This window comes from Podarcis gaigeae, assembly GCF_964106915.1.
Source record: "Podarcis gaigeae genome assembly, chromosome: 2".
NCBI lineage: Eukaryota > Metazoa > Chordata > Lepidosauria > Squamata > Lacertidae > Podarcis > Podarcis gaigeae.
The window spans coordinates 90,128,535-90,256,559 of NC_139679.1; the positions used below are offsets into that span (position 1 = coordinate 90,128,535).

Genomic DNA, 128,025 nt, shown 5'->3' on the forward strand with positions numbered 1-128,025 from the left:
CATCACAGTCAAGGTCTTCTCTTGGTCACCTCCCAGCACCCTGGCAAATTGAAAAGCTCCAAAGACTTTAGCCTTTTCTCATAGGGAAGGTGATCTGATTAATTGGTCAGTGAATTCCTCTTTCTACCCCTCTTCCAGCACTTTGGAGTCCTAGAGTGGCTCTTGCCTTGCTTCCAAGCATGATGCAGTGTGCTGGTATTAACTGTAACATCCTAAATGGCTCAGAATCCAAGGGCCTTAAACTTGGGTGGTCAGACGTCAGGCATGCAGGATCTGTTTTGGGGAAGAGCTGTAGTTCCATGGTAGAGCACATGCTCTGCATCCCAAAAGTGCCAGGTGCCACCCATGCCATCTCCAAAAAGGACCAAGAAAAACTTGTGCCTTTAACCCTGGAGAGGCACTAGCATCCATGTAGGCAACAGCTAACTGGACCAATGGTCTGGCTCAGTATAAGACAGGTCTTCATATTTCACAAACTAGAGGGTGAAATAGTAGCTGGGGGGACGGGGGAGACATTGAAATTAACGAGCATGACTGAGTTACTTCCATTTCAACCGGTTTACTCTGAGTAAAACTTAGTTGAATGACCCGAGCACATGCTCAGCCCAGGAATTTGTCCCCGAGCTAAGCTCACAATTATTTAATACAAAAACACCTGATTCTTCCATAATATTTATTTTAGCACATAGTTTGGGGTGGGGGGAGTCTTAGTTGTTGCTATAGTTAAAACCGTTGGGAGCCAGAAACATTTGCAAATCATCCTGAGGTCCACCAGTAGATCATCATGTTCCTTCTTTGCACTTCTGCCTTAAGGATCACCCCATGAATGAGCAATCAGCTTAAGATCTGCCTTAGAGGTTCCCCACTGGCCAAGGTGAGGCGGGTGGTGACTATTGACAGTGCCTTCTGTGTGGTGGCTTCCTATCTTTAAAATTCTATCCCTGGGGTGTTTTTCTAACATCAAGTCTTATATTTTTTGTGCCAGATAACCCCCTTTTATTTTCCCAGGCCTTTGTGTTTTAAATCTGCTTTTATTGGCTTCATTCTTTTCTTTAAAAGTTTGTTGCTCTTTGTTTCTTGATTGTATTATGGTTTCTATTATTATTATTATTATTATTATTATTATTATTATTATTATTATTAATAATTTTGTAAGCTACTTTGGAAGTCCTTGAAGAGGGGAATGAAAAAAAGTGTAATACAATATATATATCCCTTTTTAAGATGGGCAATCAGAATGTATGTAGTCTTCAAAATCCAGTCACATTATAGATCTGTACTGTATAAAGGTATTATAATCCCGGCAGGTTTTTTCAGTCTCTTTCCTAATAATCTCTAGTACTGAATTTGTCTTTTTTCCAAACAGCAGCCACACTCTGTTGATCTGTCACTTAACTATCCACCATAACGACAAGATCTCTTTCCTAGTTCCTAATGGTCAGTTTAGATCCTATAAGCATATATTGGCTATGGTAGCCCATGACACTCAGCCAAACAATGGCTATGCATGTACAAGGCGTGTGGAGACTGACAGCGGTACTCACAGCTGCTTAGCTTCTGCTGCCATGCCACCCAGAGCTAAGCTGCACTCTCCCCTGGAAAATAATACAAACAATAAGCCATGAACAAAGCTTGACTACAGGTCAAGCAAGACAAAACAGCTCAGGTATAGATGTTGCACTAAGCCAAAACCTTGGCAGCAGCAGGACCCAGGGAGGACTGCAGCAACCACAATCCCACACATTTGTTAGTTCATGCTATTTACATTATGAAGTTGGGGGGTGCACTGTTGTGCACCTCTTTCTACTTCTACTGAATCTCCTTTACCAGTTTGTTGCCCGTTCAGCATCAGGAACTCTGTTTGTAATTATTCACAGTCTGCATACCTTTAAAGCAAATTTGATTCACATTTTCCCCTCTCAAGCAATTCTGGGCACACAGAGTTACAGTTCCCAGAAACCTTTAACAAACTTCAGTCCCAAGAATTCTTTGAGGGAAAGAAAACACCTCGAATGTGGTTCAAAGCCATAGTGTGTACACAGTCAAATGCTAATCGCTGTGCCAGAAACTGTCCAATAGGTATTCATTTTCTGGATGTTCCAGTAGCAATGGCAACTCGTCCTGCATAAAGAAATGCATTCCCCCCCCTTACAAATTTTTATTGCAGTAGAGTGTTAACGAAACACAGTATCCCCCAATAAAATGCTTGGCACTCCTTAAAACAAATGGTTTATTTACTGAGTTAATAAATTGTATTCAAACCGTGATCGTCTAGAAGGGCTGTAAGAAGGGGTTGCTCTTTACTGCTAGATTGCACAATAAGCAATTACCATATTTTTCGGTGTATAAGACTATATTTTCCCCCTATTTTTTCAAGTTTAAAATTGGGGGGTCTCTTATACACGGATAGTACAAATGGGGGATTTCTTTATTTGGAGTCCCCCAAAATAGGGGTCGTGTTATACATGGGGGTGGAGGGTGTGTTATACATGGGAAAATACAGTAAACTACTGACAATATCCCAGCACCTTCAAAGTGCTTCAAGGTGTGTAGAATGCAAGGGAACATGAAATATCAGTTAGAAAAATATATACTTGATGTCAGGACTGCCGCTAGGTCCCAGCTCACACAGGACCAACGCCCAGTGGATGTTATATACAAAAGTCTTTATTAAAGTTTAGTTTCCATTTCCAAGCTCTGGGCGCGCAGACCCACGTCTTGACGCTAGACCGGCTAAGTCCCCTCTGACTCACTGCTCCACCCACACCAGTTTAAGATTCTAGCCCGGCTCCACCTCCTACGCTGTTCTTTCCTTCGCTGGGTCCTTCTGCCCTCTGGGGTTTCCTCCTTCCTGGACTCCTCTGACGCTGAGCCTCCTGAGTCTTGCCCCTCCCTCCGGCGGGCTTTAGGACCTGGCTCCCTTCCCGGGCTCCCCGCTGTGCCGCGCTCCTGTACATTTGAACTTGGCGCGCGCGCCCAGCCGGTGACTTTCCTTCTGACCGTTTCCCCACTTCCTGATGTGGGCGTTGCCAAACCTGACTCCTCTCCTCCCTCTGGTGGTGAGGACACTGGTCCCGACTCCTGGGACTCCCCCTCCCCACTGCGCTCTGGTGGAGAAGCTGGTCCTGATTTCCAACTGCTGCTCAGGGACTCCCCGCTGGCCCCTTCCTCCTGGGGCTTCCCCCCTGGAACCCCCCTCGCTCTGGCCACCGGCGCTCCCTTCTGTGAGTCCTCCGATTCGCTAGAGAGGCTTGTGGAATAACTCTGGCCACTGTCACTGCCTGCGCCCCCCTCGTACTCCTCCTCCTCACTCTCCATTTGCTCCCCCTCCTGTGTCTCTCCTTCTGAACCCCTGACACTTGATGACTTCTAATACTGAAGGTTGGATTAATTATTTGCAAATAAAATTCCAAATAAGGTTGCCAGTGGCTATGCATAAAAAATGCTTTGGTATGTATTTGGGGTAGGAAATTTCAGCATCCACCAAGCTCTCCTTATATTTTCAAAGGCAGGATTTGCATAAAACTGCACCATTTCCCTAGAGGGTTTTCAAGGCAATTTGCTTGTCCTCCACATAGTACCACAGGAGCTAATGAATGCCAATAAATTTGATGTAGACTATCTATGTGAACTTAATGAGAATCTGCAGTGCCAAACCCCCGTGCTGCAAAGTTTTAAGCACATCTCTTTTAACATGAAACCCAGACACAGGGATAAGCAGGAAATTATGAATCATCAACAAACATGTCTTCAAGAGATGATGATCATAAATAAGAACCTGTTCCCTATATGAACCTGACAGCAAATCCCATTGACCTTGATGGGATTTGCTTCTGAGGAGACTTTGTCCAGGATGGCACACTGCAAATGTACAATGGTCTGTGTAATAGTCTGTTTTTAAACTTATAATTTACCAGAAAACAGCCGTAGAAGAAACGGGGTGGTTTTTTTTAACGCGGGGCGGGCGAAACTTGGCGAGCAACTCCACGAGGCGGTCGGAACCAACCGCAGCAGCCTCGGCATGGAGATTGTACCTGCGCTACCCATGTATGACCACCAGGTGTCCCTGTGGCAGCAGCACCCGCTCAAGCGCCTCCAAGCTACCCACCACTCAGCTCCTAGACTTTATGAGGAGAGTGATACATGGGAATTTACTTCCGATTCGCTAAGCCGCACCACCTCCACGCCATAACTTCTGCTTCTACTTTTTATTCATGGCTCAACATGAAGCAGTCCAATCTGTGCCAAAATCTTCAATTTCTTCGTTGCTGTCTATGTGCACCCTTTTGTTGAGGCGGGAAGCATTTAAAAAAAGCTTTCATGCGAACCCGAAATTTACCCGCCCATGTTTCTCTACTACTTTCTTATCTCTGAGCTCCTGCCCCTCTGCTACAGCTTGCCGGAAGTGACGTTTCCAGGTCCTTAATATCCCTAGTTAACCTCACAAAAGCTAATATAACAATTAAAGTCTGAAATATTCAGCCAGGACGTTTTTCGATGATAAAATACACGTTAGAGTTCTGTTTAGGAGGACCGGAGGCGTGAGTGTTTCGCCTTTATGTCCTTCCGTGCCCTCGGTGTGGCTCTCCCCCGACCTGCCAGGACCCTACAGCAGTGTCCCATCAACCCTTGCGGCTTCCGCCTTCGCTCTTTCTCTCCGCGCTCGCTCCCTGCGCGGGTGCCGCCATTCTCCAGCAGGTAAGTCCGGGAGATCCGTTGTCATCCTTGCCGGGAGAGGCTCCTGGGAGAGCTTTGCCGCTTCCAGGGGCAGCTTGGAGGCCTCCTCTGTCGGGGCCGGTCGCTATTTCCAGGCGCGCTGAGGGGGGCGGGGAGTTTGGGGGCGCTCTTGGGACGAAGCTCGGTTTCCCTTTGCTGAGCTAACCTGGCATGGAGAAGGCGGGAGGCGAGGGCAAAGCAGACAAGCACAAGGGCCTGAAAGCTTAGCCCTCGCTCGCCAGAGCAGCACTATGGGTCCTCCGTGGTGGTCCATGGAGGAGAAACTGGACAGAACTCCTAATAGGGTTTGAGCTTTTCCGACGAGTAAATCTTTATCGAAGGTGGAAGGCTTGGCTTCAAATAAAGAAGCTGCTCACTGAGCTTTTTCGCCGCGGATAATTAAGCTTTCTAAATCAACCTTTGCAACACAGCGCTTAGCACAGTCAAAATGTTCACTTAGTCCGAAGTAAACCCCATCGCCTTCTCCTGAAGCTTAAGTGTGCACAAGGTCCTGATTTACCTCGGCTGGATTTTTGTGAGTGCGCGCGCACATGCAAAATACAGCTCCTTTGGCATAATCTTTAGCAGTGGTACTTATTCGGAAGTCAGTTTTATCGGGAAATTTCATAAAGGTGTAGCAGATCAAGGTGTATGTTTGTTAATAGGCACGAGTAACTTGGGTTCATTCATTTCGGGGGCCCTGCTGAGTACAATTTGGTTGGATGCAACCCATAAATATTTCATAGGTGCGAACATTTGTCTTGTGTACCATCCACCTTCAATCAGCGTGTGAAGTGGAATTTAAGTTACTGTTCCTCCCAGAACCTCCATATATTTGGTGGAAGGTGTGAGGATTCTACTTGGATACAGTGGACGCTCAGGTTGCAAACATGGTCCGTGTGGGAGGCATGTTCACAACCCGCAGCGTCTGCGCAAGCGCCGAAACCCAGAAGTAACCCATTCGGTACTTCCAGGTTTGGCGCTGTGTGCAACCCGAAAACACGCAACCGGAAGCGTTTGTAACCTGAGGTATGACTGTACAATTGTAGGCAGTTGGGGAGCTTGGTCATGGAAAGATAATAGCAAGAGGATAATTTCTGTGAAATCTTGCACCTCATTTTACTAGTAATGGGTTTATTTACAGCATATGTTACACAAAGCCCATTAATAATATGTATTTTAGGCCTAGGACAATACTGGCATTTTTAAAAGGTTTCTCTGCACTAAATAATAATAATAATAATAATAATAATAATAATAATAATAATTTTTTATTTATACCCCGCCCTCCCCAGCCAAGGCCGGGCTCAGAGCGGCTTACAAGCAATAATAAAAACAAGATGAATGATTACAAACTTAAAAACAAAATAAAACACAACAATTAAAATCATGGAACATTAAAATATTAAAATGTAGCCTCATCGCAGGAGGAGAAGGAAAAGAAGGGGGGAAAAAGAGGGGGGGAGGGAGGGAATCAAACTGGCTCCAAGCCAAAGACCAGGCGGAACAACTCTGTCTTACAGGCCCTGCGGAAAGAAATCAGATCCTGCAGGGCCCTGGTCTCATGAGGCAGAGCGTTCCACCAGGCCGGAGCCAGAGTTGAAAAGGCCCTGGCTCTGGTCGAAGCCAATCTAACTTCCTTAGGGCCCGGGACCACTAGGGTGTTATTTATGGACCTTGAGGCTCTCCGTGGGGCATACCAGGAGAGGCGGTCCCGGAGGTACGAGGGTCCTAGGCCGTGAAGGGCTTTAAAGGTCAAAAGCAGCACCTTAAATCTGACCCTGTACTCCACCGGGAGCCAGTGCAGCTTGAAAAGCACTGGGTGAATATGCTCCCATGGCAGAGACCCCGTGAGGAGCCTCGCTGCAGCATTCTGTACCCGCTGGAGTTTCTGGGACAGCTTCAAGGGCAGCCCCGCGTAGAGCGAATTACAAATAGATGTGGGAGAAAATAATTCAGAGGTTCAGCTCTTAATTTGATTATCTCCCAGGACCGCATCTGGAGAGCTTTTCATACTCTTCCAGCTTTGGACATGGTAGGGAGAAAAGATGCGCTGCTAAAGGGAGGTTTTTGTTTTGTTTTGTTTTGTTTTGTTTTGTTTTGTTTTGTAGGGTAATTATTTCCTATAGTGTGTTGATTCCTTAGGTGTGTTCTGTTTTTGTTAGACACAATGCCGGCCCTCAGACCCCTCATCAAGCCTAAGATCGTCAAGAAGAGGACCAAGAAGTTCATCCGCCATCAATCTGATCGCTATGTCAAAATTAAGGTAAGGTGCCATTTTGATGAATCACCAGATATTAAAATGCTCAAGAGTGCCAGCTTGTGTTTTGGTTTTGCAGCACTGACATGGTAATATATTAGATCTCTGAAAAGATGGTGCAGATGTTGAGGTTTTGATATTCTTTCTCCCTGGATTTCTATAGCGTAACTGGCGGAAGCCCAGAGGTATTGACAACAGAGTCCGCAGAAGGTTCAAGGGCCAAATCTTGATGCCCAACATTGGGTATGGTAGCAGTAAGAAGACAAAGCACATGTTGCCTTCAGGATTCAGAAAGTTCCTTGTCCACAACGTCAAAGAGCTGGAGGTGCTGATGATGAGCAACAAGTGAGTTGGAAAAGGGATTCAGGGATGCCATGTTGCGTTTGAAGATTTCTGGCTTGGAGTGGTAGTCACTGAATGCAAAATGATTTTGGGAGTTGTGGGATCTAGCTCTCACAAACCTGTTTTTCTTTTCCTTAATGGGATACTGCTACTATCCATCTCTTCCCCATCCGTTTCTTTCATTTTTCCTTTTGGATCTTCCACTTTTCCTGTCTAGGATTAGAATTCCATCTGTCACTGCTGGAAGGTTTACCACTAGAAAATCTCCTTGTATATTACAATATTAATATCTCTTTAATGTCATAATGCTGAGGGAAGAAAGATTGTCTTCGCACTTGGGAAGGTCATTGCATTCTTTAAAGTATTCAAAGTACAGCAGAGTATTTGTTGGTACCGTTTAGGTATCTGCCTCAAAGATAATTCTGTAGAGGTTTAGAGACTGTTGAAATTTGATGTAGGGAAATCCTGGTTCAAATTCCTGTTAGGCAGCCTGGGACAGGTTCTCTGTAAACTCTTAACACATTGTTAGTAGGCTAAAATATCACACAGAGTTCTTTCAGGAAGGTTATAATGTCCTATTGATTCTCCAGTATCTATTCAGCTTAGACAAATGGGGAACGGTACAGCTCGGGCAGGTTTTCTTACTGGACCCAATCAAAATGTGCATAACTATACTGTTGTTTTCCATTCACACCAATGGGTAGTCTTTGGTGTTGTGGCCCCTTCCCTTCAAATTACTCCCCTGCCTTTGACTATCTTTCCCCAGTCAGAGTACACGAGTGGGTATTTCTGTACCTGTGGGCCCAATCAAGGCTTGTGCTCTTGGGGAAGAGGGACAGCATCCATTTCTATTAAGGCTATTATTTTTTTTGTATAGTTCTTGTGCAAAACCTCTATTAAAAATGTTAAAATCCAGGTACATCTACTGCAGTTAGTCTCCAAGGTCTGCAATCTTGAGAACATAGTTCCTCTGACCTGGGTTGGAATTTCAGTGTGCCTTCAGCAAGCAGTGGAAATAGGCACACTCACATTGTTTGGACCATTGAAAAGACCACCCACAGAAACCACACCCATTACAAACTGGCCACCAAAAAAAGTACTTCAAAACTTGCACAGCAGTGATGACTGCAGTTGTATAATGTGTTGTTTTCACATAATGAATTTTCTGTGGCAAGACAAAATAAGATTAAATCTAAAATTGTATGCTGGGATTTTGATGACGTTGCATGGATGCTATGGAAACCTGAGCGACACCTGTCCTTGGGAGCTAAGCACCCCATGGTCTACCTTGATCTGGAAGCTCCTTACACATTATTTCCTTCAGTCTTCCAATTTTTTTAAGCCTGTGTGTTTAAGCCTGTAGCAAATGAATCCCTTATTCTTTCTGGAGTCTTCAAGTTGCATTTAGAACAGAAAAACTAGGCAGTCCTTTTGGAAGCATACTGCTTCCACATATCTAAATGCCTCCAACCCCTGTGTCAAAAGCATCCTGCCTGTGGAAAGCGACATTTGAATGCAAAGGCCATTTGTCCTGTGCATAGACTTTAACAAAGGCATGTTGTTTTTGACCTAATAGTACATTAGTATTTGAACATAATGTCCCACTTGCAGGTGGAACATTCACATTAGGACTGTTGTGCAATTTTCCTTAATATTTAATTACCCCCCTACTTTGCTCAATACATACTTGACTACCTCACAGACCTCCAGCATTTTAGATTCTCACTCAGCCTTTCCTAGAATTAAATTTAACATGGTAATGAACTGTTCATGACACAATGCCATTATCTTTTATCAGGTCCTATTGTGCAGAGATTGCTCACAATGTTTCATCCAAGAATCGGAAGGTAATTGTGGAAAGAGCAGCTCAGCTTGCTATCAAAGTCACCAATCCAAATGCCAGACTGCGCAGTGAGGAAAATGAATAAATAGTTGTTATTGTACAACTGTATTTAATAAAAAGTAAAACAAAAAAAAAAGTGTCGGAAAACTGATGTTCCTGCTGTGAGGGTATATAAAAGCAATTTTTGTAACTTCATATGAAGCTCAGTTGTTAGAAAGGTAGTAATGTTTTATAAACTACTGTCTTCTGCTAACAGGTACTGTATTTGCAAACCCACCCAATTACAATCTAATATCATGGAAGAGGTGTACGTTAGCAGTGAGAAAAAAGCAGGAGTTCTTAAGTCACTAAGCTGTATCTGCCCAAGGTAACTTCACAGCTGGCTTTAAAACATACATCTTAAAAAGAGTGTGCCAAACAGGTAGACCTCCTTTGGAACCAGCTGCAGTGCAAACTCATTTGCATATGTATAGTGTGTGAAATGGTAATTACTAAGCTGTTCCACTCTGAGCAGTTGGGGAAGGGCCATAGCTCAGTGGTGGAGCTCCTGACTAGCATGCAGAAGATGCCAGGTTCAATCCTTGGCATCTGTCGGTAGGGGCTGGGAGGGAACCCTGCCTGCTACCTGGCAGGGTAGACAATATGAACTAGATGGACCAAATGACTTGCTACAAGGCAGCATACCTGTTTATTCTTTATGTGTTGTGATCTTTCCTCCTTCCTCACTTGAAGAAAGTAGATGCTGCTTAAAATGTAGAATATAACCTCAAACCCTGTACAACCCTACATTCTGTTTTATCGAAGTAGAGAGCACAAAGCTTAGTCATTGCTGGGTGGGTAGAATATTGGGTATCTTGGAACTTCCATATCTGCATACAGTGGTACCTCTGGATTCAAACGGGAGCCCTGTTCGCATCCTGAGCAGAACGCAACCCACGGATGCGTGGGTCGCCACTTCTGCGCATGCGTGTGACGTCATTTTGAGCGGCGAACCCCGGAAGTAACCCATTCCGTTACTTCTGGGTCGCCGCGGAACGCAACCTGAAGCATATTTAACCCAAGGTATGACTAGTAACAAGCAGTATTTTTGTAGCAACTAGCTTGAACCAGAAAGTTCTCTCCTAACAAAAATCAACTTGCAAAAAAAGAAAGCTGCAACTGAATCAATACTGCTGATGCATTTATGATCTTTATTTTCATCGGATGTGTTCCATGTAGAACAAAAAAGGTGACACCCTGTTTTATAAATAGAGCACTTAAGTGATTCACAGACTGACTCAAATGGGAAAAAAATCCTATAAGTGAAGCTTAATAATCCATGGCTGCACGAAATTAACATTTTCTAGGCTGTACTGTGAGATTTAAACAGCAGTATGTTGGTATTAGCATTTTTATAACCAGATGGTGCCATTTCATTATTAAATACTTCATACCAGAGAGATCAATGGTTCTTGGGAGTGACATGCTAACTTTTTGTATTTTAAAATAAATGCTTTGGTATCAAGCTCTCATGGGGGGGGGGGGATAGTAAATACCCAGCTGCTGCATTTAAGAGGTATGTGGTAACAGACAAATATTAAGCATAAGGCATTCCATCATGGAAGACAGTTGGGTTACTTTCATAGTTTAGCACTTCAGTTCACCTACTATGAAAGTCACTCAAGTCAGTGTAAAATTAGCACACATAAAAGTCACTAACTGAGGCAATTATGAGATCTTTGTAGCCATTGACTAATGCTTGAGCATAGCATAACTTCATTTATCATCACTGTTTTACAAAATTCCATGATAGTGCCACCACATCAGTGATTTGAGATATAATTGTCAATGTACAACTTTTGGCAAAAAATCATGATTGTGTATTTGAGCTAAAGAATAAGTGACCTTAAAAGTGGTATTACCCTATTGATATCAACAGGCCTTACTGTCATTTTTATGTTTCTAAAATCATGCCTGTTTATATAGAAAGTTGCCATTTTTAAAATGATATCTGCATCTAAAATCAGCTCTAGAATATGATTGTCCACCCTCAGCATAGTGGAGTGTGAGGAGGAGGAGAAAATTGGGAGTTCTAGCTCAAGTCCATTAATTCTGCAGCAGACAATGAAGTAGAATCCTTTTGAATGCTTTCAAAAAGTGAAGACATTTCAGGATTTGCTCTGATCTGAGAGTAAAATTCTGCCATCACAGGGCTTTTATCTACATCAGGGATGGTCAATAAGGCAGCTACTGCCCTCATTGCGGAGCGTTTCAGTTCATCTTGCTTCTCAAATTCCTGTTTTACAGAGCCAGCTTTTACCTAAGAAAAATGAGACATTTTAAAAATGACCTTCAGGCAGAACAAAAATACGCTAATAAAAATCAAACTGACTAGCAATCCTGTAACTGGAGAAATTGCATTGAGATCTTACAATGTCTTATAGCAGAGATTTTCAACCTTTTTGAGTCCACAACTCCCTTGGCCAACTGCATTCTTTCTGCAGCACCACTGTGGGGCCCAGGAGCCCAATTACCATACATCACCACTTGCTTGCAGAGCTAGCAGCCTCACCCTTTTTCAAACACTCCTTGGGTGTCTTCTGGGCAGCTGCTACTGTCACACCTGGTCTCTGAATTCACCACCCCACTCCAAAGAGGTGCCTCCCAGAGGCACCATTTGCCTGCGGAGCTTATAGCCAGGGCTGCTGCAACAAACAGCTGTGCAAGCCCTTGGGAGGCAGACATGCGATAGGGCATCTGAGGGAGGGAAGGAAAGAGGGACAGAGGCCAGTGTTGCCCATGGCACCCAGATCATCATTCAAGGGACCCCAGGGTGCCACAGCACACTGGTTTAAAACAACTGGCTTACATACAGGGTTACCCTCCAGATGTTGGGCTCCCAAATCCCAGCAGGTCTAGAGGTCAGGGAATACAGGAATTGTATTCAGGAGGGCCAAAGGTTAGCTATCTCTAGCTTACAGCAATGAAAGGTAGGTATTCTGTCTAACCTGAGAATGGAGGGCAGGGGATCAAACAGACCTGGAAGCAAACTGCTCAAGGAAATGAAATACAGTACTTGAGCTTTCCTAGTGTATTACCTTTGTAGAGCAAGTTGCTCGCAGGGGTTCAACTAGTCGTTCTAATCTTTGTAGGACTGCATTAGGACAGAGTGTTGAAAGGCGAGCCAGCATAATGAAAGTCAGCATCTAAAAAAAAAAAAGGGGGAGAAAAAGGAAAAGGCTACATGAACTATTTCCCCCCTGAATATTTTCAGTGCTACAATTTCCAGTAACTTACGATCACTTTCACACAACAGGTTCAAGCAACCATCATCAGCCTCAAATGAATCACTGCACCAAAGTTCCCATTGTATTTTAAAATGATGGATTTTTCAGTTCCCATTGTATTTTAAAATGATGGATTTTTCTATGATAAACCAGGGAAGCAAATGACAAAACTCCATTGTTTGGCTGTTTCCCTAATCCTAAAAACTTCGCAAGAATGGCAGTGAGTTGCAGGCCGGCAACACTTCCTCCCTACTCTCCCTTTCCTATGTAGAAGTGATGTCCAAACACTGATCTCTTATTTCAAAACCACTAAAAAGGGTTTCAGTATTTAGGAATATATAGAAGAGCTCATGTTCAAACAATTAACACCCAAGTTTAGGCATTCACTTGTGCACAGGGAGGAAGAAAACAGCCTTGTTCTCTACATGGCGTGGGAGGTGAGCAACCTCCAAACAGCCCTTAGTGAAGTAGTAACAGATGAAATAAGCTGTGCTGCTAATGAAAAGGAGGTAGTTACCCTGATGTCATAATGATCTTTCAAGCCATCCTCCACGTGATTCAAGTACTCGTAAATGTCTAGTCGGTCAAGGCAGCTTTCCAAAAGTGTGTACATGCACTCAAAAGCAGCTTTCCTTACATCAAGGCCATCATCTACTGTGTGTTTGAATGGCCCCATTTCTACCTAAAAAAAGAAAAAGGAGAAATGCTATTATACCTGGTCATTCAACTAGTTAAACCAGATAAATCCACAAATTATAGGAAAAAGCCAAATCACAATATGAAACTGAAATGGATAATATTATCTACATGGGTCCATACCTCCCGTATCAGCTCCCTTCTAATCTTGGTTTCATTATACAGGTGGGGCAGTACTGTGCTGAGCTGGTCTCTGATCAGAGTAGGTTTGTTGTGAGCAGCAGAATTAAACATAGCCAAAGCAACACGTCGAACATTCAAGTCGGGATCCTGAAGTGTTTTTAAGAAGTCACCTGCATAGTAATAGTACAAAAAGCAGCTTTTACTTCAAAACCAGCTGGGAAACAGCAAGTGGTCACCTTGTCGCAGATGTGAAAGAAAATATTCTCACAAGATCCAGCATGTTCACCTTTGATCAGCATGGGAACGTCACTATGAAATAACAGTCTCACCCCATAAAAGACAGACTCAGTAATAATAATTATTTGTTATTTATACCGTGCCCATCTGGCTGGGTTTCCCCAGCCACTCTGGGTGGCTTCCAACCGAATTTTAAAAACAATACAGCGGCAGACATTAAAAACTTCCCTAAACAGGGCTGCCTTCAGTTGTCTTTTAAAAGTAAAATAGTTGTTTATTGCCTTGACATCTGCTGGGAGGGCATTCCACAAGGCGGGTGCCACTACCGAGAAGGCCCTCTGCCCGGTTCCCTGTAACCTCACTTCTCGCAGCGAGGGAACCACCAGAAGGCCTTCGGTGCTGGACCTCAGTGTCCGGGCTGGATGATGGGTGTGGAAACGCTCCTTCAGGTATACAGGACCCAGGCCGTTTAGGGCTTTTAAAGGTCAGCACCAACACTTTGAATTGTGCTCGGAAACGTACTGGGAGCCAATGAAGATCTTTCAGGACCAGTGTTATATGGTCTCGGCAGCCACTCCCAGTCACCAGTCTAGCTGCCGCATTCTGGATTAATTGCGATTTCCAAGTCACCTTCAAAGGTAGCCCCACATAGAGCGCATTGCAGTAGTCCAAGCGGAAGATAACTAGAGCATGCACCACTCTGGCAATACAGTCTGTGGGCAGGTAGGGTCTCAGCCTGTGTACCAGATGGCGCTGGTAAACAGCTGCCCTGGCCTGGACACAGAATTGACCTGCACCTCCATGGACAGCTGTGAATCCAAAATGACTCCCAGGCTGTGCACCTGGTCCTTCAGGGGCACAGTTACTCCATTCAGGATCAGGTAGTCCTCCACACCACCCCGCCCCCTGTCCCCCAAGAACAGTACTTCTGTCTTGTCAGGATACCCCATCAACTGAGTCACACCTACAGAAACTGTGAAAACAAGGTGTCGGCATTGTAGAAACAAGCCACCTTAAACCCTCTTTTCTATATTTCTAACCCTGATGCCCTCCAGATGTTTTGTACTACAATTTTGGACTACAACTAGCCCTAGCCAACATGCAGCTAATCCAAAAATATTGGGAGGGCACAAGGTTGAGAAGGCCTGCAGTGACTAGACTAGCTGCATCTATTATTAACACCATTCCCTTTTCCCTTCATTCTCTGAAAATTAAAACTGGAAACAGAACTCAAATGTATTAGAAATGTCAGAATATATAGCAGCAAGCAATTTCTTTTTGACAAACCTGATCATTCAGTATTGAAATTAGCAGCCGCCACATAAACTGAACAGCAGATGAGAAGTTTTGTCCAAAGCAACATCTGTGCATGGCTGGAACTTGCTTCCGCTCAGACCACAGGACTTTGCCTTTCTCTTCTTGTGGGCCCTCAAAAGTCTGATCTGCAGGAGTTAAGGGACTCTCCAGAGCAGATTTTAGGGCTGTGCAGAGAAAGCCAAGGTCCTGTTGTATGAGCAAAAGTCGTCTTGTACAACCTTTGATTCCATCCATGATTTTTAAAAATTTCTCTCTTAATTCTCCACCTATGAGGTGGCTCCAAAAAACTACTAAATTCACCCATCCTTAATCTGTGGATAGATTACTGTAGAAATAACCAAGCCATGTATAGAAACAAACAAGTTCCTGCACAGGGAGCATTTCCATGACATAACCAGCACCAAAGGACGGGGGGCACTACTATCATCAGGGTTGTTTTGAGTTGTGCTCTGGCACCATGTGTGTGCTACCCACAATGTATGCTCTTCAAGTCCCCCATTAAACCAGGGAGGAAGCAAGGAGGAACCAGGCTTAAGCTCAATCCCAGTATGCCTTTCTCTGCTCTAAAGCATAATGGCTAATATATTGAGGGGGCCTTCTAAAACATGCATTCAGCCTTGCAGTTCTACTGATTGTGGTTAAAGAACAACTCCCCTAGATTATTTATTTTTGAGTACCGGTAAATGGGAATTCCAGGCAGTTAAAGCAAACCTCTTGTATAGCCACTGTGAATTTGTTTATTGTAACAAAACAACGCTTGGTATTCTGATCGCCCAGGGAGGTTTCTGTATGAAACAAACATTTACCTATGCATCCTTTAAGAAGGGGATCAATGGGCTGTGGATGATCTGAAATGGTGAATTTGATTGCAGTTACTACTGTGCTTCGAGCATATGGTGAACCTGCAATCAAAACAGAGGAAAGAATCATCTTAAGAAGGAGCATAGAGATCAGATAACATTTTATTAAGATTGCTATTCAGATTCCGCCACTCCAAAAGACACACAGACACAGACAGACACACACAGACTCAGAGAGAGAGAAATCCAACCTAAGCTAGCAAACAGGAATATTAAGTGTGTGTGACATACCTTTTTTGGTGCTCTTTTTTGGTACTCAAGTGATGTTACCAGCTGGAGGACTAAAACTATAACTAACTTTACATTCATCTCCCTGCTTAAGCCACTTGGCAGACAGCTGCAGTTTAAGCAGGGTGGTCATCTAATGGTCTAATGAAATAAACTTTTTATGCAGACTGGCAGCAGCTGCACGCTGTCAGACGAAGGGTAGGGTAAAGTGACAAACAAATATGCTTAACAGTATGAGCAGAATTTTACTGGGAACATTTAGCATGGCAAAGTAATACTGTATTGTCTAAAATGGGATTTTAAAAAGCTTTCCAGTGCTTTATTCCCAAACATCAACACTGGTTTAAAGAAAAGAAAATCTCTGTTTAATTGCATTCTGGAAGCCCACACCTCTGTGATGACTCCTTAATTTCTCCCTCTGCCTTAGTCACAGCAATAAGAGCCTATACCCGTTTTCTGCAATGCAGAAATTTCCCTCCTAGATGAAGCCCCTTGAAATGGGGAATATAGCCATTGCTCCCCCATCATATAAAGATAGTCATCCACAGAGCTGCACTCAGATGATTCTGTCACCATAGCAAGCCCAAATGAAATTGGAGCCCTCTTCCACAGTATGCTTATTTTATATACAGTGGTACCTCGGTTTACGAACTTAATCCATTCCTAAAGTCTGTTCTTAAACCAAATACATTCTTAAACCAAGGCATGCTTTCCCTAATGAGGCTTCCCGCCACCGGTGCCTTTCCACCATTCAGCTCCCATTCAAAGACTGAGGTAAAGTTCGCAAACCAGAACACTACTTCTGGTTTTGTGAAGTTCGTAAACCAAATAGTTCGTTAACAGGACTGTTCATAAACCAAGGTACCACTGTATAGAAGTATTTCTATAATGTATCACAAAATAGCAAGGCAGCGTACACTGATAAACATACTTTAGGGGTGGGGAATTACAGATAATTTTTAAGGTGACTTGGCCTAGTGGTTAATCCAGAACTGCCCATTATATTTGACACCCCTCTGTTAGGCAAATGTTAAGACATCTGAAGAAAACCTACTTTGTTAGTATCTTACAGAATATGGTTTCATTAGGAACGTACATATGTAGAAGAGAACAAGTGTTTGCCCTTTTAAATAAAAACCTTAGGTTTTCCCCCTCTTAAATAAAAACAAATACTGTAGTTTTTTCTTCATCGAGTCATCTATATACCAGAATAGTCTCCCCCACCCTTTTTTGTTCCCATTTTGTTCTCCTAGCTGGAATATCTCTCTTGCTTTTTCTCCTCCAAAGCTACACACGCATCAATATACAGAAGAGCCAACCAACAAATTATTATAATTTGCTGCAGCATCTAGCAGCCATCCACTAATATTATAAAAATGAATGCAAATGCATAGTTTTTAGTAAGCTTCATGAGTTTTAGCTGGGTTTTTATGTCCAAGGTTGTTATGCACAGAGAGCTCTTTGATTAAGCCATCTATAAATCCCTCTAACTAAAATACACCAAACAAAATCACTTTTATCTACTGGAGAGGGAGGCCCTGCCACTAGTTCCAGCTTTAAGGCCTGCTCATGGAGACACCACCTCAGGGGCTTCTATCACCTGAGGCGGTTGCTTCACTCAAGTGGGCTGCCCTTGCTTCCACAATACTGGCTCAATGACAGAAGTCATGAAAGGCACAGGGGGCCTTAGTGCCTACAGCATCTCAATAGTGCTACAGATGGGCTTGCCCTCATTGTTACCTGATGACAGCTGTTTTTTCAACCTGGGCAGCAGCTGAGAAGGATTCACCACGGTCAGTTTCCCCAGGCACTCGGCGACTACGTTGCGGGTCCCTTCCTCGGTGCATTCGCAGTGCTTGAAGAGCAGTGCCCAGATGTCCTCCACGTAGGGTTTCAGGCTCTCTCCCGGAGAGGAGCTGATGACTTCCTTCAAGGAGTGGAGCAGCAAGTATTGCCGTTTAGGCTGGCCTCCAATCTCTTTGAGCATGAAGGGAAGGTACTCTTTCAGGCTGCCTGCACTGATGTTGCCCAGAGCGTAGGAAGCTGCCGATTTTACCTCTTCGCTGGGCGAAGCGAACGCATCCAGTATCACGGCTTTGAGCTCTTTCTGAGCGCTGAGGTTCGTGGTGCGTCCTATTTCGGCCAGTGAAAGGAAGGCCAACATTTTGACAGCAGCGCTGGACTTGGGATTCTTCACATCCTGAATGAACTGGTTGACCACCCCGGGTGCTTCTTTGGGGCACACGGAAGAAAGGGCTGCCACGCACTTTGCAACAGAGTGATAGGCCTGCTTATGTAAATTTGCAGATGCCCCGCCAGGGCTCGAAGTGTAGATAGGGCTAGTCAGCTGCTTCATCAGTTCTGCATAACTCATGTTGACTGTCTTAGTTACAACCAATGCTTGGAAGAAGTCCACAATGGCTTTCAGGGCCCCACCTTGCATCAGAGGCGAGTAAACAAGCTGAAAGAGTCCTGAGAGAACTGTACCACTGATCTTGGACAGGGACGAGGGATAAACCTTAGCTAAGGTTGTAAGGAACACGATAGCCACCTGAGAAACGTGCATATCGTTCTCACTGATTAAATCAGGGAGCTCTACTAGAACACATTCAATCATGGCCGGCTTGAGGCTGTCGCTGTAGTTCTTGATCAAGATGTCGAGAGCCGTCAAGGTACTCAGTTTCAAGGCACGCTGATTCTTTCGCAAGAAGGAAGCCAAAATAGGGAATCCTTCTGCAAGAATGGGCCTCAAGTCTATTCTGAGCGGGGAGCTAGCAATTAAAGTTAGTGCTTTGACTGTGGTCAGTCGGGTTATTTCGTTTTTCAGCCTCTCCAGGAAAATCTTCAAGGTTGACTGGAGATCACTGCTTAGGTAATCTCCAAGGTTGCAAACAATCTGCCCCATGCAAGAGATGGCCCGTTCTTTCACCTCCTGGTCAATGTCAGCAGCTTTCAACCTCTTCAGAGTAGCAGAGAAGAGGTCTCTCACATAGGGCTTGGCATCAAACGTACAAGGCACATCCAGGGGCCGGATGATTTTCACCAGCTGCTGCGTAACCAGCAGAGCTTCCGAAGTTATCTTGTAAAAGGGATCCCCTATGCAAATCACAACAGGGGGCAACAGGGCCTTAACATGCGGGTGGAACACATCCCGGGAGTGGTTGCAAAGGACGACGTGAAGGAAAGACAGCGTATCAATCTTCATGTTGGAGGAGCTGGATTTATCAGTCAGGGAGAAGACAATGCCTGTTTGGAGAAAGTATTAGTCAGCTTCGTTCAATTTTTAGAATACAAAGTTAGCTTCAGACAGAATTAAACTCATACAAAAGAGAATTGGCAGGGTGGGGATTTAGTCACAGATAAATTTGCATTCTTTAATAATTTGCACCTTCCGCACAATTTGTTTCATGTACAAAGCCCTTTGGGTGCCTTATAGTAGCTTACAGAAGTCATTCCCCTACTATATAGCTCCTCGGAGGGCAGGTAACTCTGCTCTCTCGCCACACTCCAATTCTATCTAAAGCAAAGGTGTGCTGGAACAAGCTCACCTCAGAACTGGTCACCTGCCATGTCTATGCCAGTGACAGCTCTGAGCAAACACTCTGGCTTGAAGTGATGTGTGCCTCCACTTTGTATGAGAATTTAAGATAAGAAAGGCAATCTACCCCCAACCCATGAAGTTCAAATGGATTTTTAAAGGACTAGATAGTACCAGCTCTTGGCTTCTGCAAAGCCAATAGTAAAATATCCACCGACTTGTTCTGAAGGAGCAGGTGGTTAGCTATGTATGTAAAAGAAGCCACTGTCATATGGTTTAGGTGCATCACATTTGAAAATGAAAAGTATTCTATACTGAAAACCTTTTCCCTGCTATGTCCCCTCCCTCCTGACAAGTTTTACCAGGTACTAGTGCAGGTATGTGATCTGCAAGGCAACCAGGAAGAACATTAGCCAGTTCTGTCAGGAGAGTGAAGCACCCCTGTCTTGACTTGACACTCTTCTCTTTGAGCTGCTTGTGCAAGGCCTTGACGATGTTTGGAACCTGTAAGGTTAGAAAGAAACTCATTAGTAACCCAACACGCAGCTAAAGAAGCAAGTGACCCAAGTCTAAGACTGGGCATTAATCATTTAGTATGGAATGGGAAGGGGAGCCAATTTGCAAATGGTTTCTGTTATGCAGGAAAGGTTATAGTCATGGATTGTTTCTTCATAATATTCATCTATGTGGACATGGGTGAGCTTCTCAGAGGGGGACAGAAAGCAAACACATAGGGGATCCAATTCTTTTCAGAGAAAAAGTTTTTCACATGAACTATTCTTCCAAAGGTATGTTTTTAAAACAACAACCACAAGTGTACTGTGTGTCCAAACTTTTGGACAGGAGACATTTTTAAAACTTCAGATCCACCAGAATGTTTCCCCAAGATCCACAAAGTAGGATCATTCCAATCAAGTACATTTCAAATCAGTGCATGCCCTATCTCTGCAGGCACTCAATAGCCCCAGACCCCATTGCTATCAAGCTGAGATATGGATTCAGAAAGTGAAACACAACTTTTAAATGGCAGCTAACATTTTCCTAACTTAGGATAGTAGCTGCTTTGCTACAGCTGCTACATAAATCATATTGTTTTGAAAACAATGCAGTGGGTGCTGACGAGTTATTTTCTTATTTCATTTTCACAGCACACCACATTTTCATAAGCTGACAGAAGACCTAATTACGTGAATGTTTTGGCCCACTATTAATCAAGCTGCGGATTACCTTTCAAGTGGCAGAGCATATGCCCACACCGCCTGGGGTGGGCGCATGGGGTACACCCCCGAGGGAGGTGGGGGGCAGAGCCCATGTATCACAGTTCAGGAGAGGAGAGGGGTGGCGAAACTGCCACTGACTCTCTTTCCTGCTCTCCACCCCTGGGTCACACCTGACCCAGGAGCGGAGCTGCTTCAGCCAGGAGGGTGGGCTGGAGCCTTGCCGCCAACTCCCCTGCTCTCCCCCACTCCCAGGTGAGACCTGACCCCGGACCAAAGCTGTGGCCAGGCACAGCTTCTTAGCACACAGAGCCAAGCTCCAATGAAGGTGCCTGTTGTGGAGGTGCCTGGTCACTCCCCCCTATAAAAATTGCACCTGGACTACGGCTGCCATGACCTCCCCGCCATGCTAAACCAGCGCACCTTTCCTCCAAGGCGTCTACAGAGAGGAAGGGCTCCTCCAGAAAATAGTAGGCTGCATCTTCCTGTTGCTGCTGTCTATCTACTTATGGAACCAGATCATCATATCAGAGCAGTTGTCTTAAGGGCAATAGATCTCCATTTGAACCAAGCCAGTGAGTCTAATGTAAGTTCATCATTTTGAAACCACCTCGTTAAGCCAGGGATTAGGAATCTTTGGCCTTCCAGCTCCCATCAGCCCCAGCCAGCATGGTCAATGGTCAGAAATGATGGGAGTAGAAGTTCAGCAAAATCTGGAGGGTCACAGGTTCCCCAACTCTGTGTTAGGCAGGGTCATCTCTTCAGGCCCCTGGCTCCCTCACTCACCTGGTTCTGGAGCATGGTGAGAGGTATATCCTCCTTGCTTGCCTCATCTGAAGCATGCAACCAACTCTGAATGGGCAGCGTTTGCTTCAACAAAGATATATAAGCACAGAAGATGTCAGCTTTAACATTCTCCTCCCTTTCCTTGAACCTGCTTATTAAAGCCGGTGAGAGTGTTTTGTAGAAATCCTGCAGGAGGTCATGCCTGGTGCTGACAATAGCCTCAAGGCACTTCGCCACAGACCTGCGAACTTTCCAGCTAATGTCATCATCGTCACTGTACTCATCATCACTTTCTAAGGAGGAAAAGTGGAAAACCAAGCATTAGGAAAGTGGAAAAGCAGGTATTGACTACTTTAGGGTGTAACAGGTCTACATCCCATTTCTCTTTTTCAAACAAAGAAACCCAAGACAGACAATGGGACAATAACCATCACTTCAAATCTTCCTGTAACACTGTAGTACAATAGGATTTTGATATAGTTTTCCGTCCAGTTAGAATTACAAGGAAAAGGGACAGAGGGCTGTGTTGGACATACTTCAGTACAGAAAAGAAATGAAAAAGGTCAAGTTGGTTGCATGTCCCAGCAAGAACAAGAGAAGGAGAATCATTCTCTTTCCTTCTGCTAGCTGCTGGGTAGACTGGCTTCTTAGTGGATCCTGCTATGGAGGAACAGAGTTGAGAAATAGCCAGTCTCAGTCAACACAATGGAAAGAAGCTTGCTATCTCTCCCTCTCATTCAAACAACTGCAGGGGAAAGTAGGCACTGGAGGACTTTTCTGAGAAACAGAAACCAAGTGGCCGTTGAGTATAGCTAAAGCCAGGCCTTGCTGCCTCTCCTGCTTAAAAATGAAAATAATTCAGGTCAGTTGACCTTGCAGATGCTCCAAAATTCAACTTGGACATGTTTTTGGAGAGTTAATTTACAGTTACTTCTAAAGCGATGAACACGTTGCTTTCATGTTCTGCTGACCATGGAAAGATGAGTCTCTCCATGCCAGCCTCTGGGCTGGATGGCTCAGGAAAGAGACAGAGGTTTGAAAGGACTGCTCAGGATACTGATGGTGCAGCCCAGGCTTCTCTGAATATATCACCATCAGATTCCTAAGCATGCCGTACCTTGTTCCTCATCCTCCCCATTTTCAGTTTCCATCATTTCTTCTTCATCTTCCTCCTCATTGTCATAGTTGTAGTTTGGGTCATAAGTGATATATTTGAGGCACAATGCTGTCACGCTAGGAAGGTGAGGGCCAATTTCTTTTGGACACCTTTGAAAACAGCAAGAAAATCTCAAATGAAAATGGAACAAAATACCTAATTCAATAAATAGTATTCTCCAAACAACCAATTAATAACAGTCTCTGGCACCCCCAAGACTTGAAACACCTTACATCAGTTTCAAAAACTTCACCATACTTCTTAATCAATTAATTGTGATTGATTGAAACTATGAGGTCTCAAATGCACACATGACCCTCTCAAAGTGCTGCCTATTAATTTCAACAAAAAGGCCAGATTCACATGCATAAAGGAATATGTATGCAATTGGGGTTCTGCTGAAATCAATCTGGAAACTGATATTTGCATAAAATCATTATCTGGACCAGATATGATTCCACAACTGGACCAGATATGATTCCACAACTGGACCACTCTAGGATCACAGGAGAGGTTCAGTGTGTCAAAATTTTCCTTGATTAACAGTTATACAAAGCACAAGATCTCTTTTCATAATGCCCAATTCAATCTCACTCTATTCCTGTCTTTTCAAAATGACATAAGCCCTCTTCTTCATTTTATTTAACCTTTAGAACAATGAAGAAAAGGAAGTTATAATCTTCCCTGAAAACAAACTATTGGGGATTTCAGCTGCAGAAACATGACTCAAGTTTCAATTATTTTAGAACTGTGATTCTTCACTGCAAAATTTCCAGATCCACCAGATGTGTCCCACTTGACAGGTCTCCATTCAGTGGTAAGTCCCTTTCCAGCAGGTGTGGTTATGTAACATAAGGAAGTCATTACATAAGCATGCAAAGGGGCCAGCCAACCATCTAGAAAACATCACTGGAGGGCTCCTGAGACACATTTCCATTAACCAGAATAAAATCAGATCAGACAGCACAGATTTCTGGATAGCAGCTTATTGAAAAGCAGACCCTTCACAACCCCCCCCCCCCCCCCGCAAAAAAAATACACAAAGCAACATTGCGTGCTGAACTTTGCATGTCACGGAAAACCAGACCATGATAAACATACACAAACCTTCTCACAAAAGACTCAAAGGCCTGGAAGCAATATTCCCTCAGCTCATCATCCTCAACGTTGCAGTACTGAACGATTAAGGGGATCATCTTTTCCAGATAGTCTCCTAGAAGACAGCGAAGGAGTGAACCATTAAACATAAATTTTCCCAGGCCTAGAGAGTAGTCAGAGGGCTCCTGATAGTGCTGGATGTAAAATCTAAAATATCTGTTTTTCAGACATATCATAATGCATAACTATCTCTACAACATGAAAGGGAGCCTGTATCCAGTGACAGCAGTACAGTGGCAGTTTACATGTTAGAAATCAATAGATCTGGGACCACATAAATCCAAGAAAATAGTAGCAGCCGCAGTGAGAATATCTCCTTCATCCTCAATTTAAATCACCCGCTGAAGTTTTTTTTTTTGCTTACAATTATCCATATGGAGCATTTTCCCAGCTCATTTGCTGGAGCCATCTGAATTGATCTGTTCTGTGTATATATCTTTGACACTTTCTTCACTCCTATTCTTTGCTAGTGGCCTGCTAGAATCTTAGGCCAGAAAGCTGGGCTCCCATACACCTGGGCTTATTCCAGCCCCATTGATCCTAGTCTAAAAGGTTCTTAGCTTACCCAAGCAATAAAAACTGCCTTTGGCTCCTGCTTACACCGTAACATACTCAAAGTTGCTACAGCAGGAAAAGATGTTTACGGTAGTACAACTAGATTCCCAAGATACTAATTCAGGAGTTCCCACCTCACTGGAAGAATGAAACCAAGAGCTAGGGGGGAAATATAGGCATAGAAATCCACTTGGGTAACAACACCACAAGTGGCAAAGCCTTCGCAAAACAAGACTTACCTATGCGGTGCCCAGCCTGCCTGCTGATTCCAGCAATACACTGGATGTATGTTCTGGTGGTAGACGTGGAGTTGTTTCTCTTCAGCTCTGCTAAGAGGTGCTCCATAAGCTCTGCAAAGATGTTCCCATTGCAAGTCAAAACCAAGTGGCCAAGGGCAATGATGGCCCTTTTGCGCACGGCCAACCTGGGACTTGTCAGCTGAGGAAGGAGGCAGTTCAGGATTGAGGAGTGGAAGGAATACAGAGTCCCCCCTAACCTGCAGCCATAGGCAAGAGACACAGGAGACTCATGTCAGCATAATTCCTCGCCAAATAGCGGCCACATAAACGCCACGAAGAAACAACTTGCTGGCACTTCTCTACACCTTTCTACAACAAAATGAGGAACAGAATTCACATATTTTCCTATCAACACAGTTTTTAAGAACACGTTCATTAAAACCAAGTTATGAATACTGCCTGAATTGATTTTTCTCTAATGTGTCATTCACTTGGTGCCAGGGAAATAACACACTTAGTAAAACATAATAATGCTTCTGTGCTCTTCATCTCTAGAAAGCTGCTGCAGATGCAACCTACTACACAACTGTTTGAAATGTTTTATTTATACCTGCTCAAAATATCTGACAAGATGTCAAGAGCTTCAAGCTGCACAGAGACATCTTCTTGCTTTCCAATGGCTCCAGTAAGCTGGGCTGTGATTTTTTTGCATACGTTGGCTGTCATAGTGGAACCTATTAGGATGGGGAGAAAACCAGAATTAAGGGGTGAATGAATTAAACTTTATTTGCATCAGCCATCAGCCATAGCAACAAACAAAAAATACGATATACACAGAACAAAATAAAAAGTTGATTATATAAAACACAGTTTAGGTTCCTGAATTTGCAGTCAAATAGTGGGCCTTATTCTGATTGCCCCAGCTAGAAACCTGGCAACCTTTGCAGTCATCTTCTCCTCTTGATCTACCAGGAGAAATGACTGTGGCAGTGGTTGGGCGACCCGGAATGGTCAACAAAAGAGGGGAATTAAGGGGTTTGAAAAAGAACAAGGAAATATATCTGGCAATGATTCAAATGTAGATTATCTCCCTTCGACTACGACAATTTTTAGTCAGAGTGGTGAGATTTGCATTAAGTCCCAGTGTAATTAAGTCCCAGTGTAATTTTCAACCATTTCATTTCTAGCTTTAAAAGTAAAATAAACCCTTTCCACTCAGGACACGAATGCATTTAATAGCTTCTAGCATTTGGAAAAGGAATTTTAGAAAACTTCAAATAGGAGAGTTCGGGTTTTGGTTTTGTGCATTTTACCTGTAGATGGAGGAGGCAACTCAGAAATGACCGTCTTCAGCCCAATACTGGAGATGTCCCGGAGTTGTTCCTTATCCGATAACATGTTTGTACACAGTGTATCAACAATTGTTTCCACCTGATATTCTTTCACTTTGCTCACCAAAGGGCCCAAACTACAATGCCAGGGTGAGGGGGTGGCAAGGAAGAAAGAGATAAAAGGTATCACACATGAAATGAAGTTGTTCCCAATAGACATATTCTGCAGACAAGGCTTGGAAGATGACAGCTATAAAGGAAATACTGTACTCATGGGAGCAAACACAGGAACTTGCCTTGCACCAGGGGCATCTTTCACAAGGCAACACTGGGAGATGGCGAGTCAAGCAAAAAAAAAAGTACAGCTTTCTGTTGCAAGCAAATATGCACACACATATGCTGTAGGATCATCCATAATCCCCTCAAGGGTTGTGTCTGTGGACAGGATCAGCAGGCAAAGCCACAAACCAGAAACTGAACCTACATTGTGTGAAATAGCAAGTTTTCATACAGGGTGAAAAGCAAAATACAAGACGACATAGCCTACACAAAACCTGTCGAAGCCTCCTATGGATTACTTAGCAGTTTTATGATAAAAACCCAAGTACTGCTGTAGCTGATGTAGAGGGGTCTTACCATTTGACGGCCAGGTTTTGCACCTCCCCATTTTTGTCTTCAAGTAATTTTAGAAGCATTTTCACAACTTTTTTCTCACTGTCTTCGTCCAGCTTTATGGAATCTTTCTGCAGTTCCATCATCAGGTCATTGGTAGCCATAAACCTGGGGTGGGGGACACACACACACATATCAGCAATAGGTTGTATTGATTGGCGCAAGCAGTTCCATTTTAAAAGGGTTGACAGCAGAATGGAAGATTAAAATCCATAGAGCTGGGGTGCAAGGAAGAACAAACCTTTACCAACAGTAACTAATCCATAGCTTGCCTACTAGTTAAATCAATATACAGAATCCCCTTAACTAAAGATAACCAGGCATATGGAAGCAAAGGATTTACTTAGCTTAAACCATTTTTTTTATTTTAATAAACTTCAATCTTTCCAACACAACCACACTTAATTCTGCGCATACTGCATGACTGGAAAGATGTGCATGATTTAAGTATTTACAGCAGCAAAACACCAATGGGACAATGGCATACTTCATCTGTTGCACAAAAGTGTGAAGAAGCTCTGAGAGCCTTCACTAGCTGAAATAATTATATTTATCTTCCCATCTATTCTCAAGTGCATGGTTTACAATTAGAGAATGTTAAGTATTCTCCTTCATTAACAGAATGCTACGGGTGCTAGCTTATACCAAAGTGCTATGCCAGACACAAAGCCAGCACTTTATCAATGGGTGCTGGAAGAGGCAGTGCTACGCATAAACAAAACTTGGTCCACACCTCAGTGTTTAGTATTGGCACTTCCCTAGAGATACTACTACCTATTGCAAAACATCATTTCTCTGGGATCATGTACAATGTGCAGCTCCCAATGATGCATAATCTCTAGCCCTAAACAGCCATTCTTAATGGACCATTTATCTTTACTTGAGAATCATTAGCACATAATTTGGACAGGGCAGGTGAAGCTGTTAATATTTGGCAAAATCAGATGCGAAGGACTTCGAAGCTTTCAGTGAGGGATTAGCCTTGAGAATTGGGACAGGATTTTCTACATATTTGGGGATAGGGTGAAAACTCACAGAAAGGCATTATTTGCAAACGCTCCATATATAAAAGTGAACAAGTAGCGTACAGGGAGCAGACCCAGGCACACCAAAGAGCTGACCATTTCAATGGCACCCACAAGGTGTTAGTAAAAGCCTGTGGTGTTACAGGTAAGGTGTTATCACCATTCATAGGCCAAGCCTGGCCTGTGAATTCCTCACAGCTGGTCTGTGCCACAATCTAAACTTCTCTCTATTGCCTTCTCTGCATTTTTTACTCTCTTCCATATCTATATCCAGGGCTTTTTCCCCCAGCCAGAGCTCACAGGAGCTCAGTTCCAGCACCTCATTTTCTAGAAAAGTAGAACTGTCTAAATCCACTTTGGGGAGAAGAGGTGGAATAAATGGAAATGAAAGGGTTCCTTATGAACCTAGAGTTATTTGAAATGTACTGTATATGAAAATATGCAAAGCCCCAATCAACCTCTCCTACCTAGCTCTTTCCCCCTTTGGGGAGCTCTTCCCACACATAGTTCCTGGAAAGGGCAGACAGAGCCAAAGAAGTATGCAGTATGTGGAAACATAAATACATTTGGCCTATTGCTCTAACATTAGTCCTGCAGCTGCCTCACCACCACCATCATGAAACTAGTCACCAACCACGATATTATCCACTGTGTTAGCTGCAAGCCACACAGGTAGGATCTTCAAAAATTAGGCATATAAGGCTGAAATCTTATATACTCTTACCAGGGAGTACGTTCCACTGAATTCAATAGGATTTACTTCTGAATAGACATAGATAGGATTGTGCTGTAGGTCAGCATCAATATACCTGTTTTTTGTGGTTGCTGCAAACCTTATAGGTATACCTAGGCCCACATCTCACCTGAGTATAGTGACTCCACATGTGGCATTAATGAGATCACCCAACACTTACTGCTGTGCCAATGTGATGCCCTTGGCCTGCTCCTAAAGCCTCAGAGTGGGATGTTCCATCAGAGTAGAAGTCATTACTCTTCATTCTCATCACACATGGACTAATCACAGAACCTCACAAGTTTATGCCTTAAAGCTGCCATCTAGACATACCTACTTGGAAGGAAGTTCCACTGAAATCAGTTGGGCTTTGTTCAGAATATATTCATTTAAGATCAGAATATAACAACTTTTTAAAAAAAAAAAAACTTGTTTGGAGTTGGTTATCCCATTAAGGTTTTATCTAAAATATTTAATAACTACAGTATTCCTTCTGAAGACTTTTTTTTTTAAAGGACTTCTGCTTAAAACTGGAATGTCAAAAGAGCTGAACTCTCAGTTATAAGTAACCACCAGAAATAAGGTTAAAATAGTAAGCTTTCAAAATACACAACTCAGATATATAATTGAGACACTGTGAAAAATGAATAAAACTGGTTCAGGGCCTTTAATAAATTCATAGTGCCACTGGAGGCATGCTGTCTCAGAAGTCAGCCCCAGTGGATTCAATAGGGCTTACAACCCATGTAAGTGTTTACAGGAATACTTTATTTCCAACACATATTATACACACAGTAAAATAATAAGTGTACTGTATAAACAATTATGTTTATTCACCAGGCCATCACCACACTGAAATGTAAACATATTTCAATATCATTCCCCCAAATATAATCAAATTCTGTTCATGAGTACAGTATTCAAGTATAAATCACACTGGTATTAGAAGGTGATGAGACACCATACCAGCCCAATACCGTTGGCACATCAAGCACACAATACACTGATTCCTCCTCACAATTTTGAGCATAGAACATATTTTTTTGCATCCCTCAAATACAGGTAACCCTAACGAGAATCCTAGTGCTTGGATTTAGACCAATTTAGGCCATACATTCCATGGAAATCAAAGGGATTTCATTCCTTCCTTCCCTCTGGGGAATGTTCAACTCTATTAGCCCCATACTCTGGAGGGCAGAGCTACAAATCCTCTTTTACACATTTGGTGGCTGATTTCCCACCCACTCCTCTTACTTAGTCATACTGTATAGTGATTCCTTCAAATATGCAGCCGTAACCTACAGCCTGTTTTCAGCTGCTGCTTGAATGCATCTTCTTCCAGTTACAACTGAACTTCAGTTTGGTTTCCTCCAAACACCAGAGCTTAGTTGGCTATTATTCCCCAGCTTTACGAGATCAGATTTGTTTTTCTTTAAAAATGCACTGAAGGCGACCAATCGTCTCCCAAATGGTAACAGCTGATTAGGAAGATTCCCCACCCACTCCCACCATGGCCCACTGCAGCTGTCTAGCAGCAGTGCATCTCTACCTCCGTCTAGGAAGAGGAACATAAAAGGTTATCATAACATCAGCTACCCAGTGAGAAATTTTAGGACGGCAGTATTCTCCTTCTCAACCCTGGAAGCCTGCAGTACGTTTCATATCCGTCTTATTAGCCCTGTCTATAGATACAGCACACACTACAGGCCCCATAGTATAGGGGGGAGGGGCGATATTGCACGGACTACAGCCAGTGAGCCTCCTTAGTTCACATCATCCCCTTTATAAGGATGTCCTTTTTCAGGCGTAGGTATTTTTTAAAAACCTCCCCCTCTTCCACAACCCCCTCCCTCTAAAAGGTTTGCAAGCAAACACGCGAACACACACACACGTGTGTGCAATCCAAAAAGCCAACAACATACGAAACCTCAGAACATGACTTTACAACATGCACCCACGCAGAATATTATATGCACCAAACGCTACCAAACCTCGGGTCCTACCTAAAATCTTTGTCGGTGGATGTCATCTTCTCCAAAAGGTTGGAGATGTGATAGGATATGTTAGTCATCTTGGACAGCTGGCCTTGGAAGACTATCTCTTCTGTGCAGCCTGTTTTAATATATTATATAGGTGTTCAGGAAGGAGTTGAAGTTTCTTGCTGCCCTAAAAAGGGGTTCCTTCTGCTGGAGATCTGCATGGAGAATATGGCGACAGGAGGGACACCGTGAGACGGGGGTAGTGTTTTTCCTCTCTCTCTCTTTTCCCTCCCTCTCCTACCCCCTCCCCTGGTTAGAAGTCGCTGGAAAAGCTGAGCCCCTGCACTGTTATCATAGGATATATATAGCCTATAGTCGGAGCTACGGCTGGGCCGAGGGCGCCACCTACTGGCAGATATCCGCAGCCTCTCAAGTTACAGGAAAGGGGGGAAGAGAAGGCAGCAGCTGCTGCGCGTCTTTTCACCCCATTCCAGAGGATGCTCTGCTATAGTGCTGCAGTGGGACTGCAGGTGTTTGCTAACATCCTGCATCTTCTTGCAATGAAAGAAGCACCAGCGATAAATCACCCCCTCCGTGCTGGGTGCGTGGTGGGGTCAGCTGAAATTGACATTGGGGGATGGGCTTGTCTTGAATATCAACTTCTCTCTAGAAATTAATCAACTGTTCCCCCAAATGGAAGAACAGGCACAACTACTCATTGTCTGCACAGCACTTTCTAAATTGAAGAAGAAATAATATGCAATATTGTTTTAAAAAACCCAGCTACATGCAAGCTGAGATCTCTGGAGGAATAAATATAAAATTCTTTAAGTGAAATAGTATGGAAAAGGAGAAGGGTTGCAGCTTCATGATAGGGCATCTGCTTTGGCATGCAGGAGGTCCCAAGTTCAGTCCTCAGCATCTCCAGGTAGGGCTGGGTATGTTTCCTACCTGAAACCCTGAAGAGTCGCTGCCAGGCAGTGTCAACAATACTAATCCAGATGAACTAATAGCCTGACTCGGTGTATGGCAGCTTCCTATGTTCCTATGGAAGCGGTTTATTTATAAATTACTTACAAACCAATCCCCTGCAAAATTTGGCATAGCTAAACCTACTGAAACAAACTGGCTTTTGTAGCAGAACTCTGCATAGGACCAGATTGCCAACATGGATTTCAATGGGAAAGTATTGCTGGGTCCTCTTGCCCTCCCACATAACCTTTCTTGGTAAGCCATTTTTATTTCTGTTGTACAGATGAGTAAGTGCGTGTAAGACCAATAGCCACAAACCGATTTTCTAGTGGCAACTTACACTAGCTCTGTGACTGTTTTAACTTGTATCTAGAATCTACTTACCTGGTGTCAGGTATAGTACATACCCCTGCCCAAAGAACATGCTTTCCCAGCGCTTTCAAAACTTTCTCATTGCAGGTAACAAACTGAAAATATTTAATCATTGCAAACAAATAAACCACTCTACTCTTTGAAATGAACATTAAGTAACTGCTACTTGTTTGCTGATTTGTGGGCTCAACTTTCCGCATACGATACAGCTTACAGTACACAAAACTGTTCAGTATAAGTTTAGTATTTTGTAGGAATAGATTTACATTTCTATGGGAAGCAATATATAATATGAACTTGGAAAAATTATGAAAAGACTGTTTACAGACGGTCATCTGAACACAAGTTCTCTTATTCTGAAGAGTCTTTGGTGAGGTACTTTATCAAAAGCTTTTTGAAAGTCTAAGTACACAATGTTGATAGGATCATCTCTATCTATATGCTTGTTGACACTGTCAAACAACTTTCTGAAAGTTTTGTGAGGCAGGACTTACCCTTGCAGAACCCATGCGGATTCTACTTCTGCAGCACTTGTTCTTCTATGCTTAGTAGTTACATCTTTAACGATACTGTCCACCAATTTTCTCACAACATATATTAAACTAATTGGCTGGTAATCTCAGATTCCCCTGCTTTCCAGTCTGCACGTGTGGGGCTGATAAATTTTATATATACAGTGGTACTTCGGGTTACATACGCTTCAGGTTACACACTCCACTAACCCAGAAATAGTGCTTCAGGTTAAGAACTTTGCTTCAGGATAAGAACAGAAATCAGGCTCTGGCGGCGCAGCAGCAGGAGGCCCCATTAGCTAAAGTGGTGCTTCAGGTTAAGAACAGTTTCAGGTTAAGAACGGACCTCTGGAACGAATTAAGTACTTAACCCAAGGTACCACTGTATTTTCTGGCAAAAAGATCAGCAATCTCCAGTGGATGCCATACAGACCCAGAGATTTGAGAGCTTTTCTATTGCCAAAAAGTCCTAGAATTCTTGCAGTGCTATTTGCCTCAGTTTCTCATTCTTGAATAAGTTCATTCAGGCACAGAGGTTGTATCCTCCATCTTCTACTGTGAAGACGAAAGCCATTTCAGCTTCTCTTGCATACATTCACTCCAGTATACAAATGCATAGCCCATTTTTAGCTTCTTAGCAGCAGTTATGAGGCAAGTCACAATTGCCCTTGGGAGCCAGGGAAGTGTATTTATAGGTGGGAGGCTCAAATGTTGTTTTCAGCCACTGTGCTCACTTTGAGTAAGTCACCCTTGCCCTACCTCGTAGGGAAATCGCAGGGAGTTGGGCGGAAGAGAGGAACAATGCCAGTATAATTTCCTTTGTGGGGGGAAAGGGCGGACTGAGAGCACGAGGAAACAATTATTAATTTTACAAACGTTGGAACGGGAGATGAGCGAGAACAACCTGAAGCAGCATGGGGGGGGGGCTGAGGTGGAATTTGAACTCGGGGCTCCCCAGAGACCCGCCATGAGCACAGCGCCCGCAGGTGCCAGTGGCTGAATTAACAGAGAGAACAGACTGCCAAGGGCCAGGGGCGGCGCCAAGGGAGAGCGGCCTCCGCCCGTGAGGAGCCGATGGGAAAGGAGGGCGGAACGAGCGGCAAGCGGAACCTTTGCGCGCTCAGCAGGAAGACCGTTTTTTCCCCGCCCGGGAGGCCTTCATCGTAGAACGCGCGTTTCGGCGGCGGTTTGCCACGTCTGTGAGCTGCTGAGAGCGAGAGAGCGGCTGGTGCAGCTGGAGACTCCCCTCCGCCCCGGCCGTCACCATGGTGAGGGGGCGCTCCGAGAGGGATAAAGAGGGGCCGTCGCCCACTTCCCCGCTTCCCGCGCTGAGCCCTTCGGGCCCGGCCTTCCTAGCCCCCGGCGCGGCTTGCCCAGGGGGTGGGGGTGCCCTGGGCGGGGGTGGGGAGGACGCGCTTCCCTGGTGCTGGACGTGGGGTTGCCCTTAGTAACGGGGCATCCTCGCACGCCTTTTCCCAAGGGATGCCAAGCCTGCAAAGGGTCCTCATCACCGCTACCCACCACACATGGGTTTCGGGGAAGCTTCTAATATTTGGTGAATTATTGTATTTTAATATTTTTGCTGGAAGCCGCCCAGAATAAGATTGGGGGGGCTGGCTCGGGGGAAAGAGCCGTCGCCCACTCCCGGGCTGAGCCCCATCTCCCGAGCAAGCCACATATTATCCAGCAGGGACACCCTCATGTACTTGTTACACCCCTGTTTTCCCATAGGAGGGGGGGTCAGTGAGCATGACACATACACACACACACACACACACACTGTTTTACGTTGGTGAAGGATTGGCTTTTCTTGTTTGCGTGTGTTTACTTTCGCAGTAGCTGCGCCGCTTTAAAAACATAAGGTGCCTGTTAAGAACAAAGCCTACCCAAAGTCTGGGTCAGCTCCAAAGGGTCTGGTATCTTGTCTCTAACAGGAAGCCCACAGCCAGGACATGAAGGCAGTAGTGCTTAGTGCACCCCCCCTGCTCCCACATTAACAGACGTATTTGCTGGAAGTTCCATTTAACTGCCATATTCAATAGCTGCTAAAGGATCTATTGTCCATGCTTTTGGCTGGTTCCCTTTTAAATAATCTAAGTCAGGAGACTTACCACAAGTGTGGGGCCTGATCCAGCCCTCCCCTCCAATTTTCTGCCCCCCACCCCTGGCTGCAAAAAGAAGAAAAAATAAAGTTGGTAGTGCTGGGGTGAATGGAGCCCAGTGCTATAAATATGTGGTGGATAAAGCTATTAGGGTTTACTAGTCATGGCAGTTATTTAATCTCTAGTATCGGAGACAATTTGTCTCTGAATTGGTTGCAGAGAATCTTGGTGGAAGTCCAATTGTGCTCATGTCCTCCTTGTGGGAATATTACAGCATAGGTGTCTCACGGGCCACTGTAAGAACTGAAAGCTGGATCAGCTAGGCCTTTAGACTGATCTAGCAGGGTTCATCTTATGTGTGTGTGGGTGTATATATATATATATATATATATATATATATATATATATATGTATGTATATATGTTTACAGTGCAGCAGGAAGCTTTCAGAAGTGCAAGTTTTAACTTGCTATGTCACATTCTACCTCTACTGATCTCGGTATGATGTCAATGAAGTTCCACAGGTTGTTGAGTTCAGAAAGTGATTGTACACATGGGGATGCTGCAAAGTCACCTGAGGGTTAAATCAATTCCAACTTTTTGGACACCCATTAAAACAATGCAGTCAATCCTTACATAAAAATGTGAAGCAAAAGATGATGGCATGTTTTAATCATTGAGTGAAACTCTAGGGTCAGACTCTATTATTTATTTTAAAATGTCTTGCTGTGTATTTTCCTACTAGGTGTCTGTAATTAATACAGTGGACACTTCTCATGAGGACATGATCGTAAGTATTTGCTTTTTTTAAAAAAATCTCCCCTCAAAAAAGAAAGAAATTGTAATGATTAACTTTATTTTAAAAGAATGAAGTAAATGACAGAACATTTGTCCTAAGCAACTGACTTAAAGGGACCACCTATTTCACTTGTGAGATGAGCTTGGAAGCAGTGGTGGGAATGGTAGGGGCAAAGTGAAATAGCAAGCTTGAATCCAGGGAGAGAGGCGTGAGTTGAGCATGCTGTGGCTAAGTTCCCTTTAGATTTTATGTTTAGGGAAAGTCTTGCTTAGTGACCTTTTTAATAGAACCATTATTTTGTTGTATATAGAGGAGGGTGATACAATGCATTATGGTTTTTGGAAACTGTCATAATGAGCAGAAAATGCTTTTTTTAAATAAAAAAATTATAGCAGTAGGAGCTATATGGCTGAGTGGGTAAAATGCAACGAAGGAAGGCACAACCCATCGGCATTATCTGCATTGCAATTTATTCCAGAACTGTGCTCTGTCATAATTCCCATTTGTGTCAGTGAGGACTTAGTGTTGTGTACATCTGGTGTGAAAAGCGGTTAATGGCAATCTTGCTACAAGCTTTATCCAGGGTAAATAATGGAAACTTTCTGAGTGAGTAGTAAGTAGCTTTCCAATCCCGCTCCTACTATTAATTTAGTTGACTATTTGGTGCAGGTTCTATTCTATATTATTGCAGCTTAGCCGTGTTGTATCAAAATAGCAGATAATATTGTGGCATATAGTTAACATGACCTTCCTAATAATTCTAAACTGCTTTATACTCTCCATCCTTAAATTTTAGCTATTCCCAGTAGAAGCAGAGGTGGTCAGGGCAATTTCTGCCTTCTTGAGACTCTAGCCCCGTTTTGCCAGATAGTCATCACTATCTCAGTCTGGTACGATATTGGCTGCATTTGGGTTTTCCAGGAAAATGCTGTGTGATCACACTTTTTCATCGTACTGCACTGTGATATTCAGCATTTTACACATTTGGATTTGTTGCTTTTGAGATTTTAAAACCGGTTGTATTAATTAATCAATCAATCCAGAATTTATAGATGATCATGAAAACTTCTTTATTACTTCTCAGCATGATGCTCAGATGGATTATTATGGCATGCGGTTGGCAACTTGTTCCTCAGACAGATCAGTGAAAATATTTGATGTAAGGAATGGAGGGCAAATTCTCATAGCTGACTTAAGAGGGTGAGTCAATTAAAGACAACATAATCCTATGACAAATTCCCCATTTTCAGCTTCTGCTTAGGGGTACAATTAATGGCTTTGGGGCAGAGTGGTAGAAACTTAATGTGCTTTGTTTACATGTGCAATTTTCAGTTTGCTTGATAATGTCTTCCTTCAAAGCTGTTTAACAAAACACTTCTTCGAAAGTGTATCAGTTATGATTGGCTTAAATAAGCCTCAGAATTACTTACACATATTTTGCAATTTTCAGTTACCACAGTCTGAGGGAGGGAAAACCTTTTTCTTTCAAGGGTCACATTTCTTTGGAGGTATCTATTGGGACTGCATGCCAGCACAAACTCCTTTTCTGACACCCCTTTCCTCTCCCTCGCTGTTCTACTGTGCCCAGCACACTGCTAAGAGGGAGGGACAGATCACTCCCACAGGGGGCTTTCTCCCCCTCCTTCCATCACTCTACCAATTTCAGCCTCCCTCCCCCCTATTTTTCCTCTCCTTGCCAGAACTCCTTGTCAGCTCAAATGCAAGAGGGTTCTCTCCTCTCCCTCCATTGATCTGTCTCTTTAATCTCCCCCTCAATCTGCCCCCATGAAATTAGACCAAGGACTGTACAAAATTAATCTAAGGACTACACACAACTATCAGGCTTCATGTTCCCCATTCCTAATTTTCTAGGAAGGGGAGGGAAATTTCAGCATACAATCATCAGGATAGTGGTGGGGCAGAGGAAAGAGTGAAAGAATGAACAGCACAAGAGCTGTAGTAAAAGGCATTGGGCATAATGAGTACTACCCTTGGTTGAGGAACTAGAGAGCTGAAATATTTATTTTAGAAGAATTTAGGTGAAAGGGATTTTAAAAGAGGAAGAAAATTCTGTGGAATTTGTTGTTAATTTGGGTAATTTTTCCAGCAAATCCCTTGCCCCTGTTTCCCAGACAGTGACTATTTTTGTAACTGAAATTTCCCTTTAAAAAGGTGTACTAATAGGTACATACTCTGAAATTTTAAAAATAAAAACATATGGAAAGATACTGAATTTCTGGTTACAAAATATCACTTTGATATTTTAGTGTTAATATGTATTCACAACTGGAAATATTTCCATGACACTGAATGGCTTGTAAATGCTCTTGATAATAAAGTCTTGGTGCACTAATACCCCCCCCTTCAATTCCTTCTGCTTTTTTGTAGACACGAAGGCCCTGTTTGGCAGGTTGCCTGGGCTCATCCCATGTATGGAAACATCCTGGCTTCCTGTTCCTATGACAGGAAGGTTATTATCTGGAAGGAGGAGAATGGTACCTGGGAAAAGGCACATGAATACACAGGGCACGATTCTTCAGGTACTGGTTGTTCTTCCTGCTAGCTAGCTGAGTACAGTCGTACGTTGGAAGTCAAACAGTTTAGTTCTCGAATGTTTTGGCTCCCGATCAAAACCCGGAAGTGACTGTTCCAGTTTCTGAACATTCTTTTGGAAGCTTCCTGCAGACAATTGGAAGCCGTGCTTCGGTTTTCAAATGTTTCGGAAGTCAAATGGACTTCCGGAACGGATTCCGTTTGACTTCCAAGGTACGACTGTACTTTGTTGCTTCAGTTATAATTTTCATGCATTGATTAGAGACTTCATGCAGTCATGCTGGTCCCAGATCTTTGTCTGGTCTTCCTTAATTAAGCTTCTGTTGCATGTCCGTTGTCCTTTTCTGTGTAATGCTCTGTTAAAGACCGAACTTCACAGACAGTGAAAGTAAAAGAATTTATTTAGGAAACAAAATCATACCGACTGGAATGGTAATGGCATTTTATTGCATTTTGTTATCATTCTGATTGTGAGCCAGTTTGAAAGGCTCTTAGTCCTGGAATGCAGCCTAAAAAAATCATCTGTGGTGTTTTTCTGTTATTACAATGCAACTGTCTGCTATCAACCCCATTTCCAGATGTTACATTATACTAATTTTGGTAAAGCATTACTAGTATCAATAAACTATGTACTGCCTTAAGTGCAGTCACAGAGAAATCTACCTTGGTACCATCTAAAATTCCTAAAACTTAATTGCTATTTAAAAACAAAAGCTTTAAGCATAATGTGACAGACTTTTAATCCACTTAACAAGCCTAGGCTTCTGCTCTGATTGCCTCAGTCATTGCTGACAGATCCATTCAGGTCAAGGTACACATGAATTCCCCTCAACTTTTAAGTAGCCTTTATAAATAATTCAACCATTTTTTTGTGTTTTCTGGCAGTGAATTCCGTATGTTGGGCACCACAAGACTTTGGATTGATCCTGGCTTGCGGCAGCTCTGATGGGGCCATCTCTCTGCTAAGCTGCAGTGGTGATGGAACATGGGACGTGAAAAAAATCAGCAATGCACATACAGTGAGTAATTTTAATGGGATTCTTTTATTGTGTATTTCAGATATGGATGTTTATTTTAATGTCTGTGCAACAATTTTATTCTTTGTAAACTGCATAGAAACCTGTTTTAACATTAAGTTGCATGTAAATCAATATATAATAATCACATTTTTGTTGCAGAAAGTTTTGCTACTCTGTAGTACTGAACTGAAGATAAAACGAAAAGCCACTTTGATGGAATGTCAGATGTCCAAAAACATAGCTAATATGTTTGCATATGGGAAGGCCCATACCCCAGTGGTTAGAGTGCATATGTGGAAGAAGACAGTCCAAAGTTCAGTTGCTGATGTTTCCATTTAAGAAACTCCTGGTAACAGGACTGGAAAATATGTCTGCCTTAAAATAAAATAAAAAGCAGAGAGCTGGTGCTAGTACAATAGGCAGTAGCTGTCTAGATCGTCTGGCAGTGAAAGGCAGTTTCATAAGTCCAAACAAATAATATGACATTGACTCAGGACCTTCATTTCTTGACATAATTGTACTGCTCTGTTTAACGTGAATGTATTCAGAATAGCATGATAAAGGGTATGCTTAGTATGCTACTTCAGTAAGTATCCTGTCATTATGTTAGTTGTGTTAAGAAATATTTGGATGCTTGCTTTGGCTACAAATAGAAAGAAACTGCATAAATTTGTGATCTTGCATAGATTGGCTGCAATGCTGTTAGCTGGGCCCCTGCAGTTGTACCAGGAAGCCTTATAGAACCGCCATCAAGCCAAAAACCAAACTACATTAAGCGTTTTGCATCAGGCGGCTGTGATAACCTTATCAAGATTTGGAAGTAAGTTGTCCTGTCAAATTTACCTAAAGTCTTCCAATATGACGGACCTTTCTTTGTATTTCCTCTTTTCAACCTCCCCCCACCCACACTCCTTCCAAGGTATTAAAATTGCTTAAAAGGCTTTATTTCTGACTAACCTCGCTCACTTTCATTCCAATGTGTGCATCTGTGCATGCACATCCACGTCTTAGAGCCCAAATGGCTTTATCTGGAGTTTCAAACAGCAGCTGTCTTCTGAAGAGACTTAAAAATTACCTCCATATTCACAGGCAGCTTCAAATATGGCATGGGAAGCTGCTGTTTAAAACAGAAAGTCCTACAAAGCCCTTATGTTATCATTGAAGTGGGTTGTCGGAACAAGGCTTTATGAAATTTATGTATCTTGGGTATAGGATCAGCCCGTTATTTGTAGTGTTGTAGTGTTGCTTTGACAGAATGGCTGTCCCAACTTTAGGTTTTTGCTCTTGTTTTGTGGAAGGTTAGCATTTTTTATTGTTATTACTGTTATTATTTAAATTTATATAGTCATCCGTAGATCTCAGGGCATTTCACAACATAAAATTACTATATAAAGAGCACAAAATACGTAATTAAATACAAACAAACCAAGAACCCCCCCCCCCCCAAATCCCATGATACATTTAAAAGGACACGGGATGTCAATCAGCCAAAGGCCTGCTTGAAGAAAAACGTTTTCACCTGGTGCCTAAAGGTGTATAATGAATGCGCAAACCTGGGGAGAGCATTCCACGAACAGGGAGCCCCTGTAGAAAGGGCTTGTTCTCACATTGCCACCCTCCAGACCTCTCATGGAAGGAAGCACATGAAAAAGGGCCTCAGAGGATGATCTCAGGGTCTGAGCAGGTTCATATGGAGAGAGGCAGTCCTTGAGTTACTCTGGTCCCGAGCCACTTAAGGCATTATAGGTTAAAACCAACACTTTAAATTGGGCCCAGATAACTGGCAGCCAGTATTACAACACTATAATAAGCTTCTGCATGGGAAATACGATGAGAAGATGTTTTGCTTTGCTCTTTCTAAATTTGCACCTTTCTCCCTCGAATCCTGCCAGAGAAGAAGATGGCCAGTGGAAAGAAGAACAAAAGCTTGAAGCTCACAGTGACTGGGTCAGAGATGTAGCCTGGGCCCCCTCCATAGGCTTGCCAACAAGTACTATTGCCAGCTGCTCACAGGTAGAGATTGAATGGAGTAAATTATATACAGTTACTTTTCACATAACATTTAGCTACTACAGTGGTGCCTCGCAAGACGAAAAGAATCCGTTCCGCGAGTCTCTTCGTCTTGCAGTTTTTTCGTCTTGCGAAGCAAGCCCATTAGCGGATTAGCGCTATTAGCGGCTTAGCAGATCAGCTGTTAAGCGGCTTAGCGGATCAGCTGATAGGCGGCTTAGCGGCTTGGGAAAAAGGGGGGGGAGGAAAAACCCCCGCAGGAACTCGCAAGACATTTTCGTCTTGCGAAGCAAGCCCATAGGAAATTCGTTTTGCGAAGCACCTCCAAAACAGAAAACCCTTTCGTCTAGCGGGTTTTCCGTCTTGCGAGGCATTCGTCTTGCAGGACACCACTGTATAGGCAAAGAAAGCTCCTGAGACCGCCACCTTCTGCTTAGAAGCTGTGGTTGGATCCAGAGATTCCATGAGTGAAATTCAGCTAATAGAAAGTTATTTGGAAGATAGGGTTGGGGAAGAGAGAGGGGTGGTTTTCACCAATTCTTCCCTTCCCCTGTATCTCCCCAAAATCAGAGTACAGTGGTACCTCGGGTTACAGACTCCGCTAACCCAGAAATAGTACCTCAGGTTAAGAACTTTACCTCAGGATGAAAACAGAAATCGCGTGGCAGCGGCGCGGCAGCAGCAGGAGGCCCCATTAGCTAAAGTGGTACCTCAGGTTAAGAACAGTTTCAGCTTAAGAGCAGACCTCAAAAACGAATTAAGTTCTTAACCCGAAGTACCACTGTAGTGTGGAAAGTGGTGCAGAGGATTTCAGGAAGAAGAGGAGATCAGCAAAAATCACTTCACCAATCCTTCCTCCTCCAGGAGTCTCCACTAGATCTCAGGCCCTACACCAAGTGGAAAGAGTCTGGATCTGACTGACTTTTTAAAAAAATCATATATTTTAGTTTCACTTTATTTCATCTAGCAAAAGATGTATCACTGATCTATAAAATTCATAATCTAAAAGTGCATTTGCTGATTTATCAGTACAGTGGTACCTCGGGTTACATACGCTTCAGGTTACAGACTCCACTAACCTAGAAATAGTACCTCGGATTAAGAACGTTGCTTCAGGATGAGAACAGAAATTGTGCTTCGGCGGCGCAGCAGCAGCAGGAGGCCCCATTAGCTAAAGTGGTGCTTCAGGTTAAAAACAGTTTCAGGTTAAGAACGGACCTCCGGAACAAATTAAGTACTTAACCCGAGGTACCACTGTACACTACTGACAAGGCATATACATCCAACAGGCTAGTTTGGGTAGCTCCGCAATAGGTAACTGATTCAAGCTTGCAGGAATTCATTGTGGCGCAGTCCTTTCTGGGCTGTACCACATAGTCTTCAGATTTGGGGATGCATATTTGATGTGCCATGTAAATCTATCTATCTATCTATCTATCTATCTATCTATCTATCTATCTATCTATCTATCTATCTATCGTATCTATCTCCCTGCATACGGAAAGCTGGCATGTTAACAGTGCTACTTATTTATTTAATACAGTCATACCTCGAGTTACAGATGCTTCAGGTTGCGTTTTTTCAGGTTATGGACGTGCCGAAACCCAGAAGTACCAGAATGGGTTACTTCTGGGTTTCGGCAGTTGCGCATGTGCAGAAGCGCCAAATAGCAACCCGCGTGTGCACAGACGCGGCACTGTAGGTTGCGAACGTGCCTCCCGCACGGATCACATTTGCAACCCAAGCATCCACTGTGATAGTAAAAGTAAGCCTGCCATGTTCACTTGTACACACTTAAACTTTGAAGCAATATATATTTTTTAAAAAAATATTTTTATTAAAGTTTCAACAAATTTTTATCATAACACAAAACAACACAATATCAGACAAAACACAATATGAAACATACAAAAACAGAAAAAATTATATAAGTTCAAATCTTAATTTCTTGTAGCTTACTTTCCCGACTTCCTCACACCTCCCCTTTCCGTATTCCAGTTTCTAATTTGTTTTCAGCAAATCCTTCCACTATTTTGATTAATTTTAATATTGCTTATTTTCTTTTAAATTAACCATTCCGCTACTGACCACTTATCTTCTAATCCCCCATCATTTTAACATTGATTAATTTTGCTATATTTCTTTACTTATTGCTCATAAAACATCTTTACATATTCCTTTCAACTATGTCACTAATGCCGCACTATCTTTATATCCTGCATCACTTTAACATTCAAATAGTTTGCAGTGTTTTTGCAGATAGTCTTTAAATTTCTTCCAATCTTCTTCCGTTTGTTCTTCTCCCGTATCTCGGATTCTGCCAGTCATTTCTGCCAATTCCATGTAGTCAATCAATTGCATCTGCCATTCTTCCAGGGTGGGCAAATCTTGTGTCTTCCAGTACTTTGCGATGAGTATTCTTGCTGCTGTTGTTGCATACATAAAAAGAGTTCTGTCCTTCTTTAGCACCATCTGGCCGACAATGCCCAAAAGAAAGGCCTCTGGTTTCTTAAGAAAGGTATACTTAAATACCTTTTTCAGTTCATTATAGATCATTTCCCAGAAAGCCTTAACCTTTGGGCACGTCCACCACAGGTGAAAGAATGTTCCCTCAGTTTCCTTACATTTCCAACATTTATTGTCAGGCAAATGGTATATTTTTGCAAGCTTGACTGGTGTCATGTACCACCTATAAATCATTTTCATAATATTTTCTTTCAAGGCATTACATGCCGTGAATTTCACACCAGTGGTCCATAACCGTTCCCAGTCAGCAAACATAATGTTATAACCGATGTCTTGTGCCCACTTAATCATAGCTGATTTGACCGTTTCATCCTGAGTATTCCACTTTAACAGCAAGTTGTACATTCTTGAAAGTGCCTTGGTCTTAGGTTCTAACAATTCCGTTTCTAATTTCAATTTTTCCACCTGGAAACCTATTTTTTTTATCCATATTAAAAACCTCTCTAATTTGGTGATAGTGTAGCCAATCTCGCACTTTATCTTTTAATTTCTCAAAACTCTGCAATCTCCATGTGTCTCCATTTTGTTCTAATACCTCCCAGTATTTCGGCCATTTGGCCTCCATATTGAGTCTTTTCAGAGCCTTAGCTTCCATAGGTGACAACCACCTTGGGGTCTTATTTTCCAACAAATCTTTGTATCTTGTCCAGACATTAAAAACTGCTTTCCTGACAATATGGTTCTTGAATGCTTTATGAGCTCTAACCTTGTCATACCACAAATATGCATGCCACCCGAACGCATTGTTAAACCCTTCCAAATCTAGAATGTCAGTGTTTTCAAGAAGTAGCCAGTCTTTCATCCAGCAGAATGCTGCTGATTCATAATATAGCTTCATGTCCGGCAGGGCAAACCCCCCTCTTTCCTTAGCATCAGTCAATATTTTAAATTTTATTCTGGGCTTTTTGCCCTGCCAGACAAACTTAGAAATGTCTCTCTGCCACCTCTTGAAACAGTCCATCCTGTCCACAATCTGCAAGGTTTGAAACAAAAACAACATTTTTGGCAATACATTCATCTTTATAGCAGCAATTCGACCCAACAAGGAGAGCTTCAATTTTGACCAGATTTCTAAATCTTTTTTAATCTCTGACCAGCATTTTTCATAATTATCTTTAAATAGATTCAGATTTTTGGCTGTCATGTTTATCCCTAGGTATTTCACTTTCTTCACCACATTTAAATCTGTCTCTTTCTGAAACCTTTCTATTTCCATTAACGTCATATTTTTCTCCAATACTTTAGTGTTCTGCTTATTTAGTTTAAATCCTGCCACATGACCAAATTCCTGAATCAGTTCTAAAACTCTTTTCGTACTAGATTCTGGCTCCTGTAACGTCAAAACCAGGTCATCTGTAAAGGCTTTAAGTTTATATTGTTTAGCTCCGACCTGAATTCCTTTGATCAACTGGTCCTTCCTAATCATATTCAAGAGCACTTCCAGGACCGAGATAAATAGCAATGGAGAGATAGGGCAACCCTGTCGTGTTCCTTTTTCAATTTTAATCTCTTCTGACACCACATTATTAACTATCAATTTTGCCTTTTGTTCTGAATAGATTGCTTCTAAACTATTTTCAAACCCTCGTCCCACACCCATTCCCTTAAGATTTTTCTTCATAAAACTCCAAGAAATATTATCAAAGGCCTTCTCCGCATCAATAAAAATTAACACTGCTTTTGTATTAGTGTTTGTTTGCAATAGCTCCAATATGTCAATAATGTTCCTTGTGTTATCAGACAAATGTCTACCTGGGAGAAAGCCTGCCTGATCTTTATGTATTACTTCATTTAACACTCTTTTCAATCTGTTGGCTAAAATATCTGCAAAAAAAATTATAATCCACATTTAAAAGGGATATGGGACGGTAGTTCTTAAGTTGTGCCTTTTCAGCTTCGGATTTTGGTATGAGTGTGATGAAAGCTTCTTTCCACGACTCCGGTGCCTTCTTCCCCTCCATAATCTCGTTGCACACCTCCTTCAATGGTTGAATTAAATAGTCTTTCAAAGTCTTATAATACTTGGAGGTTAACTCGTCCGGCCCTGGAGACTTGCCCAATTGCATGTTCTGGATGGCACCTTCAGTCTCCTGTTCTGTTATCTTATAGTTCAATATTGTCTTGTTTTCTTGAGATAGTTTTTGTAATCCATTAGTTCTTAAAAATTGGTCTATATCGGTCTCTTTCTGCGGCCCCTGTGTATAAAGTTGTTTGAAGTATCTCTGGAAGCACTTTCTAATCTCCACCGGATTCTGGATATTTCTCCCTTCAATCTCGAGGTTAGTAACCGTGTTCAGCTTCTGTCTTTTTTTCAACTGCCATGCCAGCAGTTTTCCACAAAAGTTTGAAGCAATATAATCCATGTAAAACCTATCCAGGGATGGGGAACTTTGCCCTCCAGATGTTGTTTGACACCAACTCCCACCAACCCCTGCCAGTAGGGCCAACGGTCAGGAATGATGGGAATTGTACCCTCTATATATTATTATACCACAAGTTTCTCACCTCTGACCTGTGTCAATATGCTAATGTCTGTAAACTTGCTTGTTGGAAATGTATACAGTATTTTTAGGGGCCAACAATTACGGGCTTCTAAATGGTGCAGCCACATGCCCTTGGGATGCTGCCTAAGTGGTTCTGAAAATAAGATGCCCTTGATAAGGAGGCCTTGCTGTATTTAGTGCTGAATGTGAGCTTGCCCTTGTCCTTACAACTTTGCTTGTTGTTTTTCTAGGATGGCAGAGTTTTTATCTGGATGTGTGATGATCCCTCTGGAAATTCATGGTCACCAAAATTGCTACACAAGTTCAATGACGTAGTCTGGCATGTTAGCTGGTCCATTACTGCAAATATTCTTGCAGTGTCTGGAGGAGATAATAAAGTGAGTGTAAAGCATTTTATTCTTATACTTTCAGTCACATGGCCATATGCAGGCATCAGTCTAACTAGTTTTTATGCTCATGAGATCCAATTTTTTCAGTTCTGATCCTTATTTGTAGTCAGAGAATAAACCAGCTTCCCAATTTGGATATATAGGGAAACTAAATTAACAAAAGGCTGCAAGTCTTGCACCTCAATGTGAGAAACAGAGGAAGAGAGTGCACAAACCCAAGGTTTCCTCTTGATTTACTAAGATAAGGCTTATTATACCAAGATCATCATGTCTAAACCAGGCCTATATCTTCCTAGGTTCTAGCAGGGGGGGGGGGGGAGGAATCTACTTTTTCTAGAAGTTTAATAACTTTTTTAAAAGTTAAAAACAGACATCAGTTAACCATATTTTCACTAAGTTGTATTGACTTTAGCAATGTTGGAAGAAGTTAAATTTAAACATTAGCTTGCCTTGTGTGAATTTAATTGAATCTGTTTGGAGTGGGAATACTGTGCTGCCTCAAATATGGAATGACTGGCAACTATTGGCAAGGGGAAATTCTCAGAATAAACTCATGTTGCCAAGTGCAGTGGATTCTAAAACCTGGGCAAGAACTAAACACTCTTCTTCTGATCTTTTACAGGTAACTTTATGGAAAGAATCTGTAGATGGACAGTGGGCATGCATCAGCGATGTTAATAAGGGCCAGGGAGCAGTATCTGCTATTACAGAAGGGCAACAGAATGAACAGTGACAAATGGGTTAACATCAATCCCAAATTATCAATGCAAGGAAATAGACATGATTTTTACTACTTTTCTTATTAAACCAAATTTATTTGATCTGGCACAAGCAAAGCTATCGTTTCAGGAAAGCTATACATACCATAGCATTTTGCCTTAATTGACACTTGGTAAAATTCAAGGCAAACTGTACATCAAAAGGTATTGCTCAGTTGCAGTGAGATTTTTTTCTTTTAAGCATCACTTCATTTTCTTCATTAATTTGCTGGGAAACTCTTGATAAGCCTTCCATTAACTCCTCTCCATTAGGAGGAGAGGAAAAGTTTCTATGGATCAATATCTCTCTTTCAGAATGACTTGTTATATTTTCTACAGTCTTCTTATCATTTAAAGCCTGGTAATGTTTTCTCTTTCAACAAAAAGAAAGAAACTCTGCATCAGATACCTAATACAGAATTTGAACTTAAGCAAGAGAGATGGAGACTGCCTTTTAAACATGGAGAAGGATTACCAGAAATTCAAAGTTGCTTTTGTTCTACAGTTTGCCCTTCTATTAGTTGCAAGTACTTGTGAAATTGACCTCCAAAATATTATCAAGCTAATAAACTCTAAGCCACTTTGTGAACCTCTTTTTGTTTAAAAGAAAAAATAAAGTCTGATCAAAACAATCTCAACTGTTTGGAAAGAAGGCTACTTTTTACAGAGGTTATTTTATATATTTTCTCCCCCTGTAAATATGTATCATCAAGTTATTGGTCCAAAGCTTGCTTTTCATTTTGTCCAAAGGTTACTTCATAAACAAGTAGAGTGAAAACAGCAAGAGCTAAAGAAGAGCAAAATCTGCTTGTGTGACAGGGAAGGAAATGGGGCAGCAGTAAAATCTGACCAAGTCAAAAGTATTAAGAGCCAGATATGAGGACAACAATCATTTCTTAAGTCTATTGTCTTTCAAGCAGGCTAGTTCTTTTCAGTCTCCTATTCTGCTTCGGTCAGATATCATGTGCAGTAATGTGTCTGGAGTTTTAGAAGGGTATCAACAATCTGGAATGTGTACAGAGAAGGAAGCCAAATGAAGGTGAGGAGTCTGGAGAGCAACTCCTCCAACTCCTTCAACTTTTCACCATAGAAGAGATTATTCAGATGTGATATGATGACAATCTATCATAAAGATGTTGGAGCCATTTTTTTCTGATGCTCCAGAGGGTAGGACCTGAAGCAACAAATTTAAACACGGGGTGAGTTTCTGCCTGTCAGTTGTAGGGGCGAATTTCCTGTGTCAGCACAGGGTTGAACTACCGTACTTTCCTGTGTATAAGACTATGTTTTCCCCCCTTTAAAAATCATTCTAAAAAGTGGGGGTCATCTTATACATGAGTAGTGCATAGGGTGGACGTTTGCTTGGTTGCTGCCGCGGCTGTCAGCAACTATTGTGTGTGTTATTGGTTGGTGCATCAATGGGTGGTGTTGATTGGCCAACGCTCCAGCAGTTGGGTGGGTGATTGACAGCTTCTACTGGTGATGGGACAGACAGGAGGTGGATTTTGAGATGTGTGCGGGTGAGCGATTTTTAGCAATCCCCCCCCAAAAAAGCTCAACAACTGTGTGCCATCTCCCCCCATTTTCTTAAATTTGAGTCTCCCAAAATAGGGGGCGTCTTATACATGGGGGTGTCTTATAGATGGAAAAGTACGGTAGTATGAAGGCTCTACCTGGTGCAAAAAGCTATGGATAGATTGCTGATGGGGACAGGCAATATCACCAGCACATAACTGAGGCACTTAAAAGCTTGCACTGGCTGCATACCAGGCCAGGTTCAGGGCTCTTGTGTTAATTTACAAGGCCTTTGACAACTTGGGTGCAGGATACCTCAAGGACTGTCTGATTCATTATAGCCCTGTCTGATCACTGAGGACTTCAGGGGAGTCGCTGTTAGTGGTCCCCCATGGCAAGGATGCATGGCTTATATCAGGGGTCAGCAAATTTTTCGGTAGGGGGCCAGTCCACTGTCCCTCAGACCTTGTGGGGGGCCGGACTATATTTTGAAGAAGGGAAAAAAAGAACGAATTCCTATGCCCCACAAATAACCCAGAGATGCATTTTAAATAAAAACACACATTTTATTCATTTTACTCATGTAAAAACACGCTGATTCCTGGACCGTCCATGGGCTGGATTAGAAGGCAATTGGGCCGGATCTGGCCGCCGGGCCTTAGTCTGCCTACCCATGGCTTATATCAGGCTTCCTCAACCTCGGCCCTCCAGATGTTTTGAGACTACAAACCACCCTGGCAGACTGGCCTGTCTAAATTCAGATGACCTTCATTGGCTGGTGGAAGATCACCAAAGAGCTGGCTCAGTGGGGGCCTCCGAAAAGGGAATGCCAAAGCCGCTGCTAAATTTGCTGTAAGCATTATTTGTACGTATCTCAGATTTGAGTAGTTTTCTCCCTTTATAGATGTTAGCTTAAACACTTAACAACTGTAACATTCTGTTTCACTGGGGGAATAAATATAAGGCCAGTATTTCCGAGAACACTTATAGCTCAAGCTATTATGTCAGTGCCGTAGTAAAGAGAGATGCTTTCAGCTGATAAATGTTGTCCTCTTGCCCCTGAAACCCAGCCCAAAGCGAATGCTTTGTTTTCATAGCAAAACCTTCACAAAAGGTCAGGTTTACTTGTTACCTTTCTGTCTACAGTTTCCATCACTAGCTCAGAATCTCATCACCCAAGCCATATGGCTCTGGTTTTTTTTAAAGGTGTGAAAAATGGAATGCTGGCAAAAGTACAAACTTCCCTCCCTAAAGAGGGAGGCATATTTGCCAGTGTTGTGGTTGTACCCTCAGGTTAAATTTTAAAAACCCACCTATGGTGCTGTGGAACATATTAGGCACTTTGCTAGGTAATATACTGGGTACATTAAGGGTCTTTACTAGAGCATTCTGCTGCATGAAAAATGATTTATTGCCTTCTGTTGATAGCATGATTTGCAATCCTACTTATCCTTCAGTTCAAAAGAATTCACTGCCAACAATTAAGCATAGGATCACAGCCAAACTATAAGAAGTAACTGGGAAAAGCCAAAAACTGCTTTTTGAGTAGTTTGGATCAATTTAACCATATTGAAACTATCACACAAACAGGAAAACAAAAGAGGAATATGTAGAATTTTAAGTTTCCCACAGAACCAAAAAACATGTTCTCTAGCTAAAAAAAATATATATTTTTGTCATATAGCTAAATAGATATTCCTCCCTTCAAAGCAGTTCACAAAAGCACTGCAACTAAAAAATGGCAACAAAATAAAACCAACATCATTTGCAAGGAGGGGGGAAATCTTAAAACTAAAAGCTAGGTGATCTTTTTGAAAGTCGTAACAGCATGTCAAAGGCTTAAAAGCGTAAGGCCCAAATGAACTTCTCTAGGGTGAGAATTGGTTGTGGCAACAGAAAAGTCACGGCTTCTCCAAAATAACCCTGGGAACTGTAGTTTGTTAAGGCCTTTGTTAACAAACTACAGTTCCCACGATTCTTTGAGGCAAGTTGTGCCTTAAAGTGGTATAAAGTGTACTGTACTTTAGATGCATGGTGTGGATGTGACGCCAGTCTCATGGCGCATGCAGCTGTAGCTCTGAATGAGATTAGATGCAGAGCAAGGCCCTAATGGACAGGCAGGATTCTATGGGAAGAGGTGGTGCTTTCAAATATCCTGGCCTCATACCATTTAAGATTTGGGAGGTAAGAACCAGCAGGTAGAGAGGGTACACTACACTCCTACACACCATGATGATTCTGATTGCTGCTAGATCAACAGTCCCTTCCCATACCACCCACCACTCTAGTGAAGTAGCCTCCAACTTTTTCAGACTTGAGATCCACCTTCAACCCAAACTTTGCATTTGGGAACCCAATTCTTAATCAGACCATATATTTGTATAGTTTTAGTGCAGCTGACAGATGGTGCAGATGGTGACAGCAGTCACGAAATTAAAAGACGCCTGCTCCTTGGGAGAAAGGCAATGGTAAACCTAGACAGCATCTTAAAAAGCAGAGACATCACCTTGCCAACAAAGGTCCGTATAGTTAAGGCCATGGTTTTCCCAGTAGTGATGTATGGAAGTGAGAGCTGGACCATAAAGAAGGCTGATCGCTGAAGAATTTATGCTTTTGGGTTATGGTGCTGGAGGAGACTCTTGAGAGTCCCATGGACTGAAGAAGATCAAACCTATCCATTCTTAAGGAAATCAGCCCTGAGTGCTCACTGGAAGGACAGATCCTGAAGCTGAGGCTCCAATACTTGGGCCACCTCATGAGAAGAGAAGACTCCCTGGAAAAGACCCTGATGTTGGGAAAGATTGAGGGCACAAGGAGAAGGGGACAACAGAGGACGAGATGGTTGGACAGTGTTCTCAAAGCTACAAACATGAGTTTGACCAAACTGCGGGAGGCAGTGGAAGACAGAAGTGCCTGGCATGCTCTGGTCCATGGGGTCACGAAGAGTCGGACACGACTAAACAACTAAACAACAACAACAAGTGCAGCTGACTGTTGTGAACAACCTTGGATCACATTGTGAAGTGGGTCCTTGTCCACCTGTTGAAGAGCAATGCACAAAAGGAGCAGCAGGAGGGGAGGCAGGGAGAAATGAGAAGGAACCAGACTAAGGCTTGCTCTGGCTCAACAGATAATGATCTCAGAGGATCTCTAGCATATTTCCCCAAAACTGGATTTTCAGAAGCCATCAACCAGTGCTGCAAGTTCAGGAAGAAGGGCATTGCGAACAAAGAGTGAGGAATTAATTTGCATCATGTTTGTGTGTGGAACTTTCCATTTATGAGGATATCTGTGGGGTAACAAGTCTCATATAACTAACCTGCTAAAATCTAATTAATGCATTTAAAGGTTAATACCAGAGTAAGATGTCATGCCAGGCTTAGCTATATCACTTCCCTTACCTTGGGAGGAAATAGGTAATCAAGCCTATTGTTTCTCCCCAGTCTACCTGAGAAGCTCAGCATGTGAAGAGGTTTGAGCAGGTTGCTGCAGCTCAACTGCATGGCTCTTACCAGCCATTCTGGTGTTCCTATATCAATCATTTAGGAACTTTTACCACTTTGCAACCAAGCAAGTTTTATTGCCTGTGCAATTTTTCTGAATCTGATCTTTGGATAGTTTGTAAGTAAACCATTTTTTGCCAAATGTGTGGTCTTTTACATATGCTGGGGTAAGAGTGAGACTTCTTTTTAAGGGGACATTTTGGAACTCAGAGGGGCATATTTTAAAGGTCTAACTGCCTATATTTCCACGTTTTGTTTTGTGGCTTTAAAATCTGCACTGGAGTTCTCTCACCAAAGAATAGTACTTGTCTCAAACTTGGATCTTGCCATCCAGGAATTCATTCTCTCTCTCTCTCTCTCTCTCTCTCTCTCTCTCTCACACACACACACACACACACACACACACACACACACACACTGCTTTTTTCCTTTAAAATTGTTTAGGGGTACAGTGGTACCTCGGGTTACAGATGCTTCAGGTTACAGACTCCGCTAACCCAGAAATAGTACCTCGGGTTAAGAACTTTGCTTCAGGATGAGAACAGAAATCGTGTGGCGGCAGCAGGAAGCCCCATTAGCTAAAGTGGTGCTTCCGGTTAAGAACAGTTTCAGGTTAAGAACGGACCTCTGGAACGAATTAAGTTCTTAACCTGAGGTACCACGGTACTCTCATTTTGACTCAAGAAAATCACTATAGTGATTTTATAGTTCAAATTGAGATTCACAAAATGTTTAGGGGTCTGCATCCCCCCAGGAAAAAAACACTGTGTGTTTGTGTACGTGTGTGCGTGCGTGCGTGTGCATGTGTATTTGTGCTAGCTGTATCTTATTATTTTACCCTTGCAATATAAAAATTCTTAGACAAATCAAACAGATTTTTCCCAAAAAAGCACATTAGTTTCTTTAAGCTAATGCATCATACGTATCTCCTTACGTTTACTGTTTAACTTAATTGAAATGTGTTTCCAAGGAATGCCTAATACTACTTGGACTGAAAGGTATTACGTATGTACGCAAAGCAAACATCACTGATGACTATTTAAAGGCTTTCAACACTGCTCTCCATGAATTCATACGAGCAGGAAGTATTGGGTAAGACATTTTTCTACCTCTTGCTTAGCATTGTTTTACATTCTTAAAAACATTATATACCGCGTTCATTAATGTATGGGGATCCTAGCTCTACGTGCCAAATGTTATTAAATGATGGCCTAATTAAAACTTTAGCAGTTCATGTGATTCGCCTATTGAGTTTAAAACAAATAGTTTATTTTAGAATGCACCAGTTTTCTTTGTGTTGCAGGTCGATACAGCTTGAATCACAGGCATCTTTTAAAGACAACCATGTTTAGCAGAAACATGGTGGTAGGAATGCTTCTTATCTGCTCTCTCTGGACGGAGACCACCACAGCCGGTTCCAGTTTTTTAAGTCCCGAACAACCAAAAACTCAGGTAAATGCTGAACACATCGCTACGGCCCCACACTGATACTTTATCAAAAGGTGTTTCATCCTGGACAGTTAATCATTTGCCTATTGGGTTTGCATGTGATTTGTTTTTAGCAGCGAAAAGTCTCCCCAAAACCAACAACAAAGTTCCATCGCCGAGATGCAGAAACATTTTTGGATGTTCATGGAAGTGAGACTGAGAGAGACAGCAATGAAAAAGAAATAAAGGTAAATACTCCATACCCTCCAATAAAAATAGGGACGTCCTATTCATAATGGTAATTTTACTATTTATCCTCCACACATCTTACTAGGTTGCCCCAGCCACTCTGAGCAGCTTCCAACATATATAAAAACATAATAAAACATTAAACATAAAAAACCTTCCCTGTACAGGATTGCCATCAGACAGCTTGGGGGTCAGATAATTCCATACCCTCCAACATTTCTCCCATGAAAATAGGGACATCCTAAGGAAAGGTGGGGTCAAATCAGATACTGGGATGGTCCCTGGAAAATGGGACATGGAGGGTCTGCTACTCCCCACCCCTGCTGCCCCAAATCAACTTGTACCACGCAAATTAAGAGTAAAATATTTCCCCTCCTCCCAAAACATTTTACTGATGTACATCGTATCTTAACAAAAGGGGGGAAACCCCCATAATTTAAGACATAGCATTTTCATGTACAAATAGCCAGTGCCCAAAATCATACTCCAGCCAGAGATCAGTGCATATACAGATAACCCCATGCACAGGGATATGATTACAGTATGGGTAATCCAAAGGGCCCGAACCTTGAATCTTCTATGTTGGGTCTTGGATCTCTTGCCTCTTTCTACTCACTTTTAAAACTTGTATTTTTCATTTGCTTACAAGGCACCTAGGGGTTGTAACTGAAGTCTTTTTAGTATTTAGTATCTAGCCACTGAACAGGATTCTTATTTGCAACAAGAATGAGATAATGAAGGACAGGACCCAGAAACTACTCTCTGTGTATGAAAACGGGACATTCTTTACCACCTAATTTGGTCTTTAGGTTTTTCAATAACCTTGAGAGAAGAAGGCACAAACAGAAGAATTGGATAAGCTTTGCTGATAACTAGCTGCTTTGCATTCTTGCTGCGTCTGAAACAAAATAATGTCCTTGTGGCATGGACAAACTATTTCTGTGGCTCTCTGTATATACTGACGAAATAGAGCAGGGTCTGGTCTGTCTATACAGTCTTGTCATACAATGTCCAGGATAGTGTCAAATGCCTGTTCCCAGAACATTGTGACAGTATCGCAGGGCCACCACAGGTAAAATAGGGATTTCCAGTCTCTCTTGCACCAGAAACACAACAAAGTCATGCAGGAGTAAGGCGCTATGTCTGCAGAAATGACTTGTGCACTGCAGATGAGGTTGTTTCAGACTGGTTTCTGAAATGGAAGCTCCTATGTGGCAACTTCCCACACAGTTCTTAACCCTTCCATATTGACCACAAAGCTCCAAATGTAACAAATTACAAAGAATGGAAACTAGGCCCTTTCTTCTGGAAGTAGGTCCAGTCCTCCCATTAGGCAAAGTGAGGCAACTGCCACAGGCAGCAGGTGCTGGCAGGGCACAACAGCACTCCCATGGCTGTTCTTCATAACCCCTGAACCCTTTCTGTTGAAAGACAGAGGTTCAGTAGAGGATGTTATCCCTTCATTAGTGTTGAAATAAGATTCAGTTGTCAGTCCAGTCATCTTTTCATCTTGTCCCCTGCCTCAGGCAGCAAAATGTTTTGGGCCAGTCCTTCGTGGAAATCATTTGTACACACAGATTCTGAAAAATGGTTAATGACCAAGCTACCTGGTGAGCACTTTGTAATTTGGATATGAATGCTCTTGCCTGGTTTTTCGGAGGCCAACTAGTTCTTTGGCTATTTTAGGTTTTAATAGCGGATATAGAAAACAAGTATTTAGTTCTATAAATATTGCCTACAAAGTGTAATAGTCTGGGATGGTTTTATATTGTGTTTTTATGTTGTGAACTGCCCTGAGTTGTGTGGGTATATGGTAATAACAAATAGCAGTAATAAAGTCTAACCTTAACGTCCTGCAACTTTCCTTAGTTCACTGTTCCCTTTGAAATTGGCATGAAAATATCAGAAGATCAGTACAAAGACTATGGCCCAATTCTGGAGAAGCTTCTGGAAGACATACTTGTTGAAGGCAATAAAGGTAACATTTCCTCATTCAAGGAACCAGGGTTTTTACCCAAATTCAATCCACAAGGTATTTGGAGATCAACTATAATAATAATAATAATAATAATAATAATAATAATAATAATAATAATATACCCCGTATAACACATTTCCAATATCCTCCCCTAACTATATCAGTCCATGCAGTGATAAAACAATGACATCAGCTGCAAAGGCAACTCAATGCATTCCTGCTTTTGTATAAGCTGTAGGTTCCTTTCAATCTACTTGATAAATACCTCAGCTGTTTCTAGCCAAAGTCATCAGAAATTAAGGCTGCACACAAATGCACATCTACATGGGAACAAACAGAACTTGCGTGAGTAAATTATGCTTAGGATCTGGTTGTACACCAACAATCCTAAATAGTTACTAGAGAATATTCCTCTTAAACAAGTGCTTCCAAGTAAATATGCTTAGATAGGAGGACTGTACACACAAATATTTTAGGATTATGCATTCAGATTAACGAGAAGGGCACCATGTTTTTTATTTGTAAATCTTGTGCATTTTCAAACCCATGTCATGATTTAATCATATTTTGAATGTATGGGACTTGTAATCTTTGTGGCAAAATGAACTCCAGCTGTTATCCATCACAATGGAAAACAAACCTATTTTTATGTTCCAGATTGGAAGTGGTGGTGGTGTAGGGGACCCAATCTAAACAAAGCATAAGGCTCAGGAAATCCTGTTGGCATCCCTGTAGGGTATCACTCCTGCTAAAAGACAAAGTGTTCTATCAATGAAGTCACCCATTAATGCAATAACTTCTCCTGATGCAACAAGACTTCCTATGTGCTTGTCTCTATCTGTCCCAGTGGGTTGGGGAAACCCCCATAACTAAGAACAGATTTCATTGATCCCATGGAGTTAACACTTTATGTACTTTATATATAGCTTCTCATGTCTACCTTCATTCATATATTATTTGCTCTTTTAACAGGTAGAGCCTTGAAAATCATTTTACATTAACAGCTTTTTATATTAACTACTGCCCTGTTGACCTTTCAGAAAACCAAGAAACACAGTGAAAAAACAGCTGAAAATCAAGATGCTGGAGTTAACATAACAACTTTACATTAAAACGAGTTTCATGCTTTGAATTAGACTGCTTCAAATCTTACTTTATGCTATCTGATATACCTAATAAATGCCTTTATTACAGAATGTTAAAAGCCTATCTGGCAACTTATTGGAAGATTCTGTGTTGGCAAAGCTACAGAGCTTTGTAAAGAAATAAAATAAAATATGCCAATAAGAGGGTTAGTGGAAAGATTGTAATCAGGGGAAAGAGCTAGGAGACTAGAATGAATTTAGCTGGATACTACTGGTTACCTCATGCATTTGTTGCAGGAGAAAAGAATATCTGAGCTTGTGCTTATTTATCAGTTTCTAAAACAGTGTAGAATTAAATTTAAGGAACTATATAACAGCGAAGCAGGTAACACATTCTTTCATCAAAGGAAGAACTGTGTTGACACTAGGGAATACAGTTGCTACCACAAAAAAGGATGAGGCTTCCTTTTTATTAGCTATGATCTGGATCGCAGGCATAACTCTGCAAAGAATGACATTTTTTTGCTATGTTGCATGCATTTAAAAAAACATGGAAAGCAACCCAAGGGACTCCTAAATTCTATTTCAAGGCAATTGAGCCTCATTAGCATATCATGCTAAACTATACTATGTCCCATGCAAACATGCTAGCTCCTAAAAAGATTGCAGCCTGGGCTTTTTAGGTCAGTACTGCACGGCAGTGATTGAGGAGGAGAGACCTTAACTATATTTCTGGGTTAGAACACCACACTGCTAGCATTCTGCACTGCCCTAAAAAGCCTGGGGAGGAGCAAAGTGGGTCAAGTTCCTCTTCGCCAGGACATAAGAGCATGCTGGGTCAGGCCAGTGGCCCATGTAGTCCAGCATCCTGTTCTCACAGTAGCCAACCAGATGCCTGTGGAAAACCCACAAGCGGAGCCTTCTCACAAGAATACTCTCTTCTCCTGAGGTCTCCAACAACTGATTTTCAGAAGCTTAGTGCCTCCAACTGGAGAGCCAAATCATTCATGTGTTTATAGTAAGTCAAATTGGGAGTTGAGAGTTTCAAGATGTCAAACAGCTGGTGATGGTGTTTTAAAGATAGAAAAGTGAGAGCTGTCTTATGACTGGAAAGGGAGACCATGGTTTTATTGTTATTCCTGCATATAAACACACATACATACACCTCACACACGTGTGCAGAAGGAAAAAGTTACTTAGAATGCTATTTTCACAAGCATTAGGAAACACTTTTAATAAAACAAATAGAAGTATATACAGAAGGACCTTTCCATATAACATGAAGACACTGCTGAACTGAAGGCAAAGGAAGGGCAGAGAACAACAATGTTTGCTTTCCATGTTATTGGTTGCAATACTTTAATTTCTTGCCCAAGAGTCATGTATACAACATGTATGAATATTTATATAAAAATATGTTTATTTACAAGTAATCTTTTTAAAGTCCAAATAATACATAATAGAACAATATAGAAACATGGAATCATTTTTCTTTATTAAAAAAGAACCCACTGCAGAGGTTAAAACTGCCTAATTAAAACAAAAACAAATCGTGGTTTCCCACAAAATAATATTGGGAGCCTATTTCACTCCCTTGCTTTGTTTAATTACTTTGTGTGTGCTTCGGTTTCTGGAGAACACAGTGTATCTAGAGTAGCCTTCCTCACCCTAAGGCTCTCCCGATGCTGTTGGGACTCCAGCTCCCATCAGTCCCAGCCAGCATGGGAGTGGTGGTCCAACAACATGCAGATGACACCAGATTAGAAGTTAGATCTAGAGAGTATTTCACAGCCCTTTCAGTATTTCTGAGTTTTATGCAAATTCAGTTCAGTTTAAGGTTCTTGCCATATAGTTTATAGACATCCTTAGAGATGATCCTTTGTGCCAATGCATATGGGGGGATTACTATCATATACTGGTAATGTATGTCATTACTTCTTTGAGTATATTCATGCTATACCAAATAGAAGGTTTTTAACTAAGAATATATAGTATTGCAGTTACATGGACTGCTACTTTAAGAGAAATAATCAGACAAGGCAAAGACAATTTAGGAGCACTTTCTTTTTTAAGGCTAAGCCTTGCCTTACCAGGGATAGCCATCAGGGTCCACTGCCCATCATTCCTGGTCACTGGCCATGGTGGGGCTGGAGTTAATGAAAGTTGGAGTCCAACGTTTGGAGAGCATCATATTGACTACCCTGTACTAAGGCATACCTGGCTTTCTCCTTTCTATTGGAGACTGGCCTTCTAAAAATGCTCAGTTATAATCCCCTTCAGATACATTAAAAAAAAGCAAATAAAAATTTAAAAAATCAATATGCTGACAATTTTTTGTCTGCCCAAGATAATTTAAAATTAAAAAAGAAAGCCACTCTTATGAATAAAATCAACACTAAGGCACCTTAAAAGGAAGGGAACAAATAGCAGAGGGGAAGGGAAGCAGCAGGAAAAGGTGTGAACTTTAAAGGACTGTGGTTCAATTAAGCACTTATTAATATTTTCCTTGTTTCTAGAAGTCACAATATCCAAGCTGGTCAACATTAATGTGCAAGTTCCAAATTTATATTTACATAAAAAGTATTTCCTCACCAACTCTTTTCCACACTCCCTTGTGCTTCCCTACAAGTCATATATTCTTTTTGTGTTTTGTCTTAGAATGCCTAACATGGCAGGCAATGACACTTCTTTGAGCCGAGCAATCTCTTTAACGGTGTGCAGAGCTACTCCTGGATGTGAATACTGGCATACAGTTTTGGGAACCTGGAAAAAGCAGAAGCAGAGTTTTAGGAGATAAGGTTATTGCCTGCACTTGTGCCTTCAAGATTTCACATTTAACAAACTCCCATCCATCTTCGACTCCCTTATCTTTGAGTATTTCTGACTATGGGATCTCACCCAACAGAATCATAGAATGGTAAAGTTGAGACCACAAGGATCATCCAGTTCAACTCCCTGCTGTGCAGGAATATTTTGCCCAACATGAGGCTCAAATTCATGATCCTGAAATTAAGAGTCTCATGCTCTACCACCTGAGCTATCCCTCAGTAGCTCCTTTAGCCTTTTGAAATCAGCCTTCTTAAAGTCCAGATGGCACGTCAGACCTCCTGCAGCTGCTTCTTTCTTGTAGTTTCCTGCCCACCTCAGTTTCCTGCGCATCTATGAAGCTACTATCCCCAGTACCAGGTGTTTCCCTGTCATCTGTAATAGTTATCTCCCTCCCCCTCAGGATTTACTTTAAGCTCTTCTGATCAGGTTTATGAGATTCTTACCAAACACATTCTTGCCAACCATTGTGAGGTGCAGCCTATCTCTTGTTTCCTTGAGGAAGTGGAGACCATGGTCCAAGACCCCAAACCTTTCCTGATGACCCCACCTGTGTGGGCAGTGATTGACTTTTGATATTTTCCCTTCTCTTCCTGGGCCATGACTTTCAACAGGAAGGAGTGATAAAACCCCCCACTGCATTGCACTATATGAAGGGCCTGCTTCACCCTAAACCATTAACATTTTCTTTCATACTACACCCTAAAACAAGAAAGGACATTATTTTAATGAAGTTATCAATCAGCACACAATAAAGGGACAAAGGATTGCAAACAACCCCAAATAAAACAAAATACCTTACCTGCCTAGGAAGGAAATATGGCGCATCTGTTTCTACAACTATTCTACTTAAAGGGATTTTCTGAACTGACTCTCTAGCCTCTGTAGCAGATGGATATGTCAGCAATGCTGTGAATCCAACAGTAAGATTTGGAAAGTAGTCCAACAATGGTTCTATGGCACTGTATCTGCCAGTAAAGCAATGCCTAAGATAGAGAGAAAACAATGGTCATTCTGCAACATACGATGGCCAACCAGCAACAGGAAAACAGTAATGCTGGCCATGCTAAAGACCACACAGCAAGCTGGACACAGAATGGTGGCTGCTATGTTGTTAATTTCTTCTTGGAATAAAAGCCACACTTCAGCTAAAATTGGTTGCGGAAGCTGCAGATTATAATTTTAATACTATATTCAAGGAATTACAGAATCTAATTTCAATGAAATAGAGACCTTCGAAGCATTCAAGTTATGTCTTAATTTTCACTTATGATTTTAGAATGCTGGTCTGAAAAATTAAATGGTAACTTTTTTAAATAGAAAGGGAGATTTTATTTATGTATACACCGCCTTTTTCCCTGACAGGAAATCATGGCAGCTTACAGATAAAATAAGAACAGCTAAAAATGCTGGGGTGGGTGGGAACAATAATTAAAAACCATTAAACACACAACATATATCTTTTTGAGATGTCTATTAAAAACATACAATCACAACAGAAACTGCATGGTACCAGCCCCCAAATTAAAAGCAGCCAGTTCCCCAAAGCATGTTCAAACAAGAAAGTATTCACTTGCCAGTAGAAAGACAATGAGGGAGCCAGCCTAACTTCTTTAGGGTGGAAGTTCCAAAGTCTGGGAGCAGCCACCGAGAAGGCCTCTCCTGCATCCCCACTAAGCATGCCTGAGGGCGGCAGGACCAGGAGAAGGGCCTCCCCCAAGGATCTCAGAACCCAGGCGGGCTTCTGCGAGGGAATACGTACATTCTTTCAGATAGCTTGTACCTAAGCCCTATAGGTCTTTGTAAGTCATAACCAGGGAATCACAGCCACACAGAATTTTAGGGCCTCTGGCCTTCAGCTTCTTTTTAAAGTCAAGAATGGGTAGACTTAAAATTATTTAATACAATTACCTGTGTATCTTGTAGTCTTTGGGTACACATTTTTTCATGATTTCCAACAAGTCATCATCAGCATCTCTGCAGTGAATTACCAATGGTTTCCTTAAGGAAACAGCAAGATTCAGTTGCCTTTCAAATACCTGAAGCAAGCAAGAAAGGAGTATATCTTCAAATGCTATTAGAACTGCCCCGAGAACAAAAATGTAAGATGTGCGGAAAACAATCTAGTACCTCACTCCACCACTACCATTTACAATCTTACTACTTTTATCAACACAGTCCATTTTGTTAGGGAGTGGGGGGGGGGACGACATAAGAGAGAGAAAACTGTCCAGGAGCACATTTTCATTTATTTCATTTTAAAAGGCATTAAAGGAGTAGAGTAGACTGGCTGAGCTTCAGTGTCAGTATTGTACATGATGCTGATGCAATTAGGAAACATCACATACAAAACTGAAAGTAATATGAATAATTTAACATTGGATAAACAGATCAAATTATAGATACTGACATGTTCAATAGATTTCCACTCATGCAACAGCTGTTGTAGGAAATGAAGGCAATTTTTACCAGTTCCTCTTCCTTCCTGCAGCTCCCTAGGAACTGAACAGCTGCTCAAGAAAACTTAGGGACTCTTCAAAAGAGCCCTAGGAGGTTGCAATGGGGGAAACCAGTAACTCTGGATCCAAGCCATCCAATGTATAGTTCTGTGTCTATAGCAAGTTTTTTGAACACATTTTGCTGAGAATTGTTCTTTTGCAGCCAACTAATATTACACACGATGATGCATTTTTCTTTCATTCTTCCTGCTCTGACCACTTACCTGAGCTTTTGACCAAACATTTCTGCTAGTAGGTTGTTTGCTACCATGCACCACTGCAATACTACTTTTGGATGTAGAAATCACATGCTGCTGAAATGCCAAAATATGGGATATGTCTCTTTTGCTAATGTATTCAAACCAAAGCCTATTACGAGTGATTAGATAACAGAAATGCTTAGAAATATTTGAGCTACGTATCACCCCTGTGTTCTAGGTCAACACTGCACATTAATACATTTAACCAGCACTACAAAAATGATTTAGCAACCAATCCTGTTATTCTGTGGATTGTAACATACTCCGAGCAATGGACTGGAAAGGTTTTTTTTTCCAAAAGAAAGCTACTATCATCTCAACTTAGTGGGTTTTTTCAACAACTGCTTCACAACTTTACAGACCAATGACATCTTACAAAGTGAATGACTTGTTTATTCACAAATCTTAAGAGACACTGAGCACAAAAAGTAACAGCACTCTCCTTTACCTTATGTTGCGTTGGGACCTCAGTGCTACATTTGTAAGAGTAATCCAGCCCCATTTCTCCAAAGGCAATAGCTTTGGGGTGCCTCATTGCCTGTAAGATACTTCTTTCATGAAGGTCTGTGTAATAACGTGCAAAGTGAGGATGACAGCCAAATGCCCCCCAAACCATGTCTTCCTTTAATAAATCTTCCCATAAGTAGCTGTTCAATGTACGAGGATCACAAAAGTCAGCTATGCATCCCTGAAATTCTTCAGGAAAGCTGCTACTGTAAGTCTTTCGAAACTTAGAAAAAGTGCCCCTGAAAGCTGTCTTTGTATATAACATATCCAAATGGCAGTGGGTATCAATAAACCCTTCTTTTAAATATTTAGGCAGGTCATCAGGCAAATCCTGGTTTACACATTGATTGACAAAAGACTCTGACTTGCGAGATGTGGAGAAAATAGGAACACTTGATGCTACTTCTTTACTCCGTCGTCTGTTTTTCTCTTCATCAACCAGTTGAGAACCAAGCGACCGGGGCCTAACACGCATACAAGGTTCCTTATCCCTTGGTGTAGTTGATGGGCTATCATATGAGGTATCTAATGAAACATCACAAAGATGGGTGGCATATGAGGTATCTTCAGAAGAACATGAAAAAGAAGAACAATCCGCTGGCTTGCTGCAGCTTGTCCAATACTTTGTATAGTCACTCATTCTGCGATTGTACAAATGAGGAGGATACATCACCAACTCTGTTGCCAACTGTGAAGTCTCCACTGTTTTTGGCGTACTGTGGTTTGGGATAGAATCCTCCTGGGAGAAAGTACTAGGTGGTTCTGTATCCTCCATGTCAGACCAATCACTTTCAGCCGAGGACTCTCTTTCTTTCCCCATTAACTGCAAGTCATGAAATAAAATGAGAAAATCAATTCGGCTTGGTTATCTTGCATCTGATTAGTTTAAATTATATCCAAGGGAAGATGACCAGGTCACAGGGGAAGACGACAAAAATACAAGAGGTATGCAGATTTTGTTTTTATAAGAAAAATAGACATGGCTCTCCAGCTAATCTGTTAGGCCTGCCATGCCTATACTGGTTTATAACAAAAGTAAAGGAAGATATGAGGGATTTTTAAATATAATTTAAGGCAACAATATGTGAAAAATGCTTAAGAATTGTAACATGCCATTCAGACAAATGGTAGAAAATGCACATTGAAATAAAAGCATGTTAGTCTTGCAGTTTGTTATTCACAGAGAGCAAACACCACTTTATTTCGGATATTTGGTAGTCGACCACAAAAGGTAAGTAAAATTTGAGGATCACTGAAGACTTCTGTATTGATCAGCAATGCTATATGGGACACAATTTATCATTATGAGTGTCATCCAGAAAAGGCCACATGACATCATAAAAAGGATGAAATCCGTTTTGTACATTGCTACATGGCAACTTCTAAGTTAATGGAATTCAGAAAACTATCTCTTAATCCTGAATCATACAAACAACAAAGGTTGTATTTGTAACTACTATTTTGTCTTACATCCTGCACCTCTGAAAACCGCTACTAAACATTTCTACAACCATTTGGAAGGATTCTGTGTTTAAATAGCACCTTTTAGTAATTTAAATTTAAGTTTAGTTTAAGTTTCCTTAAACTACATTCTTTTCCTACTAGCTCAAGGGTGAATCCTTGAAGCTATCTTAAGGATTTCTCAAACTTTTGGGAATGTGTTTACTTTTAAGTGCTGGCTCTTCATTTGTGTGAAATCAATTACATTTCAGGAACATTTAGCTACGGTTTCATTTTGAAAACCTTATTCCACAACAAAATACCTCACCTTCTCATTTACTTCTGAACTGTGGTCATCCACAAACACAGGTTTTGGAGAAGATTCCACAATAACTGTCCTCTGGAAATTCACAAACTCCTTTGCAGCAGTAACACAATGTGCATCAGATGAACTGGGGCAAACATATTTTTCTTTTGGCACAGTTTTCTGCTTTGTGAAGGTAGTGTTGTATTTTGTCGTAGTTTTCTCACTGCTGCAACCTTGCTTGAACAGTTCTTCACCTTCATACCTGGACACTTCAGACACACTTCTCAGCTGGTTTCCTGGTCTCCCATACTCCTTTTTAGATGGACTGGCACAGGCATTTTCATCATCAGTTTGACTCTGCTGTTTGGTGGACTCTTGCTTATATTTTTGTTCTCCTTCAACCAGTAAAAGGTGAGATGTGCTTTTAAATTTACCATCTGATCTGCAATGCTCTCTGCAATCCTTTTTTTTACTCCGTCCAACAGAAATGTTGGTGTCGTTTGGCTCCTTTTCCAGTTCTGGTTCATCTTCAGATCTTGATAATGCAGACCTTGATAATGTATACCTTGAGCTGCCCGCTGGTCTAGAAGCCTCTTTTCCACTATGCCTAGAAATACTGTTTTCTTCTTTTGCAGCAACTTTCTGAAAGGTGGACTCCTGCTTAACTTCTGGTTCATCTTCAAATCTTGTTAATGGATGAATGTGCCTGGAGCTGCCACCTGGTTTGGAAGCCACTTTCCCACTATGCCTAGAGGTTTTCTTTTCTTCTTTTGCAGCAGCTTTCTGGAAGACAGAGTCCTGTTCAACTTCTGGTTCATCTTCAGATCTTGATAATGCACGAATATGCCTCAAGCTACTCTTTGATCTGGAAGCCTCTTTTCCACAATGCCTTGAGATATTATCTTCATCTTCTGCAGCAGCTTTCTGAAAGGTGGACTCCTGTTTAAAGTCTTTTTCTCTTTCTGAACTTGAAACTACAGATACACGTCTTGAGCTGCCATCTGACCCATGAGACTCTTTTCTATCCTGCCTTATAGAAATATTAATGTGCTCTTTTTCTATGGTTTTCAGACAGTTTGACTCTTTTCCAGGTTGCTGCTCTCCAAGTTTTGATGCTGTTGAGGGACGTCTCAGGTGGCCAGCTGATTCAGATGCCACTTTTTTAGGAACGCTTTCTTCCAGGGTTCCATTTGGAGGTGCCACCTCCCTTCTAGGTCGCAGTGGTCCCCCAAGTATAGCAAGCAGAGCTTTGCGGTATATTAGTCGAGATCCTTGGTCCTGGTCTTTCATCCTCCTCCTGCCACATTCAGCACCTGCTTCCTTTGAAGCACCTTTTCTTTCTGTGCTTGGTGTGAGGCTTGGCCCTGTCTCACTGCAGCCATCTTGTTTAATCTAAACAGTAAATAACAATGTAAACTTCATACAACATACCTAGTATCCATTTCATAGAAATATCTTCACATTGTAGGTTAAAAAGGCCAGCCTAAAAGAATCATACAATAGTTTGCAAAAAAGGGGGGATTTTGGTTAGGGCAAATTAGTCCTAAGCAATTGGACATAAATTAACAAATTTCTGAAAACCTGACTATCCTCAAAAAGTATGAAAAGCTACCAAGGATGCTCCACTAAGGCTGCAATCCTAAGGGGCAGAGAGAGAGAAATGTGTTTTAACCATCATATTTAAAGCACTGCTAGATCCACACTGCTTAAGGTGCTGCTTTTGACCTTTAAAGCCCTTCACGGCCTAGGACCCTCGTACCTACGGGACCGCCTCTCCTGGTATGCCCCACGGAGAGCCTCAAGGTCCATAAATAATAACACCCTAGTGGTCCCAGGCCCTAAAGAAGTTAGATTGGCTTCAACCAGAGCCAGGGCCTTTTCAACTCTGGCTCCGGCCTGGTGGAACGCTCTGCCTCATGAGACCAGGGCCCTGCAGGATCGGATTTCTTTCCGCAGGGCCTGTAAGACAGAGTTGTTCCGCCTGGCCTTTGGCTTGGAGCAAATTTGATTCCCCCCCCCCTCTCTCTTTTTTTCTCCTCTTTCTTTCTTTTCCTTCTCCTGCGATGAGGCTACATTTTAATATTTTAATGTTCCATTATTTTAATGTTGTATTTTATTTTTGTTTTTAAGTTGTAATCATTCATCTTGTTTTTATTATTGTTTGTAAGCCGCTCTGAGCCCGGCCTTGGTTGGGGAGGGCGGGGTATAAATAAAAAATTATTATTATTATTATTACTGATTCGCATTGGCTAGATTTCTCATTGGAAACAGTACAGGACAGACTTACACCAGGTCCCATGTGGGAATATCTCTCTCTCCAGTTTGGAGGCACTTCAAAGGCACTGAGAAGACTGAGAAGGCACTGAGAAGACTGTAAATCCAAAGACTCAAAGTATTTCACAGTCCTCCCCTAACATGCCCACAAACAGCTTAAACATGTCCCATTTGGCCCAACAACTACAATAGGGCCAGAGTTATAGAGGCTTCTGTGGCACTGGAATCAGACATAAGTTCTAGCACTGGAGAAGCTCTGGTATATACAGCTCCCTCTAAGACACTTCCCAAGGGACAAAGAATTGCAACCTGAATACATTTTATTTAAATATTCATAAATATTCATACAATTTCTATGCTACCCTTCAACAAAAACTCCCAAGGTAGGATTTTATCCATGATAAAAACTATAAAAACAAACAAACACAAGTACATTATAAACAAATGCAATTCCCCTCGACCCCGCCTGATGTTCCAATATTTGTCATCACTTATCTACCTTTTGTTTCAAGGATTCTCGAGGCGAAGATGTCACATTTTCCTCCGACATGTCACAGGCGGGACGTTTCACAAGGAACAGTTTATTGGAAAGAGAGCAGTCTGGGCTCTCTCCAAGAATGCTGTCAATTCCATCATTCGTTTCAGTCTCATCAGAGGAAGAATCCGCTGTGGCGAACGAAGTTCTTGAGAACGCTTTATAAGACTCTGGAGCTTTCCTGAATGTAGCCGTCTCAATGGATGTAGCAGACCTACTGCTAGGGGAAGGCTGTGATGGCGCTTCTTTGGCGAGTCTGCGATATTTGGCGGGTGATCCAACAGACAAGCTGTCCCACTCTATTTTACGCCTCCTGTTTGGCTGCATTGAGGCTGGATTACCTGAGCATGAAAAGAGAGAAAAGCCAGAGTTTAAACACATACACGCTGCCCAAGCTTGCGCCGCAGAGAGACTGCACATTTCTGTAACGTGTGAGAACAGCAAGGCATTAGAAACATGTCCATTTAAAGTATAAACTTATGCATGTGTATGCAAAGACTGGAGAACAGACAGCTATGCCCCCCGACTTCCACCACAGAGTTTCTCAAGTGCACCCAGGCTAGTGCCTACAGAACTCAGGTACCTGTGCTTATCAAGGCCCTGATCCACCCATGTCACCAGCAACTCGCCAGGGCGCCTCTTTCTATCCTCCTTCCTTCAACACCCATAAAGGAGGACCAAAGGAAGAGGCCGGAACTCCCAGCCTGCCTTGAGTGGGAAGCAGGAATGCGGGGCGGGCGGAGCAGTTGACCGCGGAGCCACAGTCCGCCTAACTCCTGGAAGGAGGAGAGAGGCCAGGAAGAGATTTCCTCAGGGGCTGCAAGCGACCTCCCTCTTCGCCAAGCGTCGGCAGCCATTGGCTGCCTTCACCGGTGGGGCCCGCCCCTTCGGAGACGAAGCCGCCTTCTTTTCCTCCCCGCGTCAACCGCCCCCCCCCTTGGGGGAACATTGCCCCACGCGCGGCTTCCACTTTTCAAACTAGGGCGGTTGGCAGTTACAAGGCCGCGCGGCGCCTCCCTCTCTCTCCCCCACCCCCGCCCAGGGCCCCACTCTCGTCGCTCAGTACAGTACCGCGGGCGCCTTCTCTCGCTCGCAGCCGCCCTGTTCTTCACAAAGCTTAGGGGCGGCAACCGAACGCCGGGAGAAGCGGAGAGGGGAGGGGGGAAGCTGTTGGACAGGCTCGCCTTCTGATTGGGTGAGAGGAGGGTCAGGGGGCGGGCGCGTGGCCGGGAGCAGGGGTCCGCGTGACAGAAGCGAAGGGCAGCAGAACGGGAAGAGGAAGCGAGCTTGGCGGGGGGGGGGGCGGGGGGAAGCGCGCTTGCGCAACCTGTTCCGCAGCTGGTTAAAGTTGGGCGTGAATGGGGCCGGGCCGGACGCAGGCTCCCTTCTTGTCGGCGGCTGGCGAAGACCCCGCAGAGAGAGGCCGTCCTCTCCAAAACGCCCAATTCCGTGGGGAATTGTGGCCGGTTGTGGTATTCAGAAATTTCTATGCAACTGGAGATGACCACTGGGGCCCTAGTCACGTGCTGAGAGCAAACAATTGGGATCCAAGCAACCCCATCTGCAGAGACACACTCAGATAATTGAACCGTCTTGCTAGGGCCCTCCAGTGTGGAGTATGAAAATACAAGGCACTTTCCCATAGTGATAGCTATATATGGCCCACACTTGATTTACCTGCATTGTGGAATTCTGACCTTTTTATCAGCTTGAAATGTTGTGAAGGTGGTTTTTGAAATGTTATTGTTGAGTTTTACTGTGTACTGTATTGTACTTTATGGGATTGTGTGCTGCAACCCGCTAGGGGTCCTGATAGATGTAGAGCAGGCTATTATAAACAAAACAAATTTATGTTCAGTACCATAAACAGTGGCACATATAACTAGAGAAATAATTTATATGGAGACAGAACACCATAGACCATTAAAAGGACCACATTCACAAAACGGCCTTTTTCAATAATTTATTTCAAATGTATAATTTGTTTTAAGCATTTGGAGCAATGAACCTGAAAAGTATGTTGCAATGATAAGTTATGGAGCTTAAAGGGGGGAAATATAGCTATTCAATAAAGCCATGGAACTGCATAATAATCTATTTCTGTCATCTCTTTGGATGCTTCAGACCACAAGCTTATACAAATTTACTTAGATGTAAGGCCCACTGAACTTAATGACACTTATTTTTCAGTACACAAGTCTTAAGATTGCACTGCAAGACTTGCCCCTGCCCCCCCAAAACTCCAGCAAGCAAAATTATTAATGCCAAAAAGGATAGAACATGATAGATGCAAATATGCTTCAAAACTTAGTTTTTAAAAAGTTCTGAAAATACATAAAATACAAAATATGCTACAAAATATTTCCAATATATTCATTAATAGCTTCAAAAGGTAAACACTGTCAATGAATAAATAGTTTTATAATAATACCATTAGCTTACTAGCAAACTTAAACCCCCAAAATCACCAATACAGCATTTATATTGTCTATACACCCATCCCTTTGAACCACCTACCATTAGGAGGTAAATGCAGTTTTGCTGAAGAAGCAAACGGTTGTTGCTACATGAAACAGAAGTACCAAGTCTATCAGCTAGAGTAATCTTGGATTTAGGACTGCTTAAATCTCTATAGTATTGAAATATGTCTCATTCACAGGATTTTGTCAAATCTGGGCTACACTATTAATACCTGGTATTATGTCCTATTGGTTTACCTGGTAATATGTCCTATTGAACTCAGTGGAACTTACTTCTGAATAAGCATGCATAGGACTGCATTGTTAGTGTGAGTTACTGTATTCTGAATTATATTTCTGAGAAATGTACAAACTAGACAGTCCTGCAAAATGTATCTTATTTTAGCTGCTATAGATGCATTTTAAATTTAGAGCAATCAGAACTCTGACCAGTTTTGTCTGCTTGGATGCAAAGCACGACATCAGTTCTGTATATTGCATCACACTAGGGTAACCTATGTTCAAACCTCCTTGTCTATGAAGTTTACTGAGGTGACTTTGAGCCAGTCATCATCCTTCAATGTAACCTAACTTGCAGAGATGTGATGATAAAAGATAGGGGAAGAAGCATGTGTGCTGTCTTGAGTAATTGGATATACATGTAAGAAATGAATAAATAAAATCTAAATACAAATAGCATTCTGACCATAGCATTTCTTGAGTCTTCATGTTGTAAAGAAGAATTCTCTTGCCATGTCAGAGGAGGTTTGTGTAAAATAAAAAGACAATGATAAAACCATGAGCAAGAGAAGACCCCCCAAAGATTTTATTCATAGTGCAGGCAAGCACTATAAATGTACCATAAAATTCAGTTTATACAATGTTCTGTGTTTCACTTTGGCTGCAGCCTTTGGTTTCAAGAGAGCTGTGTCTACCAAAATACATTGCAATCACAGCCATAAAGCTGTGAATATAATCTTCTTGACACTAATCACCTCAAGTTAATGCTCTCCCGATCCTATCCTATATCTTGTATAGGTACCCAATGTAACTTCAAAAATGCATTGTGCTTTTGTTTCTACTGCCAATAAAAGTTTAATCTTCTGCAAACTGCATGGATGATGATTTCGTTATATCAAATCTTCAAAGAGTTCACAAGTATTTATCTTATTTTCTTCATACAATAAAAATCGTTCCATCATCTTTTTCTTTTTATCATTGATTTTTATTTCTTTCACCCCTGCTGAAAGAAAGCACAAACAAGCAATGTAATTTAGTGACATTACAAATAATGTATACATTCACTAATTACTGAGGTAAAAGCTATTTTGAATAAACTATAGAATGTTGATTTTCTTTAAGTTAACATGAAGGAATTGCTGAAAAGTTGCTTATACTTAGGAGGGGCTAACCTGTAGCCCTCCAGATGTTGTTTACAGCCTCTTGTCCATTACTAATTTCAGGCACTTTTTCAGACCCTCACCTCTTGGATCTAATGTAAAGGAGAGAGAGCTGGATGTCATCGGCATACTCATGACGCCATTGCCCAATCCCTGAATGATCTATCCCAGGGATTTTATGCTATACAGCAGGAGAGACTACTGCTAAGGAATCCATTTCCCTCCAAGAGTTGATCCATTTTTTAAAAAAATCTGAGGGCCACTACAAAATCGAAACTATTGCAGAATAAGCGAAGTATGATGAGAACATGAAACCCATCTACCACATCCTACATGATACCAAAATGGTGTTAATTACCTGTCACATAATTTAGCTCCAACAGTCCAGGTCACAGTATAATTCTGAAGTTGCCTATTTTTGTTTTAATAGAACTTGCTGCCTCATGTGCTTGGAACTATCATACAACCCTTGCATGATACCACTTCTCTTACTCTTTCAAATCCTTCCTATAAACCCACTTTTCCCATAAAGCCTGACACAACTATCTAGTTCCCAAGCCTTAATGAAATACTGTAAGCCTAAGGATCTGAAACAGCTGCATATTCCTTCCCTGTTTACCCTTCATCCACTTCTCTCACCTTTCTCTTGTCTGCCCTGTGGCCAATTTTAGACTGTGAGGGTTTCAGGGCAGGGATCATCTTGCCATGCAAACCGATGAAATAATATTTGTATTGCTGTTATTATATACTTCATAAATTTTCCTAATTTTCCTCAAAGAATATTTAAAAGTTACCTTGTTACCTTGTGAAGAACAGGCAGCACCAGAGCTTTCCGTAGTTGTATTTGATGGAGTCGTTTTATTTAAAGAACCAGTTATTTCTAGTGGCTCCTTATTAGAGTCCATATTTTTTGTTGAGACGACACTGCTATATTCTGAATCATTTGCCAGAGGCTTTGTGGGAGAAACATTTTCTAGATATTGAGAGTTGTTGCTCGGTGGCTGGCAGGCAGCAGCAGCATCTGTAGGGTCCCACGAAAAGTTACTTGATTCATCTGACTCGCAAGGGACCCGTAATATCTGCCCAGAGTATGTTTCAGGAGACATGGCGCTCATCAAAGGTGGCAACAAATCTCCACAGTTCAAAGACCCGGGATTCGCTTCATTTGAGAAACCAAAATGAAGGGGGCTGGCTGACTCATCGTTTTCTTCTGGAGTATTCATGGAGAGTCCATGGTATCTGCTCCACTCAGGCATTTTCTGACACTGTATTTGATGATCTGCCATTTCGATTATTTCATGCACCTGTTTTTTTAACAGCAACGTTAAAACAGCTCATTCAGATTTTCCTTACTAAAAGAATGCAACTGCTTCCGTCAACACTTAGGGACACACACTCTTAAGTAAACAGGAAGGGGAAGTAAGTACTGTACTAAGAAAATGAAAGGGGTGGGACTTTGCCTGCTGGCTCCACCCATGACACTGCCTGTCCTGCTGGCCTCATTGCCAGCGTACATCCACTGTATAGTAAGGGATGCCCACCAACACACAGGAGCCCCATTTGTGTGAAATGCCTCCAATTGCATGTGTGTAGGTGACCCTTTGCAGATGTCCAGACAAACACAAAGATCAGAGGCGTAGGAGCAGAAGGTCAGAAGTGAGGCCAAGGGGTTGAAATCTCAACCCGCTCCATGTGTGATCCCTCATCCCCACCCCCACCCATTCATGAAGAGGGATATGGTTTACAGTGGTACCTCGGGTTACATACGCTTCAGGTTACAGACTCCACTAACCCAGAAATAGTATCTTGGGTTAAGAACTTTGCTTCAGGATGAGAACAGAAATCGCGCGGCGGCAGCGGGAGGCCCCATTAGCTAAAGTGGTACCTCAGGTTAAGAACAGTTTCAGGTTAAGAACGGACCTCCGGAACGAATTAAGTACTTAACCCGAGGTACCACTGTATAGACATATTATGAGGACTGGCATTCTAGCAACAAGTTTGGAGTGTTATGCTGTCACCTCATCACCAGCAAGACAGCCTGTATCTACTGCTGTGAGGGTGATGGCCCCCTGCCCTACATCTGTTGGCCTCAATCCTTTATAAATGTAAGGTATGCCCAACATATGGAAAAAAACAGGGACAATCTTACATCCACCTTTTCTAGAATGATCTAAGTCACTGTTTGCGTAGCACCATGGTGCTTACTGTGGTAAATGCATAAAAAGTGAAGAAAAGGTCTGTGTTTGCAGACTCTGGTTTCCCTTCTGATCAAATAAATCTTTAGTGTTTTATCTGTTGCCGTGTTTCTTGGCTTTATCGCAACGGATATTTTCATTATTCTATAAGCCGTCTCATGAATCTTTTTATTAAGAAGCAGGGTATAAACAAACAAATGTCCCTTAAGTCTGGGGATATATATCTTCCTGTCACTCTTTGCAGCTAAGACCAGTGTGTATACTCGTGGCGTCCAATAAATCAAGAATCTGTTCTCTGTGCTGATTTTGCACAAACTAGCTCCCCTACCCCAAATAATAGCCAGATGCCGGACAATAGCAGAGACACAGACCTGCACTACTCGGCTGCAAAGCTATAAGAATGCAGGGCAAAGCTTTGCTCTTGTAGCAGGAAGTGGAAAAAGAAGTACACTTACCTCTGCCATGTTAGCATTTTTTTTCCGCAGGCAAACACAGGAAGCAGTGGCCAACCAAACAGTAGTCATTTCTGGTAAGTCACCTGCATGCTTGTCTTGATATTTGCGACATATTTCTGTGGCAGCACGTCTTTCAAAGGTTTTCTCCTTAGAACTGGATAGTTCCTTTGCCACCTGGATTTCATCAAGGAAGACGTCTTTCTATGGAAGAAAATGAGAAGAAGAAATGCAGTGTGCTCAGCTCCTTTTGTATGAGAACAATATTAAGCTGCCTGGCTCATTCAGACAACTGCCTCAAAATTACACTATGAAGAACAGTGTTCATATTTAATTTTCATCTAATTAAGGGAAGTCATACAAAAAATAAATGGCAACGTCATGAGAACTGAAAAACTACTATGGATTAGTTCCAGCGACATAGGATTGCTCTCTAAGGGTTTGTCCACACTTTCGCTTGTCCTGTGCCTAGAAAGCATGGGTCCAAGAAGTTTTCTGTTTGCCCCATCGCTTGCCTGGGGAAAACCCACTCTTTAGCACTGAATCAGAGCAAACATCAATCTGCAGAAAAGCTGATTAATGTGTGCTATGATTCAGCAGTAAATATCAGGTTTTCCCAGGGAAAGTGGCAGAACAAGCAGAAGTTTGGATGAGTCCTATGTGTGTTTTCCTGGGGAGGGGTTTCCAAACTGATTCTCCCCCCCCCCCCAGTTCAAGTACGTTTGATTATTGCGGGAAACAAACTCTTAAAATGTTTATGCAGGGCCGTCTTACCCATTAGGGTTAGTGGCGGCCTGCATCATGGTGCCCACCCATCAGGGCACCCAGCAGTGGGAGTCCGGGACTGACCGGGAACGGCTACGAGGGAATGCTGGGTGGCGGCGGCTCTTCCTATGGCTAGCCACGCTCTCTCGCTTCCTGCCTGGGAGAGGAGGCAGCGTGCAAAGCTACATAGCGCCCATCTCCCTCCTGTCTGCCCCCTACAGTAGCGGTACTGCTGAAGAAGCCTGCCTGGCAAGTGAGCCTTGAGCTGCCCAGCGCAGGGGGCAAGGAGGACGGGGAGGCGGAAGGGCACCAAGAACATCACCCCCACCCTTTCCGTCGAGGAAAAAGGTAGCGGAGGGATTCATTGAGATTTGGGGCATGGGAGGGGAAAGCTGGGGGGGGGGCGCACGACCATTAGGACTCAGTTCAGAGGTAAGGATAGACTCAAGAGCATGCTCTCCATGCGGTAAGTGGTTAAAAACAAACAAACACCAACAAAAAGTCCTTTAGATTTAGCAGGGCTTACTCTCAGGTAAGTGCAGTTAGGGCTGCAGCCTTTGTGACCCAAGTTTTGGGTCCTTTTTAGGTTCAGGATGTCACCGTTTTACACCCGCCCCCCACAATATCTGAAAACATCAGCTTTGTACTTAAGCCCAAATTGGCCGGGAATTTCATTCTCTGTGTCTTTATCAATTTATTTAAAGAACAACAAACTGGTGATTGCTTTAACTTTTTGATATGTGGTGATTTGAATCATGAGGATGAATTAGAAGAACTGCTGAGTTTTGAATGAGTCTTGCTTTGGAATTGAGGACTTCATTAGATTTTCTTCTGCTTTTTCATTTCATTTTGTTCTAAGGGCTTGTTAGAGATAATGTGTAGGCATGGTGTCAGCTCCCTTAAAAAAAAGGTCAACAACTCAGGGGAACCTTTCCTACAACTTTGGGGTCCCCCCCTTAAAAAAAGTTGACAACTCTGGGAAACGGGGGGGCGGAGGGATCTTTGCAACACAGCGCCGGATATGCTTAAGACGGCCCTGTATTTATGCAGCATGTAAATATATATATATATTTGTTTACTTTGCTAAGTATATGTATACTTGAAAAAACATGTTCAATCAGATCCAGTTCAGCATTCAGCTGTCTATGGGTTGTAAAGGCAGTACTAGGATTTTGGATGTGGTGGTCCCATCGCTAGCAGTAGGTGTGTGGTGGGGGGTACTGGGTTGTTGTTTTTATTTCGATTATATATTTTGATTTTGTTCTGTGAAACCGCCCTGAGACCTCTGGGTACAGGACGGTATATAAGTTAAATAAATAATAAATAATTTTAAAAAGAGAAGATCTGGCATATACTGCAGAACTGATCTGCATGGGAAAACATATTTCGGCATAAGGATTGTATTCTTTGGACCATGTTGAAGATCTTCTATCGGGAATGATCCTGCTTCAAGCACCAACACACACACACACACACACACACACACACTTAACTTACCAGGTAAAAAGGATGCCTTCCTTCATCCATTGCCTTCATGCCAGTCAGTATCTCTCCTAAAACCTTGAAAACATTGTTTTTATAATTACATACTTTCCCTTTTTAGAATGGATTATTCCTTAAGATCAGTATTCATTCTCTGTGCTCAGACGAGATGTCCATTAACCAAACAGTCATTGCAAGCAATTACTATATTCAGGGATGTGTATATTGCACAACTTCTGAACTGAAGTAAACAAATAAATTCAGTGTTCAGAGAAATTGAAATCTGTGGATAAAGGATGCCAATTTTCAGGTGGATGTTTAATATTGCCTAATGTATTCTTCTGACAGTCGGAGCCACTAAGAACACTGAAATCCTACCTCTGAAACATTGGCAAGTCTTACTTAGCCCTTTTCCTGACCTCACCAAGCATTGCCTCCAGCACTTTTAGTCTGTTTTCACAACCATTCACACCAATTGAAGGTGTTCACATGACTCAGGCCCCAAATACTTGTGCTCATAGCTAAGAACACTTTCCTATTGGATGTCTTAAGTTATAAAATTGGTTAATTTGCATTTAAAATGCATGCGACTGATGGCTGCTGAGACCTCAGGTCTAGAATTCATGCAATAATGAATCAATGGGTCACTAGATCAATTAAATTTGGACTTGTGGGTTGCCATACCAAAAAGGTTGCAAACCACTGGTGTTGGTTACACCACTCAGTGTAAGTATTCCAATTAGTCTGGCTCAGCATTATCTACTCTGACTCACAGCTTCCATCCTACCTCTCAGGCAGAGCTCTTTACTAATAATAATAATAATTTTTTATTTATATCCCGCACTCCCCAGCCGAAGCCGGGCTCAGGGCAGCTAACAACAATAAAATAATACAACATTCTAAAATCATTTCATTATAAAATTAATTCAAATCAAATTAATGGCAACCATTGGGCTAGAATTCTGTGAAGATGGCCAAAGGAGGGAGTCAGGCTGTGCCCTGGCCAAAGGCCTGGTGGAACAGCTCTGTCTTGCAGGCCCTGCGGAAAGATGTCAAGTCCCACAGGGCCCTAGTCTCTTGTGACAGAGCGTTCCACCAGATTGGAGCCACAGCCGAAAAAACACTGGCTCTGGTTGAGGCCAGCCTAACTTCTCTGTAGCCTGGGACCTCCAAGATGTTTTTGTTTGAAGACTGTAAGTTCCTCTGTGGGGCATACCAGGAGAGGCGGTCCCATAGGTACGAGGGTCCTAGGCCCGTATAGGGCTTTAAAGGTTAAAACCAGCACCTTAAACCTGATCCTGTACTCCACCGGGAGCCAGTGCAGCTGGTATAGCACCTCGCAGCGAGGACCCCATAAGGTCCACCTGGAGTTTCTGGGTCAGTCTCAAGGGCAGCCCCACATAGAGCGAGTTACAATAATCCAGTCTGGAGGTGACCGTCATGTGGATCACAGTGGCTAGGTCAGGGCGAGAGCCATCAGCCAAAAAATTTTTCACTAGCGATGTCTAGAATAGAATCTGGCTTTTTGCCTGCAAAGAGTGTGTCCTATCACTGGTCTAAGACCTATAATTTTCCAAACCCAGAGTCTGATTTTAAAATAAACTGACACTATGCTAACTCATTTGGAGAAAGCAATATAAGAAATTTACTTCCATGAAAACTTGCCAAACTCTTGAGGTGAGGATCATATATAGCATTGCACACAACAGGTGGGCAACTTACTATTCCACAACCAAATATGTCCACTTTTTCCGTTAGCTGCCCGTGCCTGACAAAATCCTCTGGGAAATAAGCGAGAGAAGCTTGCAAGACTTTGGTTTTCATCACAGAGCGCTCAGATTTTTTCTCTGCAGGCTGCAACCTGAGACCAGAATGTCCAAGTTGTGGTGCAAAGTTTTCATCCAATAAGACATTGGAACTGTGCGAGCAAGATAAGAAGTGCAAGTAAAACATCAGTTACAACATTGGTTTTCAACTAGAGCCACAGCAATACCTATGTTGGGATACAGAAACAGCACTACAAATATCTAGTAAGACAATAAAGAAATGCCCCCCACTCACTAGAATGCTTGGACTAAATTTGGGTCTCCATCTTGCATGCGGTCACCAGTATGGCATCCACAAGACTTAACATCTATACATATAATTGCCTTGGAAGACTGTGTTTGGAAATTATTTTTTAAAGTTTTAATAAAGTTTATAAAATAAAATAAAATCGAAGTGTAATGCAATATTTGCCTTGAGTAAAGCATATAAATGAAACTTAATAAACAAGCAAACATGGGTCTCAGCTCTGAAGACTACTGAGCTACAAGAAATAGTAGTAATCCACATCTGAACGTGATAATGTAGCCTGGGATAATGCAAACTAATTTAAGTATCCTTTTAATTAATAAGAGTGTCCTGACAAAGTGCTAATACTGCACCTATTTTCCTATTAATTGTAGGGCAAATAATAAAAAGGTAAAGGACCCCTGACAGTTAAGTCCAGTCGCAGACGACTCTGGGGTTGCGGCGCTCATCTCACTCTATAGGCCAAGGGAGCTGGCGTTTGTCCACAGACTGTTTTTCCAGGTCATGTGGCCAGCATGACTAAGCCGCTTCTGGTGCAATGGAACACCGAAACCAGAGCAGCACACGGAAACGCCGTTTACCTTCCTGCTGGAGCGGTACCTATTTATTTATTTGTACTAGTATGCTTTTGAACTGCTAGGTTGGCAGGAGCTGAGACCAAACAATGGGAGCTCACCCCATTGCGGGGATTCGAACCGCCAGCCTTCTGATCGGCAAGCCTAAGAGGCTCAGTGGTTTAGACTACAGTGCCACCCGCGTTGCTAGGGCAAATAATATATCACTCCAAACAGAAGATTTTTGCAAAACCTGTATCCTAAGAAAATGTGAATCTAGTTGAACATTTGTAGCAATAATTGGTGGGCAGAAGAAATGAATGTTACTCTTCTGGCAACCACTAATCCTTCCCTGTATAAGTGTCCTATAGTCCTTGCCCCCTGAGCAGGGCTTACTTTTGACTGGGATGGAAATGGGCTAAAACCAGCAAGGGTTTAATCAGCCAGTGGCAAAGGATTCCTCCCACTTCCACGCTGCCTGCTGATTCTGCCTTGCAAAAGGCACTCTCAGCCAGCCAAATGAGGGAAACATGTACTTTTCATTTACAATAAATATACTACTTGGTGATATATCTGTTCTAATTCTGATTTCCAGTCCTAGCAAAAGAAAGAAGTATTTCAAAGAATTAGAAAACAGAAAGTTCCAGTAAGTGAACAAAGATATCTAATCCTATCACAAACACATTTCAAGCTTATTGCTCTTCAATACAGCTGAATTATAACTGTAGGACAAAGCAAGAGACGTTGTAGGCATGTCCATCATTGCACAAATAGTTTGCAATTATATATACTTATCTATCCGAAAACCAATAATGAACTGAAATGGAACCAATTTCTATTCTTGCCTTGCAACAAAATCTTTAACCAATTGAAAATGTTCACCAGCTTATTGAAATATATATTTTGATGGCATAAAGAAGAGAACGGTGTTTTAAAGTCAGCTCCTCACCTTTTCACATTTCCATGAATAATTCCTAAGTGATGCAAGTGCCGAACAGCTTGAACAAGGCCCAAAGAAATTTTGATGCGTTTTTCCCATGTTAATGGTTCAGAAGCACCCTGCAACAGAAGGGTAGAGATTTTGTGACCATCAACACACCTTTCTCTGCTGGCCCAAATTTTCTGATAGGTGGACAATTAAATCTCATGCTAGTTTAACGCAGGAATCAAACAATTCACAGGACTGGAGGGAATAGTTTCTCTCTTTTAAAATACAGACATAGACTTGTCTGGTTGTTGGTTCATTAGGGGAATAAGTCCAAAGGTAACAGCAGTACAATACCTAATAAAAGTCATTACACTACTGTTACTTTCGGATTGATTATCTGAGCAGAACAGATTTCGAACTCCAATACTGCACAGATTCCGTAACTGGGCATCAAGAGAACTATGCTGAGCACATCCTAGGATTGGCCAGTCCTTATGGTATTCCCCCCTCTTTAATCAGTAGATTCCATGTTACATCCTGCTTTTTTAACCTCACCCACCCCCAGTTTTCAAAAAATGTTGGCTCAGGTGGGGGCTGCTACTCTTCACAAGTCCAAAGAACTAGTCATACACTTCTTTAGTTCCTTAAACCACAAGCAGAAGCTGGCAGACAAATCCTGCCCTGACTCACCTTGTGGCAGTAAAAAATTTCCCTACGTGAAAGTATGTGCAACCTTTTCAATACCTGACGCAGGCAAATGTTTGAACTTGTTTCTGCCCCTACACCACCAATTACTCAGTGACCTTTGGGAAAGGCCCGTAGTCTAGCAGCAGAGCATCTGCTTTACACGCCGAAGGTCCCAAGTTCAATCCCCAACATCTCTAGGTGGGGCTGGGAATGTCCCCTACCTGAAACCCTGGACAGCTGCTGCCAGTCCATGTGGACAACACTGAGCTAGATGGACCAATGCCAAGAGATGCCTACAAATCAGACACTGAAAGCACACAGCTACACACACAAAAGAATCCTGGGAACTGCAGTTTACTCCCTCACCAAATTATAATTCCTCGAACCCTTAACAAACTACAGTTCCCAGGATGCTTTGGGGGGGGGGAGAAAAAATGTGCTTTAAATGTATGGTATGTATGCAGACTATGTGTTACAAAAAGAATGTGGGTCAGCATGTCTACTTAGTTTAATATCATTCATTGATTCAATAGTCCCACTCCATCTCAAAAGATCTGAGCAATATATATATACGCATATAATTACATTTAAAGGAAACTTAATTTAAAGTCCTAAAAATAAAGACCTACATTGGCTCCCAGTACGTTTCTGAGCAGAATTCAAAGTGTTGGTGCTGACCTTTAAAGCCCTAAACGGCCTCGGCCCAGTATACCTGAAGAAGCGTCTCCACCCCCATCGTTCAGCCCGGACACTGAGGTCCAGCTTCAAGGGCCTTCTGACCTCACTGCAAAAAGTGAGGTCACAGGGAACCAGGTAGAGGGCCTTCTCGGTAGTGGCACCCACCCTGTGGAACGCCCTCCTATCAGATGTCAAGGAAATAAACAACTGACTTTTAGAAGACATCTGAAGGCAGCCCTCTTTAGGGAAGTTTTTAATCTTTGATGTTTTATCGTGTTTTTAATATTCTGTTGGGAGCTGCCTAGAGTGGCTGTGAAAATGTAGCCAGATAATTAATAAATAAATAAATAAAAAATAAAAAATTATTTTATTGCTGAAAAGGAGACAATCCAACCTCCTTTGGCTAGCAGCTGGGGCTATGGTGTTCTTGTTCTTGCCTTCATCTCTATAGCTACAGTGATTGGCAACTGACTGGCCACTGCAGCTGTCTTCTTTCTAAAAGGAACAGGGAAGCAGCTGTTTGTAAAATGGTGAGAGTCAGAATAAATGGCCAGTGACTGTGGCCAAAGTGCCTTTCCTCTCATCTGTGCAGCCAGGGCAACATTAGCATCATACAGGATAGCCATATGGTGCCCTTCAGTTGCTGAAATCCGCAACTCCTATCAGCCTCAGTCGGCAAGACCAGCTGCCGGGGATCATGGGAGTTGTTGTCCAGCCATATCTGGCGGGCACCATGTTGGCTATTCCTGGTATAGTACATTAGAGTATGTCAGCTTTTAACACAGTATTTTTGTAGAACTGTGACACAGCATGCAAACTGGTTGCTTACCTGACACTGTAGTCTGTCCATCAACGATCCATTAGGCATGTAAGGGTATATCAGGCAGTGAAATCCACTTTCTACAGTAAAGCCTAACAACCGCAGAACGTTAGGATGGCAACTCCTAAAGGGTATTTGAACAGATATGTGAGAAAACGTAATGTACCACAATTTAAGATGCCTACTTAAGAACATAAGAAGAGCCCTGCTGGACCTGAGCAAAACAGCACTCTCTGAACCTGCGATGCTCATCAACTGTCATTCAGAGGCCTACTGCAACAGTGGAGGTAAGTGATGGGGGTAGATTTCCTGTTCTGCCTCAGGCGGCAAAATGGGTTGTGCCAGCCCTGATCTTCACAGTTCGGTATGCAATCCTTTCGGTCAGTAGAGAGTACTAAGTCTTGGATGTTTCAGATGTTTCTCTCGCTCTACACGCTGCCATGTGAGATTAGAACGGAAATATGCCTCAGGTTTATGCACCCCCCCCCCCCAATTCATCACTACTGCTTCCTGCACGTGAAGTAAACTAGCCAGTCAAGGGCTTCTGCTCCAAATACTGAAATGACTTTCGAAGTCTAAAAATATGTGTATGTCAACAACCCTTCTGACATGCTTATATTTGCATTACAACTTCACTGCTATGTCAAAACTGAACTGAAGTGTTTTAGGCAGCACAGGGACTTATTTTTACATACAGGCCATAGTGAAGCTCCATCAAACTATGCATACAAACACACATACCTACTTAACACTTTTCTACTGCATGCTACAGAAGAACCACAAAATTATTTCTTATGGTTACTAAGAGCTGGTATCTGTATTGAATCTGAAATTATTTTACATATGAAGTGTGCATGAGGAGGCAGGCAGACAGATATGGGATTTTAAAAACTGTCTTTATTGTTAACATTTTACTGTGAGATCACTTGGAGGTATTTCATGGGAAGTGATTCATAAATGGAATCAAATAAACAGTTGCACCTCAGTGTATTTGTTAGGGGTGTGCATCAGTTTGTGTACCCTGAATTATAGGGACAATCTGGATGAGTCGGAGAAGGGTCTCATGCTTTCGAGCTGCATCTTGCTAGATCAGGGATTCCTTGAGCTATTGGCTGTTCAAAAAATGCACATCTGTTCCCCTTCCAAGCAGACTGGGAAAGTGCCCAGAGCTTGAGTGCAGTGGACATCAAGGGGAAAATATTTGATTCTGACAGACAAGTCTAGCTTTTAATCGCAATTAATTATTTTCAAAGATTTTACAACTAGCAAAGGCACATCAATGAATATTCAAAGACTGCGTAACAGCCTGGAATGTGTGCATTTGAGTTACAAAGGAGAGAAACACCAAAACAGCCTCCACTTATTTACCATTCTCTGTCATGTAATGGTAAATTTTCCACACACACACATCCTGCAGGGGCTAAAAGATCCAATGCCTCCTAGAGCTTCTTAAAAAAAGAAGAAGGCTCATTTGCATAATTCAAAAACAAAGTAAATTGAAGCCATTAGAGCAGACACCATCAAGTTTTGTGTAGCTACATACCGGAAGCAGATCTGTACCTCTGTACGGAATAGTTTTTGTGTCTGATTTTGCTGTGAAGCATAAAAAGAGAATACATTTATTTCTTGCCCCAATAGTCAACTCAGTTTAAATGACGAATATATGTATATATTCTAATAAACCATATATCCATTGTCCACTATCTTAAGCAGATAATTAAGATTCAGTAGCACTAATCTGAGTCTAATATTAAAATGTTGAGTTGAGAATGGAGGTGATGCAGTTGGTATTTTGACTTTGATATCTTTTAATTTAATCAGTATACCAACCCCTTAGAAATCTCCTCCTTTGTGCATAATAATAATAATTTATTTATACCCCGCCCATCTGGCTGCGTTCTCCCAGCCACTCCGGGCAGCTCCCAACAGAATATTAATAATAATAAAAAAGTGATAACACATCAAACATTATAAACTTCCCTAAACAGGGCTACCTTCAGATGTCTTCTAAAAGTCAGATAGTTGCTTATTTCCTTGACATCTGATGGGAGGATATTCCACAGGGCGGGCGCCACTACCGAGAAGGCCCTCTGCCTGGGTCCCTGTAGCTTCCCCCATGCCCTACAAATGTCATACAATCCATACAGGGGATATCCAACTAAGTGCTATGAGCCCTATGAAGGTGTCATAGATCAGAGCTGGAGGATGAGTGGGAGGAACTCGAAGAAGAAGAAGAAGAAGAAGAAGAAGAAGAAGAAGAAGAAGAAGAAGAAGAAGAAGAGTTTGGATTTGATATTCCGCTTTATCACTACCCGAAGGAGTCTCAAAGCAGCTAACATTCTCCCTTCCCTTCCTCCCCCACAACAAACACTCTGTGAGGTGAGTGGGGCTGAGAGACTTCAGAGAAGTGTGACTGGCCCAAGGTCACCCAGCAGCTGCATGTGGAGGAGCGGAGACGCGAACCCGGTTCCCCAGATTACGAGTCTGCCGCTCTTAACCACTACACCACACTGGTTGGTGCTGGAGAGTCTTGGGGAATGTCCCAATGTGTTCCAGGTCATTATTTCCAAACCTCAATAGGTGTCTGATCCAGAGGGAAGGGGGACCCAGTGTCCTCGGGCACAGAGAGGAAGACCCCAGGGAAGGATCAGACAGTTAGCAGAGGAGCATCCCATCCCTCCAGATACACCCATTTCACTGCCTTCTGCTGAGCCTTTGCCACCTCCTTCTGCCAATCAGGTGTGTGTCCTGTTCCCTGCCCCAATATCTCAGGACTCCAGCTGCTTGCTGTGCTAACAGTTGTGCCCACCCCACGTATCGAAAAGATAGTGTGCGGAGGGGAGCATGTCGCTTGCTGGATTGTCACCTTAGCATGTACTTAGCTATGCATTTAGCCTCACATGTACTTGCTTGCACTTCTAACCTGTCAGACTGGTTAAGGCCTGGACACTAAGCCATCCTCTCTGTATGGTTATCATTGGGTTTAATTACACTGTACTTACTTTTCTTTCCATAGGATTTTCCAATTCTGTGCTTGTGGGGCTTCCACCAAATCAACAGAGGTCTTAAGAGGGGGAGTTTCAAGAATCCACTGGAAGAATTCAGTGGCAAACCTACTTATAACCAGCTTTTCTAATTTTTGTTGAATTTATGGCTTAAATGAAGAAAGTCACCTACCTCTTTTAGTCTTTTAACCACGTATAAATTGTTGTCCCGGCAACCTTTGTAGGCAATGGCAAACATGCCTTCACTAATTCGGTTTTCCTCACTGAAGCCACTGGTGACAGCTTCCACTTCTTCTGGAGCCCACAAAAGGCTTGCAGTGAGGAGATTAGGAATAGCTTCCTGTTGAGGGATGGGAGAACTGCCAGGCTAGAGATTTCAGAGAGAGAGAAGACATAGCAGGGTTACTCCACTTTTACCATGAAGGGGATGTCACACCCGTCAAACAACAGATCCATTGCTACTTGACCCTGAAGGTATATGAAACAGCATTTTTATGGGCAAATAGCACCTGCGGAGGGAGGGTGAATTTCAATGGAAAATCACTGCTCTGCTCTGATCCACTTCAAGAGGACATTGAATCAAGGGGCCACGTGGCTTCTTTTCTTTTAAGCAACTGTGGCTAGTTTAGTCATGCTTTTAAAAAGGAGTGAATAATATAACATGTAGTTTGGTCCTTGCTTATTCCTGACAAGTTACAAAAACATGTAAAATATTGGACACAATTTTTTAAAAAACAATTTATTTATATGTATAAATCTGCACCCAAACCAACAAGTTCAAAATCAAACAAGAACAAGGATTTTTGACTGAAAATTAGGAAGAACTTGGGTGCAAGCTGTTTTGATAGCAGAACTTTCAGCGGGGTCAGCTGGATGATATTTAAGGTTCCCTTCTAAATCTATGAATCTAACGTTTACCTTGACACTCGGCAATACTGGTGGATTTGAACGTAAAGAATGTGGAAGGTCCATAGAAGTTGGAGGTGGGGATAGAGGAAACAAATGTGCCTCTGGTTTTAGAACAGGATCTGAAAGTGACAAAAATAGGTACTTTAAGAACAGGCTATTTGTGCAACCTCGAGGGCCCCACAAGAAATAGATTTGTTTTGTTTTGAACATCTGTGTCTGCTGAAAAAAAATCACAGGGTTAGAAGTCCTCCAGCATTTCACACCAGTTGTTCCAACAAAAGAACACGTTATCATCTTCTCTGCCTCTACATGTTTGCTTGGAAGTAATGTCCACAGAGTGAAATGGAACATTCTCCGCTATCCATGTGGTTACATATCATCTGACCATTTTGTAGCTTTTCAGACATATTGGTTAACGGGGAAACCTTAAGGCACTAATTTGAAGTACAGTATTACAAACCACTTCATGGTTGCTTAGCTGTAGCGTTTATTTTTACTTTATTTTTTAAAAAAATGTGTTCAGATTAAGATGGCAAAGATCACTACAGTCATACCTTGGAAGTCGAAAGAAATCCATTCCAGAAGTCCGCTTGACTTCCAAAACGTTCGAAAACCAAAGTGCGGCTTCTGATTGGCTGCAGGAAGTTCCTGCAGCCAATCGGAAGCCACAGAAGCCCCATTGGAAATTTGGCTTCCAAAAATAGTTCACAGTCACTTTGCAACTTTGTAACAGTCACTTTGCAACGTTTGGGAGGCCAAACATTTGGAACTAAGCTGTTTGACTTCCAAAGGACAACTGTATTACTATTATTTCTACAATTAATCCAGAATGCAGCAGCTAGACTGGTGACTGGGAGTGGCCGCCGAGGCCATATAACACTGTTCCTGAGAGACTTGCATTGGCTCCCAGTACGTTTCTGAGCACAATTCAAAGTGTGGTGCTGACCTTTAAAGCCCTAAACAGCCTCGGTCCTGTTTACCTGTGGAGCATCTCCACCCCCATCATTCAGCCTGGACACTGAGGTCCAGCTCCGAGGGCCTTTTGGAGGTTCCCTCACTGATCACCATTGTATGACATTTGTAAGGAATGGGGGAAGTTACAGGGAATCAGGTAGAGGGCCTTCTCAGTAAAGGTGCCTGCCCTGTAGAATGCCCTCCCATCAGATGTCAAGGAAATAAGCAACTTACTTTTAAAAGACATCTGAAGGCAGCCTTGTTTAGGGAAGTTTTTAATGTTTAATGCTGTACTGTATTGTGTTTTTAATATTCAGTTGGAAGCCACCCAGAGTGGCTGGGGAAACCGGGCCAGATGAGTGGGGTATAAATCAATTAATTATTATTATTATTATTAATTTTTATTATTATATAAAATTTATATACTGATTGACTATAAAAAAACACAAAGTGGTTTACAAAAAAAGATATAGTCAATTACGAATGGCATAAAGCTGTTTAGAGCATTGTCCAGGCAAAAGTAAATTAAACACAGGGATGGGAAAACCTGTGATGCTCTACATGTTGTCGGACTACAAGTCCTGTCAGCCCAAACCATTGATGCTGCTGATGAGAGATGGAGTCCAATAACATCTGGAGGGCCACCTGCTCCCCACCGCTGGTTTAAATGGCTAAGTCTCCCCATAACTCACGAAAAGGTAAGGGCCTATTATTTTCCCAACGAGCACCCAAATATTTATTTCAGAAATTTTAAATATGCACGTGTCATTTATTTGATGAATCATACAATAATTTTGCCATTTAAACTCAGGTACTATGTGTAAGATGCAATGATCCTCCTTTGATGGAGGGAGAGGTTAGGTGCTACTATATTCAGGGATCTTGTACCTTCAACAGTCACATAGAAAAAAGAACTTTTGAGCCTTTCTCAGCTCTGCACCATCTGCTGAAATTCTCTTTTACACAACTATTAAATGACCAGGCTCAGTACTGCATCTGTAGAATTATTGCAGCACAGATAACTTTCTCACTTCTTCCAGCAAAATCAAAGGTTAAGTAAATAGTCAGCTGCCGAGAATACTCAGAACTTTCTTGAAACTTTAGGGCATGACACATTTGGGAATTAAGTCATTGCACGCATGTGGTTAACACCAGTTGAGAACCACTTCCTTGTACAACTTCACCAAAGTCTGAAAAAAAAAATTGTTTTGTTTTCATCCCTGCCTGTATTGTACCTGAATTTGGCAGTGCTGACATTTCTGTCTCACCTGCTGTGGCCTTATTTTTGTTCCCAGGTGGATGCAGTGATGCATTTTCCTGTTGAGGGGTCTCTAAAGGAGTCCTTGCAGAATCAGTAGGTAACGAAAGTGAGTTCCCTGTGAAAGCAGTATCAAAACACACGCGAAGTGAATATACCACACAGAGTTAAAGTAGCAGGATATGGATCAGACTTACATAGAGAAATGGAAATGTGACTCAGGCTGTGTTTGCGTTTTCAGTTCCTGTGCACTTGTACATTTCCAGTGCTGTTTCTAATCCGTGTTCAAAAAGTCATCGAAAATGCATATGCATCCTGTACTTCCTTTTTATTTTATAAAATACTACTGTATAATGAGTTTTTTCTCAAACCAGCTTGGAGTCCTTAAGTCAGGCTTCCTCAAGCTCGGCCCTCCAGATGTTTTGGGGCTACAATTCCCATGATCCCTGACCACTGGTCCTGCTAGCTAGGGATCATGGGAATTGTAGGCCAAAACATCTGGAGGGCTGAGGTTGAGGAAGCCTGCTAAGTGGTTCCTACACATGGGGCGGCAGGGAAACACACAGAACTTGAGCTTTAAAGCGGTAATGTGAACACACCCTCAGGTGGGGTTCTCCACTCAACCCAGAAATAGTACCTCGGGTTAAGAACTTTGCTTCAGGATGAGAACAGAAATCGTGCTCTGGCGGCACAGCGGCAGCGGGAGGCCCCATTAGCTAAAGTGGTGCTTCAGGTTAAGAAAAGTTTCAGGTTAAGAACAGACCTCCAGAACAAATTAAGTTCTTGACCCAAGGTACCACTGTACATCCTTGATGGGGGGGGGTAATCTTTCCAGCAACAAAATGCTGTAATTTAAATGCAGATTCTTTTTAAGCACAACTGCTATTTTGGGAAAGACATTTGGATTCCCTGCAACGAACAGCAGCAGCAGCACATTTACTGCACAACAAACCATCTCATAAGGTGTTTTATGGCTGTGTCTAATGCTTTTATTGTTCTTTGCCAACTTTTAAATTATCTTTGTATTGTAGGTTATTGTTTCTCCAATTTGTCTGGGCTTTATTTTTAATGCAAGTTTCTTAGAAAAGCAGAGAAGAAGTAATTTACATCGATTTTTTTTATTATTTTTTTTGAGGGGAGAAACAGCTTGAAGATTCATTCGTTCCTCCTTCCCTCCCCGCAGCAACCAAAGACCACGCTGGAAGAAAACTGGTCACCTGCCCTTCTGAGCATACTTTGGAAATTCCAGAATTACATCATAAAATCAACAACTTGAAAAAATACTGCATGTCAGGAGAGAGGGAGAGAGTAAGAGAGAGAATGAGCAACAGAATGAGAATGAGAGAAAGAGAGGGAATGAGGGGAAATCACCATATATTGAATTCACTTAAATCCAGTAGAGATTTCTGACACTATCCTCAAGGCAAGGAAGCAATAAAAAGAGTCAAGCATAATTATCTATGATATGACAACGATCCAATGCACCTTGAAATCTTACACCTGTACCAATTAGTTAATGTTTGCTTTGGATGACTAAGTGTAATCCTATACATCAGAGGTAGGAAACCTTTCCCAAGCTGAGGGCTGCTTTCCCTTCTGGACAACCTGGCAGGGGCTACATTCCAGTAGTGGTCAGGGCCTGAGGTAAGAAGCTTATGTATGTATATTTGATCAAATTAACATAGGTGTTGGGGTCGTTTTGATGTTGAGGGTCCACACTGGTAATTTTATTACCACTAATAGGAGGAAGGGCATAACTATTTATTCTTACACACACATACAGTGGTACCTCGGGTTACATACGCTTCAGGTTACAGACGCTTCATGTTACAGACTCCGCTAACCCAAAAATTGTACCTCGGGTTAAGAACTTTGCTTCAGGATGAGAACAGAAATTGTGCTCCGGCGGCATGGCGGCAGCAGGAGGCCCCATTAGCTAAAGTGGTGCTCCGGAACGAAATAAGTTCTTAACCCAAGGTACCACTGTATAGCCTTGTACAACCTAGTTCCCTCCAAATGTTTTGGACCATAACTCCCAGAATCCTTGACCACTAATCATGCTGGCTGGCACATCTGGAGGACACCAGGTTGGAGAGGCTGATATAAAGGTGAACACACACACAGGTATTGCTTGTGCAATGTTTATGCAATCTCTCCCCCGCCCAAGCAGTCAAGATCTCACTCATTCAGCCTTTCTTCCCATCAGTATCACACTGGTTGGCCTAGGCATAAAGATTTTCCAACTGCTAACAGGAAGAAGAAGGCATTGTTATGAGTATGTGGGCGACAGACCTTTTAACCCCTGAATCCCCAGCAAACGTTCAAATATAAGCCAGGCTGCCTTACTGATGAAGTAATTGCCTAGCGAGATGGCCATTAACAAAGAGAAGGCTGATGAGCCATTAAGAAACGCATTAGCAAAACTAAGACTATGTGCCAGCCAGCAAACAGGTGGAGCAGAACACAATGCCAGTTTCTAGGAGGGAGTTTCAGGATTGCATTTGGGGATGATGTAAACTGAAGAGGGGGGGAGTTGCACTTTGCAAGCGGTGGCAGGCTGGAGAAAGGAGGATTCAGAGCTCAATGTAGGTTGACAGTTTGAATCCAAGGCTGCAGCTATGGGAGAAACCAAACCTGCTTGGAATGCAATGCTTTGAACCCCTCCATTGTAGACTCAGGTTGTAAATACAGTGGTACCTCAGGTTAAGTACTTAATTCGTTCCGGAGGTCTGTTCTTAACCTGAAACTGTTCTTAACTTGAAGCACCACTTTAGCTAATGGGGCCTCCTGCTGCCGCCAGAGCCCGATTTCTGTTCTTATCCTGAAGCCAAGTTCTTAACCCGAGGTACTATTTCTGGGTTAGCGGAGTCTGTAACCTGAAGCATATGTAACCTGAAGCGTATGTAACCCAAGGTACCACTGTATGTGTAAGTCTCTGCTGTGCCTCATTGTCCAAAAGGAAACTCAGACCTTGGTGGGTAAAGAGCGCCTGAAACTCCCTGGAATCCCACACTGCTATGGAGATTGGGGGTGGCATGTAACAGTATAGTATGCTGGTTTTGCCGCTTTCAAAAAAATCACGCATGAGCTCTGCTTTTCCTCCCTAGAAGTTTGCAGAGGTCCATAGCGGAGGTGCCTATGTTGAGTCAGTGGTGTAGCTAGCCGCTTGGGCCCCCGGGACAGGGGTGTGCCCGGCATGCCCCCCCCCCCAGCTATGCCTCTGTTGACTTGCACTGTAAGTCTCACAGAGATAGGGATGGGGCAGGATCACACACAGACCAAGGGCATTGGCAAAGCCTTACTTGGCCAAGCTGCTTACACAATTGTTTTTTTGACTGAAGACTCAAGGAGACAGGAAAACAATCAAGAAAGAGAAATGTGAAATGAAGATCATAAACTGCAATTCTCATTAGAATTTACTTTTAATATATAATTTGTTATTTCGGATAAACACTGCCGAGCTTTTGTTTGCAGGATTGTGGTTTTATTATGAGTGATATTGATACGTGTTTATCACTGGTAGGGAGGGTTTAAGTTTTGTCTCAGTTTTATAGTTAGGAAAGATTCTCTGCTTTTCTCCTTTTTACTATGTTAACACAATGTGTGTCTGCTATGTTTAGGGAACCTTCACAAATTCATCTAAATTTTTTTTATACTAGGTCCTGCTGCTGCCAAATTGCAGCGCCAGGAACGAATGGCAATCTCTCAAATTGTGAGGTTTGGAGTTGAGGGGCGTATCATGAACCGCTTATTTGTTCAGAGCATAATGAATTAGCTGTAAGGTATCAAAATGAATGTTTAACCAGTTTACATACTTTTACATACAGCCGGGAACGATTTTGTATGGGAATTCCATTCCTGGCCCCTGCGTGCATCAGTGGAGAATGCATAAGCCCACCTTGCCCCCATTCTGCCCTGTTATAGTCAATTTAAAAATATTTTGAATATAATAATAATTTATAATAATTTATTATTTATACCCTACCCATCTGGCTGGGTTTCCCCAGCCACTCTGGGCAGCTCCCAACCTAAAATTAAAAACACAATGCAACATTAAACATTAAAAACTTCCCTAAACAGGGCTGCCTTCAGATGTCTTTTAAAAGTAAGATAGTTGCTTATTGACTTGGCATCTGATGGGAGTGCATTACACAGGGCGTTCCTCATCATATAATGAAAAATAATGATTGCTGTTATATATGTAGGTGTGAGGAGGCCAGTTCCTTGCTTGATAACACAGTAAACATAGGTAATTAAAAATGAATATTTATTGCAAAAACAAGCAGATAGCTCTGGATAGCTCTGGACGAAACCGCTGACATTATCACTCAAGATGACCCTTCTGAAGGCTCCTTCCGGTTCCTACAGAATATATTGAACCGTCGCCCCTTACGTCTCTTGTTTTGCTCACTGTTGAGTAGCCCTCCCATTCAACGACTTTTAGGAGAGATTGGATCAGCTCCAACCTCTTCCAGTTCTGACAGACTGCATTCATCTCTGTTCACGCCTGTTTGAGCTTCCTGAGCGCTTTGGCTGTGTTCTAGCCTGCTCTAAGTCATTGCCTTGGCAACTGGCATTCCAAGGTCCAGGAGAGTCTGCGCTGACCACTGTTCAGCCTGCGTCAATTCTAACCCTCTCTGTTCTGCAGCCGGCTGTAAAGTTCCACTAGGAGCTGGCTCATTCCTGACACCAGGCATTGTAGGCCAAAGCCAGATTGTATGCATGACATTGCAGACCTCTTGGGTCATGCATGAACCTGCCTACACTTCAATTGCCATGGACACTATACTTTACAACATAAGCAAAAATGCGTACATCACTCTTTGCCGTTATTGTTGATGCTTTTTTAAAAAAACGGGACAATATTTTAATAAACTGGACTTTAACAGTATCTCTCTTGAAGCCAGAGGTTTAAGACTACTGAGGCACTTGCAATCATAAAAGATAATGAGGATCAGTACAACCCTGTGTTTGCTTTCAACATTTTCCTAATTAAGGTAAACATCAGGAGCACAAGGACTCAGCTGAACTGAGTTGATTCAATCCTTTCAGCTGGATCCAAATAAATTTCCCTTGAGGAAAGCAAAGAGGAACAGCAAATATAATTCTTTGGCCGGTGTCTCTGATATTTTTGCAGAGGCCAGCTAGTCCCTCTGCTAAGGCTTTCTTTGTGTGCCCCAAGCAAACACAACAACACTTGTGCAGCTATTGACATCTTTAATGAAGTGCTGCATTCCTTGTAGTGAACTTTAAAAAATCTGGAGAAGAAAGAAGTCCCATGCTGCTAAAGGAATATGAAACCTCATTGAATAGATCCTCTCCACTATATGCCAAAAATGTTTAGAAATATAGATGCACGTAAAAAGCAGGAAAAGCAGGTTATTTTTCTCAAAGAGGTAAACTGGCATGCTTTATACGCTAGGATTACTCAGAAACACTGTTCACATTTTCTAGGAGTGAATCAGTGTGAATTGCAACACATAATGGAATTCTTTTCTGTGCATCAGGGACGAGTGCGCACAGAGAGCAATTTGATTTGGAAAAGTAACTGGAACAATTAAATTTTCAGCGTGGGCTGTCACATCACTGCAATGGTCATACTGGTTGGCCTGTTTAAGGCCTGGGCAATAACGAGTTTCCATTTTTTTAAACGTCAGTTTAAAACTAAAAATAGTTGCAATTTAAATATGCAATCTCATTTGCACCCTGGCACCTCAGAGTTAGCATGAACAATGAAGCTACTGTTAATGAAGCTTCTTATTTTGTACTCCTAGGTGGATTCCGCAAAAACAGTGGATCAAGACTGGCAGTGGGAAACCCAGTATGGCCCACTAAGCCATTTTCATCAAACCACAATACTTGTTCCACACCCAACATCCAATGAGTTCCAGACTGCTTTGCCAAGGGATACTTGCTGTCACCTGGCACAGGCTGTGCTACAGAATTCCCCTTGGGGAATTCCAAAATGCAGCCTATCCCAGAAAACAGCAGAGCTGCAAGGGGAGCTTGAAGTCAGTGCCTATTAACTGATCGGTGGTAACTTCAAGCACCACTTGACTGGACTTGGATTCTCCTTCCTAGCATGGCTTGCTAGAGTGGGTCACCTGACACCCTAATGACATTAGGTGGCTGATAGGTAGATGAGCCCCACTCACCCACCAAAACAGGCAGCCGAGGGTGGGGGATTCCAGAACCGGCTCAATGGAACCCTAAGTACAACTAGCCCAAATCCTATTTGTGCCTGCTCAGAGGTAAGCCCAACTAAGTTCAACTGAACTCACTCCCAGGGAAATGCATACAGGTCTACAGTGTTATTCTGGATGTAACCCAGAATCCAATCCCAACAGTGTGGTCAAATGTTCTAGAAAATACCACATACCACAAAACAGCAAATACGTCCTGGGGCATACTCTAGTAGCATATTGCATATTGTGTGCATGTTTTTGTTCAATGGGCATGTGCTGGGTGCATGTCTGTTGTGCTAACTGGCTCCCACTGTGGGTTGGGTGTTATAGACAGCCCTGTCCCTGACTGATGGAATTTGGCGGTGTATCTAGAGATGAGGAGGGCATACCCAGCATTGTTAAGCCATTTTGCATTTTCTTGTTGGGTGTTTTTCCTTTCTGCACTTGGTCTCAGCAAATACAGGATAGGGCAGCCATTCCACTGGTATAATAGCAATGTATCTCCCTGCCCTCAAAGGTGGATCTATGGGAGTGTGACTGGTTCGGTCGCACTGGGTGCTGAGCTTCTGGGGCACCACAACTGTGAAGTCCCATGGAAGGTGGGGGGGGGGGGAGAGCCAGATTTCAGCATCACACAGGGTGCCACTGAAATCTGAAACTGCCCTCCCCCTATAATCGATGTACGTATAAGATTTTTCTGTCAGCCTGATGATACTCTTTTTTCCTTCTTTCACCACCAGAAAGCAATGCTCTGCTGGCATGCTGCAAGTAAACTAATTGGGGGATTCTAGATTTTGCAACGAAGAACAGCAGCATAATAGGCAAGTTATGAGTCACCACCATCCATTCTTCCTCTAGCTGCTAGTGTCTCAAACTAGCATTGAAGGCACACTGCCATATTGTCTAATCATGTTTTGCAACAATTTTGAACCCAGTGGATGACAGACTTTTTTAATGAAAAGAGTGAAAACATCCCAGCATGTTTCGTGTCTAATTTTTGAAATTTATCACTATGGGCATTTCTACATGAACGCAATATTCTCCTAGTACAGTGTGTGTGTGTGTGTGTGTGTGTATAAAAGTTTACAGGAAATTTAAATCAGATGTACCCAATTTGCATCACTTTCAATGGCCACATTCACATTACTGTATTTTTCATTCAAAAAAGGACAGTACGGAGGAATTCATTTAGCCTATGATGAGCCCAAATGAAAATGGTGTTAACAGAAAATGAGTTAAAGCAAAAGCTGGTCTAAAATATTATTTTATTTTCTGTGGCTAGCATGGCAATGCAGCCCTCTTCTTTCCCCTTTCAAAGAAGGGCTACTTCCCCTTCTTAACCAATGTGCAGGTGTGAAAGCAGTGAAGGGGGGATGTATATCAGTAAACCATATTTCTATGTACAAAAAAAATATGTGTTCAGCATTCACTGAAATACAGATACTTTAATTGTGAAGGGGCCGCACACACCTCTGTGTGTGTGGCAGGGGGAGTTCCACAACGTAAGGTTTCCACAGAGAGGGCTCATAGTCTGACTCTGGCTTAGCTTCACAGGAATTGTGGTTAGTTTAAAATCACATTTGGAAGTGTACACTCTCCTCTGGTGTACAAAAGAGGAGTGCGGAGGGAGGCAGCCTGAAGCTTTTTGCGGTTCATGCTCATAATGGAAAATCACAGTTCCTGTTACATCTGAACCCAACCCTGGTGTCTATACAGACATACTTAGAAACAATGGTTCTTGTACCCTGGGTATTTTTTCCTGCTTTTCCATACTATAAAGAGCCCAGGGGAGCCAACAGCAAAAAAACAAATTACAATATAATGAAAACAAACGTATCAACAAACAGAAAAAAAGAACAGATAAAGAACAGCAACCAACTTAACTAAAACTGCCAACCAACAACAGGGGAAATCAATCAACCTGACAAACCAAAGGTCGGCCTAAAGAAAACAATATTTATCATCAGGTAAGAGGGGCTATAAAAGGCCATGCTAGAAAGGTATAAATAATAAACAAAATGCAATACAGCAAAAAACATTGCAGTGTATCCTCAATCCCCAACAGAACTGTTACTGTTCAGGATTCGAGGCAGCTACATATTCTTCAAGGATACCATACAAACTACAATCTGCCCAACTCATTTTCCGCTTCCAAGCCTTCCATCTTGCTTTTCCAACTAAAACGTAACATTCCACAGACCACTGAGCATGCTCAGTCTTCACAGGGCTGGGGGGTTTTTTTGGAGTGCATGCCCCATTTTGGATTTTTTTTTTTTAATGTTTCATACTTTGGCATATCATGAGCTTTACATAAGCATACAAACATCTTCCACTTGTTTCTCAGTCACCTGGTTTTAGCTCCAAACCTTCGACACATAACCTCCCAAGTTTGCTATTAGAGAGAAGCAGTGAAACCCCTAACAAATATTGCTTGGATTTTTATTTCTGGCAACTAGCATTCAGAAGCATTACTGTCTCCAACCATCAAGGCTAGTAGCCTTTGACAGCCATCTCCTCCATTCATTTTTCTAATCTTCTAAAGCCATCTAGGTAGGTGGCCATCACTGCGCCATAGGGGAACAAGTTCAAAAGTTTAACTATACAGTGGTACCTCGGGTTAAGTACTTAATTTGTTCTGGAGGTCCGTTCTTAACCTGAAACTGTTCTTAACCTGAAGCACCACTTTAGCTAATGGGGCCTCCTGCTGCCGCCATGCCGCTGGAGCACAATTTCTGTTCTCATCCTGAAACAAAGTTCTTAACCTGAGGTAATATTTCTGGATTAGCGGAGTCTGTAACCTGAAGCGTATGTAACCGAGGTACCACTGTACACTGCGTGAATAAGTACTGACTTTCATCTGTCCCGATTCTTCCAACATTCAGCTTCACTCATTTCCTGCTCCTTCCCCCTCCCCTTTCCTTTGCATGGCCTCAAGCATATGTACATTTCCTGTTTTCTGCTTGTAGTCCCCTAGTTCTTTGCTTTCAGGGTTCACCTATGCAGGCTCCCTTTTTGCTTAATGACCCAATTCTGGCTGCAAAACCAGCAGCCCCTGCTGGAACGGAGTTCAGCTCTAAAAGGAACGACAATGGCAACGGGAGTTGACGAACAAGCTTTTCACTAAATTGTTATAAGCAACTACTGCTAGGTAGTTCCGGAAAAAGAAGTCCAGCTACTCACAGTTTGCAATTACTTGTGCTGCCCGATAGAGCTGAAGTTCCTGCAGAAGTTCAAACAACTGCTGGACGGTTGCGAGTCTCACTCCCCACCACCACATCAGCTCTCTTGTTATACTGATTCCTGCCTTCTCCATGCACTTGATTTTCCTCAGCTCGGTCTGGTCAGTTATCACATGGGATGCTAAAAGAAAACCAGGCAGATTTGGTTCAGAAGTAAAATCCAAGGCATCACAAGTGTAGTTTAAGGAGAAACACACATTCCTTTTTGTATGAATTTGGCACCCATTTTTTTCTTTTCTTCTGTAATTAGGGCAGGGTTGCCATATGTCCAACAATTTTTCTGTCTGGATTTTCACTGTTTGAAATATGGCAACCCTTAATTTGAGAGATATTTGTACACGTGCAAACCAAGCATTTATCTTTCGCATCATTAATCCCTCAAGGAATGTAGTCCAGCAACTCCCACCTCTTGACTCATATTGCACAGTGAATGAAAAGGAAAGTCTTAAACACATCCTGCTGCTCTATACACAAGGCAGCTTCATTCTTTCCAAGGAAGAACAGAAATGTGATAACCCAGGCAAAAATGTTGGCAGCTAAAGGATTCTTAGGTTAATTCTAATTGGGAGTCCACTACCTTAAATTTTTGTAAAGGGCAGCAAACCTGGTGACAGAGATGGAAAGAATTAACACAAGAGTCAAGCCTAGGTGTTTCTATGACAATGCCTCAAGGCTGCAATCTTTGGATGACTTACTACTCCTGAAGCTTCAGAATAAACAGTATGGGACAAGCAGTTGTAGAATTGCAGGTTTTTGCATCAGAAGCTAGACAGAGGTACTTTTTATGTGACTACTGAATTTTTAATTGGTGTAACCCAGACTTAGTGACCTTAGGGTGCAGGGTAGGCAATTAGGCAACCAACCAACCAATCACATTCAGCCACCGTTTTGTTGTCCCAGGCTAGATTCCCCCTGGCATGGGATCACAATACAAGATTTTCTGCGCAGTGTAGCTTGCAAGGGCTAATCATTCAGTGCATTAGGAAAGTACTCCATGACACTGCCAGGTATGCTTTTACAGGAATCTGCATTTTTCTTCCCAAATGGCTAACAGTAGCTGCGAGGAAGAGAAAGATTACAAAAAAAATGTATTAAACCTCTTCCACAAAATATACTGCACTTACATAAAAACCCACATGAAATCTAACCTCCCTGGCTTTTCACATTTGGGATGTATAATGTTATGAAGCTGTGGGTTCAAGATACCCTAAATTCCAGATCAAGTTAGTGTTGGAATTTAATTAAGGTGTGCTAGATTTTAATTAAGGCTTCCATGTAAAACTGTGTGTCAGACTACCAAGTGCCAGAATCTAAATAGGACCTGCGTGCATTAGTGTTTATTAATAAATATGTGCTAGAGTCTAGACACTTCTAATCCTTCTAATGCAACTTAGGCAAACTGCTTAAACTGTGTATCTTTTAACTATTTAATCCTAGTCAAACAACATGTGTAAAAGCTAATTTCCTTTGAGATAATAGCCTGGGGGTAATGAGCCATCTAGCACATCAAAGGTGTGGGGCCTCTCCCTGTATTACAAAAAACTTGAGCTTAGGTTAGCAAAGGGTTTAGACAGTAAACCCGAGTTATGCAATGGAGTTAGTGAGCAGTGGGATGGGGGGGGGGCAAAGGCAGAGGAATGGTTGGTGACTAAAGCTGCTGTGGCTATGGAAGAAGCCCAAACCTCTTGGAATGGGAATGCTCTGCACTCCCTCCATCTAGACTCAGGTTGTATATAGGTGCAAATAAACCATGTATCATAAGGACACCACAGTCTCCGCTGTGCCTCATTTCCAAAAAGAAAGCACAGACCCTAGCAAGTGTGCCTGGTGCCCCTGGAATCTCACACTGCTCAGAGATTGGGGCGGCAAATAACAATATTTTTAGGACCCAACTTATTTATGTTATTATAAGTTTTTTGAATGGGTTTTAACACTGTGTTTTAATCACTGTAACCCACCCCAGGACCTTAGGGTACTGGGCATGTGATAAATAATATAGTTTAGCCAGAGCAGACTGTCAGCATTAGATTACATCAGTGCTCCTTCGCAATATTGCACAAGTGTCAAGGGTCTCTCGAGTTCTGCATCACACTTCCTTTGATGCTCAGCCAGACACTTCCCAGAAGCCCATAAAAAGGACTTACGGTCACAGCTCTCACATTGTTACTTCCCAGCAGCTGGCATACAGAGATTTTATTCTACCTGTACTGGACACCAGTGTGTCTAATATTTTAAAGGTGTAATAGTCTTGGGGCAGAAGTTCCATATATTGACTTATGTGCTGTGGAAAGAAGTAGTATTTTCTCTCATCTGTCCTGAATCTACTGCCTATAATTTCCATTGGATGACCCTGAGTTCCTAGTCTTAGGAGAGTGGGATGAGGAAACTGTGGCTCAGTCAGTAGAGCATGAGACTCTTAATCTCAGGGTTGTGGGTTTAAGCCTCACATTGGGCAAAAGATTCCTGCACTGCAGGGGGTTGGACTAGATCAGTGTTTCCCAACCTTGGGCCTCCAGATGTTTTTGGCCTACAACTCCCATCATCCCTAGCTAGCAAGACCAGTGGTCAGGGATGATGGGAATTGTAGCTCAAAAACAGCTGGAGGCCCAAGGTTGGGAAACACTGGACTAGATGACCCTCATGGTCCCTTCCAACACTACAGTTCTATGAAGCTGTCTCTGTATCCATCTTTTCCACACCAATGTCCCTTCACCACCAGGAAGAAAAAGTGGCTTCACACCAAGTAAGCCCATCACTCCATCTAGCCCAGTGCCGTCTATCTGTCACACCTGTCAGTATATACTGATTGACAGCTCTCCAGGATTTCAGGCAAGACAGAACCTTTCCCAGCTCTACCTCTACCTGGAGATGCCAGGGATTGGGAAGTACTAAAACACAGGACACTGACCACCAATAGGTGCTGTTTAGCAGTAATGTTCAGGCGCAGGGCAAGAGCAGTAAGAATTGCATATAGAAGGCAGGAACAGAGCATGGAAGGACTTGACAAGCTGGATAAATGCACTATAGCTTTAAAAATGCTTCAGATGAATTATTTTGCCAGAAGATGTTTTAACAGTGCTTTCAAGTTACATTTTAACCTAGCAGTTCGTAAGCACGTCAAAGTGCAAGTAGATAAATCGGTACCGCTCCAGCAGAAAGGTAAACGGTGTTTCCGTGCACTGCTCTGGTTCGCCAGAAGCGGCTTAGTCATGCTGGCCACATGACCTGGAAGCTGTACGCCGGCTCCCTCGGCCATTAAAGCGAGATGAGCACCGCAACCCCAGAGTCAGTCACAACTGGACCTAATGATCAGGGGTCCCTTTATCTTTTATTATTTGAAAAAAATTGTTTTATCAGTCACTTTGCTCAAAGGAATTCCTCACTAAGAGAGATAACCTTATAACTTCCTCAAGCCATGAACTAAAAATAAATTTATTTCAGGAGTTAATTTCACTCCTTCAAGATTCCCTGAAGGAAAAAAGGAACAGGTCAAATAGGCAATCCTCAGTATATAAAAACTCCAAACCCTGGTTTGATCAAGAATGCCAGGACATGAAGCTAAACTTACTGAAAAAATACAAGAATTATAGATCTGCCAATTTACCCCAACTCCCCACGGTCTGGTTTGAAGATAAACGAAATTATAAAATCCTGATTAAAAACAAAAAACTCCTGGCACAGAAAAGAGAATGGAAATGCCTAATAGATGCATCCAGAGAGAGAGACTCGGCCACCTTCTGGAGAATGGTAGCGAATGGAGTGCGATCTACCTCCTCAGAAGTGGAGTATACTATACCTGCAGGGACTTGGGAGGCATTTTTCCAATCATTATATTCAGCTCTGCCTTTGACACAGCCACTAACACAGTGTGCGGCAGGTGATGAGTGGCCTCCGGTGTCGGTTGCGGAGGTCAGGAGGCTTATTCAGGCACTCAAATACAGAAAAGCCCCGGGAGCAGATAATATCTCCCCTGAGCTTCTTAAAGCCAATATTGACTGGTGGGCCCCAGTCCTTGCCACCCTATTCACCAGCATAGATCAAACAGCAATAATACCAGAGGACTGGGGATTGGCAATCATCGTTCCCATATTCAAGAAAGGCTGTAAACTTGATCCAGCCAATTACAGACCAATCAGTCTCTTAAGCATTATTAGCAAACTTTACGCAACTCACTTACGTGAAAAGTTTGCGGACTGGCTGGAATGGGAGCACATCCTTAAGGAAGCCCAGGCTGGTTTCAGGGCACATAGATCAACTTTAGACCAAGGACTGGTATTGCAACATCTAGTGGAGAAATACACCTCAAAGAAAGGAGGCTCCCTCTATGTAGCCTTTATAGATTTCAAATCAGCTTTCGATTTGATACCCCGGCACAGACTTTGGGAAAAATTAAGTGCCACAAACATCGACAGACGTCTTTTGCTTCTTATCCGTAGACTACATGAAAATACTCGGATCCGTGTTAGATGTGACCGTTATGGGAACCTATCAAAGGAAATCCAAAGTTTCCATGGTGTCAAGCAAGGCTGTGTTCTTGCCCCTATTCTATTTAATTTCTACATAAACTCCTTAGTCAGAAAGATGGAGGATGCAAGTACTCATCCCCCAAACCTAAATAATATACCAATCCCAGTCCTTTTGTACGCAGATGATGCGGCACTTATTTCCTTCTCTTGTGTGGGTCTAAGAAAACTTTTACGAGCTCTTACAGAGTATTGCGAAGCTGAACACCTAATAATAAATTACACTAAATCAAAAATTATGGTGTTCTCCAAGAGAAAACTCCGACATAAATGGAAAATTAATAACCAACCTATTGAGCAAGTAACATCCTTTAGATATCTTGGAATAATCTTTGATGAGAAGGGATCCTGGTGCCATCAGATTAAGAACTCCATTGCAAATGCGCAAAGATCTTCCAGAGCTATCATAAGATTCTTCTATAGAAAAGGAGGTCAATATGTTCCTGCTGCCTCCCAGGTCTTTGTCGCAAAAATACTTCCACAACTGATGTATGGCACCCAGATATTTAATTGTCAAAAACTCAAGTCCCTGGAATCTGTACAAACTAAATTTTACCGCTCCCTACTAGGGTTACCTACCTGTGTTTCCAACACAGCCATTAGGCTGGAGGTAGGTCAACTCCCTATCAATGCCAGGATATGGATCCTGAAGATTCACTTCTGGCTAAAACTCATATTTTTCCCAGTGGGAGTGGCTCCATTGACTCTATTAGACCCGTTCCAGTCTAAATGGAGATTGTTGCTCTATGAAAAATTGAAGGGCCTGGGGCTTTCCCCACAAGAACTTATAGCCTCAGGTTTTGAAAAGGCTAAAAGGATGGTGAGCCAGCGAATAGGAGATGTAGAGCTTCAGGACCATATGAGCAAGATAGATAAATATCCAGCCATCCAAGATTATGGAAAAGGGTTCAATCTAACACCATATTTGCTGGATTTACAAATCGCAAAATACAGGCGGGCGTTTACCCTTACCAGATTTGATGTACTGCCATCTGCCTTACTAAAGGGCAGATACGTGGGCAAACCCTATGCTGAACGAGTCTGCCCATGTGGTCTGAAAGAGGTGGAAACGGTTTCACATGTGTTGCTACACTGCGACCTCTATGGGGATATCAGGTCACTGTTTATTTCCCCTATCGTTCAGAAATTTCCAGGTCGATCTGAATCTCAGCGGCTGAAAATCCTACTAGGAGATAAAAACCCAGAAGTAACACTGAAAGTGGCCAAATTTTCTGCGGCTGCGATCAAGCGGAGGGCATTAGCTGTAAAAAAGTAAAAGACTTGACCCCTGGACAAGCCCCCTCATTTTTTAAGTCTATACATACATTGTAGTGCGTGTGTGCGTGTGTGTGTGTGTGTGTGCATATGTGTATTGCTTTTATGTATAATTTTACAATTTTTAATTGACACCATTACTCCCCTTGTAAACTATCGTTGTTGTTTTTTCTGGTCTATGACCGTAATAAATTAATTCATTAATTCATTCATTCACTTTGTAATCTGCTCTGATACTTTGGAAAGCTAAATCAACCAATGTCTATTCTAACGTTCGATTACAGAGTTTAATGTGACAGCGCACAGTTTAATCTATAAATCTGGGGCCTGTATGATGTGTGTAGTTCTTAAGTGCCGGCAGAAGTGCTTCAGTGAAGTATGCAGGGCTGCCACAAGTTCCCCTATTGGTGCAGGTGTCCCTATGTTTTAGCTGAACCCTGAATCAACTATCCCTGGGACCCTTTTTTATCCAAGAAGCAACATGTTTCATAGCACCGGTAGAGTCCACAAGCCTTGAATCAGACCCAGCAGCTTGTGAACTCTACCGGTGCTATCAAACCTGTGGCTTTTGGGGGGAGGAGAAGGGTCCGTGGGATAGAGTTGATTCTGGGTTCAGCTAAAACATAGCGACACCTGTGCTTGTCATATATCTATCTATATATCTCCTTAAAACCAGCACTCCTTCCATCACCGGGGGCTCCGGGTGTGACCCCCCCCCTTGCCGGGCCACATCCCTGAACTTGCTCCCGCCGATGGGAGCTGAAGTCCCACAACATCCGACGGGCCAAAAAAGTTGCCCAGGGACCCCCAAACCCGGCGCTGCTGCTCCCCCACCAGCTAGGCGACGAAATCCTGGGCTCACCAAAGCGCATCCAGTCGTAGTCGTTGAGGCAGTCCATCTTCTGGCAAAAATCCTCCAGCACCCAGGCGGGGATGCTGTGGATGTAAGGAGACTGCGCAGCAGAACTGCCCAAGGAAAGCGGCGTCGAGGGATATTGCGGCGGCGGCTGCCGCTGCTGCAGGGCCATGTCTTTCTCCTGCTGTGTCACAGCCGCGGGAATTCCCCTCTCTTCTCCTTTGGCCATGGACGGCTGTCCACCCAAAGGCCTGAAGGAGGAAGGAAATGGGTTTCTTTTTTCTCCCTGACTCCAGCCAGGAAACCTGGTCTTCTCGCCCGCCTCCTCCTCCTCCCCGTCTGAAGGAGCCACTCCTCGCTTCTCAAAACTTGTCAGCGGCTTTATTTTTGACTCTCAGACTCCGCCCCGTCCTGCCCCGTTTCCCGACGCCGGGGAGTTCTCTCACTGGCGTCAGGGCGAGACTGGCACGCTTCCCATCTTCGAGGGCTGCGCGCTTGCACCCACTTTTCGCTCCCGCGGCCGGACTATTTATGAACCGGCTCGCACCTGATTTTTCCCAGCCGATCGGTGCGCAGCAGTAAAAAACAAGGGGACGGGCTGATCTCTCTGGAGCCTCGACTTCCCTGGCTTCGGGGCATGTGTGGTTTTAAAAAAGGAAAGGTTAATAAATAAAATACATAGGGAAGGAAGGAGGTGCACGATTGTGAATAGACGAGCAAATTACAGTATTCTGGCGAGAAACTTAGCTCTCGGAAACAATCAACTGGTTGTGAGTTGAAGGAGTCCTGCCTCGGGTGCTAGTATTGGCGAATCTTTTAACTTGGCTGGGGAAACCCAGTCAGACGGGTGGGGTATCTTTTATTATTATTATTATTATTGTTGTTGTTGTTGTTGTTGTTGTTGTTATTGACATCGACTAAACTGAAGTGTGCAATCTATTCTTTTTTTAAACATAAAATGGGGAAAATATAGGACAGAAAACAGTAGTGACTAGACGATTTCATTGTGGAGAGGGAAAACTATGCAAGTAACATTCCGCCCAATTTTTCAGCAAGAAGCAGCCAAAGGGTGGCACCAGAAAGGTGAAAGAAAAAATAGGAAAAGCAGCAGCTGCTAGGAAAACAATTTAGAGTGCAGCCCTCTCTACATTGCTAGAGCAGGCCTCATTCAACCCAATGGGGTTTACTTCTGAGTAGGCATGCATAGGATTGCACTGTTATTGTAGCAAGCCTGTTTTGTTGTTTTTTTTTACAATATGAAGCCCATCATTAGATGCAATGGTCAAAACAAGCATATAAACAGAGGAACAAAAATTAAAAGGTGTGGTATTAGAATGAAGCATAGTCTTGTTCTAAGCTGTTCACCGATCAATTCTGGTGTATTCAGGACTAGTCCCAATACATTGTATTTACTTGGCTGAAGGGCAAGATGACAACCTTTCCATGTACCAGTCAACCTGATTTGCAATTTAATCTTCACCACAAGTGACAGGCCACTATCCTCCACTACAGCTGAGGACAGCAGGTTAGCTTGGTTAGGATGCATGTGGTACATATAGCTCTGCCCTCCGTGCCATTCCTCTGCTTCTGCTGCCTGAGGCAGCCACCCCACTGTCTAATGGTAGGACTGGCCCTGATTTAGTAAATCCATCATAATACACCATTTGCTTCTGCATGTAAAACTTTCACACTTCTGATTACAAAAATACAAAAACATAATAATAATAATAATAATAATAATAATAATAATTTGTACCCCACCCATCTGGCTGGGTTTCCCCAGTGGCTGGGTGGCTTCCACAAAGACCAAAAATACACTAAGATGTCACACATTAAAAACTTCCCTGAACAGGGCTGCCTTAAGATGTCTTCTGAATGTCAGGTAGTTGTTTATCTCTTTGACATCTGATGGGAGGGCATTCCACAGGGCGGGCGCCACTACCGAGAAGGCCCTCTGCCTGGTTCCCTGTAGCTTTGCTTCTCGCAATGAGGGAATCACCAGAAGGCCCTCGGCACTGGACCTCAGCGTCCGGGCAGAACGATGGGGGTGGAGACGCTCCTTCAGGTATACACATAAATTGTGTGCCATTAAAATATTCTATGAAAAATATTCCAAATAGAATATTCTAATATTGTACATAATCTAATACTGAATCACATATTTTTCCCTTCTCCAGGGTCAAGAACCACATGTTAGGAGTGCTCGGCTGTGAACAGTAAATGTGAATATTGCTGATTTTAACCCAATTCTTGCTTATATACCAGGATCTTCGTCCGAGATTTCTTTTTTAAAAAGGAGACTGATTCCAGACTAACAGCAACCCATCCATCAATCTTTATTGAGGTCAAAGATAGCACAATCCTAACCATGCCTTCTTTGAAGTAAGTGCTATTGAATTCAATGTGGCTTACTTCTGGGGATAAGGATTGCAGCCATTCCATTTTAGATACCCATGTAATGTTTAAGATAACAAGCACACCAGCCTGAAGTCTAAGACTCTCAAGCCTGCACTGTTTTAAGAAAATAGCAAAGAAAAAGGGGGAAATGACTCCTACATTAAAAATGCATCTGAATAGCCCTCCATCTGTTCCACAGGCAATCCACATTGAAACATTGGTTAAGAAAAAGAAGAAGAGTTTGGATTTGATATGCCGCTTTATCACTACCCGAAGGAGTCTCAAAGCGGCTAACATTCTCCTTTCCCTTCCCCCCCCAGAACACTCTGTGAGCTGAGTGAGACTGAGAGACTTCAGAGAAGTATGACTGGCCCAAGGTCACCCAGCCGCTGCATGTGGAGGAGCGGGGAATCGAACCCGGTTCACCAGATTACGAGTCCACTGCTCTTAACCAGTACACCACACTGGAAGCTGCTCTTCCTCTTGGTCATTTCTGGCAGTTGGCAGACCATGAAACTCTTAATCTCAGGCCCCATGTTGGACAAAAGATTCCTACACTTCAGGGGGACTGCTAGATAACCCTCATGGTCCCTTCCAACTCTACAGTTTTATGATTCTAAGGGGGGAAAAAATCATTGCTAAATAATACATTGAAAAGGGAGTAACACATTACCACCAACAAAACAAAATACAGTGGTACCTCGGGTGACAGACGCTTCAGGTTACAGACTCTGCTAACCCAGAAATAGTACCTCGGGCTAAGAACTTTGCTTCAGGATAAGAACAGAAATCGCGCAGTGGCGGCCCCATTAGCTAAAGTGGTACTTCAGGTTAAGAACAGACCTCCAGAACAAATTAAGTTCTTAACCTGAGGTACCACTGTATATGAAATGAACCTGAGTCACACATGAACTTTAAGAAAAGAACGGGCATGCATCCTAGTATATTTTATTAGCAAACATAATGGCTGCCACCATTGCTTACATATAATAAAGTATCAGACAAAGTAAAGAATGGGGGAAATAATAGTGCTGCAATTAAGGGGGGGGAATGCTTTAATGCCTCATAGGTTAAAAAATAATAATACATGAAATGGCATTGTATGGAATGCTGAGCAATAGCTGAATACATATTAAAAGCAATGTTTAAATATCAAAATTGCAATTCTAATAATCTGGTCTGGGCAGCTGATCTTCTCACTAAGTATTTATCAGAAACAAAGAACCATATAAATCTAACAATGCTTCAAATGTGCCCCAGCAGGTTCAAAAATTCAGATACAAAACTGACAGCTTAGCTACTGCAATCTATCTTGCATGGAATTAATATTCACAGACTTTCTTCTTCATTTTGCTATTTTTGATTCTTCCTTTAGACCTGGAAGAACATACAGAATCCCCCAAGGAATTCCAGGAACCGTAGGTCTGTTAAGGATACTGGGAACTGTAGCTTTGTGAAGGGTAAACCTTGTCTCTTCCCTCCTCTTGCAGAACTCTTAAGGGAAAGTTCTGGTTGTGTGCACATATTTGTCTGGCAACATCAAAAGTACAGATTTATCATATATACAGAAATCTTTCAAGCTTTAACTTTTTAGAAAGAAATTTACAAAGTATACAAAAAATTAGTACACACCTACACCACAAACTAGTGACTTTACAAAAGGTAACAATTTACAACACATTCAGTACACTGTAATGTCTTCAACAAATTCATTTCACAGTAGTCCTATTAAGATACTTGGAAATAACTGTACAAGATCAACTGGTAAAAATGTTGGGTTGACACCCAAAACCAAAAAAATTTAATAGTTGCAAACACAGGATATTGGAAAATAGGAAAATAGTGTTCCACTGATCATCTGTGTAGCTCAAAACAAAAATACGTTCTAAAGTAGTCAGCTTCATAACTGTTGCCTCAAAATTTTGCAGATAATTTTTAAGAAGGCAATATATAGCTTGGGGAGTGTTCTAAAAAAGAAGAGTAGCAAAGAATGAGTTTGATGGATTATTTATTGGAACCTCTAAGAGACAGCATATTCTTTTCATACTCACAAAATTCACCTTCAATGCGATAGCAAGCTTTGACTAAGGGTGAAATTGTGATCTGAGAAAAAACTTTCCCTGCACCACAGAGCTGCCAGGCTCTTTCTCTAGCTGAAGTGGGAATGGTAGTAGCTCCCATCACACCAAAATTCCCATAACAGCATAGACAAACATAGGGCAAATGTGTGACAGAGTGCAGTTCCTGCACATTGGAAGTATGTTGGTCCACCATAGGAAATAATGACCTGTAGGAAACCGCTGGCACAAGAAAAAGTAAATCCAGAGAGTTCTAATTTACAGTATTCAGTATACAGTATCTGAATTATTGGGGGGGGGGGAGAGACAAAATTGCAGTTTAAAGATAATTTATCATTTGGTATGATAATTAAAGTTGCCCAAATTCCAAAGACCACACATACAGGGTGTTTTCTAAACACATATATAATAAAATGATATTTTAAATAAGTGGAAAAACATGAAACGGCTTTTGCCAATCTAATCTTCTATCAACTGACATATGTGTTTGTATTTGGTCTAATGTAAAATACAATTTGTATAGGTTTCCCCAGGACAGGATTTCGTTGAGTATTTTCAGCTGAGGCATTCTCCCACTCTGCCTCACTGCCCCATGGCTTGTCTCTAAGTTATGAAGTTACAAGTTCTAAACCAAAGCAATGTCTGCTTCCTAAAACACTATGGAATGTAAATGTCTTTTCAGTTCGTACAGCAGTTGGTCTTATACCCAACAATTTATTAGTAAGAGTAGTTTTCCACTGATGACCCTCCAACTCTATTCCTTAGCCTATCATTCGTTTCCAGAGAAAGCCGCTGAAGATCCTTCCTAATATCTGGATGGTCTTCTAAATCTTCATATAGTGACCGAACAATGTCTAATTTCCTGTAGTCCACTGGTTTTACTAAAGCACGGACAACTTGGAGACATCTTTCCTTCAGAGTGTACACTGCAGAGAGATAGTAAAGTGAGATTTTAAATGTCATGCTGAAGATATTGAGGCATGGATCACAAATACCTGAACACCATGAATGTTTTGCTAATCAGTAAGAAAAATAACTACAATTCATGTTTTTCTTAATCTGATGGACCAGAGATGGGGAAACTGTGGCCCTACAGATGTCATTGGACTACAACTCCCATCCTCACTGATCACTGGCCATGCCAGCTGGGGCTAATGGTAACTGTACTCCAATAACATCTGGAAGGCCAACTCCTGTACTATACAAACATGAAGCATTATGAAGGCACAGAATGAGAAACTATACAAGTAACCGTTAATAGCAGCAACTGGAATACACTGTTTGAGAAACATCACTTCTGAAATGCCCCATTACTGGCTTTTCTTATGGTCAAGATAAAATGATTTAAAATGATTTGTAACTGGACAGAATTGGGAGCATCTTAAATGAACCTTGGGTAGGTGGGAAGGACTGTTTTGAAGGCATCACACTGCTACAAATAAACATAATCAGACATTTTACTTGATTATTATTTAGTCAAATGGTACTCTGACTATAATTGCACAATATTATTCACAATGTAAAGACATTAGTATTATAATTGGATTTTTACCTGGTAGTGTAATATTTGCAAATACAGGCTGCCCATTCATATTGCGGGTAGCCACAAACAGCTCTGCTTGGTTGACAAGAAGACTATCATCTGTCCCAGCATCTCTGAACAGCCAAAGATGTTCTAGAAAACAAATCACAAATGAAGTTAGGGCATAAGAGCATAAAAGGAGCCCTGCTGGATCAGGCCAAAGGCCCATCCAGTCCAGCATTCTGTTCTCCCAGTGGCCAACCAGATGCCCACGAGAAGCCAGAAATGAAGGGCAGTATAGAAATTTAATAAACAAATTTTTAAAACAAACAAATAAGCAGGATCTAAGCTCAACAGCTCAGCAATGTTTACAGACTGATTCCAAATGGTATGCAACTACCGATGAGTCAAATGTGGTTCACTGAAACTTAAGTCTGTAAATGAAAGTTGCAAAAAGAATGCAGAAAAGGCTATACAGTACTGGGTTTAAAGAAAAACAAATGAGCAGCTGCACAGGGATACAGTATTCCTATCAATTATTATTATTAATAATGATATTATTATTATTATTATTATTATTATTATTATTATTATTTATATCCCATATGACTGGGTTGTCCAAGTCACTGTGGTCAGCTTCCAACCTAATATAAAAGCACAACTAAACACCAAGCATTAAAAACCTCCCCATACAGGGCTGCCTTCAGATGTCTAAGGAAAGTCATATAATTGTTTATCTCTTTGACATATGCAGGGAATCGGTTCCACAGGGCAGCAGTGACTACCGAAAAGGTCTTTTGCATGGTTCTCTGTAACTTCACTTCTTCAGAAGGCCCTTGGAGCTGGACCTTGGCATCTGGGATGGATATGGGATTGAAGACCCTCCTTTAGGTATCCAGGGGCGAGGCTGTTCGGGGCTTTAAAGGTCAACAACACCAACACTTTGAATTGTGCTCGGAAATGTACAGTACTGGGAGCCAATGCAGGCTCGCAGTCCCCAATCGGGCAGCCGAATTCTGGATCAGTTGGAAGCTTCCGAATCCCCTTCACATCACAGCTGCTCCCACCGAAAGGAGGTCTTCAGAGATCCACCCAGCTGCGCTCCTCTGCACACAGGAGCGGCCATCCAAACCACTGCCTTCGAGGCAGTCCAGCCCTCCTTCTTTCTCCACAGAGGCAACGTGGCCAAACCACCCCACTCTGGTATTCCCCCAATTCCTGCATCTGCCACCCCACTTTCTAACCCTACTCGGGGCCCTTCCGCTCCCGGCTCCTCGCACGGCCGAGGCCCTTCTAACGTCTGAGGGAAGAGGGAGCAGAAGCCCGGCTGCAGGCGCAGGTTTCGCTGGAAGGTTCGTGCCAGGAAGCTCCACCTGTTGAATATCTGCCTGCCTAACCTTCAGGCACCGAAGCAGCGGCGATGCTTTCCTGAGCTGCCCCCGTCGCCCTTCTTCTCCCCGTCATAATACCCACCCAGGTAGCTGTGCATCCGTCGGCCCGTGCCGGGCTTCAGGCTCGGATAGGAGCGCGGCTTCCCCTCGAAGTCCAGCCAGAAGGGGCTGACCAGGCGGGGGCTGCGGTTACAGAAAATGACCTGGCAAGGTTCCCGAGTGTTCACCGAGCGCAGGCGCCCCAAGGCCTCTCCTGCCCCTCTCTCCTCGTCCTCCTCCCCGGGTTTCTGCGGCATCCTGACGACTCGGAACCACACGAAACGGCACCTCCGCCGCGCAGCCCAAGTGAAGCGGAGGCCTACCACGCCGGGCCTAGACGCGCGCAGGCAGCCATTGCTTTGTAGAGGCTGAGGGAGGGGGGGGGAACCAGAGCAACACTACGCATGCGCACCCTCAGCGGCCATTGTTTTGTGGGGGAGCCAGAGAGACAGGCGCCGCCGCCGCCGCTCACTTCCTCTGGGCGCCTGCGCAGTTCGGCGTTTCGTTTGTTTAGGGGAAGGGTCTCTGTTGTGCCCTTAGCTTCATGCCAAGCCAGTTTATGATATGTTCATTTCATAATTAGCCATTTTGGAAATGGTAAATTGAGGTTTTTCTTTCTTTTTTTTGCGCGGGCTGGGGTGGGGTAAAAGTTCCATTAAAACAGATGAGGGAGGGGAAGGGATTGGAGTGGGATGTTAACCTCAGGAAACAGAGAGTAGGCTGGGGAAATTAGAGTTTCCTCAATGAGTCGGGGTCACCAGATGTTGGGTTGAAATAACGACAGACAAGTAGCAGGTGTCATATGGGAGGCATCTCCCGAACAAGTCTCGAGGAGTCTCTTTTATTGAATATTACAGCATTGCCACGTACGTGCTTATTGCTAATTGGTTAACACAAGTACAAAGCAAAGGTTGCATATAGGCAAGGCATTAATTACCAATAATTAAAGGGTGGGAAAGGGAACACAGAATTGGACAGGCGTGAAAACCTCCTTATTAAACTTTTACTAGTGATTGATATAGCATTCATCCGCAGATGTGGTCAACTGTGCATTAAGAACAAGTCAGGGTACGAACTCAATGTGAACTGAACATTCTAGGAATGTTTCAGCTTAGAACGGTTTGCGCAGCATCATATGCAGAAGCGAAGCTTAGAAGCAAGACTTCCCATCAGGCCACAGTCATGTGCAGAAGCAAGGCTTTCCTTCAGCTCTATATAATATGTGTGCATGTCAAAAGCAGAACATGGATATGCAAATACGGCTGCAGACGCATTGTATGACCTCTTTTCGAGAAGTACAACAATCCATTGGTTTCGAGCACATAGTGATAGTTTCCCTTTTAGCTAAGGAGATTTGTATGACTATATTGGCAGCTTCCTTACAGTGCTGCCCTATAAATCTCCATTAAATAGTGCTTACTCCCAGGTCAGTGAGTATAGCCCAGTATCCCACTTACCACAGCAGTCAACAACATGCCCCAACAAGGATGCTGCCTCCAATCCTGGAAGTGGCATATGGTTGTCATGATTAGGTAAAGGTAAAGGCACCCCTGACCATTAAGTCCAGTCGTGGCCGACTCTGGGGTTGCGGTGCTCATCTCGCTTTATTGGCCGAGGGAGCTGGCGAACAGCTTCCGGGTCATGTGGCCAGCATGACTAAGCTGCTTCTGGCGAACCAGAGCAGCACAAGGAAACGCCGTTTCCCTTCCTGCCAGAATCATGGGGATTCGAACCGCCGACCTTCTGATCGGCAAGTCCTAGGCTCTGGTTTAACCCACGGCGCCACCCACATCCCCAGTCGTCATGATTAGCAGCCATTAATAACCTTATCCTTCTTGAATTTGACTAAATCCCCTTTTAGGATTCCTAGATCAGCTGAAGTCCTTGTTGGCCTGGTGATGGACTGCAGAAACCTTTATTGTATCCACTACAGTAAAGGTTTATTCTTCCTTGTACATCCACACATTGATGTTCTATTTATTTCAGACATTTGCTTATTGTCCCCTTTTCTGATAAAGCTTTTTGGAAATAAAAAATGGGCTTTTTGCAGTAAGAAAAGTGACATAAAATGCACTATAAAGTGGGAAGTAACAGTCATAGGATGTATAATCTCTGCACAAGCAGATCAGCATGGATGTGCAATTAACAGAATATATCTGTTGTGCAAACAAATCAGAATGTATAATCAGGCTGTTTGGAGAAGGGTTGGGTTAAAGTACCGTATTTATTTTACAGTGCAATCCTATGGATCATGGGGTCTCAGTACTCTATATGTCACCAAGACCAGACAGTATTAGTTTAGAATCTTGCTGCAGGTCTTTTGTGTGTGTGCAATATTCTCTGTGAAACATGGCTGCAGTTCTTTATAATAATAATATAATAATAATTTATTATTTATACCCCGCCCATCTGGCTGGGTTTCCCCAGCCACTCTGGGCAGCTTCCAACAGAACACTGAAATACAATAACCTATTAAACATTAAAAGCTTCCCTTATTGATAGTGGGGAAATATATCTCAAAAGGTAGGGTAATTCCAAGATGTTAATTTTCAATTTACATGACATTTTCATAGCTTCAGGCCTAAATTTAGCAGAATTTCCTGCTGTTGTAACATAGCACTTCCTTGTTCTGCTACAGAGGTCTCTCTTGGTGTTTCCAGAGGTGGATGATTTAGTAGCACCCAGTCATTTTTCTTCTTTAAACAAGAAGTGGACTAGCAGCTGTTCTTCCAAATCCATGTGATCTGCCCCATTTCCCACAGGCTCAAATGCTGAGGTGGGTTGAATTTTCATTGGGACCATGCTGCCCCTTTATCCATTCCCAATCATGCTTACAGACCGTGCTTTACAGACTTTCCATTGGCATCTTGTTGGCCACTGTGAGAACAGGATGCTGGAGTCGATGGGCCACTGGCCTGATCCAGCAGGGCTATTTGCATGTTCTAAAAATCTTTAAAAGCAATGTTATTTGGAAAAGTAATGCTAATTGCACAGAGTTGATTCCTAGAGGGAGCAGGGAGATACACAGAAGGAAATGACTAGAGCATACTAGCAACTAGCAGCCTGTATAGTCAGAATTTCAGAAATGTGATGGGTCATCTACACCTGTGGAAACCAGCTATTGTGGGTTGCTGTGGGTGTTTTTTCAAAAATAAAAAATTAAACGTATTTCCTGAGTCTGATTAGGGAAGATGTTGGACCAGGACATTATGATGGCTACGTCATGCGGATGCCTGCACAATTTTACAGGGTAGAAAGTGAACATAGCCTGGCAGTTCTGCAGTAAATGAGGAAGTAGCCTCCAAAGTCTGTTTTAACAGCAGTAAGCTTGGCAATGAAGAAACGAAGGGATCCTGTTTATATGGAAATAGAATGAATTTATCTGGATGCTATTAGCAATGAGGTATGTGGGTGGGAGGTGCCAACTTTAAAACCTGCTTTTAGTACTGAAGTTTGGTTAGTGATTCATATGTATAATTGGTATAATTTAATCAGTTTGCCACATCTGTGTACACAGTGATTCTGGAAATTAATATATATCCAATTGTAAGTGGCATGCTATTTGTTTCCTCATTTCAGTCAAATCTTCTGCATAGATTTTAAAAGACATCCAAATGCAGTCATTCTTTGCTTGTTTTACAGAGCATCATACTGTGATAGTTTTTTTTTTTTTTGCTAAAACATGTTTTTATTTACTTTTTTTGGCTTCAAAACAGAGTTTGATTTGTAAAGGACTTTAGTTTCAAGATTTATTGAAATTAATGGAACTTGCATAAGCAAACAGTGTGCTGAGATCTGAATTCACAACAAAGGAAATCCCCTGAATTCAGGCTGGAATTCTGTGTATGCTTATGTGGGAGGTAAAGGAATTTACATCTGAGTACGCATGTGGCGCTGTGGGTTAAACCACAGAGCCTAGGACTTGCCAATCAGAAGGTCGGCGGTTCGAATCCCCATGATGGGGTGAGCTCCCATTGCTCGGTCCCTGCTCCTGCCAACCTAGCAGTTCAAAAGCACATCAAAGTGCAAGTAGATAAATAGGTACCACTCTGGCAGGGAAGGTAAACAGTGTTTCCATGCACTGTTCTGGTTCGCCAGAAGCAACTTAGTCTTGCTGGCCACATGACTCGGAAGCTGTCTGTGGACAAATGCCGGCTCCCTTGGCCAATAAAGTGAGATGAGCGCCGCAACCCCAGAGTCAGCCACGACTGGACCTAATGGTCCGGGGTCCCTTTACCTTATATATGCACAGGGTTGTACTTTAAATGTCAAAACATAGGATGACCATCTATCCTAACTTAGTCATGGACTTGGGGCAAGTACAAATGACTAGGTACCAAATGGTAAATGATCCCATGACATAGGCGTAACAGTAAGTATTGCCCCTGATAAATTAGAAGAATTTTGCCACAAGTCAAAAACCTGAACAGAAAAAAATTCACGGACTTCCGGCGAGGCAGCATGGCGGCTGCAACAGCAGAAAAGAGCTCCTGAAGCCAGCCAGAGTAAAAGGCTCTGCCTGGCCGACTCCCGGACTCCCAGGACTGCTGCCGCCAGCACTGCCAGCAGAGAGGAATTGGGGGTGCCCAGGGGTCTATCAAAGGAGCCAAAACACCCCCCCAGGACTGAGATTGAGCCGGAAAGGCACCCGGAAAGGCACCCGACAACCCCCCCCAACAGCTAAGAGGAGCTCCAAAACCAGGAGGACAGTGCAGCCAACGCAGAGAGGGAGAAAAAGAAGAGAAAAGGGGGAAAGAAGGAGAAAAGGAAAGAAAGAAAAAAGAGCCCCAACTTTACCGCTGCTGCCCCCCATCTCTGCCAACGGGAAAGAAGAGGAGAGGTAGGTAAGCACGGCTCCGAAAAAACACGTGGCTGAGCCAACGGGAGCCTACCCCTCCTGAAAACAGAGGAACATGACAAAGGAGATCGCAGAAAGGAAGAAACGACCCTCCCCCCTTTTTTTTTAAAAAAAAATCCTTTTTTAACCCCTTCCTCCCCCTCTCCCTTTTTTTTTTAAAAAAAGTCCTTTTTTATCCCCCCCCCCCCCATATACCTACTTTGATCATTTTTCTTTTTAAAAGAGGGGGCACTGCTGCAGCAGCCACCCTTACTTTTTTCAAACAGAAAATAATAATAATTAGGGGGAAATAGGTTTCTTTTATATATATATATATTAAAAAAAACACACACAATCCCCCCCTCTCTATTCTATTTCTATTCTATTTGTTAGCTTGTTCTTGAGGGGGGGACCTTTCACCCCCATCCACGACCACCACTCTCTTTTTAAACAAAAATTTCCTCCATATCACTGCTATTGCTATTGATACTCCCCCCCCCCCGTTTATTTTTCTCTCCTCTCTCTCCCTTCACCCCCTTTATTTTATTTTTTCCTTTTATCCCACCTTTCTCCATCCCCAATTTTGTTCTCTATCCCCTTTATCTTTTAAAATCAACTCCCCCTTTTTAGCCTGTTCGTCAGCTTGTTTTTGAGGGGGGAGCCCTTTCCCCCCACCCCCTCTTTTAAAATAAGACTTTCCCCCCCATACCATTGCCACAGCTCACCCTCCCTCCCCCTCCCTTCTCTCCCCCTCTCTTTTCTTCTCCCTCCTTTTCCCACCCTTCCCCCTCCCCCTCTCCTTTTCTCTTCCTCCTCCCTCTCTCCACCCCCCCTTCCCCTAAAGGAAACACATACACACGTTCATATCACCATATCCTACTTTGCCCCCCTCATAAAGGTAAAGGTAAAGGTACCCCTGCCCGTACGGGCCAGTCTTGCCAGACTCTGGGGTTGGTGCGCCCATCTCACTCAAGAGGCCGGGGGCCAGCGCTGTCCGGAGACACTTCCGGGTCACGTGGCCAGCGTGACATCGCTGCTCTGGCGAGCCAGAGCCGCACACGGAAACGCCGTTTACCTTCCCGCTGGTAAGCGGTCCCTATTTATCTACTTGCACCCGGAGGTGCTTTCGAACTGCTAGGTTGGCAGGCGCTGGGACCGAACAACGGGAGCGCACCCCGCCGCAGGGATTCGAACCACCGACCTTTCGATCGGCAAGCCCTAGGCGCTGAGGCTTTTACCCACAGCGCCACCTGCGTCCCTTGCCCCCCTCATACTATAGCTAAAACTACTGCGGCAATCTAATACCGCCGATATTACTGTACTATCTCTCCTCTTTCAACCCTTTTTGTCTCTCTCTCTTCTCTTTTACTCCAATCTCCCCTCTCCCCCCCCCGTCTCCCCCCTTCTTCTTTCTTTCTTCTTCTTCCTTTTTCTCCCTCCACCCTTTACATATAGCCTATTTGTCTGTCTCTGTTTCTGAGCGCACCCCCAACCCCAACCTCCACCTTAACCGGACCCCAATACCCTTTTTGGGTATATACAACCCCCTCCTAAACACATATTTTCCCTGGCCCCACCCCTCTAATCTCTTGCATCTCTACCTGCTAACCCCTCCCCCTTATATGAACTGTCTGTCCGTTAGTCTACCCATCTCTACTTACCTGCCCCCCCCCCCCGCTTCGGCGTCAACGCTGAGGCAACCACAGAAACTCTAGACAAGTTCTTAAAACACAGGCTAGAAGTGACACAAATGACCACCTAATCCAAACGCTCTGTAAAAGCCACCTGCAACGCCTGATCAGCCCAGCAACCCAAAAATACCCAGGAATCACCACTGCCACAACTCCTAAGCACCACACACCCTACTCCAAGAGGATGCCAAGCCAACCTCAAACCAAAACCATTAGGGAGACTGAGATGACACCAACCAGGGCAAACAATGCCAATACCATAACTCCCCTTCAAGATGACGACCACCCAGTAACGAAACGAGATCTGAGGGAAATGGAAGCAAGATTAGAAGCACGATTAGAAGAAATACTGAAGGCCACAATGGCTCCCATGCAGGCACTAATCAACAATCTAACCTCCAAAGTGGAAGCTCTAGAGAACAAGAACCAAATGCAAGAAAGAATAATAGAGCAATACCGGGAGGAGAACGCACGTGTGAACAAGAAACTGGACGAACTGGTAAACCAAATGGAAGCAGAACACAGAGGGATGAAAATTAAGCAAGCCGACCTTGAAGATCGCAATAGACGCTGTAACATCCGCTTCCGCAACTTTCCTGAAAAAATAGAGGAGAAAAGCCCAGCAGACCTAATTATACGCTGGCTGAAAAACACAATCCCAGGCCTGAAACTTGAGGCAGATGACTTGGAGAGGGCTCACAGAGCCCTAAAACCCATGCCAAAACCCAGCGCCCCCCCAAGAGACATCATTGTATGCTTCACGCGCTACAAAAAGAAGGAAGAGGTATGGAACAACCTCAGAAACTCAACCAACCTTCGATATGGAGAAACCCCCATTCTGGCCCTACAGGACCTATCCCAGGATACCCTAAACCGGAGGAAAAGCCTGCGCCCATTCACCCAGCGTCTCCAACAAGCCGGGATCAAATACCGATGGGGCTTCCCCTTCCGCCTAATTGTAACAACTAATACAACACAACACACGGCCACCAACATATCTGAGGCCCTACAACTACTAAAGAGCCTTGAACTCGACCTCCCACCGGAATGGCAACCGACAAACCCACCAAGTGACAGCCCCAACCATGAGGAAACAACAGCAAACAACTGGACGACGGTAGAGAAGAAGAAAAGGAAACAACAGAAGCGGCACAACAACGCAAACCAATACAGACAAGCATCATGCTCAGAACCGCCACGCCGGCCATACGACACAAGAAACCAGACCAAGATTAACCAAACCAATTCATCGCAGATGGACAACCCTACAACAACAACAACCGCAGCTGAACGAAGCCACAAACCGAAGGACTGGTGATTCCCCCCCCCCCCGTTCCCCCTCTCCCCCCCCAAAAAAACATAGATTTAGTTAACACCATCAACATCCCCCCAGCCCCACACCCCCACAGAAATCCCCACCCCAACACCAGCCCAGACGACCTCAACCACATTCCCCACCACCCACACCTTCAACACTCCCATACTCCATACTAAGGAAAAACAACTCCTCCAACCTCAACAACACAACCCACAATCAGGCTAAAATCTGATACCCAACCAGCACTATGGTGGCACCAGAGCGTACCAGCACCCACACCCACACCCCAACACACCAACAATGTTGCTCATAACATTGGCAACATTGCTCATGAACCTTATACTTGACAGCGACGTTACAAAGTCACTTCACACTGTCTCACTGATCTCCCCCTCTCGCAAACAACAGGGGGGACGGCCTGTCCTTGAACACGGCCTTCCACACCAGCTGAGACCTAGGACCAACCGGCTAAATGCCAGATGGCCCAAAATACCCCAAACAAATACCTATATGACTACATATAGGAAACTCTCTACAACTTACCCCCTACTCTTTAACCCAAATCTTACTCTAATCCCATTAGCCCCCCACCCACCACACCCTAGGTCAGCGCAACCCCACTGGTTCTTTAAACAACACGAAGAGAGAGACACAGGACAACCCGAACGGGTTGGCAGGGAATCGCCCCACATAATAGATAAGCAAGATGGCTAACCTAAAAGCAATTACATTAAATGTGAGGGGGCTGGGAAACCCCATCAAAAGAAAACACATCACCTCATACATAAACACCATGAAACCACACATCACCTTCCTACAAGAAATACACAACCCACCCAAAGGCAGCAAACTCCTGAGCGACCCCCGCTTCAGTCAGCAGTGGATCGCACGAGGCTCAGGGAAAGCTCGCGGTGTAGCCATAATACTCAGTAGAGACCTGAACTTCACTGCCACAACAGTCCTCAGGGACAAAAAAGGCAGATTCATTTTCGCTAAAGGGACACTAGATGGTAAAATCAAACTGACAATTGGCTCCATATATGCCCCAAACGCGAAACAACTAGAATTCTTCCAGAAGACACTAAACAAATTCCTCTCCTTCTCTGAAGGGGAAGCAATCCTAGGAGGGGACCTCAATCTAAATATGAAAGGTATATCCCTGAAAGACATCCACCCTACAACCCCATGGGCAACCTTCCTCCGAAGGAAACCCCCAACAACTAGGAACTCTTACAAGCTACTAAAAATGCTAAAAAACAGGGGTCTCTACGACATTTGGAGTGAGCAAAACCCGGGAGACATCAGCCATACATTCCAATCGGGACGTCATGATACAGTGTCCAGACTGGACAGCATTCTACTCACACAGGGTCTGATCCCCTCAGTGGAATCAACAAACATCGGTAACATTAAAATCACAGATCACGCCCCAGTAGAAGTCATCGTTAAAATAGGAGAAGGAACACAAACCACCCCATCATGGTCCTTCAGTCCCATCCTAACTACAAACAAACAAATTAGAGAGAGTCTCACAAAAACCCTCCAAAACTACTTCAAGGAAAACGATGTAGACAATATAACAACCCCCCTCCTATGGGACACAATGAAAGCGGTCACCAGAGGAGCTTGCATAAAAGAGAAAACATTCCTTAAAAAACAAACCTCCTCAAAAATTAGCAAAATAGAACAAGACATCACAGCCCTCTCAACACGCTACAAACAAACAGGATCTAAAAAACTCCTCAAACTTATAGAACAAAAAAGGAGAGAACTAGACTCCCTAGAAATTAACAAAACAATGATCAGCATTCTATATTCTAAACAACGTTTCTATGAATATGGAGGGAAAAACTCCAGATTACTAGCAAACAGATGTAGGAAAAAAGCACTCAAAACAAGAATACACTGCATCACCAAAAAAGACGGCAGCATAACATCCTCCCCTGAAGAAATAACCTCAGAATTTGCAAAATTCTACTCCAACCTATACACCTCCCATAACCCACCAGAGAAGGAAATCAGAACATTTCTAGCAGGACTGACCATGCCTACCCTAACTGATGAGGAACAGGAATTCATGGACAGCCCTATCACCCCAGAGGAAATAGATGTGGTCCTCAAAAACCTGAAACCACACAAAGCGCCAGGCCCAGACGGCTTCACAGCAGAATTCTATAGGAAATTCAAGGAACCCTTGATGCCCTACATGACCCGCCTATTCAACGACATCATAAAAGGGGGCCCCATCCCCAAAACCTGGACCCACTCCAAAATAGTCTCCATCCCAAAACCACTAAAAGACAGCCTCAAAGTAGAATCATACCGCCCAATCTCATTAATAAACCAAGACTACAAGATATTCACATCAATCTTGGCCAACCGCCTAAAAATCTTCCTACACAAGTTAATAGCCCCAGACCAGACTGGCTTTGTCCCTGGCCGCAATATAACAGACCCCATCAGGAAACTACTGAACCTGATCGAACACAGCAAGGCAACGAAACTCCCATTGACAATTATGTCCCTAGACATCCTCAAAGCCTTTGATTGCTTAGAGTGGAAATACATATTAGCAGTACTAACTAACATGAAATTTGGCCCCAACTTCCTACAAATCCTCAAACAAATATACTCCCAAGCCTCAGCAAAATGCAGAATTAACAATATGGATTCTAATACTATAGCTATCCAAAGAGGCACGAAACAAGGATGCCCACTGTCTCCCTTCTTATTTATCCTGGCTCTGGAACCCTTAGCAATCCGCATCCGAGCAGCCACAGACATCAAGGGAGTGGAAATAAAAGGCAGAACCTATAAATTAGGGCTCTTTGCAGATGACCTAATGGTGACAACACCAGACCCCATAAGCACAGCAACCTCCCTAATCAGAAAACTCAACAAATTTGCAATAGTGTCGGGCCTACAGGTAAATTTTACAAAGTCAGAAGCTATGTGCTTCAACACCCCTCCTCACACCCAAAAAGAGCTCACGAAGGTCACCAAAATAAAACTCTGCCACACCAAGTTCAGATACCTAGGGGTACAAATAACCAGAAACCTCAACAAATTGTACCTCCACAACTACAAGCCCCTGTGGCGGCAAATTAACAAAGACCTAAAGAGATGGAATAACACGAATTTCACTCTCTCAGACAAAATAGCCATGATCAAAATGATCACACTCCCAAAACTAACCTACCTATTCCAAACCCTCCCAATCTGGATCCCCTCAACCCAACTCCGCAGTTGGCAGAGAAAACTACACTCTTTCATCTTCTCACATAAAAAACCAAGAATAAGCCCCAAATACCTGCACCTCCCCACCTCAGAAGGAGGATGGGGAATCCCCAACATAGAAGCATATTACAATGCCAACCAAATACGCCATATAATCCCATATATACTAGAAGATGAGACAAAACAATGGGTACACCTAGAGAGGGACACAATTGAAAACACCTGCACCACAACATACCCACTCCTCCCAAACAAACTAAAGAAAATTCCCACAACACTTAACAGGTACACACAGACCATGCTCAAAGCATGGAAAACACAAATAGGTAAACTATCCCCAACCCCATCCCCACTAATCCCCCTGGCGTACCACCCATTATTCCACCATGCAGCACAAAACCTCCAGATAAAAGCCTGGCGAACCAAAGGCTTATATCGCCTAATAGACTTTTATAAAAATAACAAACCCTTGTCAACACAAGAAATACAAGACAAACTAGAAGACACCCAAATGCCCTGGTTAACACAACACCAACTACATGCCCTCTTAAACAACCCAACAGTAAAATCAGCAGCAACTAGGCCCCTGACAACCTTTGAAAACCTCCTCCTAACAACAAAGGGAAATGGTAAAGGGACGGTATCCGCAATATACAAAATACTACTCCAAAATCCCGCAAATCCCCTAGACGCAATCAAAAAACAATGGGAGAATGACATAGGCTATGAGATTAACCCCACTCAATGGACCAGAATGTGGTCTAAACCCCCCTTTAAATCCATATCAACAAAAAGAAAAGAACTCACACTGAAACTCACCTACAGGTGGTACCTAACACCAAGGAAACTAGCGCTAATACACCCAGGAACCTCACCAAAATGCTGGAGAGGGTGCACCTCCACAGGCACATACCTCCACATGTGGTGGGAGTGTCCCAAAATCCAACTATTCTGGACAACAGCCATACAAGAAATATGTAAAATAACAAAGCAAGTATTAGACTTCACCCCAGAATTGGCCCTACTAAACATCTTCCAAGACAACAATGCCCATTTACTCCACAAAGAACTCATAACCCACCTACTTTCAGCAGCCAGAAACACCATAACCAGACACTGGAGAGACCTGTCAGGAGTAAGCATGGACCAATGGTACCAAATAGTATGGGAAACAGCCCTACTAGAAAAATTAACTAACAAACTGAAACTGACACGGGGACAAACAGAAGAAGACACCTTCACCCCGGTATGGCTCCCCTTTATCACATACACAGCCCAACAGGACAATGACAATAATCCACCAACAGCATACAAATCAATATGGCTAACTTGACCCAAAACACCCACCCACCTCACTCACACATGAAAACAAAGATCACCACAGCCAATCACAAACAAACAATCACATCCTAGGCCAACCCCAACCTCTCTCACCACCAAAGGAACACAAGTGAACAACACAAGCACGCTGACACCAAACTACATACATTAAGCATAATAGAAACACCGCTACCCCACCCCACCCCCATCCATCTCCCCTCCTTCCACCCTCCTTTCTTCTTCTTCTTTTTTCTTTTTTCTTCTCCTCCTAATGCCTCAACAAATGAAATGGATTTGTAAAAATGTTACACGGGGAAAAAAAAAATACACGAGGCATTACACTTACACTGTAAAACAAGAAAACCCTTAATAAAATATATTTAAAAAAAAAAAAAGAAAAAAATTCACTACTTGGATGACACAGAAGACTGGTTTATGAAGATCCAGAACATACGAAACATTTACCATATGATAATCTGTTCTGGGTTTGTTTTTCCTTTAAAAATAACAACAGCAGAAATCATTGTAATCTGGATTGAGATTTTAATATATGGGGAAAGATTACCGGTAGACTCTTTCCCTGATCTATTTTCCTACTGTAGGTGGTGTCGATCAGAATTTATTTTCAACCACCAATTTGAGTGCAAATGATCCCCAAGCCTATAAAAAAAGGGATGTAAAATGAGAAACATTCCCTCTGATGCAGTTTACAGTTCACTTTAAGGTAAAAAGTTCATGCAAAGTGAAATATACTTAGAGTCGCAAAGTGATGTCATGCTCTTTATTCAGCTCATAGTGGTGAGGAGGAATGAATGAAAGTCCCCTCAAAGTATCTGCTTTGTATACATTATTTACACAATGGGCTGCACATGATTGGCTAATTCTGGAATTCTACTGTAAGCCAATCAGGTTGTGGATTCACTTCTATCTGGAGCATGATTGGGTGGTTCCTGCCAACCAATCATACTGCTGCATTGTTCTAAGACCAATTAGACTGCTGCATTCTGAATCCTATTGTTCTAGGACCAATCAGACTGCTGCCTTTTGGATCCTATTGTTCTAGGACCAATCAGACTGCTGCAGTTTGGATCCTATTCAACTCAGTACATAACACAAAGGTTATGCAGACCCAGGCTAGAAACATGTGAGGAATGAACTGTGAGTGAACTAAGCCCACCTGACCACTTGAACAAGCGAGAATCTTGGCAAAGGATCTAAAAGGGAATGATGGAAGCCATGTGAGAAAACTGGCACTGTGTACTTGCAGCATGTGCCTCTTGTGTCATAAATCATATCAGAACGGTTGTTTTAATTGCTCTTATGTCACAGACAGCTTATTTTTGACCAATTGGGGCTTCCCACATTATATACGGCTTGTCTTTTGACCAACAAGAGTTTTCTACGATTACTCTGTGAGCGAGGAGGGAGAGTGACTACAGGCTATAAAAATCTGGACTCAGCTGCATACTTTGCCTCAGTCCGCCTGGACTGGGGACCATAACTTATGAAATAAAGGTGATTTCCCTTGAACTCTATTTGTCTGTTGTTAATCAGAATAGCCCTGCTTACTTCACTACCAAAATTCACCACTCTCCAAAGTGCCATTGCAGCAAATGCCATTTGTCAGGGCATATATTAGCTTTAGGAAGTTGCTTGGTTGAAAAATAGTTCAGGAAAGGTAGAAATGTTTGAGGAACTTCATTTCTGTTACTTTCAATTGCACTCCCACCTGATTTATTATGGTTGTAACCTGGGAGTGCTCCTTGATTCAACATCATCACTGGAAGCCCGATATGTCATCCATGGCAAGTAGTGCCTATTTTCAGCTCCATTCATTATGCCAGCTATGGTCAATCTTGGATGAAGCTAGCCTTGCTATAGTAACCCATGCTCGGGGTCCCTCCAAACTCTACAATTCTATGATCTTAGGATTAACAGTGCATCCAATGAGCATTTAAAGCACATGACATCCGCCAAATGATCCTGGGCAATGTAGCTTCCCTCTCACAGAACTACAACTCCCAGAACCCCTGACAAACTACAATTCCCAAGATCATTTGGGGGAAGACACTTGCTTTTTAGAACAGGGAAGAGAACCTGCAGCTCACTTCCCCCAATTTCCTAGGAAGCAGGAACGATAAGCTTATGTGCATCTAATAGGATGACTTGACAGAGCAGGATGTAGAAAGTATCGCTCCAAAAGTTGGGTGCCTCCCCTCTCTCTGACGAGTGGTGGCAAGAGCCCAAAGGGTTCCAGGCTCTCACCTTTGGAGAACTGAGACGTGGCAGAGATTGTTGTAGCTTTAGGAAAGAGTACAGCAGGGTCATTTCAAGAGGGACTTGTTCCCCACAGCAGGGCAGCCAGTCTTCCCAAGCACCCCTTGATCAAAGCCTCTCTTTTCCTGCCACCTCACACCCAGTTATCCTGGCCCCCTTCCAGATCCCCCGTCTCTGTACACACCGCAGGGCAAGGCAGAAGGACTTCTCTTGCATTTCCAGCTAGTCTCTCAGGGGCCTTGAATTGTTTCTTAATGGCCCCCGCAGCTTGTATTTCTCCCTTGAAAACCCAAATAATCCCAAACTGTGCCATTTCTCAATTTCCAGGGTTTAGTGGGATCCCCCCTAAATCTATTTTTAAAAAACTGTGTAATAGGATAATTGAGGTGATATTAGAATTCCAAAGGGAATGTCAAGCAGGGAGGGAGGGGGGAGAGAGTGGAATTCTGGTGGAGAGAGAAGATTGGAGGAGGCTTGGAAAAGGAGTCTGAATGTTGCAGTGGGGGGGGGCAGTTGAGAGCGGTGGGTTCTAGAAGGGGGGTACTTGGTGGGGAACCTGAAGCTGGGCAGGTCAGCTCTTCAGCTTAGGATCAATACAGTGATACCTCGGGTTAAGAACTTAATTCGTTCTGGAGGTCCATTCTTAACCTGAAACTGTTCTTAAGCTGAAGTACCATTTTAGGTAATGGGGCCTCCCGCTGCTGCTGCTGCTGCCGCCACACAATTTCTGCTCTCATCCTGAAGCAAAGTTCTTAACCAGAGGTACTATTTCTGGGTTAGCAGGGTCTGTAACCTGAAGTGTCCATAACCCGAGGTACCACTGTAGTCCAGTCGCTATTGCCCAGGGCATGTGGCCGTTCCCTGACAAGAGAAGAGGGGCTCTGCCAGCTGCCTGGGAACTGAATTCCCTCAATTTAAGAGAGCCATGGAGCTAGGACTTGGCTTATACTGCTGAGGCCCAGATGCCTCACACCACCCCCTCCAATTACTTGGAAAGTTGGTTTACAGACCTGGGCTATACCTGATTATTGTATTCCCAAGCAACTTAAAAATGTAATGCTGGTGGTCAACGAAATAGGTTTAAAGACTCTCTCAAGGCAAATCTAAAAGAAATGTAGTATAAACAGTCGGGAAAGGCTGGCCTGTGAGCACTCCAATTGGAGAACAGCCTTTACCAAAGGTGTCATGGACTTTGAAGACGCTCAAAATCAGGATGAAAGGGAGAAACATGCTAAGATGAAGGCACGTTCTGCAAACCCTCACTGTGATCGACTCCTGCCAGGAAACCTATGTCCCCACTGTGGAAGGATGTGTGGAGCCAGAATTGGCCTCCACAGTCCATTATGGACTCACTGCTAAGATCGTGTTCATGGAAGACAATCTTACTCGGCTACGTGTGATCGCCAAAGATGATGATAGAAATTGGGGGCCTTTTTAATGGACATGGACTTAATGGAAAATCCTCATGGGAAGATGCCTTGCATGTCCATGCTCCCCCAATATCTGGTTGGTCCAACACTTCCACCGTCATGCTCCCTGAAAGGCGGCACCCATCCGGCAGGTGGAGGTGCACCTTGGGGAGGGGGGTAGTGTCATGGGGCAGGAATCAGCTTCACCTGCTGAACAGCAGCCTCAAGGGGGAGAAGGGGGAGTGACTTATTAAGCGGAGCTCCCAGCAACAGGCAGAGAAGGTAAGAAAACTGCTTGTTAATTTTTCTTTTTAACAATCTTGATCACAATATATTATTTAATCTTTGGCATATCGAAAGCAACCAGTTCCTCCAATTTCTTTATTGAATTTTAATATATGCCAGTGATGCCCTTCTCCTCTTGTCAGGGACTGGCACATTCAGACAGCATGTGTGACATCCCAGAAGACATGCAAGGCACTGAGCAGCATGGATTCCTTCAGCGACTTGGAAGGGCTTTACAATCCAGAAAGAGAAGACTGGAATGCCACGGATGACGGAGTCTCACTCTTGCCCATCAGTTTGGGTGCTGGCGACGGAGACCATTCTCTTGAA

At 42.9% G+C, this 128,025-nt stretch overlaps 7 protein-coding genes and 1 long non-coding RNA gene across 23 annotated transcripts; 4 read left to right on the forward strand and 4 right to left on the reverse strand.

The window, feature by feature from the left end:
- The first annotated feature begins 4,579 nt into the window (after positions 1 to 4,579).
- Positions 4,580 to 9,297, forward strand: RPL32 (ribosomal protein L32). The gene is made up of 4 exons (XM_083725461.1): positions 4,580 to 4,698; positions 6,882 to 6,982; positions 7,140 to 7,321; positions 9,117 to 9,297. The coding sequence occupies exons 2-4, from the start codon at positions 6,887 to 6,889 to the stop codon at positions 9,244 to 9,246; spliced, it is 408 nt and encodes a 135-aa protein (XP_083581587.1). The 5' UTR covers positions 4,580 to 4,698; positions 6,882 to 6,886; the 3' UTR covers positions 9,247 to 9,297.
- Positions 9,298 to 10,320: 1,023 nt separating this feature from the next.
- On the reverse strand, positions 10,321 to 32,226 carry LOC310837200 (cullin-associated NEDD8-dissociated protein 1-like). Its single transcript, XM_083723252.1, has 16 exons — positions 32,116 to 32,226; positions 30,302 to 30,492; positions 26,505 to 26,648; positions 25,851 to 26,005; positions 25,148 to 25,271; positions 24,538 to 24,794; positions 23,693 to 23,798; positions 22,547 to 22,695; positions 21,430 to 21,722; positions 19,789 to 19,930; positions 17,629 to 19,134; positions 15,607 to 15,702; positions 13,247 to 13,416; positions 12,945 to 13,109; positions 12,239 to 12,346; positions 10,321 to 11,460 (listed from the first exon to the last, which is right to left on the reverse strand). Exons 2-16 carry the CDS (start codon positions 30,367 to 30,369, stop codon positions 11,233 to 11,235), a joined length of 3,711 nt encoding a protein of 1,236 aa, XP_083579378.1. The 5' UTR covers positions 30,370 to 30,492; positions 32,116 to 32,226; the 3' UTR covers positions 10,321 to 11,232.
- Positions 32,227 to 32,848: 622 nt separating this feature from the next.
- Positions 32,849 to 47,424, forward strand: SEC13 (SEC13 homolog, nuclear pore and COPII coat complex component). Its single transcript, XM_083725103.1, has 9 exons — positions 32,849 to 33,401; positions 34,980 to 35,024; positions 36,118 to 36,233; positions 37,422 to 37,573; positions 38,472 to 38,605; positions 39,292 to 39,425; positions 40,498 to 40,618; positions 45,876 to 46,022; positions 46,657 to 47,424. Exons 1-9 carry the CDS (start codon positions 33,399 to 33,401, stop codon positions 46,765 to 46,767), a joined length of 963 nt encoding a protein of 320 aa, XP_083581229.1. The 5' UTR covers positions 32,849 to 33,398; the 3' UTR covers positions 46,768 to 47,424.
- A 5,383-nt stretch (positions 47,425 to 52,807) lies between these two features.
- Positions 52,808 to 56,661, forward strand: GHRL (ghrelin and obestatin prepropeptide). 2 transcript variants are annotated; one of them, XM_083725458.1, is made up of 5 exons: positions 52,808 to 52,902; positions 53,114 to 53,262; positions 53,376 to 53,486; positions 55,357 to 55,465; positions 56,506 to 56,661. In XM_083725458.1, exons 1-5 carry the CDS (start codon positions 52,875 to 52,877, stop codon positions 56,523 to 56,525), a joined length of 417 nt encoding a protein of 138 aa, XP_083581584.1. In that variant the 5' UTR covers positions 52,808 to 52,874; the 3' UTR covers positions 56,526 to 56,661. The 2 variants fall into 2 exon arrangements, with proteins under 2 accessions (XP_083581584.1, XP_083581583.1); XM_083725457.1 differs by having other exon boundaries at positions 52,809 to 52,902; positions 53,373 to 53,486.
- Positions 56,662 to 57,757: 1,096 nt separating this feature from the next.
- Positions 57,758 to 68,389, reverse strand: TATDN2 (TatD DNase domain containing 2). Of its 3 annotated transcripts, none has more exons than XM_083723406.1 (7): positions 68,269 to 68,389; positions 67,162 to 67,538; positions 64,410 to 65,780; positions 62,583 to 63,464; positions 61,288 to 61,415; positions 60,179 to 60,362; positions 57,758 to 59,313 (listed from the first exon to the last, which is right to left on the reverse strand). In XM_083723406.1, exons 2-7 carry the CDS (start codon positions 67,522 to 67,524, stop codon positions 59,173 to 59,175), a joined length of 3,069 nt encoding a protein of 1,022 aa, XP_083579532.1. In that variant the 5' UTR covers positions 67,525 to 67,538; positions 68,269 to 68,389; the 3' UTR covers positions 57,758 to 59,172. The 3 variants fall into 3 exon arrangements, with proteins under 3 accessions (XP_083579532.1, XP_083579534.1, XP_083579533.1); XM_083723408.1 differs by lacking the exon at positions 68,269 to 68,389 and adding an exon at positions 67,781 to 68,237; XM_083723407.1 differs by lacking the exons at positions 62,583 to 63,464; positions 64,410 to 65,780; positions 68,269 to 68,389 and adding an exon at positions 67,781 to 68,162.
- Positions 68,390 to 69,145: 756 nt separating this feature from the next.
- Positions 69,146 to 104,371, reverse strand: IRAK2 (interleukin 1 receptor associated kinase 2). Of its 13 annotated transcripts, none has more exons than XR_014560504.1 (14): positions 103,901 to 104,371; positions 97,182 to 97,361; positions 87,827 to 87,934; positions 85,614 to 85,723; positions 84,868 to 85,062; positions 83,234 to 83,283; positions 81,700 to 81,814; positions 79,527 to 79,636; positions 77,673 to 77,868; positions 75,966 to 76,028; positions 73,707 to 73,907; positions 71,859 to 72,360; positions 71,195 to 71,755; positions 69,146 to 70,993 (listed from the first exon to the last, which is right to left on the reverse strand). XR_014560504.1 is itself a non-coding variant. In XM_083723777.1 (14 exons), exons 1-14 carry the CDS (start codon positions 104,121 to 104,123, stop codon positions 70,891 to 70,893), a joined length of 2,127 nt encoding a protein of 708 aa, XP_083579903.1. In that variant the 5' UTR covers positions 104,124 to 104,371; the 3' UTR covers positions 69,146 to 70,890. The 13 variants fall into 13 exon arrangements, 10 of the variants coding, with proteins under 10 accessions (XP_083579903.1, XP_083579902.1, XP_083579907.1 ...); XR_014560505.1 differs by having other exon boundaries at positions 71,851 to 72,360; XM_083723777.1 differs by having other exon boundaries at positions 69,146 to 70,896; positions 71,696 to 71,755; positions 71,851 to 72,360.
- LOC310838214 lies at positions 87,928 to 96,269 on the forward strand. The gene is made up of 3 exons (XR_014560813.1): positions 87,928 to 88,300; positions 88,334 to 89,460; positions 91,476 to 96,269. It is a non-coding gene; the product is annotated as an uncharacterized lncRNA (long non-coding RNA).
- A 2,852-nt stretch (positions 104,372 to 107,223) lies between the features above and the next one.
- Positions 107,224 to 111,795, reverse strand: VHL (von Hippel-Lindau tumor suppressor). Its single transcript, XM_083725364.1, has 3 exons — positions 111,365 to 111,795; positions 109,922 to 110,044; positions 107,224 to 109,295 (listed from the first exon to the last, which is right to left on the reverse strand). Exons 1-3 carry the CDS (start codon positions 111,576 to 111,578, stop codon positions 109,087 to 109,089), a joined length of 546 nt encoding a protein of 181 aa, XP_083581490.1. The 5' UTR covers positions 111,579 to 111,795; the 3' UTR covers positions 107,224 to 109,086.
- Between the last annotated feature and the right edge of the window lie 16,230 nt (positions 111,796 to 128,025).

Bases quoted from the DNA above. Each gene is read 5' to 3' on its own strand.
- GHRL (XM_083725457.1), top strand. From the start codon at position 52,875: ATGAATTCATACGAGCAGGAAGTATTGG. The intron at 53,263-53,372 runs GTAAATGCTGAA...ATTTGTTTTTAG, and splicing joins CCGAACAACCAAAAACTCAG to CAGCGAAAAGTCTCCCCAAA. The intron at 53,487-55,356 runs GTAAATACTCCA...AACTTTCCTTAG, and splicing joins GCAATGAAAAAGAAATAAAG to TTCACTGTTCCCTTTGAAAT.
- IRAK2 (XM_083723772.1), bottom strand. From the start codon at position 104,123: ATGGCCAAAGGAGAAGAGAGGGGAATTCCCGCGGCTGTGACACAGCAG. The intron at 85,063-85,613 runs GTAAACGTTAGA...TGAAATCTCTAG, and splicing joins CAGTATTGCCGAGTGTCAAG to CCTGGCAGTTCTCCCATCCC. The intron at 72,361-73,706 runs GTAAGTGTACTT...TTAAAAAAACAG, and splicing joins AAAATGCTAACATGGCAGAG to GTGCATGAAATAATCGAAAT.
- LOC310837200 (XM_083723252.1), bottom strand. From the start codon at position 30,369: ATGACTAACATATCCTATCACATCTCCAACCTTTTGGAGAAGATGACA. The intron at 23,799-24,537 runs GTAAGTCTTGTT...GCTGTCTTCTAG, and splicing joins GCAGGCTGGGCACCGCATAG to GAGACTATCTGGAAAAGATG. The intron at 13,417-15,606 runs GTAAATGTTTGT...ATTACTATGCAG, and splicing joins CCTTCTTAAAGGATGCATAG to GTGACTTCTTAAAAACACTT.
- VHL (XM_083725364.1), bottom strand. From the start codon at position 111,578: ATGCCGCAGAAACCCGGGGAGGAGGACGAGGAGAGAGGGGCAGGAGAG. The intron at 110,045-111,364 runs GTGGGTATTATG...TTTGTTTTCTAG, and splicing joins ACGGATGCACAGCTACCTGG to AACATCTTTGGCTGTTCAGA. The intron at 109,296-109,921 runs GTAAAAATCCAA...ATCTCTCTGCAG, and splicing joins TGCAAATATTACACTACCAG to TGTACACTCTGAAGGAAAGA.
- SEC13 (XM_083725103.1), top strand. The intron at 37,574-38,471 runs GTACTGGTTGTT...GTTTTCTGGCAG, and splicing joins CACAGGGCACGATTCTTCAG to TGAATTCCGTATGTTGGGCA. The intron at 38,606-39,291 runs GTGAGTAATTTT...GATCTTGCATAG, and splicing joins AAATCAGCAATGCACATACA to ATTGGCTGCAATGCTGTTAG.
- RPL32 (XM_083725461.1), top strand. From the start codon at position 6,887: ATGCCGGCCCTCAGACCCCTCATCAAGCCTAAGATCGTCAAGAAGAGG. The intron at 6,983-7,139 runs GTAAGGTGCCAT...GGATTTCTATAG, and splicing joins ATCGCTATGTCAAAATTAAG to CGTAACTGGCGGAAGCCCAG. The intron at 7,322-9,116 runs GTGAGTTGGAAA...ATCTTTTATCAG, and splicing joins GTGCTGATGATGAGCAACAA to GTCCTATTGTGCAGAGATTG.
- TATDN2 (XM_083723406.1), bottom strand. From the start codon at position 67,524: ATGCAGCCAAACAGGAGGCGTAAAATAGAGTGGGACAGCTTGTCTGTT. The intron at 60,363-61,287 runs GTAATTGTATTA...TCTCTATCTTAG, and splicing joins AAAGACTACAAGATACACAG to GCATTGCTTTACTGGCAGAT. The intron at 59,314-60,178 runs GTAAGGTATTTT...TGCTTTTTCCAG, and splicing joins CATATTTCCTTCCTAGGCAG to GTTCCCAAAACTGTATGCCA.